Below are 144,179 nucleotides of genomic sequence, written 5' to 3' on the forward strand. Positions count from 1 at the left end.
GCACTCACCCCCTACCCGGCACTCGCCCCCTCACCCCGGCACTGGCCCTCTCACCCCTCCCCGGCACTCACCCTCTCCCCGTCCCCGGCACTCGCCCACTCACCCCGGCACTCGCCCCCTCACCCCGGCACTCGCACCCTCTGCGGCACTCGCCCCCTCACCCCGGCACTCGCCCCTCCACCCCGGCACTCGCCCCCTCCCCGGCACTCGCCCCCTCACCCCGGCACTCGTCCCCTCCCCGCCACTCGCCCCCTCACCCCAGCACTCGCCCCTCACCCCGGCACTCGCCCCCCTCCCCGGCACCCGCTCTCTCACCCCGGCACTCGCCCCCTCCCCGGCACTCGCCCCCTCACCCCGGCACTCACCCCCTCCCCGGCACTCACCCCTCCACCCCCCCTCCAACCCCCCTCCACGCCCCTCCAACCCCCCATCCAACCCCCTCCAACCCCCCTCCACGCCCCTCCAACCCCCCATCCAACCCCCTCCACCCCCCCCTCTCACCACCCCCCCCCACTCACCACCCCCCCCCACAACCCCCCCACCCTCACACCCCCACCCACCCCCACACACAGACTGCAGCCACGCCGTCACTTCTCCTGCGGCCACCCCACACCATGACCTACCTCCACGCTGTCCACGTCAACCATCAGCACTGGTTGACACTGTTATATAGGTGGTTTATCCGGCCGAGAGAATTCGGGCAGCCCCGGGGTCCATAGCGTCGCGCTGGTCCCCGCCATTCTCCGAGGCGGGTGGCGAGATTCACACCTCGGTGACTTTTGGGGGGGTCGGAGAATTGGGAGGCCGGTGGGGGCGGGAGTCACGCCGACCCCCGGCGATTCTCCGACCCGGCAGGGGGTCAGAGAATCCTGCCCCAGATCTCTCTGAGCCCAGTTTTCCCGGGGGCTTGGGGTGACTTCATTGGGAAATCCCATTGACAAGTGGTGGGAAGAGACAATCCCGCCACCAGCAAATGGCGCTCTGCTGAAAAACCCGCGTATTGGGGAATGGAGAATCCAGCCCCTGATATCAATTCCAGTGGAGAGGATGAGGATGATGAGGAAGGAGGTAAGAAAATAAGGATGATGTCTCTAAATTCAGACCAGTCAATGACACTGTTGTTCAGAATTTCATGTTGCCCTAATAGACTGAAGGCTCAGATTAGTCATTCAGACCACGACAAAGTAATTATCACATCATCTGTATTCTCCTGCAACTAATCTTCGCAGATGGAAGAATTGGACTCAGTCAGTTTGTGTCTTCATATTCCTCCCCAAACAATGTAAAATGCGAAATCTCACTCACCAGACAAGAATAGTATGCAGATATAGAGCTGAGGAACATCTGCCACAATGTCGTGGGATGATTGGCCTGCAATAACTACAACCATCTTCCTTTGTGCTAGCTAGGTTTCCAACTAATAATGAGTTTTCCTCATGATTCCCATGGACATCACATTTGCTTAGGTTCCTTATTGCCACACCCAGTCAAATCCTGCCTTGATATCAAGGGCAGTTACCCTCACCTCAGTTTTGGGATTCAGTTCTCTCCTTCATGTTTGCACGAAGGCTATAATGACATCTGGACTAGAATGGCATGGCGGAACCCAAACTAAGCATCAGTGAGCTGGTTGTTACTGACTAAATGCTGCTTAACAGCACTGTCAATGATGACTATGAGGGTGGTAATTGGCTGGGTTGGATTTGTCCTGCGTCTTGTGGATAGGACAGACCTGGGCAATTTTGCACCAGATGGATGCCATTATTGTAGATTTACTGGAACAAATTGGTTAAGCATGCAACTGGTTCTGTAGCACAAGACTTCCATACTGTAGTCAAAATTTTGTCAGGGTCCACAGACTTTGCAATATCAAGTGCCTTCAGAAATGTCTTGATATCAGGTAGAGTGAATCAAATCAGCTAAAGACTGGTATCTGCTCTGAAGAAGAGCCATGCAGACTCAAAACATTAGCTCTGCTGCCAGACCTGCTGATTTTTCCAGCGTTTTCTATTTTATTTCCGTTTTCCAGCATCGGCAGTATTTTGCTTTTATTACATTGATTCTGGGGACCTCAGGTGGAGACCGAGATGGATCATCCTCTCAGCATTTTTGGCTGAAGGTGACTGCACTCAGTCCTGATCTTTTGCACTCAGTCACTGTTGCACACACATTGCAGATGGGGATTTTCAATGAACATCTTCCTCAGTTTAGTTGTTTCATTCTCCACAACTATTCCCAACTGGATGTGGTAGGACTGAAGAGTTTTCATCTGATCCATTGGTTGTCAAATCACTTAGCTCTATCTAGCGCAATCAACTTCTGCTGTTTGACATGCAAATAATAGTAATAATAATAATAATCATTTTATTGTCACAAGTTGGCTTACATTAACACTGCAATGAAGCTACTATGAAAATCCCCTAGTCGCCACATTCCGGTGCCTGTTCGGGTACACAGAGGGAGAATTAAGAATTTTTTTTTATAAACAGACTTTATTAGAAACATGTATCAAAACAGGTGACAGCAATTAAACGCCCCGGGAAACATACTTCCCGACAATCAACTATGCAGTCTGTACAGATTTTTCCCCTTTTCAGGGAGAATTAAGAATGTCCAATTCACCGAACAGCACGGCTTTCGGGACTTGTGAGAGGAAACCAGAGCACCCGGAGGAAACCCACGGAGACATAAGGAGACAGTGACCCAAGCCGGGAATCGAACCTGGGACCCTGGAGCTGTGAAGAAACTGTGCTATCGCGCTGCCCCTCCCTCTGTTATAGCTTCACTAGCTTGAGATGCCCTTTTCAAGTAAGTGGATGCAGCTCTGGCATGTTCTCCTGAACTCTTCATTGAATCAGGGTGAATTCTTTGTCTTGATATTAGTGGTGGGATATAGGTGGGCCGTGAGGTTACAGATTGTTGTGGAATATATTCCTGCTTTGCTGATAGCCCGCAGCACATCAAGAATGCTTAATTTTGCATATTTTATGAAATAATCCCAATTTTGCATTCATTTGATAATCTACAAAGCTTTCGTTTCTATACTGCCGTGTTGGGTGTTCCGATACACAAATGAACCAATACGGTTGTAGATGGTACAACTCTGTTTTATTATTCTGTACAATAATAACTATTAACTTCTGGCTGTGGTTCGTACTTCACCAGCTAACCTGTGGACCCAGCCCTAGCACTATCTTAGTGAGGCATTGAGCACATGGTGTGTGTCTGAGTGGCACGCTGTGAGCTCTGTGCTCTGAGATATCTCCTGGTAGAAAGAGTGGGAACTGTGGTGTTCCCTGTTTTATAGTGCGTGTGCTCTCACTGGTGATTGGCTGCGATGTTGTGTGTGTGTTGGTTGGTTCAACTACCTGTCCATCAGTGTGTGTGTGTGATTGCACCATGATATGTTAATGTGGATATCATGACAGATAAGTCCCCAGGGCCTGATGGGATCTACCCCAGAATACTGAAGGAGGCTGGAGAGGAAATTGCTGAGGCCTTGACAGAAATCTTTGGATCCTCGCTGTCTTCAGGGGATGTCCCGGAGGACTGGAGAATAGCCAATGTTGTTCCTCTGTTTAAGAAGGGTAGCAAGGATAATCCCGGGAACTACAGGCCGGTGAGCCTTACTTCAGTGGTAGGGAAATTACTGGAGAGAATTCTTCGAGACAGGATCTACTCCCATTTGGAAGCAAATGGACGTATTAGTGAGAGGCAGCACGGTTTTGTGAAGGGGAGGTCGTGTCTCACTAACTTGATAGAGTTTTTCGAGGAGGTCACTAAGATGATTGATGCAGGTAGGGCAGTAGATGTTGTCTATATGGACTTCAGTAAGGCCTTTGACAAGGTCCCTCATGGTAGACTAGTACAAAAGGTGAAGTCACACGGGGTCAGGGGTGAACTGGCAAGGTGGATACAGAACTGGCTAGGCCATAGAAGGCAGAGGGTAGCAATGGAGGGATGCTTTTCTAATTGGAGGGCTGTGACCAGTGGTGTTCCACAGGGATCAGTGCTGGGACCTTTGCTCTTTGTAGTATATATAAATGATTTGGAGGAAAATGTAACTGGTCTGATTAGTAAGTTTGCAGACGACACAAAGGTTGGTGGAATTGCGGATAGCGATGAGGACTGTCTGAGGATACAGCAGGATTTAGATTGTCTGGAGACTTGGGCGGAGAGATGGCAGATGGAGTTTAATCCGGACAAATGTGAGGTAATGCATTTTGGAAGGGCTAATGCAGGTAGGGAATATACAGTGAATGGTAGAACCCTCAAGAGTATTGAAAGTCAAAGAGATCTAGGAGTACATGTCCACAGGTCATTGAAAGGGGCAACACAGGTGGAGAAGGTAGTCAAGAAGGCATATGGCATGCTTGCCTTCATTGGACGGGGCATTGAGTATAAGAATTGGCAAGTCATGTCGCAGCTGTATAGAACCTTAGTTAGGCCACACTTGGAGTATAGTGTTCAATTCTGGTCGCCACACTACCAGAAGGATGTGGAGGCTTTAGAGAGGGTGCAGAAGAGATTTACCAGAATGTTGCCTGGTATGGAGGGCATAAGCTATGAGGAGCGATTGAATAAACTCGGTTTGTTCTCTCTGGAACGAAGGAGGTTGAGGGGCGACCTGATAGAGGTATACAAAATTATGAGGGACATAGACAGAGTGGATAGTCAGAGGCTTTTCCCCAGGGTAGAGGGGTCAATTACTAGGGGGCATAGGTTTAAGGTGAGAGGGGCAAGGTTTAGAGTAGATGTACGAGGCAAGTTTTTTACGCAGAGGGTAGTGGGTGCCTGGAACACGCTACCGGAGGAGGTAGTGGAAGCAGGGACGATAGGGACATTTAAGGGGCATCTTGACAAATATATGAATAGGATGGGAATAGAAGGATACGGACCCAGGAAGTGTAGAAGATTGTAGTTTAGTCGGGCAGTATGGTCGGCGCGGGCTTGGAGGGCCGAAGGGCCTGTTCCTGTGCTGTACATTTCTTTGTTCTTTGTTCTTTGTTATATACCTACACTTCCCACCCCAACATACACCCCACACGGATACTTACGCTGGTCCCCACCCATCCCCACAATCTTTATGTAAAGTTGGGCTATTAACTGATATTTTTCTTTTGTTCTTTCATAGATGTGGGCATCGCTGACTACGTCAACATTCGTTCTTGATCCCTAATTACCCTTGAGACGATATTGATGATGTGGTGATGCCGGCATTCAACTGGGGTGAGCACAGTAAGAAGTCTTACAACATCAGGTTAAAGCCCAACAGGTTTGTTTCAAATCACTAGCTTTCGGAGCACTGCTCTTTCCTCAGGTGAATGAAGAGGTAGGTTCCAGAAACATATTGTTATGGGCCAGGGTTTAGAGAACCCCAAAGTGTATCATGGAGTTCCCCTGACCCACAACTTTTAATAGATTGTGGTATGGGGAGCACACGGCCCACTCTACAGGTGTGGTACAGCAGAAATCGAAAAGTATTTTTACAGCAAAACAATGTTTATTCTATGAATTCAAGTTAACCTTTTTAAAACATACAGTGAACAGCTTAGCAACCATTAATTCAAATACAACCCCCAAAGAATACAAGACTAAGTAATCCTTAATAACTTCCCAAACAACATCCAGAAGACAAAAGAAACACCTTTTAACAGAAGCACATTAGGTTTACATTCACTACTAAGAACATGTATAATTCTGAATTCACCAAATGATCAAGAGATAGTCTTTTCATGGCAGAGAGAACAACAGTACACCTGCTCTGTCTGGCTTCAGCTCCAACACTGAAAATGAAACTAAAACACACCCTGCAGCAAACAGCCTAAAACGAAAGTAAAAAGCTGACAGACAGCCCAGCTCCACCACACGCTGCCATCACTGATAAACACCCATTTCTTAAAGGTACATTTCTTAAGCACCCATTTCATAAAGGTACTTGTTTCCCCCCAAGAAAACAAAATAAACCATCAACTTCATGATGGTTTTATTTTTCACCTTTTCACTATCCTTTAAGAAGTGCACACAGTAAATATACCTTTTCGTTTCAAAACAGGACACACGCAAACAGGTATAATAATATAGTCCATTTTTTCCCGTTCCTTTTCCAATGAAATCTTTCTCGATTGACAGTCTCTTTGAACAAGAAGGTCTCTGCACTATCCGTCCATTTCTCTATGCCTCGGCATTTCTCTTTAAAGTCAGATACTTTAGTTCAATCTGATCACAGAGTCCCTTGTAATTCTCCAACACATGAGTATTGTTTATCACAGCTTTCAGGCCATCAAATGCCTGTTGACACTCTGCTGTCCACTGGAATTTGTTACGCTTCTTGAGCAAGTCCGTCAGTGGAGCAACCACGCTACAAACATTTTTCACCAATGTTCGAACAAATCCACTCATGCCAAGAAATCGCATTATTTCCCTTCATCTTGAGGGTAACGGAAACTCCTCAAGGAAAGTGACTTGGGTTTTTCCAAATTCACTTTTGGCTAGGTTTATCACCAAACCCGCCTCCTGAAGTCGATCGAATAACTCCATGAGGTGTTTTAAATGTTCTTTCCATGTCGGGCTGAAAATTACCAGATTGTCGATGTATACCGCACAATTGGGTAATCCTGAAACGATTTTGGTTGTTAACCGTTGAAATGTGGCTGGGACGTTTTTCATGCCAAATGGCATAACTTTGAATTGGTATATACCATCTGGAGTCACAAAAGCTGAAATCTCCTTCAACCTTTTGGATAAAAGTACCTGCCAATAACCTGTAAATAAAACCAATTTGGAAATAAAAGCTGATTGTCCAACTTTCTCAATGCAATCCTCCAAACGTGGGATAGGATAAGAGTCCGTTCTTGTAACTGCATTAACATTTCTATAGTCCACACACAACCGTTGGGTACCGTCTGGTTTAGGTACCATCACTATGGGTGGGCTCCATTGGCTGCAACCCACTTCAATTATGCCACTTTTAAGCATACTCTCAATCTCTTTGTTAACCTGTGCCAATTTTAAAGGGTTAAGTCTATATGGATGTTGTTTGATTGGAACAGCATTTCCAACATCTACATCATGTATAGCCATTTTAGTACTTCCCAATTTCTCTCTACAGACTTGCCCACGTGATATCAATAACTATTTCAGGTCAGTCCGTTTTTCCTCTGGAAGGTAACTCAACAATTTATCCCAATTTTTAAGAACATCCTCATTTTCCAATTTAATTTGAGGTATGTCAAATTCACAGTCATCTGGATTTGATTCATCACTTTGAGTTAGAATCATTAAAACCTCCTCCTTTTTCTCTCCTTCCCTTTCAAAGTACCTTTTAAGCATATTCACATGACTCACTCGGTGAGTTTTACTTCTATCCGGTGTCTTTACCACATAATTCACCTCACTTAATTTCCTTTCAATCTGATAAGATCCACAAAACCTTGCTTTTAAAGTTCTCCTACCACTGGTAACAATATTAAAACTTTATCTCCACTGGCAAAACTACGAACTTTGGATTTCTTGTCCACTACACGTTCCATCACATTTTGTGCAACTTTGAAATGTTGTCTTGCCAATTCACTTGCTCTATTTAATCATTCCCTAAAATTTGACACGTACTCCAATCATATAATTTCCGATTTCTCCAACAGGAATTGAATTTTTAAACTTCTCCAAAAGTATAATGTCTCTGAGAGCTTCATACGTTTGGTCTATTTTCAAAGCCCTTATCCATCTATCAAATTACTCTGTTTGAGCCTTTCAAACACCATGTATGTTTGACCAAATTATTTCCTTAAATTTCTAAACCTTTGTCTGTAGGCTTCAGGCACTAGTTCATATGCAACTAAGATGGATTTTTTCACCTCCTCATACGACCCAGATACCTCCTCCGGTAGTGATGCAGACACTTCACTAGCCCTACCTATGAGCTTTGTTTGAATCAGTAATACCCACATATCATGTGGCCATTTCATTTGTTTAGCCACCTTCTCAAATGAAATAAAAAAGGCTTCTACCTCCTTCTCATCAAAACCTGGCATTGCTTGGACATAGTTAAATAGATTCCCACCAAGCCTTCGACTTTGACGCTCTTTCTCACTATCCTCATCACTATCATCCAACTGTACGTTTCCCTTTATGTCTGCCAATTTTAACTGACTGTCATGTTTCATGGCCATTTTCTGAAGTTCAAACTCTCTCGCTTTATCTTTTTCCCTGATCTGTATCTCCCTTTCTCTTTGTTCTGCTAGGGCTATTCTTTCTGTTTTCTTTTCTTCTCTCTCTTTTCCCTCTCTCTCCCTTTCTCGTTATTTTTCCTCTCTCTCTTTCGTATTCAAGCTGCTTTAATTCTTTGTCATGTTCAATTTATTTAATTTGTAACTGAAACTTTGCCATTTCCAATGAGTCAAACTGTACCTCAGGCAACTTTAAATGCTTAGCCACCACCATAATTACCTCATCTTTTTGCATTTTGTCAGGTAATGTTAACTGCAATGTTTTTTGCCAAATCTAACAGTCTGCTTTTAGTCTATGTCCGGAAGGAACTGCGTGTGACCATTTCCACCCCCAAAAACCTCATAGCCTCTCAAAGAGCCATTGTCCACAACACACTCCCTACTTAAACTAAAATACCACACCTGAAAAATAACCACAATATGCTCACCCCTCGCTGTCTTTACGTTCACTAAGCCAATCCAATAGATAGACTTTTATCCCGGACGAGCCCCCAATTTGTTATGGGCCAGGGTTTAGAGAACCCCAAAGTGTATCATGGAGTTCACCTGACCCACAACTTTTAATAGATTGTGGTCTAGGGAGGACACAGCCCACTCTACAGGAATGGTACAGCAGAAATGGAAAAGTATTTTTAAGAACAAAACAATGTTTATTCTATGAACTCAAGTTATCCTTTTTAAAACATACAGTGAACATTTTAGCAACCATTAATTCAAATACAACCCCCAAAGAATACAAGACTAAGTAATCCTTAATAACTTCCCAAACAACATCCAGAAAACAAAATAAATACCTTTTAACAGAAGCACATTAGGTTTACATTCACTACTGAGAACATTTATAATTCTGAATTCACCAAATGATCAAGAGATAGTCATTTCATGGCAGAGAGAACAACAGTACACCTGCTCTGTCTGGCTTCAGCTCCAACACTGAAAATGAAACTAAAACACACCCTGCCAGCAAACAGCCTACAACGAAAGTAAAAAGCTAACAGAAAGCCCAGCTCCACTCACACTCCAACATCACTGATAAACACCCATTTCTTGAAGGTACATTTCTTAACCACCCATTTCTTAAAGGTACTCTCACATGACAATATATATAGACAAAGTCTAAGATGCAAGACGATACCTTGAATGCGAGCATTTGCAGGTAATTATGTCTTTTCAGATCCAGAGAGAGGGGTAATCCCAGGTTAAAGAGGTCTGAATTGTCTCAAGTCTGGACAGTTGGTAGAATTTCGCAAGCCCAGGCCAGATGGTGGGGGGCGAATGCAATGCGATATGAATCCAAGGTCCCTCTTGAGGCCATACTCACCTCTGCAGAACTTGGTTATAAGTTTCTGCTTGATGATTCTGCGTTGTCGCGCATCCTGAAGACTGCCTTGGAGAACGCTAACCCGAAGATCAGAGGCCGAATGCCCTTGACTGCTGAAGTGTTCCCCGACTGGAAGGGAACATTCCTGCCTGGCGATTGTCGTGCGATATCCGTTCATCCATTGTCGCAGCGTCTGCATGGTCTTGCCAATGTACCATTGCTTTGGGACCTCCTTTCCTGCAGCGTATGAGGTAGACAATATTGGCCGAGTCGCACGAATATGTACCGCGTACCTGGTGGGTTGTGTTCTCACGTGTAATGGTGGTACCCATGTGGATGATCTGGCACGTCTTGCAGAGATTGCCATGGCACAGTTGTATGGTGGCGTGGTCGCTGTTCTGAAGGCTGGGTAGTTTGCTGCAAATAATGGTTTGTTTGAGGTTGCGCGGTTGTTTGAAGGCAAGTAGTGGGGGTGTGGGGATGATCTTGGCAAGATGTTCGTCTTCATCTACGACGTGTTGAAGGCTGCGAAGAAGATGTCGTAGTTTCCCCGCTCCAGGGAAGTAATGGATGACAAAGGGTACTCTGTCGGTTGTGTCCCGTGTTTGTCTTCTGAGGAAGTCGGTGCATTTTTTTGCTGTGGCGCGTTGGAACTGTCGATCGATGAGTCGAGCGCCATATTCCATTCGTACGAGATCATCCTTCAGCGTCTGTAGATGTCTGTTATGTTCCTCTTTGTCTGAGCAGATCCTGTGTATACGGAGGGCTTGTCCATAGGGGATGGCTTCTTGAATGTGTTTAGGGCGGAAGCTGGAGAAGTGGAGCATCGTGAAGTTATCCGTGGGCTTGCGGTAAAGCGAAGTGCTGAGGTGACCATCCTTGATGGAGATGAGTGTGTCCAAGAATACAACCGATTTTGGAGAGTAGTCCATGGTGAGTCTGAAGGTGGGATGGAACTTATTGATGTCATCGTGTAGTCGTTTCAGTGATTCTTCGCTGTGGGTCCAAGGGAAAAAACTGCCATTGATGTATCCGGTACATATTCGTGCGACTCGGCCAATATTGTCTACCTCATACACTGCAGGAAAGGAGGTCCCGAAGCGTGGTTCATTGGCGAAACCATGCAGATGCTGCGACAAAGGATGAACGGACATCGCGCGACAATCGCCAGGCAGGAATGTTCCCTTCCAGTCGGGGAACACTTCAGCAGTCAAGGGCATTCAGCCTCTGATCTTCGGATGAACGTTTTCCAAGGCAGCCTTCAGGATGCGCGACAACGCAGAATCGCCGAGCAGAAACTTATAGCCAAGTTCCGCACAGGTGAGTACGGCCTCAACAGGGACCTTGGATTCATGTTGCATTACATTCACCCCCCCACCATCTGGCCTGGGCTTGTGAAATCCTACCAACTGTCCTGGCTTGAGACAATTCAGACCTCTTTAACCTGGGATTACCCCTCTCTCTGGCTCTGTAAAGACTTAATTACCTGCAAATGCTCGCATTCAAAGTATCGTCTTGCATCTTTGACTTTGTCTATATATATGTTTCCAGAACCTACCTCTTCATTCACCTGAGGAAGGAGCAGTGCTCCGAAACCTAGTGATTTGAAACAAACCTGTTGGACTTTAACCTGGTGTTGTAAGACTTCTTACTAAGATATTGATGAGCTGCCTTCTTGAACTGCTGCAGTCCTTGTGGGATAGGTACACCCACTGTGTTGCGAGGGAGGGAGGTCCTGGATATTAACCCAGCGACAGTGAGGGGTCATTGATATAGTTCCAAGTCAGGTTGGTGTGTGGCTTGGATGGGTTTGAAAGGTACTATTGAAGAGCCTATATAAGTTGCTGCAGTGCATTCTGCATATGATCAATATTGCTACTACTATGGATTGGTGGTGGAGGGAGTGAATGTTTTAGGTGATGGATGGGGTGCCAATCAATTGTACCATTTTGTTCTTAATCAGGTTGAGCTTGGGTTTTGCTGGAGCTGCATTCATCTAGGCAACAGGATGTGGGCAGCACGGTAGCATTGTGGATAGCACAATTGCTTCACAGCTCCAGGGTCCCAGGTTCGATTCTGGCTTGGGTCACTGTCTGTGCGGAGTCTGCACATCCTCCCCGTGTGTGCGTGGGTTTCCTCCGGGTGCTCCGGTTTCCTCCCACAGTCCAAAGATGTGCAGCTTAGGTGGATTGGCCATGATAAATTGCCCTTAGTTTCCAAAATTGGCCTTAGTGTTGGGTTTGGTTGCTGGGTTATGTGGATAGGGTGGAGGTGTTGCCCTTGGGTAGGGTGCTCTTTCCAAGAGCCGGTGCAGACTCGATGGGCCGAATGGCCTCCTTCTGCACTGTAAATTCTATGATTCAACTATGATTCTATGATGTCAATGTTTCAGCAATTGCAAGCTTTGGCAATTGCATTTTTAAGCTAATTGCATTATTAAAGATAGGCGATGATCATGGGTTTTACCTCCAAAAGGGTATAAATGGACACAACTGGAACAGTTAGGGTTGGGGGAATCATAAGGAGTTTGTAACTCTACTGAACTGTCTGAAGAATAAACTTGTTGAAGGTCAAAAAAAACAAGCTGCTCTATTATTCCACCATCATATACTATTATTGATCTTAACAATACAGAGTATTCCATCACACGTCTGACTTGTGTCTTGCAGATGATTGAAAGGCTCTTGTAGTCAGGAAGTGAATTATTTTCTGTAGAATTCCCAGCCTCTAACTTGTTCTTGTAGCCACACTATTTATATGACTGGTCCAGTTATTTTTCTGTTCAATGGTAACCCCCAGGAAATTGATAGTGGGGATTCAGTGATGGTAATACCATTGAATGTCAAGAGAAATTATTAGATTGTCTCTTGTTAGAAATGGTTATTGCCTGGCATTAGCCCCAGTTAAATATTCTTATTCTGCATTGATCTTTATCCTTTTCCATAGTCATCCTAAACATTATGATACAATAATCACTGTCCCCTAAACTTTTTCCTACTGACACTTGATCTACATGTTCCACCTCATTCCCAGGAACCAAGTCTAGCAGTGTCTCCTTTGTCACTGTACTGGAAACACATTGCTATAGAAAATGTTCCCAAATACACTTTTGGAACTTTTGCCCTTCTCTGCCCTTCACACTATTAGTATCCCCGTCTATATTATCAGAACTACTCTATAGCTCTTGCACCACTCTGTAATTCCCTTGCAAATTTGTTCTTTGACTTCCTTGCCATCAGTTGGGTGCAATTTAATTGCATCTTTTTTGGTCCCATCACCACCCCTCCCACTTTCCTTATTTTAATATCATTCCTGAATACCTTAGAAACAAAGAGTATTTAACCTACTTAAAGCCCTGCCCTCCTTTAACCAGGTCGCTCTTATAACTAAAACTTCACGGGCGGCTGCTCCATCCAGCGACGCTGGAATCAGGAAATGCGATCGAGCGGAGAATCGCACATCAGCCGGAAATCGAGGCCGGCGCCGGGTGCTGGATGGAATGCCATGCTCCGGTCCACGACAGCGGTATGAATGTATTCCACGTTGCACGCCGGTGTGGGCATGCAAATTGTGCAGTAAACGCCGTTGGCATATCATTAACGAGCCCAACCCAGCAATTTCAAGAACCCTGGTGATGCTCTGCCTCCACCAGGAAGAATTACCAATGGCGAGGTGGATGGGCACAGACCACCATTGCCACAGCCTGCAAGGCAGCCATTTAGCTCTGTATGCCGCTGACTGTTTACTGTGAACTTAGCGCCACAGGTCGCATGGGTGCCCCCCCCCCCCAGGCCACCCTCAAGGTACCCTCTGGCCCCAGCCAACCCACCAATGGAGTGAGTGTGCAACTAGTGCCACCTTCTCGGCTGGGATGCGGGTGTGTGGGTCGTGGAGTGTCTATATGCAGCTCTTGCTTGTCAGACTCTCGGGTGCCACTCCTGACCCTGGCGAATCACATGCCAGCGTTCATTGGAATTGCACTAGTTCCACGTGGCATCTGTGCTAGCCCATTAGGAGGTCCTGAATTGATCTGGGACTGGCACCACTTTCAAGGCCATAAAACTCACGCGATTCAGTCCCGGCATCAGCACTTAGAATTCAGGTCCACATTTCCAATGGTCAATCTGCACCTGTAACTCACCAGTCTTATTAACCACACTCCGTGCAATCATATGCAAGCACATTAACCCTGATTTAGACTTTATTATTTTCTCCCTTACTGTGGTCCCAGTATTCTCTCCCAGTATTCCGTGCACTTTCGTAATTCTCTGACATATGTCCTTCTAGCTCCCACACCCCTGCCAAATTCATTTAATGCCTCTCCAATGGCACGAGCAAATGCCCAGCAAAGATCTTAGACTCCTCTCTATGTAGGTGCAAGACATGTATCTGCTTGTACAAGTCCCATCCATCTCAGAGACAGTCCCATTGTCCCCAGAATCTAGAGCCCTCCTGTCTGTATCATCTTTCCAGCCACATATTCATCTGTCTTATTGAGGTACCCTCAATAACGACGCTTAGAGTGTAAACGGTAAAGAAGGCTTTAATAGACTAAGGACTATGCAAGAGCTGAGACATGTGCTAACTGCTGCACAGCCCACAAGGCAGCCCCTTATATATGGCTCACAGATGGGCGGAGCCAGAGGCGGAGTCCCCAGGGTTCCAAGCTGGTCTTAAAGGGGACATCACCTTACATGATGACAAGGCAGTAACCGTTCATCACATTCACCCCCTGTTTAAAAAAGAGTCCGGCGGGGGTGAAGTGCCACCATAGGTCCATCCGTCTCAGCGGCCGGATCGTCCTCATCGACCTCCTCAGTTTGGGTGGTGGTGCGGCGGGCACGGACGTCCCGGTTGAGGGTACATCAGGGACAGCGGTCGGAGCTTCGGTCTGGGTCGGGGCAGGGGGACTAGGCAGGGGTGGGGGTAGCGGTGCCGGCGCCGGCAGATGTGTATAGGGGGTGCGCAAGGGGGGGTGCGCGGTAGGTGCTCACCAACAGGGAGTAGGGCCGGAAGAGGGTGTGTTGCAGGGGGCGCCGGGTCCTGCAGGGGAACGGCGCGGGAAGGGGCGTCTGTAGTGGGGGATCCAGCGGGTTCCAGATCCCGGAGGGAAACCGTATCTTGCCTGCCATCGGGGTACTCAACATAGGCGTAACTGGGGTTGGTGTGGAGCAGTCGGACCTTTTCAATCAGGGGTCCGTTTTATGGCTCCTCGTGTGCCCCCGGAGAAGAACAGGTCCCGGAGCCATCAGCCAAGGTGGAAGCGAGACCCCGGAGGTAGACTTCCTGGGGAAGACAAACAATCGGTTGTGAGGGGTCTCATTTGTGGCCATGCAGAGGAGTGACCTAATGGAGTGTAGGGCATCGGGTAGGACCTCCTGCCAGTTGGGAGACTTCTCAACCGCAGGGCCAGAAGGACAGCCTTCCACACTGTTGTGTTCTCCCTCTCCAATTGCCCGTTTCCCCGCGGGTTATAACTGGTCATTCTGCTCGAGTCGATGCCTTTGCTGAGCAGATACTGATGCAGTTCATCGCTCATGAACGATGTACCCGGTCGCTGTGGATATAAGTGGGGAAGATGCTGTGCAGTGCCCTAATCACCGTGGCTGAGGTCATGTCGGGGCAGGCAATGGCGAATGGGAAACGGGAGAACTCATCGATAACGGTGAGGAAATCGGCACAATGATTGGTGGACGGGAGGGGCCCCTTGAAGTCCACGCTCAGTCGCTCAAAGGGACCCGAGGCCTTCACGAGCCGAACCTTGTCTGGCCGGTAGAAGTGCGGTTTGCACTCCGCACAGATCTGGCAGGCCCTGACCATGGCCTTGACCTCCTTGGTTGAGTAAGGTAGGTTGCGTGACTTGATAAAATGGACGAGCCGGGTAACCCCCGGGTGGCAGAGGTCATTATGGATGGCATGCAGGCGGTCGTCCTACGCATTGGCACATGTGCCACGGGACAGGGCACCTGGGGGCTCGTTGAGCTCCCCTGGACGATACTTGATATCGTACGAGTAGGTGGAGAGTTTGATCCTCCACCTCAAAATTTTATCATTTTTTATTTTGCCCCATTGCGTGTTATCGAACATATGGGCGACCGACCATTGGTCAGTGACGAGGGTAAACCTCCTACCGGCTAGGTAGTGTCTCCAGCGCCGCACAGCCTCCACAATGGCTTGTGCCTCCTTTTCGACTGCAGAGTGTCGAATCTCGGAGGCGGTGAGGGTTCGGGAGAAGAATGCTACTGGTCTGCCTCCTTGATTGAGGGTAGCAGCCAGGGCGATGTCTGATGCATCACTCTCTACCTGGAAAGGGATGGTTTTGTCCACCGTGTGCATGGCGGCCTTGATGATGTCGGCCTTGATGCGGTTGAAGGCCAATTGAGCCTCAGCCGAGAGGGGAAAAATGGTGGTCTTTAGGAGTGGGCGGGCTTTGTCCGCATACTTGGGGACCCACTGGGCGTAATAGGAGAAAAGCCCCAAGCAGCGTTTGAGGGCCTTGAGACTGCGGGGGAGAGGTAGTTCCTTAAGGGGGCGCATGCGGTCGGGGTCGGGACCTAGGACCCCGCTTTCCACGACATAGCCGAGGATGGCTAGCCGGGTGGTGTGGAAAACGCATTTTTCCTTGGTTTCGGTCAGGTTAAGGGCTCGGGTGGTCTGAAGGAACTTTGAGGTTAGCGTCATGGTCCTGCTGGTCTTGGCGGCAGATGATGACATTGTCCAAGTACGGGTATGTAGTCCACAAACCGTACTAGTCCACCATTTGGTCCATCGCCCTTTGAAAGACGGAGACCCCATTTGTGACACCAAAGGGGACCCTGAGGAAGTGGAAGAGCCGGCCGGCTGCTTCGAAGGCAGTATAGGGGCGGTCTTTTGGTCGGATGGGGAGCTGGTGGTAGGCGGATTTGAGGTCGACCGTGGAAAAGACTCGGTATTGGGCGATCCGATTTACCATTTCCACGATGCGAGGAAGGGGGTACGCATCAAGCTGCATGAATCGGTTTATGGTCTGGCTATAATCCACGACCATCCGTTTCTTCTCCCCGGACCGGACTACCACCACTTGCGCTCTCCAAGGGCTGTTGCTAGCCTTGATGAGCCCCTCTCCCAGTAAACGCTGGACCTATGACTTGATAAAAGTCATATCTTGGGCACTGTTGCGCCGGCTCCTGGTGGCGACTGGCTTACCGTCGGGAGTGAGGTTCGCGAATAGCCAGGGGGGTGCGACTTTCAGTGTCGCAAGGCAGCATACCGTGAGGGAGGGGCAAGGGTCGCTGAACTTCAGTGTCAGGCTTCGGTGGCTGCACTGGAAATCCAGTCCGAGCAGCAGGGGGGCACAGAGGTGAGGGAGGATATAAAATTTGAAATGGGTGTATTTGGCGCCCTGGATCGAGAGATCCACAATACAGTACCCCTTGATTTATACCGAGTGGGACCCAGATGTGAGGGCTATGGTTTGGGATGCGGGTTGGGTGCGTAGGGAGCAGCGCCTTACCGTTTCAGGATGGATAAAGCTCTCCGTGCTCCCGGAGCCGAAGAGGCAGGCAGTGTCGCGCCCGTTGACCTGGACCTGCATCATAGAGTTCTGCAGGTGTTTTGGCCAAGTTTGGTCGAGGGTGATCGCACCCACTCGCTGGTAGTGCGAGTCCTCAGCCGAGTCGGACTCGTAAAATGGCCGCCGCCGTCGGTCGCACGTGTCGGGTCGAGAAGATGGCCGCTGACAAGATGGCCGCTCCCATGATTCGCATGAGGCTGATGACGCGTCAGAAGGGGGCGTGTCGGGTCGATGCGCAGCCGCATTGCGAGGCCTGCGGGCCTGAGAGTCTGATTTTTGGGCCGGCTGTTCTTTGTTTTTCTGGCCCCTGGGTCTGGCCAGGCAGACCCTCGCAAAATGCCCCTTCTTCCCGCAGTCACTGCAGGTCGCGGAGTGGGCTGGGCAGCGTGGGCGTGGATGCTGGCCCTGGCTGCAGAAGTAGCATGGTGTGCCCCATGGTGAGCGGGTCTCCGCGTGGCACAGGCCTGTAATATGGCTGAGTCTAAGGAAGTCCGGTGGGGGCTCGCAGAGTCCGCGGGGTACGTACCCAAGTTATGTCGGGCCACCTCCAGCGAGGAGGCGAGCGTTAGCGTGTCCTGGAGGTCTTTTGCCCCGTTTTCGAGCAGCCGCTGCCCGATGTAGGTCGAGCGGATGCCGGACATGAAAGCGTCTCTGATGTGTAGGTTCATATGGACTTCCCCTGTCACATCCTGATGGTCACAGTCCCTGGCAAGCACGGTGAGTTTCTCGACGAATTCGTCTAGCGATTGCCTCGAGCGCTGCCAGCAGGTAGAGACCAGATGCCTGGCGTGTACCTCGTTGATGGGTTTGACAAACCGCTTGCGGAGTAACTCGACCGCCTCTTCATAAGTCGTCGCCTTTGCGAGCGTGGCGGAGATTCTGTGACTCACCCGGGCGTGGAGTAGGCTCAGCTTGTGTGGCCCCAGGATGGGAATCTCTGCGGAGTCCAGGTAGGCCTCGAAGCAAAGCAGCCAGTATTTAAAAATGTCCTTTGCCTCCGGTGTCCGAGCTTCCAGATTGAGCTTCTCTGGTTTTAGGCCTGCATCCATCCTGATCTAGTTTAGTCTATTAAATTGAGGTACCCTCAATAATGACGCTTCGTGTGTAAACGGTAAAGAAGGCTTTAATAGACTAAGAACTATGCTAGAGCTGAGACATGTGCTGACTGCTGCACAGCCCACAAGGCAGCCCCTTATATATGGCTCACCGATGGGCGGAGCCAGAGGCGGAGTCCCCAGGGTTCCAAGCCAGGTCTTAAAGGGGACATCACCTTACATGATGACAAGGCAGTAACCGTTCATCACACTTATAATTCTATTTCTGTATTTACTTTGATGTGCTAATGGGAGTAATCTGGAAATGACTACTTTTGAGGTCCCGATTGCAAATTATTTACCCAACTCCCTAAATTCTGAATCAAGACCACATTCCTCTTCCAGTACAAGCCATTCATTCCAATGTAAGCTACAACTGGCTGTCCACCCTGCTCTGCTTGCGCTCACAGTATCTTAGAGTTTGGCTTTGGCACCAGACAGTTATCATACCATCCTGGGTCATATCTGTGGCCTCAGAAACACTTGTCCATTCTTGACCTATCAAATCTCTTATCACTATTCCTCTTCCAGTCTTTCTTGTATTGCTGAGCCACCTGTGTCATCTTATTACTACTATGAACTGGAGAATGAATGCCCTCAGGGGACACTTTCACTACCTGCCTGTTTCTTCTTGTCTGTCTTGCAACCTCCCATTCCTTCTCTCCCTGCATGCTCTTAGCATGGGCGGCCAGGTAGCACAGTGGTTAGTGCTGTTGCTTCATAGTGCCAGGGACCCGGGTTTGATTCCTGGATTGGGTGACTGTGCGGAATCTGCACGTTCTCCCCGTGTCTGCATGGGTTTCCTACGGGTGCTCTGGTTTCCTCCCACAAGTCCCGAAAGACGTGCTATTAGGTGACTTTGATATTCTGAATTCTCCCTCAGCATACCCGAACAGGAGCTGCAGTGTGGTGACTAGGAGCTTTTCACAGTAACTTCATTGCAGTGTTAATGTAAGCCTACTTGTGACAATAATAAAGATTAATATTATAAACAGGGGAAAAACTCTCCACTGGGTGGATTCATACCTAGTACAAAGGAAGATGGTTGTTGTAAGTCAATCATCTCAATCCCAGGACATAACTGCAGCAGTTCCTCAGGGTGATGTCCTCAGCCCAACCATCTTCAGCTGCTTCATTAATGACCTTTGCTCCATCAAAAGGTCAGAAGTGGGATGTTTGCTGATGACTGTATCATTTGCGACTCCTCAGATACTGAAGCATGTGTGCCCATATGCAACAAAACCTGGACAACATTCAAGCTTGATCTGGGAGGTAGCAAACAATATTTGTGGCACACAAGTACCAGGCAATGACTGTCTCTAACAGGATAGGAAAAACAACCATCTTCCGTCAATCCCCACTATCAAAAATCCTGCGGGTTACCATTGGTCAGACACTGAACTGGACCAGATGTATATTGTGGCTACAAGAGTAGGTCACAGGCTAGGAGCTTTGTGGTGAGTAACTCAACTCCAGACTCACTAAACCCTATCCATTATCTACAAGGCATAAGTCAGGAGTGTGAATACTCTCCACTTGCCTGGATGAATGCAGCACCAACAATACTCAAAAAGCTCAACATCACCCAGAATAAAGCAACCAGCCTGATTGGCACCACATCCACCACACCCAGCGTCCACTTCCTCCACCATCAGTGCACAGTTGCAGCATGTGTGCCATCTACAAAATACAGTCCAGCAACTCACCAAGGCTCCTTCGACAGTATCTTCCAAAGCCACAAACTCTTCTATCTAGAAAAACAATGGCAGCATATACATGAGAACACCACATGCAAGGTTCCTTCCAAGCCACACACCATCCTGACTTGGTATTATATCATTGTTCCTTGACTGTTGCCGGGTCAAAATCCTGGAACTCCCTTCCTAACAGCACTGTGGATTCACCTACATCACATGGACTGCAGCAGTTCAAGAAGGCAGCTCACTACAACCTTTTCAAGGGCAGTTAGGTATAGGCAATAAAAATTCTGGCCGAGCCAGCAACACCCATGTCCAGTGATGAATTATTGTTCCACTCTTTCAACTGGGCACTGATTCTCTTTTCAATCTTCACTAGTTATTGCATCAGAGATTGGATTTTGCCAGATATTTATTTGCAATTCATTTTGGCATGGCTAAAATATACATTCAAAATATTAGCCGCCTTAGTAATTTCTGCCAACGTCTTTGTTTCCATATTCAGCCACTGCCATTAGGTCTGTTCCATGCAACATCCCCTCTCCCACAAGTAAATTCCAAATCCAGACCCATTATAGGCCCTGAGCTCAATTGCAACATGTTAATGAAGTGGAGTCAATTTACTAACACTTAGGAGAGTGCGAACAATATACTCTCTCAGGTTGGTGCCAAATCAGAGGCCCCATTGGGAAACCTAATCTACCATTTGGTTATGTAATCTAGCTCTCTGCCCCTTTTACCTTTGACTGGTTATTGTTAATAGCACTTCTGCTCATTGAGTTCATGCACATTGCTGCTGTATGATTAAGTGCATCCTACGATACATCATTTGTGTGTGGCAGGAAGTTCCTGTTCACAATCGGTCCCAGGAGGTTCACACAGCAAATTTACAGGATTTTTTTAAAGAACCAGGACATGTTTGTCCTTGTGTTCATTGCAAACAAAAGACAACATGTACCTGCTTCTGCAGTAAGAAATAACCACAATTCTAAATTATTGCTGCAAGCATCACTGAAGCAGAAATACAATAAGGCTGAACATGCAAATGTTTAGTCCAATGAAAAGTTAATTCTTTTCTTATGCTAATTAGTGACAGCCATTGCTTTGAAACTGATGGAAAGCTGAACGAAGTTAGAATCACAGTTGAATGCTAGAACACCCTAATGCTTATGTTATATAACAAACAAAATTGTTTTAGAAGGTACTAAATCATTAAGACTGTATTGTTTCACGGAATCTACCTCTCAGACAATGACATGGTTCATGGGATTCTTGAAGTTTGCAGGTTGAAAATCGCTTTCAACTGCCATGAACAAAACACGTAACATGTTCATGTTGCTCTGCTTTAATATATGGCTGGCAACATTTGGTCTCAATTTTCCTTCCCCAGCACTCCTGGGTTACATTTTTACTGTGTGCCAAATGTGTGTTGAAAGCAAAAGGCAAAAAAAACATACAGAATAAATGTGACATTTTGGCTTCAGGTTCTCCCCGGCTGGAGCATAAAAATGAGTATGTTGAAATGTCAGACCTTGCAGGATTGCATAACAAAAACTGAGCTAAAGTCAAAGTTGGTGCAGGAAAGAAGAAATAAGGTTAAATGTATCATCATAGAAGTTACAGTGCAGAAGGAAGCCATTCGGCCCATCGAGTCTGCTCTTGGAAAGAGCACCCTACCCAAGCCCACACCTCCATCCCTATCCCCATAACCCCATAACCCAGTAACCCCACCCAACACTAAGGGCAATTTTGGACACTAAGGGCAATTTATCATGGCCAATCCACCTAACCTGCACATCTTTGGACTGTGGGAGGAGGCCGGAGCACCCGGAGGAAACCCACGCACACACGGGGAGAACGTGCAGACTCCGCACAGACAGTGACCCAAGCCGGGAATCGAACCTGGGACCCTGGAGCTGTGAAGCAATTGTGCTAACCACTATGCTACCATGCTGCCTCAGATGTTTCAGTTCAAATTAATAAAATACAACAACATTAATTATAAACATGAATTGATGATAAATATTCCACACAGATAATCAACTGACAGCCACAGACGATAAAACATTACCTATTGACAGGAAAAGGGAAGCTGTGTAATGAAGAAAAGGCTGGCACCAATCTCAATGAAAGATTCAAAGCCTGAACGTACCAATATTCATGGAATACTCTGAATCAATACACGATTTCCTCATAATATAAGTGAATATTTAAAGAACGGCCGGAAGTATAATCCAACATCACAACATACGTCTTGCAGCAAAACCACGACAGCAAATCTTGAATGATTTATTTATTTATTTAGTCATCTTAGCAAGTGTGGTATAACCTTCAAGGTAACCTTATTCGCAGAAGAAATGTAATCCCTTCCCACTTTCCTATAAGCAAGATACTGTCAAAGTTAGAAGAAAATTAGAAGGCAAGAACATTATTAGAACATACGGCACTGCATATGAACCCTCAAACCCATCACTAGGTCTTTAGCCTTCTCGCGCAGAGATCAGAGTTGGCTAGTGAGTGGAATTGGATTGTCTTCTGGGGTTAGACTGATGTATATTGTTGGGAGGTTTTCTCAGATAGATTAGAACTGGAAGGAAGGCTGAAAGATAGGCAGTGGAGAAGGGATGGCAGACACAGGCATGAATTTTCACTCCCAGGTTGGGTGCACAGAGATGGGAAAATTTCTGGCTCCACAAACTTACAAATTCTGGTCCAGGGGGCAGCTAAATTAGGAGTTTTTGTGAGGGTTCAAAGGCGAGCGTAGCATGGGTTGGGTGACTCAGGCACAGATAAAAAGTGAGCCTTCAGAAAGGCTCATTGGAGAGATTGGTCGTGAATGGTGAAGTCTTTGTGCCATGGAGGAGGGGTTAGGTAGGTGTTCAAACTGTAAATGTTTTCTAATTACTGGCTGATCTTGGAAAAGTTGGCCCATCATGGGTTTTCCTGATGGGAGAATTGTCATTATTGCTACCTAATCAGAGTGTAGTCTACTTAAGTATTGAAAGCATGGAGAAGGCATTGTCTTGCTACTGTTACCTGGTACAGATATAAATATGGAAACATAGAAAATAAGAGTAGGAGAAGACGATTCGGCCCTTTGAGCCTGCTCTGTCATTCATTCTGATCGTGGCTGATCATCCAACTCAATAGCCTATCCCGCCTTCTCCCCAATATCCTTTGATCCCCTTCGCCCTAAGTGCTATATCTAACTGCTTCCTGAAAGCATGCAAAGTTTTGGCCTCAACTACTTGCAGTGATTTTCTGCAGTCATGTAGTTAGCTGTCAAGACTCAAGGTGGATGAATGATGAACAATGCCATGCTCATTTTCCCTTCCCTTTGCCCTCTTACCACTCATCTATCAGCATGCACCCCACTGTTAACCCTTGACCAGTTCCCTCATGATGCTATGGTAAAAATTATTATTGCATGTAAACACACAAAAATGAATGAGAGCATTGTAATCTGACTGACTCAACATCCTTTTTATCTTTTTATTCATAGAATGTCACCAAGAGGAGATGCAGGGGAAGGGATGGGTCCAGCCGTCCCATACTTTCTGATCAGGACCTTCATGTTTTAGTGGCCGAGTTCCAGAAGAGGAGGTCAGTCCACTCCCCTGCTGCAATGTCACTGCAATAACCAAGAAGGTCAGATTCAAACTGCAGCTGCAGTGAGGGCAGCAAGAGACCATCAACGCTCATAAGTTCAGCGCAGGAAAAGATTCAATGACCTGCTGTGTTCCAGCAAGGTGAGTGACTTGACTCATCCAAACAGAATTCCAAGGGAAGTGCTATATCTGCATGCTGCATGTGTAAGAAGCTCATGTAGGTGCACTCAGAATAAAGGTAAATGAATTCAGTGTTTGTTACACAGACACAATGAAGAGCAATATCCCTCATTGCACTGTATATTAAGCTAGCATACGTTTATGTTGCCTCTGCAGGCCAAAATAACGAAGGATGCCACAGAGATGGCCTGGACTAGGGTGAGTCAGCCTGGCTGAGATGCATTCTTGCCTTAGAACATGATTGCCAGAGTGCCTGAATAGCTGGCTGTTGGTAATGGTGAATTGCCATCAGAAGGTAATAAAGGCAGTATTAAAATAACCTTGGCGCATGATGTTGGTGTTTTTGTCACCCAACAGCATCGCCAATACTGTGGGTATTTCTATTTATCTTAGTGAACCACGAGCCTTCCCTTATATCGATCAAATGACCACACAACCAGTTAGTTAGTTCAAAAGATGGTTTATTTACATACACAAGTTATCTCGACATGCAAACACAATATACACTACGAGTTAAACTACACCTATCAGCTACAATAACCTATACTTAACATCAGGGTGACTGGCACTGTACACATGGATAAGGCCTTTATCTGGATTTCACTTGGCTGGTTCGTTGAAAGTGGCTCTGTCTCTGCTGGGCTCTGCCGTCAGGTAGCGATCGTTGGTCTTGAACTTGGCTGGCTTTTCCTGCTACGATTGAGTTGGCACAGATCAAATCCAAAAGAGACAGAGCACATGGCTGTGCTCTCTTTTATCCCTCTGGAATTTTGCACTCTTTGGGGCGGTCCTTAACCTTGGGCCCAATAGTTCGACAGGGCTCTGATCACTGTCTTCGATTTCGGCCAATAAAGGAGCGGGTGCCTTGGAGGCTGGGCGGGTCCTTAGCGGTCATTGACCTTGGCAGTTGTGTTTTCTGAGCAAGGGAAGTGGCGCCGATCAGTCTGTGGCTATACCGGTTGCTTGGGAGTTCTATTGTCCTGGGAAAATGGGCCATTAAAATGCAAACAAGCGGGAGTTTCGATCAGGTCTGCTTACCTACGTTTCAGATACACATAGGCTCTAAATTTGACTGAGTCCTGTGTTGGCCATAATTCCCAAGGTCCTTTGCAGGTGGTCATCTTAGATGGCTACATTCCGTCCTCTTGATCCTGAACTCGAAGCGTGGTGGATCACACTATTGATCCCTGTTCATCCTTGGTGGACCGGTCACCCTTGGTCAAGGCAAGGTTCTACTCTACTCTATCTTATGGTTTGGGACATTTACCTAATATTCCATTAATACATTCATAAATCAATTCATCTCTAACGGTTACTATAATTTAGGTCACTATAAAACATTTAATTTATTCACACAGTTGATCTCTAGCTAACACTAGCTAAGCTACTCTCATGCTGCTGGTGAATATCAAAGAACTTATATACAGTACAAAATTTAAAACAGCAGCATCACATTTCTACTTAATCCTAAGAAAGTTAAAGAGTTACATGGTTTATCTTTAGCAGTGATTGTTACATGAGTTCAATTTTGTTGAATTCTAAAGAAGGGGGATCGGACTGTATATATCGGGGAGCGGGAGGCTTTTGCTCGCCATTTATGGAGTCAGAGTGTCTGAATGACACTGCAGATGATTGCAATTACTGGAAGAGCCTCTACTATGTATGAAAGGGGGTTCCATTTAGCAATGTTTTCGCACCAAGTGGGGGTTTCGATGTCTGTCTTTATGTGTGGTGTAGTGTCCAGGCTGGTGGTGGCCTGTTGTGTAGTAGTGTTCGGGGCTGGTGTAGTGTTTGTTAAAACAGTCCGTTGCGCGCGCAGTTGCAGAAGTCCAGCGATGATCCAAACGCATGCCAGCAGTCCTTGCTTCATCCTGTGTCTTCTGTTTTCCGTTTAATCCTGGGGGTGCAAGCATAGTTACTGTTATTATCTTTGGTTAATATCTTGTTTTATTAGTCCTTCTCTCCTTACTCCAATGACCCGTAACAATTGTCACATGTATGACTCCGACATTTCTCTTTTTGAAATACCATTTTGGAGAGACAAGAAATGCAAGATTTTTTTAGTACAGAGCCTCTCGCAGCTTGTGGTCGATGCGGGGAGTGGAAGGACAATTTATTCGCCCAGTCTTTTCTAGTAGCAGCATGTAGAGCAATCAATTGTGTCATTTGTGCAAATAGCAGGTGGGAAGCGACCAGGGGGTTGCGGGAGGTAAAGGAAAGAAGGGGTGAGCGTACAGAACGTGGCAAAATGCATTCTTCATACCACAACCAAAGAGAGAGTAGAGAAGGTAAAACTAAGGCCTGCCAAAGGCCATGCAGAGTATAGAAAACCATTCCAGAGCGTATGAAGTGACGGGAACATGAGGTGCGTGTGGGCCGCTGCGGGATAAGAATGGATGGAATCCCCAGGTAGGGCGGGGATTAGTGCCATTACTCCACTACCCGAGCTTAACTGACCGGATGAATTTGAGGTCCTCAGGTAGGGCAGGGATCAGTGCCGTTACTCCCTACCTGGGTGACCTAGGTGGACGGTAAGAGCTTGTAGTCATGTGGAAACTTGTCATAAAGACAAGTTTGTTTCTCAACAAACTTGTGCCTTTAACTGACATTGGGATCGTACCCTCGAATCAAAAGCGTAATTTTGTGTCGGCCGAAATGAATTAAAACCATGTAGTAGAAAAAATAAGGAAAAAGGCGGGCAGGCTCCATCAGAACTTTGGACACCTTAATACTTAGGCGGTGTCTCTTTCTCATCATCTGGACACCTCAGGGTTCTGTACCAAACAGTGTTGTAAAAGCATTACCGAAACGAGGGTCAGTATCTGAATCATCACCATTGCCCCGTTGCCAGACTCGTGTCTGCTATTTCTGTGCCTTGGCCGCGTGGGCCGTTGGATAATCCGAATCGTCGTGCCTTACTAGTCTGCAAGAGTTGTCGCAGTGCCAAAGAGGAGCTTGTTTGCCGTGAGGCGTAGGGAGGGTGCGAGTAGAGGGCAAGTTACGGTGGTCGGGCGGTGGCTGTGGCTGTGACTGGGGGAGTGCATATAGGGGGTCAAAGATATCTAAGTCGTGGTCCCGGGGGCTGGGGTGACTGGGGGCAGAGAGATTGCGCCAATGTTCAGGGATAGTAATCAAATCCGAGAGGCTCTGGCTGTTGTCAGAGTCAAGTTCAAGGTGAAAGTCTGTACCTGTGGGCGGAGACAATTTCGGATCTGTGGGCGTGGACAAGGGATAAATGCCAGCATGGCTGTGGGAGGGTTGGCATAGGGGAAGGACTAAGTTGTCGATGGGCGGGGTGTAATCGTCTCCTATTGCCAGAGAGATGTGGTGGGAGTGGCTACATTGTGATCCGTAGACTTTGAGTTGGTTGATCTGGAACCAACCAGTTTTACCGTTGGGGTACGTTAACATGTACACGGAGGGACTCACTTTGTCCGAAATGGAGTACGGTCCTGCAAATTTGGGGAAGAGGAAAGAACTGGGGCTGTAAAGTGAAACCATTACTTGCTACCCGACTGTGTACTCTACGGGGTGGATGGTTTTGTCAAAGAAGGCTTTACTCTGTGTTCTGGGAGGCTTTTTCAGAAACCCAAAATGTATCATGGAGTTCAACCCACCTCTCCCTTTAATGGATTTGTTGCTTTTCCGAGTCACAGCTTTTCCCCTCGGTGTGGGATTACAATTATGGACACGTGGGGTTTTAAACACAAAACACTGTTTATTCCATGAACTCAACTTAACATCTGAAATAAACATTGGATCTCTTAACACCCCTTACTTCAAAGATAACTCAGAAAATATTGCAACAGTAAATACTTCCTTAAAATGTTCCTTCAAACCTCCAAGAGACTTAACACCTTTAAACAGTATCACATCAGGTTAAAGGATATATATGTTTTCTGGAGAATGGCAGAAATATATTAGCTTGGGTGACTTCAGCTCCAGCACCTTGCTTTCTTCATGCAGCTCTCTGGAAACCCACAGACACACCCACGCTGCTTTCTCAAACCTGGCTTTCTCCCTTCAAGCAGATCACAGCAAAACAGAACTTCTCAAGCTGCTGTCTCAAACTGGTTTTCTACTTTTAAACTATTCACAGCAAAACAGCCAGGCACTTTTAAACTGCTCTCAGCAAAATCAGCCAGGCACTTTTCAAACTGCAAAAGACTCAAAATGGCTGAACTGAGCTGAGCCCCACCCACTCTATGACATCACTGTTTTCTTAAAGGTACATTGCTTAAACATCCATGTCTTAAAGGTACTCTCACATGACACCTCTCCCCAAGAAAAAAAAAATAAACCATCAACTTCAAGATGGTTTCATGTTTCACTTTTGCACCATCCACTAAGAAATGTACACAGTAAATATACCTTTTCGTTTTTTTAAAAAGACAACACATGCAAACAGGTATAATAATATAGTCCAATTTTCTTTGTTCTTCTTCTTCAAACCGAAATCCTTCTCGACTGCACGATCCATCCATTCCTCTACTCCTCGGCATTTCTCTTCAGAATCAGATAATTTAGTTCAATCTGACCACAGAGTCCCTTGCACTTCTCGAATACAGGAGCATTGGTGATCACAGCTTTCAGGCAATCAAATGCCTGTTGAAAGTCCGCTGTCCCTTGAAAGTTTTGACGTTTCTTTAGCAATTCCATCAGTGGAGTAATCACACCACAAAACATTTGCACAACTGTTGGATCAAATCCACTCATGCGAAGGAACCGCATTATTTCCCTCTGTCTTGAGGATATTGGAAACTCCGCAAGGAAAGTGATTCGGGCTTCTCCAAATTCACTTTCGGCGAGGTTCATCACCAAACCCGCCTCCTGAAGTTGATCGAAGAAATCCATACGGTGTTTTAAATGTTCTTTCCATGTCTATAAGTTGGAACTAAAAGCACATTGTCTCAATTTCTCAATGCAATCCTTCAAATGTGGGATAGGGTAAGAGTCCATTCTTGTAACTGCATTCACCTTTCGATAGTCTACACACAACCGTTGGGTACCATCTGGTTTAGTTACCATCACTATGGGTGAGCTCCATTGGCTGCAACCCACTTCAATTATGCCATTTTTCAGCATACTGTCAATCTCTCTGTTAACCTGTGCCAATTTTAAAGGATTAAGTCTATATGGATGTTGTTTGATAGGAACAGCATTTCCCACATCTACATCATGGATAGTCATTTCAGTACTTCCCAATTTATCTCTACAAACTTGCCCATGTGATATCAATAACTCTTTCAGGTCAGTTTGTTTTTCCTCTGGAAGGTAACTTAACAATTCATCCCAATTTTTAAGAACATCCTCATTTTCCAATTTAATTTGAGGTATGTCATTCGTCGCTTTGAGTTTCAATCATTAAAATCTCCTTTTTCTCTCCTTCCCTTTAAAAGTATCTTTTAAGCATATTCACATGACACACTCGGTGAGACTTCCTTCTATTTGGTGTTTTTACCACATAATTCACCTCACTTAATTTCCTTTCAATCTGATATGGTCCACAAAACCTAGCTTTTAAAGGCTCCCCTACCACTGGTAACAACACTAAAACTTTATCCCCACTGGCAAAACTACAAACTTTGGATTTCTTGTCCGCTACCTGTTTCATCACATTTTGTGCAACTTTCAAATGTTGTCTAGCCAATTCACCTGCTCTATTTAATCGTTCCCTAAAATTTAACACGTAATCCAATAGTGTAATTTCCGATTTCTCACCCACCAATTTTTCGTTAATCAATTTAAGTGGTCCTCTTACCTCATGACCAAAAATTAGTTCAAAAGGACTAAATTTGGTAGACTCATTAGGTGCATCCCTAATTGCAAACAAGACGAATGGATTTCCTTTATCCCAATCCTCTGGATAATCTTGACATTACGCCCTCAACATTGTCTTTAATGTCTGATGCCACCTTTCTACGCTCCCTGCGATTCTGGGTGGCACGCAGATGATTTAAATTGTTTTATTCCTGAGCTATCCGTAACTTCTTTGAAAAACTTTGAAGTAAAATTTGATCCATGATCTGATTGAACTTCTGTGGGTAGTCCATATCTAGTAAAGAATTTAAGTAACTCCTCCACAATCCTTTTAGCTGTAATATTGCAGACTGGAATGGCCTCTGGAAACCTAGTAGACACATCCATTACAGTCAAAAGATATTCCCACTTTTTGTTTCAGGAAGCGGTCCTAAACAATCAATTAGGACCCTTGTAAAAGGTTCCTCAAATGCTGTAACAGGTATTAAGGGAGCTGGTTTTATCACTGCTTGAGGTTTCCCTATCACTTGACATGTGTGACATGATTGACAAAATGTAACTACATCTTTATGTAGTCCAGGCCAATAAAAATGTTTCTGGATTTTAGCTTGAGTTTTCCTTATTCCCAAATGACCTCCCACTGGTACCTCATGTGCAACTCGCAACACCTCCTTTCTATACCCTACCGGCAATACTACTTGATCAACTTCTGCCCACTATTTATCCGCCTGCATGTGTACAGGTCTCCATTTTCTCATCAAGACATCATTTTTACGGTAATAACACTCTGGTATACTCTCAGATTCCTCTTCCGTATATGCTTTCCGATATATCCATTTTATTTCTACATCTTTCTGTTGTAACTCTGCCAATTTCCCTGAACTAAAAATATCCACCTCATCCTCCACTTGTTCTTGTTCTTTTTCACCCATCTGATCAAAAATCGTTTCTGATAACTGCACTTGATGTTCATCTTCCCTTTTTGATTTCTCCTCTTGTCTTAACCTGTGACTTTGTGACCTTGTTACTACACAAGCCAGAAAAATCCCAGGATATTCGTTCTTCAACACTTCAGTTGACTGATTTTCCACTGGCGTATCAACCACAGTAGGCATCACTCCCACCTGTGATCCAGCTACATCATTACCCAAGATAAACTGTATTCCTGGACAAGATAGTTTATCCATTACTCCTACTACCACTTCACCACTCTTCACTGGACTTTCCAACCTTACCTTATATAATGGAATGCTACTCCTCTCACCCTGCATTCCACATATCACCACCTTTTCTGGCAACATTCTTCCCAAACTACATAATTCCTCATCTCTTACCATTAAAGATTGAACAGCACCTGTAACTCTTAAAATTGTGACTTCTTTACCTGCTCCTCCTGATAAACATTAGTAAACTTTACCCACACATGTACATTCTTTAACGACATCTGGCACCTTCTTAACAATTACTTCCTGAACAGGCTGTACAATCGTTTGCACCTCCTTCGCTTCTCTTCGGCTTTCCTTTTCCACTTTAACAAACCCCACTGTCTTATCCTGTTTTACCACATCAGCCTACCCAGTGCTTTTCTTCAACCACCAACACTGTGACTTTTCATGGCCTAGTTTATTACAGTGAAAACATCTGAAACTTTTCATTTCTTTTCCACCCTCCTGGATTTTAAAAAAAATTTGAGGTACACTCTCTTTATTGTCTCCCATCAGATCACCTTTACCTTTACCACTTGAGTATTTCTCATGTCGCTAGTTTCTATCCCTCACCGGCTGAAACTGATGTCGGAAACCAATCTTTGATTTATGAACTAATTCATAATTATCTGCCATTGCTGCTGCTATTCTCGCAGTTTTAACCCTCTGTTCTTCCACATGAGTTCTCACTACATCAGGAATTGAATTTTTAACCTCCTCCAAAAGTATAATTGCTCTGAGAGCTTCATACATTTGGTATTTTCAAAGCCCTTATCCACCTGTCAAAATTACTCTGTTTGATCCTTTCAAACCCCATGTATGTTTGACCAAATTCTTTCCTTAAATTTCTAAACCTTTGTCTGTAAGCTTCAGGCACTAACTCATATGCACTTAAGATGGATTTCTTAACCTCCTCATACGTTCCAGATACCTCCTCCGGTAGTGATGCAAACACTTCACTAGCTCTACCTACCAGCTTTGTTTGAATCAGTAACACCCACATGTCCTGTGGCCATTTCATTTGTTTAGCTACCTTTTCAAATGAAATGAAAAAGGCTTCCACTTCCTTCTCGTCAAACCTTCGCAATGCTTGGACATATTTAAATAGATTCCCACCAAGCCTTCGACTATGACGCTCTTTCTCACTATCCTCATCACTATCAACCAACTGTACGTTTCCCTTAATGTCTGCCAATTTTAACTGATTGTCATGTTTCATGGCCATTTTCTGAAGTTCAAACTCCCTCTCTTTATCTTTTTCCCTGATCTGTATCTCCCTTTCTTTTTCTTTTTGTTCTGCTAGGGCTATTCTTTCTTTTCTCCTTTCTTCTTTCTCCTTTTCTTTTTCCTCTCTCTCTCTTTCTCTTTCTTTTTCCTCTCCCTCACTCTCGTATGCAAACAGCTTTAATTCTTTGTCATGTTCCATTTGTTTAATTTGCAACTGAATTTTTGCCACTTCCAATGAGTCAAACTCTATCTCAGGCAACTTCAAATGCTTAACCACCGCCATAATTACCTCACCTTTTCGCATTTTGTCAGGTAATGTTAACTGCAATGTTCTTGCCAAATCTAACTGTCTGCTTTTCGTTTTTGTCCGTAACGTACTACGTGTGACATTCTCCACCCCCAAAAACTTCTGAGCCTCTGAAAGAGCCATTGTTCACAACACTCTCCCCACTTAAACTAAAATACCACACCGGAAAAGCAACAATCCTTCACTGTCTTTAAGTTCACAAAAGCCAATCCAATAGATAGACTTTTATCCGCCTCGAGCCCCCAATTGTTATGGGTGAGGCCTTTTCAGAACCCCAAAATGTATCATGGAGTTCATCCAACCTCTCCCTTTCATGAATTTGTTGCTTTTCCGAGCACATGGCTTTTTCCCTAGGTGTGGGATTACAATTATGGACACGTGGGTTTTTAAACACAAAACACTGTTTATTCCATGAACTCAACTTAACATCTGAAATAAACATTGGATCTCTTAACACCCCTTACTTCAAAGATAACTCAGAAAATATTGCAACAGTAAATACTTCCTTAAAATGTTCCTTCAAACCTCCAAGAGACTTAACACCTTTAAACAGTATCACATCAGGTTAAAGGATATATATATTTTCTGGAGAATGGCATAAATATATTAGCTTGGGTGACTTCAGCTCCAGCACCTTGCTTTCTTCATGCAGCTCTCTGGAAACCCACAGACACACACACGCTACTTTCGGAAACTTGGCTTTCTCCCTTCTAAGCAGATCACAGCAAACCAGAACTTCACAAACTGCTTTCTCAAACTGGCTTTCTACTTTTAAACTGCTCACAACAAAACAGCCAGGCACTTTTAAATTGCTCTCAGCAAAACCAGCCAGGCACTTTACAAATTGCAAAAACCTCAAAATGGCTGGACTGAGCTGAACTCCAACAACTCTATGACATCACTGTTTTCTTAAAGGTACATTGCTTAAACATCCATGTCTTAAAGGTACTCTCACATGCCATCTGCTTCTTTCTAGCGCCTAACTGGAACACTGCAGCGAGTTGTGCCGCTTTAATATTATCTGTAACCTGTTGGACTGTTTTTTCGTGGGTGAGGGTGGTTACTGTGGGGCTTGCCAGATCGAGGCCTAATAAATATTCAATACCCTTCCTGGGCCGTCCGGTCATGAGAGTGTGGGGGGTGAAACCTGTTGAACTGGAAACGGTATTCCTAATAAACATGAGAGCAAATGGGAGGACTGTGTCCCACGTGGTATTGTTCTGTTGCACCATCTTCCTAATGGTCGCTTTTAAAGTTCGATTCAGTCTCTCGACAATGCCACTGGATTGGGGATGATATGCTATATGGAATTTCTGCCTGATCCCAAAACTTGTGAAAACATTTTGCAGACTCTGCCGATGAAGTGAGAACCTTGGTCTGACTCAATGCTGTGGGGGGACCTCAGCGTGTGAATATCTGTTGGGTCAAAATCTTAGTGGTGGCCTTTGCTGTGTTTGTTCATGAGGGAATGCTTCTACCCATTTAGTAAAGGTGTCGATTACAACCAGCACGTATTTGAAACCATTTCTGCAGGGGGGAAGGGGGCCAATGTAACCAATTTGCAAATTTGTCCAAGGGCCATTCACAGGTCGGGTATGACGTACTTGTGCTTTCTTTGAGTAACATTCTGGGTTGTTCTGAGCACAGATAAGGCAATTCTCGACATAATGGGTTACATCGTTTTTTAAGTCGGGCCACCAACACAAAGGTCTTAAATGGGCAATGGTATTGTCTATCCTCTGATGTCCGTGCCGTCATGAAATTGGCATATGAGCTGGTTTCTGTCCTGGGTGGGGACCACATAAATTCGATGACACAGGGAAACCTAGGAATGACCAGTCAGCGCGTTCTTCCATTTATCATAGGGGGCTGGGAAGTTGCCATCTAAAACCTGTTTGAGGGTGTCGTCTGCTTTTTGGGCTTGGGATAAATCCTCAATATTGGTTTGGAAAACCTGGACTGAGTGTATTGGTTCGCTTTCGGGTGGCTGCCAGAAGTGACCATGGCGTGATCCTGCTTTGGCTAAGCTGTCTGCCTTTACATTACATTGTTGGGGAGGAGCGATGATGGCTTCTCACTTTAATGATACCATATGTGCGATCTGAGGCTGTCTTGAGAATGTGCTTTAACAACGGGGAAGAGGGTAGGGGTTTTCCATCGGCTGAAACAAAACCTCGAGATTCCCACAGGTGCAGGAATTCTGTCAAACTGTTGCACACATACAGGCTGTCCGAGTGTATGTCTGCGGGGGTTGGAAAAGAGTTGGGGTGCTGAATTACATAGGCTATGGCTGCAAGTTCTGCTGCTTGTGAACCTAGGTGCCCGGGCAATTTTAAAGAGATCTTTTCTAGTGGGCGTCCCTGCGCTCTTCCACGTAAATTCCACAACCAGTAATGCTAACTCCATTTTTGATTGTGGATGAACCGTCGACATAAATGTTTTAAGTATTCCCTGTGGTTTGGGAATCCTGTGTCTTACTGCCTGCTCGTGGGTATAGTGACTTTGGGATAGAAGGTTCTTTGTGATGTTGGGCTGCTATGATCTGGTACTCATGTGGGGTCCTGCGTATTGGAGATTATCGGCCAGAAATGTGTGGGTTTTGGTGCGTTTTACCGTAATGTCCCTGCCTTGCAACAGTAGTTTCTGTGAGCTGCTCTGATTTGGCTGACTGAACCGTCCTTTAATCTATCGTCTAGTAATAGTTGAGTGGGGGTGTGCTCGGTCAAGATCGTTCTAGGGTTGAGGCCTGTAATGTACGCAAAGTACTGTACTGCCCAAAAGACTGCAAGCAAGTGCCGTTCGCAGGCTGAGAATCCTTGCTCTATGGGGTCTAATACTCTTGAGGCATAGGCTACAGGTCCTAAGTGATCGTGTCGTTCTTGCAGGAGTACTGCAGATAGGGTTCGGTCAGTGGTTGCTACTTCGATGGCAAAGGGCAAGTCTGGGTTTGGAACTTGTAAAGCAGGGGCTGTGCCTAGGGCGCGTTTTAAATCATCAATGGCGTCTGTGTGCTGCAGAAGCCATTCCCATGGGGCGTTCTTTTTAAGGAGCTCTGAGAGTGGGGCTGCTTTGGTGGCGAAACCAATAGTCCCCTACTGAGCAAATCCTGTTTTCATAATCTCCTACTGTGAGCGTAGCGGGTGCCCTAGCTTTTTTAACCATTTGCCAGACACATTTGTTTACTGGGTCAAACAAAAGATATGGGAGCTCATAAAATCAATGTCTAAAATGTGCTCTGCGGTTTGGGGTAAGTCAACTAAAACGACGGGGTGTTTTGTGCTAATGTTCCCTCTCTGGATGGGTACGGAAGTTGTGATATATCCTTGATATATGCGGCCTGTGAATTCAATCAGGGTGATGGTGTCTGTGGTGGGCCATTTGTCCTGTTGAAACATGGTGGAGTAGTTTAAAGTGGTGCGGGATTCTCCTGTGTCCCAAAGGAAATCAACTGTATGTCCCCGGACTGTGCCTGTAACTACTGGTCTGCCTGACGAGTCCCAGCGTGTGTCACAGACCCAAGTTGGGGAGTCCGAACACCGTATATTTGGGGAGTTAAACGCTAAATCATCTGAACGGCACTAACATTATGCATTGGCCTAACATTGTTCCTAGGTGGGGGGATTGGTTGTTGGTATCGTTGCTGGTTTGGGGGTTTTGTCGGCAATCATGGGCGTAATGTCCCATGTGGCCACAATTGTAACAACCACGTGGTTCCTGTGCTCTGGGGTGCTGTCCCTCGTGTCCACCCTTGTTTATCCATGCTGGGCCCTGGCTAGTCCTAACTGGATGCACGTTTGCTTTTATCTCGTCCTGATCTGTCTGTCAGAGTATGGTTTGTTCCCATGCTCTAGAAAGTCGTTTCAATGCCCAAACTTCATTGTGTGTGTGGTCTGCTGGGTCGTAGTTTACACAAGCCTTTTGGCCTGCGTTTGTGGCATGCGAGACTAAGGTGCGGGACCATTTAGTGGTGTCCTCCTCATTTAGGTGTGCACGGTTCAATTGTCTGTAGACTGCCATGAAATGAATCCATCGGCGACCAGCAAATGTGGTCGGATGTTCTCCCTTCTTTTGCCTGCAGTGATTTAAACCTTCGACTGGATCTCCTTTGTTGTACCCGATGGCATCTAATATGACTGTTTTCATTTCCTGTAGGGTTCCTCCTGCTACATATTAGGGTTCTGGCAAAGCTGATCTTATGGACTGGTCAAGGCTCATAACTATTAGCTTTACTTCCTCCCTCTCGTCTAGGCCGGACATAACTTTTGTTGGCGCACCTCCTCAAAGAAGCTGTGCGGGTCTGCGGTGGGCTGGAATGGACTAATTTTTGTGCAAGCGTCTCTTAATTGGGTTATGGATAGTGGGGTGGTGTAAACGATATCAGGCTCCTCCTGATCCGATGACCTGCATTGTGTGGTAACCGGATTCATGGGGGTCGAGTTGTGGGTGGGGGTGTGTGCTGCCTGTGCAGTCGGTGCTGCGGGTGTTTTTCTTTTTGGGGCATGGGGGGTTCGATTTTGATTTCCCGTGTCCTCTACGTATCTTTGGGTGCGTTTGTTTATCTCTTGCCAATCGAGAGCATCTTCCTCATCTAAATCCTGCCCGAAGGTGTACCTGAAGCCATTCTGTACTGAGAGTAGTGACTGTAACTTTTCTAACTTCTGTTGGCATTTAGCATGGTCAACGGTCCTCTGCCTCTGTTCCTTAGTAGAGCTGTGGAGCGCTCTCAAAGCTGCTTTTAAATCTGTGCATTTGCTAGTTTGCTGGGCGACCTGTTGTTCTGTTTCCTCTCTTACCATGACTGCGCGCTGTGTATCTTGGTAGGCTTTATCGTACTGGGTCTGGAGGCTACTAAGGTGAACTAGACAAGATTGATGTGCGCGTTTTACATCGGCCATTTCCTTATCCTTAGCTGCTAACTGTTCCCAGAGTTGCTCAATTATCTTCTCGCTTTTGTTACTGTTTCCTTGTTCTTTTCTTCCTACGGAGCGTCTTCACGACCTCCTCTATGCCTCGCAACTGTGCCAAACTGGACACTATTGCCATCGGCTTTCTGTGGTAGGGACATTACTGGAGAGAATTCTTCGAGACAGTATCTACTCCCATTTGGAAGCAAATGGGCGTATTAGTGAAAGGCAGCATGGTTTTGTGAAGGGGAGGTCGTGTCTCACTAACTTGATAGAGTTTTTCGAGGAGGTCACAAAGATGATTGATGCAGGTAGGGCAGTGGGTGTTGTCTATGTGGACTTCAGTAAGGCCTTTGACAAGGTCCCTCATGGGAGATTAGTACAAAAGGTGAAGTCACACGGGATCAGGGATGAGCTGGCAAGGTGGATACCGAACTGGCTAGATTATAGAAGGCAGAGAGTAGCAACGGAAGGATGCTTTTCTAATTGGAGGGCTGTGACTAGTGGTGTTCCACAGGGATCAGTGCTGGGACCTTTGCTGTTTGTAGTACATATAAATGATTTAGAGGAAAATGTAACTGGTCTGATTAGTAAGTTTGCAGACGACACAAAGGTTGGTGGAATTGCGGATAGCGACGAGGACTGTCAGAGGATACAGCAGGATTTAGATTGTTTGGAGACTTGGGCGGAGAGATGGCAGATGGAGTTTAATCCAGACAAATGTGAGGTAATGCATTTTGGAAGGTTTAATGCAGGTAGGGAATATACAGTGAATGGTAGAACCCTCAAGAGTATTGAAAGTCAGAGAGATCTAGGTGTACAGGTCCACAGTTCACTGAAAGGGGCAACACAGGTGGAGAAGATAGTCAAGAAGGCATACAGCATGCTTGCCTTCATTGACCGGGGCATTGGGTATAAGAATTGGCAAGTCATGTTGCAGCTATATAGAACCTCAGTTAGCCACACTTGGAGTATAGTGTTAAGCTATTTTCCGGCTCACAATCCGTTGATAGTTGTACACAATTCTAACGGATTTACCTTACTCTTCCTGTGAGGTACACATGTGGGTTAGTACACATTTCCAAAATTTGGTTATTTGGTCGATATGGGACTTGCACTTGTGGTTCTTTCTCTTTCTCATAATTGGATTCAAAGTTTGTGGTTCCCTTGGAGTGACAAAGTCACTTCTAATCGAGTTCCACTAGAGTCGCCAATACTGTTGGTGTTTTTCCCATCCAACAGCTTTGTCAATACTGTGGGTATTTCTATTTATCTTAGTGAACCACACACCTTCCCTTATATCGATCAAATGACCACACAACCAGTTAGTTCAAAAGATGGTTTATTTACATACACAAGAGGCATCTCAACATGAAAACACAATATCTACTACGTGTTAAACTACACATATCAGCTACAATAATCTACACTTAACTTCAGGGTGACCGGTACTGTGCAAATGGATAAGGCCTTTATCTGGATTTCACTTGGCTGGTTCGAAGAAAGTGACTGTCTCTGCTGGGCTCTGCCGTCAGGTAGCGATCGTTAGTCTTGTACTTAGCTGGCTGTTCCTGCTACGATTGGGTTGGCACAGGCCGGATCCAAAAGAGACAGAGCACATGGCTGTGCTTTCTTTTATCCCACTGGGATATTGCGCTCTTTGGGGCAATCCTTGATCTTGGACCCAATAGTTCGACAGGGCTCTGATTACTGTCTTTGAATTCGGCCAATAAAGGGGAGGGTGCCTTGGTGGCTGGGCGGGTCCTTAGCGGTCATTGACCTTGGCAGTTGTGCTTTCTGAGCAAGGGAAGTGGCGCCGATCAGTCTGTGGCTATACTGGTTGCTTGATTGGAGTTCTATTGTCCTGGAAAAATGGGCCATTAAAATGCAAACTGTAGCCATCTGGGATGGCCACTTACAAAAAGAAACATAGACGTCGCAAAGCATACAGGAAATATGGACAATGTAAGGTTCAGGCAGGCTCAGAGCCTGAATGTATATTTGGGAGCAGAGAATCCAGACAGCATCGAAACCCCCAACCGATTAGCATTATGATGGCCCAACTCCGTAAGATAAAAGACTGATACTTGAGTAACCGATACAATCCCAGACATTTCAGCGCCACTCCCGATACACTGGGCCTGGGCGCAGGTGGCAGAGGCCGTGAGCGCCTTGATTCCCACCACAAGGACCGGCCAGCAGTGCCGGAAAAAGCTGCACAACCTCCTCAGGGCAGCCAGTGTAAATAGGCAGCACTGTGTCCCTGGCATCAAACCACCCCCCCCCCCCAACTCTTCCCCCCCCCCCCCCCACCCCCTTCCTCCCTCACCCCACCTGGAAGGTGACTAAACATAACCCGCCGGCAGTGTGCTTGTTCCATACCCAGCACCACATGCCAGCACCTACACCGCCCGCCTTGGCCGTGTACCATACCACGGTGGCCACCAGTTTCCCACCCTCTGCTCTGCCCATGTCTGAGTATCTCACACTGCACACTGTCTATCCCTCCCTTCTCCCTCCAGGAGAGGGCAGCCCACAACCATCATGAGAGACAGAAGACCAGAGAGGGACCGCTGGACCTGCGGTCCCTCACCACAGCGAAACGGTGGGCAATGGACCTGGACGGTGGGCCCAGAGAGAGGGCAGTTGCTGAGGTGGAGGTTGGCATCAGGCAATCTAGTGAGACCCAGCTGCAATGTGGTTTCCCATAATATGTGTGGCACAACCCCCATTCATCCAGACCTGGAGATTTGTTCACTTTTAAGCCTGCTAACACCTCCAATACTTTGTCACTCCCAAGACAATTTGGTCAAGAACCTCACAGTCTGTCTCCCCGAGTTCTATATCCACCTGCTCATTCTATTGGGTGAAGACTGATATGAAGTAGTCATTCAACACCCTACCAATGTCCTCTGGCTCCACCCACAGATTTCCCCATTGGTCCCTAATGGGCCCTACTCTTTGCCTGGTTATCCTCTTCTCATTGATATATTTATTGAATATCTTGAGATTTTCCCTACTTTTACTAGACAGATCTTTCTCATATCCCCTCTTTGGTCTCCAAATTACTTTCTTATGCTCTGACTTGCACTTTCCATACTCCACTAATGCATCCATTGATTTGCTCCCCTTGTACTTGCTAAAAGCCTTTTGTTTCCTTCTCATCAAATCCTGAATGTCTCTGGTCATCGGTGGTTATCTGTGCTTGTTACTCCCTCCTATTACTCTAGAGGGAACATGTTGGGCCTGTATTCTCTCCATTTCATTTTTGAATGGCCCCACTGCTCTTCTGTAGATTTCCCCACAAGTAACTCTTTCCAGTCTACCTTGGCCAGATCCTGCCCTATTTTAATTAAAGTCGCTCTCCCACAATCGAAAACCTTTTTTTGTAACTTGTCCATAACAAACTTAAATTGTGCCATGTTGTGGTCACTATTTCCAAAATAGTGACTCTCCCCCACCAACACATCAACCACTTGCCCTGCTTCATTCTCCAGAATTAGGTCCAGCACTGCACCTTCCCTTGTTGGACCCTCGACATATTGAGATAAAAGTTCTCCTGTATACATTTTATCTAAGCCACTTCATCTAAGCCCTTAACACAATGACTATCCAAATTAATGTTGGGAAAGTTTAATCACCTAATACATTTAAACTATTATTATTTTTACACACTTCTACGAATTGTGCACATATTTGCTCCTCAATTTCCCACTGACTACCTGGGGGTCTATAATAAACACCTAGCAATACGGCTGTCCACTTTTGTTCCTAAGCTCTACCCACAAAGCTTCATTTGATGCCCCTCCAAGATATCATCTCTCCTTATTGCAGTAACTGACTTATTAACTAATAATGCAATGCCTCCTCCTCTTTTACCCCCTCCTCTGTCTCACCTGAAGATTCTATATCTAGGGCTGTTGAGCTGCCAATCCTGCCCCTCCCTTAACGTTTCCGTGGTGGCTACGATCTCACAATTCCATGTGTCAATCCTCGCCCTTAACTCATCTGTTTCACCTGTAACTCTCCTTGCATTAAAGTATCGGCCATCCAGACTCGTCTTACTCCCTTGAAACTTACTACCGCTGTATTCCCTCTGACTTGATTGCTTTTTTGTGTTATGCTGTGTCCCTATTCTGCTAACAGATTGCGTCCCCTCCCCCTGCCAAGTTGTTTAAACTCCGCCCAATGCCACTAGCAAACCCGCCAGCATAGATGTTAGTTCTGCTCTGGTTCAGAAGTAGATTGTCCCACTTGTACAGGTCTCACCTTCCTCAGGAACAGTCCCAGTGGTCGAGGAATCTGAAACCCTCCCTCCTGTACCAACTCTTAAGCCACATATTCTATTTCTGTACTCACTAGTGCGTGGCATGGGAATAATCTAGAGATTACAACCTGAGAGGTCCTGTTTTTTAGTCTATCACCTAACTCCCTGAATTCTTGATGCAAGACATCATCTATCTTTCTACCTATGTCATTGGTGCCAACGTGTACCTGACCTCCGCCTTATCACCCTCCCCCTTCAGAATGTCCCATGCTCGTTCAGAGATATTCTTGACCCTGGTACCAGCGAGGCAAAACGCCATCCTGGAGTCTCTTTCATGTCCACAATAGCGCTTATCTGTGCTCCTGACTATAGAGTCCCTATAACTATTGCTCCCTGGAGACTAGGCCACGAATCTCCAAGGTAAGTTACTTTGTATTCACAGCTCCACAATCCGAGACTGCTTCCTGGAGATTACACCGTGAATCCTCGAGGTAAGATACTTTATACTCGCCACTCCGCCTTGTGAGACTGCTTCCTGGAAACTAGGATACCCTCCACCAACCCAGAGACACTCAGCTCGGTTGCATATGTTAGTGAAGAAGCTCCTGGCTCACGATCTGGTGCGCACCACACAGGTGCTGTGGTACATCATGTGGTGGTAGGAACCTCCAAGGTCAGAGGGCAGCCCAATCCCAGGGACTAGCTGCCGGCAAGACGGATCTCAGACTTCTGGAAAGAGCAGTCCCATCGATAATGGAGATGCAGACACAGAGCCAGGGTCTACATGAGGGGTTGTCAGCAACCATCCAGTGCCTGCAGCTGCAGTTGGAGGAGTTCAACCGCCTGCAAGGGCAGGAGGCGGTGCCAACAATGCATGCCACCCAGGCCAACACCGAAGGGGTGGCATTCGTGGTGGAGGCCTTGGCGGTGATGGTATCGGCCATGGGTCAGAACGTCCAAGGCCTGGGGCACTCTGTGCGGGCGGTGGCCGAGGTACAAGACAGGGCTGGCCTGTCACAGGCAGGTACGAACCAGGACCACCTAGACATTCCAGCGCCACTCCAGAGCTTGGCCCTGTCACAACTGTTTATGGCTGAGGTCATCATTAGCATTGCACAGACACTGGCTGACCTGAGGATGTCCCGGAGGGAGGTGGCACAGTCACTGGGCTCCTTTGCCATGGGCATTGAGACCCATGTCCGGATGAGAGCAAGCCTCCAGGACTGTTGATACCAGGTGGTGGGGGAGCCCCAGGAGTTCGCTTCAGTCTCACCTCCATCTCATAGAGTAGCCCTGGGCCATTGGGCACACTGATGGAGGAGGAGGTGATGGGGTCCGTGCCTGTGACTCCCACGGGTGGGGCGCTGGAACACCTCAGCACCTCGGACTCCCCCCCTGCTGTTACTGGCACATCAGCTGGGCAACAGGTTGAACAGGGTGGCACCATCCCACTTGAGGGGCAACCGGGCCCATCCAGGCCCGGTAGCGCCAGAGGACGGTTTCCAAAGGGGACCCATGTCATAGGGCAGGAATCGCAGCAGGCACCTCCACTTCTGATGTACCGCCTTGGGATCCATCTAGATGTAGCGTTAGGGCCAGTAAGGTGAGAAAAATAGACACCAGTTAAGATGGCACGGGTACAGCACACAGCCGTTAAAGGCTAGGGCACACATCGTTACAGAGATGTTCACATATTCCTTGTAAAATAAACACCTAGACACAAAAGTACCAACTTGTCTCGGTGCTCTGAAAATGAAAAAAATGTCAGCAGGGTGTGAGGGCTGGGCTGGACTGGGCTGGCTGCTGAGGGGGTGCTGCAAGGGGGGGATGGTGGGAATGGGTGGACGGTGGAGGTGGGACAGCCCGGGGCCCCCAGGTCGGACCCTGTACATCATCTTCCTCCTCCTTCTCGCCCAACCCCCACCACCCGACCCTGCAACCCATCCCCACCTCGGCCACCCCAAGGGTTCAGTGGGACTGAGTGATAGCTTGCATGCAGGGATCACCTAGGCGCGCGGTGTAAAGAGCAACCGTGGGCAGGAGTCAGACATCAAATGAAATGGAGCACCAGGATTCATCGCAGAGTGGGTGATCATTCTCCATCCATGGACCAGACCTCCTGTTACTGTCAACCCAGGGCCTAGCACCCGCAGGTAGGAATCACAGAGGGGGCTGTGGTAGGATGAGATGGGACGTCCGTGCCATTGGCCTGGCCCCCTAGTTGGTGATCCTGGAGGCAATTAGAGTGTTCCATGTGTGCTGGCACTGGCGCACATGTTGTGTGACCTACTGTGCCTGCTCGGGCCCCATGCCCTGCCTGTTTTGGTCCTCCTCCAGATCCTCCATCAGATGAGGCTTTGTGATGACCTCCTTTCTCTAGCACTTGGCCCCTCTACTCCGTGATGTGTTGGAGGACACAGCAGGTCATCACGATGTATGAGATCTTTCTAGTGTTTTACTGCGGGGCCCTTCCAGAATGGTTCAGGCACCTTAACTGCATCTTCAGGATGCTGAAGTTACTTTATAGTCACCATATCCCTCTTCCTTTGGAGAGAGGCGTATTTACAGCCACATTTCTTTTTTTTTCTAAAAAGTTTTAGTGTACCCAATTCATTTTTTTCCAATTAAGTGGCAATTTTAGTGTGTTCAATCCATCTACCCTGCTCATCTTTGGGTTGTGGGGGCAAAACCCACGCAAGCACAGGGAGAATGTGCAAACTCCACACGGACAGTGACCCAGAGCCGGGATCGAACCTGGGACCTCAGCGCCGTGAGGCAACAGGGCTAACCCACTGCGCCACCGTGCTGCCCTACAGCCACATTCCTTGAACAGTCAGTCACAAATTCAGTCTATCAGGCTTGCGCTTAATTCTGGTCGACCTTCTGAGGACCGGCTGGGTTGGTGAGCGTGCCCTACCTTCATCAATCACTGGCTTTTTCCCCGGCACCACAGCAGATGTATCATTACCGCCAGGATGTGCTGGACAGTCTGTGTCGTTCTCCAGCTTGATGTTACCCCCAGACACATCTGCCGGGTTAAGCACAAAAGGCCGTTGTACTTTAAGGAGCGCTCGTCGGTTCCGGCGCAGAAGTGAGCCATCTCAGTAAACACCATATATGAGTGTAAACCCGCTTGCTGAACAACCGTTGCCAGCCTTGTCCATCCCTTATCTATGGGGTCCTCGATGCTGACCGTATTTGCAAGGGCAGGAGTGCCCTTGCAGACCTATCGTGGAGCTCTTTCTGCTTTTATTTCTGCAGAACGAGCTTACTCTGGAGCCTTGGGGTCCACTATGGAGGGCAGGGTTGTTCACAGCTGCCTGTTCATAAGCAGCTGTGCTGGTGACAGACCATTTACCTGGGGCTGAACGGCAGCTGAGTAAGGCGAGATACATGGCTTCCCGGCTGTCCAGGCCCTTTGTGAGCAGCGGCTTTACTATGTGTTCACCCTTTTCCACCTTACCATTCGACTGGGGATAGAGCGGGCTCGATGTGATGTGTTTAAAGTCATACCGACGAGCAAACTTAGCCCAGTTATGATTGTTGAAGCAGGGACCGTTGTCCGACATGACAATGGATGATATGCCATGCCGGACAAAGATCGATTTGACCTGTAGAATTACACAGCAAGAAGTCACATTGGGCAACTGCGCCACCTCTAGGTAGTTGGAGAAGTAGTCGATTACGACCAGGTTGTCTCTGCCTTGAAAATGGAACAAGTCAATACCGGCTTTATGCCACGGGCTGGCAACGACGTCCTCCACATGCATGGGTTCCTTGCCCTGTCTGCAGCGAAATTTCCGACAGGTATTGCATTGCACAACCATACCTGTTATGTCCTGGGTAATGCCTAGCCAATATATCGTCTCCCGGGCCTTGCGTTTACATTTTTCAATGCCCAGGTGCCCTTCGTGAAGCTTTTTTAGCATGAACGGCTGCAGCAGGTGCAGGATAACAATCCTGTGCTGCCTTGAAAGCAGTCCATTCACCTTACTGAGCTCGGCACGAACATTATAGTATGCAGAGCAGGAGCCTTTTGGCCAGCCTTTCTTGTGACACCTGCTGACCTGAAATACCGGATCCTTGGCCGTTTCTGCCTTGATTGCCCTCAACGTTTCATCAGAGATTGGCAGTGATGCAGCCTCCATGTCGCGATGTAGCTGAACCTCATCAGCCCTTGGACAGACCTCATTAATGGCCGCAGCTTTCAAGAGTGTGTCGGAGACAGCCAGAAACGTGCCTGGTGTGTAGATCAAGTTAAAGTCATACTGCTGGAGTTTCAACATGAGTCGTTGTATCCTTGGGAACATCTGACAGACGTTCTTGTGGATTATCACAATCAGCAGCCTGTGGTCCATCTCAACCAAAATGTGGGTAGCCCATATACATAGTCCTGAAATTTCTCGAGGCCTGTGACGAGTCCCAGGCATTCCTTCTCGATTTGCGCATATCTGCACTCTGTTTCCGTCATGGCCCTAGAAGCATGCGCCCCCGGCAGCCAATCCCCATTTGCACTCTGTCGCAGATGTACTGCCCCAATTCTGTCCTAAGATGCATCCGTAGACGTTGTGAACTTCTTGGCTGGGTCGACAAAAGCCAGGACAGGCGTCGTAGTTCGCAAAATGCATAGCGTGTTCCATTCCTGTCCATGCTTTGATGACAACTTGGAGACAATATCCTTTTTAATGGATTCCCTGAGCTGTGATGTCTTGGAGGCAAGGTTGGGATTGAGCTTTCCCACAAAGCTAATCATGCCCAGAATGCACAATATACCCTTTTTGTCCATGGGCCTTGGTATCTTGATGATGGCCTTCATTTTTTTTCATCATCTGGTTGCACGCCTTTTGATGATAGCCTATCTCCTAGAAAGGTAATAGTGCAATGCTGTCTTGGCTTTTTGCCTGATTGAGTTTGAGGCCATTCTTGCTGACTCTTTGGAGAACTTGAAAGAGCCTTGTGTCATGCTCCTCATGTGTGGACCCCCTGATTATGATGTCATTTTTTAGCTTCTCCCTTAGCAGAGCGGGCACCCATCTGGGCGCATGCACTACCAATCCCGCATCCTCCTTTAGCTGTATGCGGTAAGTGGAGGGTAGTGTGTCAAACCCTTGAAATACCTCCGGATGTGTCTTTAAAATCGACTCCACCGAGATGTGCCGGGGGGGTGCCACGCACGTTGCGTTATACACCCTCTTGACGGGCCCGAGCACGGGAGCGGAACACGCATCGTTCGAATGTCTCATTTTTCTTAGGAGAACAATGCAGATCAAAGCGCTGAATTACCTTATCGTAACTCTTCTTCGTTATCAAAACCGAAGGAATTATGCAGTTCAAGTGCTTGTGGACCCTCTACCATTAGTAGCAATGCAATGCCTCTTGCATCAGGAAGCACCTGGAGGCCACGGGCCAAAAGATAGAGTTCAAAATGCTGTTTAAAAACACGCCAGTTTGTGGCCAGATTGCCCGAGACTTGAAGTTGGTGGGGTGGCTTCAAACCATCAGTCTCACACTTCAGTCTTGTGTTGCGCTGAGTCGCAAATCTGTAGTTCACCAGCTTGGTAGAGAAGCCGTTCGTTCAGATTATCATATTCTTCAGCCTGGATCATCCTGTCTGCAGTTACCTGGTACCATGTTGTGTTCTGTGGCTCCCCTGATCATGAAAACATGCATAGAACATGTGTGCTTAGTTATAACAAGTATTTATTCTTAACTACATGGACAGATAACCAACAAGCCTATGTATAGTATTACGGGCCAGGGTTTAGAGAACCCCAAAGTATATCATGGAGTTCACCTGACCCACAACGGTTAATAGATTTTGGTTATGGGGAGCACAAGGGCCTACTTTACAGGTGTGATGCATCAGAGATCATAGATTATCATAGAATTTACAGTGCAGAAGGAGGCCATTTGGCCCATTGAGTCTGCACCGGCTCTTGGAAAGAGCACCCTACCCAAGGTCCACACCTCCATCCTACCCCCATAACCCAGTAACCCCACCCACCACTAGGGCAATTTTGGACACTAAGGGCAATTTATCATGACCAATCCACCTAACCTGCACATATTCTATAAGTAACCCTTAATCTTTCCTTATTAACATCCATAAGACAAAAGACCGTTTTTAACACAGAGATCAGGTTTAAATTCATAACTTTCCTAACAACATCCATAAGTTCTAAAGACCCTTTTTACAGAAAGACAGCAGGTTTAAATTCTCTACAGAAACCGGTATTACTTTGAAATCCTCAAATGAGCTGAAGACAGTCTGTAGCTTGTAGAGAGAGATCATTATTCAGCTGCTTGCTTTGCCTGCAGCTATCCAGCTCTGAAAACAAAACTAAAACACATTGTAGTTGCCTGCTCAAAAACGAAAGTAAAGCAGATAGCCCAGCTCCATCCACTCTCTGACATCACTGCAGCTATTTGATAAACACCCATTTCTTAAAGGTACTCTCACATGACAACAGACAATTATATCTAAGTTACTGCAGAGCTGCGGTGAGATGCGACTGCCCTGTTGTCCGTCCTGCTACCGACTGCCTGTGTCTCATCAGTCACCTGATATATATAATGAATGGTTAAAAGCAAATTGCTGCGGATGCTGGAATATGAAACCAAGGAGAAAATGCTGGGAAATCTCAGCAGGTCTGGCAGCACCTGTCGGGAGAGAAAAGAGCTAACGTTTCGAGTCCAGATGACCCTTTTTCAAAGCTCAACCTTCATATATATATCTGGCAGGAGGTCATAACTGTCACTACATGTACTGATGGTCAGCTTTATACATTGGTATTATTATATACAGTTATATACATTGGCACAATTATATACAGATCTGTATATGTGCATATTACCAGTTTCCACTCGGCGCCTGGAAGGACCCCTTGCCATAAACCTTGATGGCCACCGGCAGCGGGTGTCTCCCCCATAGCCCCACGGTTCCAGGTGTGCCATGATCCACCGGATATGTCGTACTGTCCCTATGCTCAGCCAGAGTCTTCAATAGCATGACCGGTCCAGCAATTTCTCGAATGACAGGCACAGCCGGTACACACAAGGCCTCTTGTGGTGTCTCTTTCCCACCTCCTCCGAGGCCTGTTGGGCAGCCAACTCTCCATCCTCACCAGCTGCCTCCTGTTCCTTAATGGGGAGGCTCCATTGTTACAGGACCCACCTCGAGCAGCTTCTGCTCGTGCAGCCTCAGTGCATCCCCCAGAGCCGCAGTGGCCAAGATGACGGCCCCCATTCCTGGTTGGATTCCGAAGTCCATTGTCTTCAGGGGATGAAAGGCAGACATGTTAGCATGGTGTGTACCCCCTTGTCCAGCCAAATCCGCTGGGCTACATGGTGGCCCCGGCCTGCCATGCAGCACCCACCCCAAATGTCCCCCACCCCCCACTCCCCATCCTCAGCCATTCCCATTGACATTCTGGCCTCCGCCCATGCTCCTGGCTCTGTCGGTACCCGGCACCCTGGGGCCAGTACCCATCTCTGCTGGCAGGGGTACTGATGGCTGGCGCTACCCATGCCAGTGGTACATTCTGTGGTCCCCGTCCGGTGCCCTCTTGGGCATTGCCCTAGGGGGGACCCCATGAAGCCCCGTCGCCAGATGGCACCCAGTTGTGGGTGGGGAGGGGGTTGATGGGATGGGAGGTGGGGTGGGTGCACCCATACGGCGGATGTCGCTCTGCGCGACCACGGGCCATGGTGGGTGGTTTGTGGTGTGGCTACCTTGCAGGCTGCTGCAATGGCGGCCCCCCTGGACACCTTGGACCCTGGATCACCCCGATGTCAAGGCTACCCCCCGCTACTTCCCCCGGAGCTGGCAGACGCATCTAACCCCAGTCAGCCATGCCAGCGGCAGGATCGGCAGCCCGCTTTTGTGCCTCTCGGAACATGAACTACCTCCTCTCTCTCCCTCAGCAACCACAGCGCCTGTTTCCCGATTTTTGAAACCACAAGTGAACCTCACCATACATTATTCCTCCTGGCGGTGGCGCAGCATCGCGGGAGCTTGGTGAACCCTGGAACAGGTTCGTTAATGATATGTCAACAGCATTTACTGTACATGGGCGTAGAATGCATTTACGCTGCTGTCGAGACACCGGAGCTTGGCATTCCGTCGGGCGCCCGGCGCCGGATTCGATTTTCGGCTGATGCACAATTCCCTGCCCAATCACGTTTCCTGATTCCGGCGTCGGCCGACAGAGAATGCAGCCCCTTATCTTCCAGAAAACCAATGGATAAATATCTGCACATGAGTTGCTATTTCAAGTATTTAAAATGGAAATTTACCGATGTTTAAGGCTGAAATGAAGTGTGAATATTTAATTGCTGCTTTTGTGAACATTTTAATGGCTGTAAAGTTTTTCGAGGACTCCGAAATTAGATGTGAAGGGAATGTGTAAAATGGTATGTGGATGTGTTAGAGGGCAGGAGATTGAGTTAGAAAATAAAAACACAACACAGACCAACGTGGAGACCCATACAACAACGCCCATGCCGTGACAAGGGCTGTGATCGAGCGGTGCATTGGTGTCCTGAAGATGCAGTGCAGGTGCTTGGACCGCTCTGGAGTGGCCCTCCAGTATAACGCTAGGAGAAGCTCCCACATCGTGGTGGCCTGCTGTGTCCTCCACAAAATTGCGCAGCAGGGAGGCGACATGCTGGAGGAAGGGGATGAATGCCAGGCCACGTCCAATGAGGAGGGTGAGGAGGACTGCCAGGAAGGGCAGGGAACAGGAGGTCGCGTGACATGTTCGCCAGGGCCGGCGTGCACGGTACACTATAATCTCCTCTGGCATTCACTGACAGGCAGCCTAGCTGACGGCGGCAAAAACATCTTGTCTCAACCTACAACCCACCCCTCCCTCAGCCGACCACCCCTTCCATGGCCACCCTTCCTGCACCAACCCCCTGCACCTGCAACCCCCTCCATGATTCCTACCTACCTCACTATGGGATGCAGGCCCTGGGGTGGCAGTAACAGCGAGTCTGGTCCATGGGGTGGAGGATGATGAATACTGGTCTGTGATGAGCTCTGGTGCTCTGCATCGTTTGACAACGTCTGACTTCTGCCCATTGTAGCACTTTCCACCGTTTACCTGGGTGATCCCTGCATGTGAGCTGGCCATACCATCCCGGGGTCCCACTGAACCCTTGGGGTGGCGGAGGTGGGGGTGGGGATGGGGATGGGGTGCAGGGGGCTGGGCACATTGGGGTGGAGAGGATAGGGGTGGGGGTAGGGCCCGCTACCGTGACGGTGAGCAGTGGCTGACCTGGGAGCCCTGGCCCGTGCCCACTTCCAACGATCGCCCATATCCCCCCAGTGCCCCCTCTACAGCCAGCCCAGCCCATCCCTCACACCCTTCTGACAGAGCACCGAGGCAGGTTGAAACATTTGTGAACAGATGGTTATTGTGCACAGGTGAACATGTTTCTCCATGTTTTGTGCCCTAGCCCCTAACATCCTGTGTGCTGTATCCGTGCCAACATTACTGGTGTCTAACGTTCTGGCCTTACACGCCCTTAAAGCACATCTGGGTGGATCCCCAGGTGGACATCAGGGATGGAGGCATCCTGCCGTGATTCACGCCCTGTGACCTGTGCCGCTTTGGCGGCCAACCTCTGGAGTGACTGAGCCTGGATAGGCCTGGCAATCTCTCGGGTATTCCAAGTGGCATGGTGCCACCCTATTCTGCTTGCTGCCTGTTGGATGCACCAGAGTCCAGAGAGGGTGGGTGTCTGAGGCACTGTGGTGTTCAAACACCTCCCCCCCGGCGCTCACCGGCACGGGTCTCATAACCTACTCCTACCCGGGCTACTCCTTGGGACGGGGGTGCGGCCAGAGCGAGCTCCACTGGCTCCTCCACAACTTGACACTGTCAGTCCTGAAGGCCCACTCGCGTCTCGGCCAGGGTCACAATGCTCATGGCCATGGAGCACAGGGACTGAGCCACCTCCCTCCAGGACTGTGCCATGTCCCTCTGGACTGGCTCAGGTCAGCCAGCGCCCGGGCAATGCCCACAGCCATGCCCATTGTGACTCGGTCAAGCTCTGGAGCATCGCTGCACTGTCCAGGTGGCCTTGGTACATAGCTGCCTGTGACAGGGCAGCCCTGTTCTACACCTCAGCCACCGACTGCACAGAGTGCCCCAGGCCTTGGACATCCTGACTCATGCTCAATACCTTTGCCTGAAAGGCCTTCACCATGGATGCAACCAATGCACGTTGGCCTGAGTGGTACGCATGATCTGCACTGCCTCCTGCCTCTGTAGGCGGTTGGGCAACTCCATCTGCACCTGCAGGTGCTGGATGGTTGCTGACAACTCCTCCCGGCTTTGAGTTTGCATCTCCACTATCGATGGGACCACCGTTTCCTAAAGCTCAAGACCATACGGTCAGCATTAGTCCGGGGCGCGCGAGCCGGCCGAAGGGGGGGACTAGTTCGGGGGATGGGTCCGCAAGCGGCCGCCGCCATGTGCATGCGCGGCCACGGACCCGGCAATTCTCCGGGGCGTTCCGGCAGCTAGAGCCTGGTTCTCTATGCTGCCGTCCTGCTAGCCCCCAGCAAAACAGGGAATCGATGGCCGTATTGCGCCAGTTCTTCTGGTGTAAATGCCATTGTTCTCACGCCGGCGTGGGGACATAGCCCCAGAACCAGAGAATCCAGCCCCATGTCTACAAGCAAATCTTTTGTCACCTCTCTTAGACTGGCATCTATTCCCATCTATTGTGCTTATCTGTAAAGTGTCTTGAACTATTTATTTAATTAAAGCTGCCAACAGGTTCAAGCAGTTATTGTTCTGATACTCATCAGGTCCAATCCAAAATCTGGAAAATAGAGATTATGTTCCACCTCTGATAAAGTAACTGAGGGAATGTATGAACAACTAAGGAAATTCCAGGCAGTCGGCGCGATACATTGGGTGGAGTATGTTATTTCATCAGGTTCTTTCTATAATGCTGTTAGGTTTCTCTTAGGCCCATCCTTCTAGCTTTAAGCTTGGATTCTCCATCCTGTGGTGCTGGTAACGTGGATCGCGATCGGGCGGAGAATCGGGCGTCTGGCCAAAATCTAGGTTCATGTCTGCCAACTGTTAAGCTCCAGCCCTCTTCTGGCGGCAGGGTCGGGGTTCGTGCCCACGTGCCAGTGAAAGATGTTAATAGATGCGAATAAGCCCTAATGACCCATTTTCATCCACTTAGCGGGCCGGGCACCATATTCTCCGGGCCCTTGCATTTCTCTGGTCCTCTAGGTTGGGAATCACCTGGGCGGGGATCACTACTGGTTAACTCAGTTTGAAGCGGTTGATATTTGTAAAATTGTGGTAACAGCACTTCAGAGTTACTCATCCATGAAGGGAGATGAATGATGCAAGGTTACCAACTTTATGTATTTGGAAGCTGTCAACCACAGCCCACTAAGGGAAATGAATGAATGACTTACAGGTGAAGGATCTGAGGAGGTTAAACACAGGTCCTTGCTTTTCTCTTTCCAGGAATGGACACACAGTGCTTCCTGTGTCTGAGCCAACAGGTATATGCCCAGGTGAGTGTTACAACAATATTTTTTTGCACTGTCCCAGTCTGGACTACTCTCTAGCTTCCAGACAGGAGTCTCTTTTCTGGTGGTCTGTGTGGCGGCTCCATAGTTAGGGAGTCTTTGTGGGGCTCCATTTAGTTGGGGGGTCTTGTGTTTGCACCCCTATTCAAGAGGTCTCTGTGCAGGTCCCCTAAGCTAGGGAGTCTTGGGGGTGTGAACTTATTTAGTCGGTCTCTTTGGGGTATCCACCTTTTCAGGATGTCTTTGTGGGAGGTTCCCCAATTCAGGGGTCTCTGGAATACCCCTATTCTGGGGTCTTTGGGAATCGGGCTGGTCGGGTCACTCCCATAAGAGGGAACCCAGAAAATCCAGGGGTGGGGGGGGAATCGCGATGCAGGAGGGGGTGGGGGTCTGTTTTGTGATGCAGGGGTCCGGTTACCAGCTGTAGGACCTCGCTCTCGGGCCATCCACTCAAAATGCATAGATTTTCATGGCGACGGATACTGAATTGCTTCCTTTGAGCGCAAATCAGTTCCAATTCACCTCCGGCGGGAGAACATAGGATCGGATTCTCTGGGCGGCATTCCTCATCGACCAACGGTGAAAGCGGGAACGGTGATTGGCCGGAGAATAGCTTCCGATGCCAAAATTGCGGCAGGCGGCGGTTTGAGCCAAATTGCGAATGCGTTGCACTCAGTGCGTATTTTAAACAGCGTTCGCATATCATTTGTGGGCCCACCCGCGATTTTCCGCCCCCGATGGGCCGAGTTCCTGACGGCGCGGTCCACGTGTGCTATGAAAAATCGTTAACCTGCCATGGTGGCTACTGAGAGAGAGAGAAGAGGTAGGACACGGAGAGGAACGACTGCGGGCTACCGGGCCGGGCACTGGCCACGCTAGCTAGGTTGGGGGGAGGGAACAGTCCGAGTGGCCGGGCTTACCCCCCACTGGTCTGGGGCGGCGTCCAGGCATGGCCTGCCATTACAGCGGCCATTTTGCTGCGCACCCACTGACCACCTAACTTGGCCCGTTGTTCTGGTTTCAATCACCGGCCGTATGGGTGCCCCCACCCCCAGACCCCACCCCACATCCATGCCACACCACACCAGCACGCCCAATCCCCCCCCGCCCACCCAGCCGCCACCACTGGCAGACCACCCAGAGCAAAACCCACAGTAGCCCCTAGCGAGGGCAGTGCCAGTCATCGATACCCCTGGCATCAGGGATGGGTGCCAGGGCCAGAAGACCCCATGGTGCCGGCCACTTCCAGGGCCAGGGGTGAAGGGTTGAGGTGGGAGGGAGGTGCAGCGGCTGATCCCACAGTGCCAACCGTGCCACCGTCCAACTAGTTGGACCTGGTTGGGCACGGGTGTATGCACCAAGCTAACATGCAGACAATGGATATTGGAATTCAACTAACAATGGTGGCCTTCCTGCTAGTCACCTCAGCTCTGCGTGATGCCTTGCCGCTGCATGTGCTGGAGCTGCTCGAGGAGGAGGAAGATACAGCAGCGGGGCAGGCAGCAGCAGAGCGCGTAGTAGCGGAGCGGGCAGCGGAGGGGCAGGCGGCTGCCGTCCAGGTTGAAGACTGAGCCGCCCGACAGCCGAGGAGGAGGAGGTGCCAAGGAAGCACCGCATGAGGCCTCGTGTGTACTAGCACCGCCTGACATTCGACGACCTAACGGACTGGGCATGCCGTCCAAGACTCTGGCTGAGCAGGGGAACAGTGCGACACATCTGCCAGATGATGGCACACCTGGCACCGCAGGGGTATTGGGGACGACACCCGCTCCCGGTGACTGTCAAGGTGACGGTCGCCTTGAACGCTTAAGCCACAGGGCCCTTCCAGGTGCCGAGTGGGGACCTGTCCGGGATCTCACGGACCTTGACACACAGGTGCATCCACGCCGTCACGGAGGTCCTATGCCCGGGCGGATCATTACATCCATTTCAATGTGGACCGTGCCCACCTTGATGTCCAGGAAGCAGGGCTCACCGCCATCAGCGAGATGCCTTGGGTCCAGGTGGCAATTACGGGATGCATGTTGCCCTACGAGTACCTGTGGGTAATAGGCTGCTCTACACTAACCGAAAGGGGTTCCACTTAGTGAACATCCAGCTGGTGTGTGATCATCAGCTGCACATCATTCACCTCTGCCCCCGATACCCAGGCAGTGCGCACAATGCCTTAATTCTGGCACATTCGCGATTCCTGATGTACTCGAGATGCCCCCCCCCCCAGTTGAGGTGTTGGCTCCTGGGTGACAGGGTTATCAGCTGTGTTCGTGGCTGATGACGCCTATCTGGCGGCCACAGACCGACGCGGAGACCCGCTATAACGATGTCCATGCAGCGACCAGGAGTGTGATCGAGTGGTGCTTCGGCCTCCGGTTCAGGTGCGTGGACCGTACTGGGTGGGCCGTCCACTATTAGGCTGAGCGGGATGCCCACATAGTGGCGGCCTGTTGCATCCTCCACAACATTGCACAGCAGAGTGGCGAAGTGCTGGAGGAGGACGATGAAGGCCAGGCCTTGTCCGATAAGGAGGATATTGGGGAGGCTGTGGATGGGCAGGACATGGTGCCCAGGCAGGCACGGGAGGCCGCACGATGTGTGTGCCAGCACCAACGCGCACGGGACACTCTGAACGGCCTCCAGGTTCACTGACTAGAAGGGGGTGGTAGAGGGGGTGGGCTACTGGCCAGGGACATAGACACCGCATCCCTACCCCATCGCCCCTCACTTCCCACCCCGGCCACCTCCCCCACCAGCACCCACTCCGTGATACATACCTGCCGCACTACAGGGTGGGGGGCCCCGGCTGGCAGTAACAGTCGGTCTGGTCCATGGGATGGAGGATGATGACGACCCGCTCTGCGATGAGCTCCGTCCTCCACATAGTATGACAACGTCTGACTCCTGCTCATGGTAGCACCTGGTAATTCTATAACACTGGCCATCCAATCCATGGGGTGGCAGTGGTGGAGACGATCGGGGGGAAGGGGAGGGGGGAGGAGGGTGGGGAGCACAGGCCACCCACAGGTCCTGCACCATTGCCCGCACCCCCACCCCCCTCACCCACCCCCGGCCAGCCCAGACCAGCCACCCCTCACACCCATCTGACAAATCACCGAGACAGGTTGTAACACTGGTAACAGGAGTTTATTGTGAACAAATAAATACAGGTTTGTGCCCGAGGCCCTATAATTAACCTGCACCCATGCCAACTCAATTGGTGTCTATCTTTCTGGTCTTACGGGGCCCAACATCTAGGTGGATCCCCAGATGGTACAGCAGGAGTAGAGGCGGCCTGATGTGATTCCTGCCCTGCAACCTGGGTTCATGTTGGAGGGCATCTTCTGGCGCAGCCGTGACTGGATGAGTTGGGTCCGGCTGCTGCTCAGGTGTCTCAGGTGGCGCTGTGCTGCCCTGTTCTGCCCGTTGCGGACCGGATACACCAGGGACAGGAGAAGGGGAGTTTGACGTGCTGCGGCATTCCGGCACCTCCCATGCGGGAGTCGCCAGCACGGGCCCCATCACCTCCTCCTCCCTCGGAATGGTCCCTGGACGACTCCACGGGACGGGGGTGCGAAGGGAGCATGTCCATGCCTTGGACATGCGGATCCATGACCGAAACCTTCTCCCCCAATGCCTCCACTGCGGACGCCACCCAGGCTATGTTGGCCTGGGTGGCACGCATGGCCGGCACCGCCTCCTGCTCCTGCACGCGATTGGACTCCTCCAACTGCGCCTGCGGGTACTGGATGCTCACCGACAACCCCTCATGCAGACCCTGATTCTCTGACTGCATCTCCACTATCGTTGGGACTGTCTGTTCCAGAAGCCCGAGATCCATCTTGGCTGCAGCTGGTCCCTGGGTTCAGCCTGCCCTCCGGTCGTCCACCCCCTCGGGGCTCCTACCTCCACCTGTGTGGTGCGCACCAGAGAGTGTCCCAGGAGCCTCTTCACTAAAGTTCCCCAACCCGAGGTGAGTGTCTCTGGGATGGTGGAGGGTGTTGAAGACAGCTGTGACAGAAAGTCAGTGTCATCCTTCGACCCAAGCTCCGGGTCTCCTGAGTCGCGGGTGGAGAGCTGGTGTCTGAGCTGCTCTCAGCGTCACTGCTCGGCTCACTGGGAGGCTCCGGCTGTGACACTGGCTGGGGGCGGGGGACAGATGGACGTTCCCCATCTCCAACAGATCCTGCAAGGCACAAAAGAAAATGCATGATGAGACAGCGGGCCGGGGGGGGGGGGGGCTAGGCGTGGGGGATGGGGTTTGTGGTGTAGGGTGAGGGTAGTGTGGGGGTGAGGGAGGGGTGTCAACACACGTGTCATGGGGAACCGTAGCTTAGCAGAGTCTCCCTTCCTCGCCCATGGCTGCACTCCACCTCGGCGACTTCCCCTTCCTCCGGGCTTCCAGCCATGTCCAGGGCCCTCTGTTTGCCACAGTGAGGGATCTTAGGTCCGGCGGCCCCCTCCTGTCTTCTCCCGCTACCGGCGGTTATGTGCGGCCTTCTTCTAGCGGGGGCACAGGAGACAACACTTTTAGACGGTCCAACGCATGCAGCCCAGGGGGTGGGTAGCTGGTGGCGTCAGTGGCCAGGGTACCCGGCCATGGCGGCTGGTATGGGTGCTGGCATGTGGGCAGGGTGGGGATTCGGCCATCCTCCGGGGGGGGGAAGCGTGTTACAGATGTGTGGGAGTGTGGGTTCAGTGCCAGGGGCGCAGTGCTGCCTACTCACCCTGGCTGCCCTGAGGAGCTCATGCAGTTTCTTCTAGCACAGCATGCCGGTCCAGAAGGTGTTGCCATGGCACTGACCATCTCTGCCAAATGCGCCCAGGCACGACGAATGGCGGCGGCTGGAAGCCCCCTTCCTGGGCCAGGGTATAAGTTCATCCTCCTCTCCTCCATGGCATTCAGGATGATCTCACGGTCGGCGTGAATGAACTGTGGCGCTGCTCTCCTTCCAGCCATCTTGTTGGCTGGGATGGTGTGTGTGGGGGGAGAATCGTTAATGTGCGGCTGCAGCTTGTCAGCCTCCAGGGTGACAATCACGGACCCGGCAAATCTGGCGCAGTTTCTCATTGGGCTCGATTGTGTTCTCCGCAGCATCATGCTGGCCCATTAATAGTAGCAGAATCAGTGCAGGTGTGGTGCCAATCTTTCTGTCGCAGAAGTCCACAAATTCTCTATTGGTGTCAACGCCTGGGGAGGGATCTTGTCATCGGCTAACGGGCGGAGAATCCCTTTTTACGACCGAATCGGGGGCGGCGGCAGTTTTTGGATGCCCCCCTCCAAAGCGGCGTGAATGAGAAGTACGCCGTACGCCGTTGAGATGGACTCAGGACATTACCTGAAGGCCCTCCCCAATGCTCCACTCCTGATGGGCCAGGTTCCCGACCGTGCGGGACACATGTGGTCTCAGCGGTCGGAAACCCAGCGTGGTGGCTGCGGACTGTGTCCAGCGCCGCTACAGTCGGGCGGGAGCTGTGCCGCTGGCTGGGGGAAGGGGGGGGGGGTTCGGCGAGGGCTGGGGGGGACTGGAGGGGGTTGGCCCGGGGGTGGCGAGGGAGTGTCCAGGGGGCTGTATTTGGCAGGTCGGTCCGCACACTGCCGCCACCATATTGTACGGCGCGACCGCAGCAGGTTGTCGCCGTGCACATGCGCGGCCATGGACCCAGCCCCTCTGCCGGCAGTCCTCAGGGCGGCCATGGTGAGTAACCAGCACCGTGCCCCTGGTACCAACCTCCATCCCACAGACCCGAACCCCCCACCCCCACCCAGAGAGTCACTGAACCCCATCCACCGGCAGTCTGCTCGCACACCTTCCTACACCACATACCCACACCCTTACCGCTCGTCATGGCTGGGTGCCCTGGACACACAGGGCACTAGCAGCCCACCCTCTGTGCTGCCCGCATCTGACTGTCTCACATTGTACATTTTCTGTCCCTCCACCACCCCTCCATCACCCCACCACCCACCACACACCCACCCCAACACCCACCACTCCCACACCACCCACCACACACCAATCCCACACCCCCCACCACCCACCACACACCCACCCCAACACCCACCACTCCCACACCACCCACCACACACCCACCACACACCCCCCACCACCCACCACACATCCACCCCAACACCCACCACTCCCACACCACCCACCACACACCCACCCCACCCCCCCACCACCCACCACACACCACACACCCACCCCAACACCCACCACTCCCACACCACCCACCACACACCCATCCCACACCCCCCACCACCCACCACACACCCACCACTCCCACACCACCCACCACACACCCACCCCACCCCCCCCACCACCCACCACACACCACACACCCACCCCAACACCCACCACTCCCACACCACCCCTCCATCATCCCCACACAACCCACCACACACCCACCCCAGCACCCAAACACTCCCACACCACCCCTCCATCACCCCCACACCACCCACCACTCTGACACCACCCCTCTACCACTCCCACACCAACACCCAATCACCTCCACGCTACCCCTCCACCACTGCCACTCGCGATCCAACCATGCCACCTGGGACACCCGAGAGGCTGTCGTGCCCGTCCAGGCCTGGTCGCTCCAGAGGACAACCGCCAAAGGGGACCCAGGTCACAGGGCGGGAATCACACCAGGCCACAGGGGCGCTCGGGGAGTTGGGGGGTGGGTGGGGTGGGGGGAGGTGCAGCCACTGAAGGTGGGCATGGGCCAAGGCAAACAGGTCAGCCATCGCAAATCGCCCCAGATCCATCCCTGATGTGCCACCTGGGGAACCATCTGGATGGAACGTTAGGGCTTGCAAGGCTAGAAAGTTAGACACCAGTTAAGTTGGCATGGGTGGGGCAAACAGGGTAGTGTTTGGGGCTAGGGCACAAACATGTAGAAACATGTTCACCTGTGCACAATAACCACCTGTGCACAAACGTTCCAACCTGCCTCGGTGCTCGGGTCAAAAGGTGTGAGGGTTGGGCTGGTCTGGCTGCAGAGGGGTGCTGGGGGAGTTGCGGGGTGGGTGGGGTGGCAGGAGGTGCAGCCACTGAAGGTGGGCATGGACCAAGGCAAACAGGTCGGCCATCGCAAATTGCCCCAGTGCTCAACTCCCCCCCCCTCTCCCTGCCACTCACATCTACCACCCCAAGGGTTCGATGGGGTTGTGTGATGGAATGGCCAGCTCGCATGCAGGGATCACTCAGGCAGATGGTGGAAAGTGCTGCCATGGGCAGGCGTCAGAGGTTGTCAAATGATGCAGAGCACCAGAGCTCATCACAGAGCACGTCATCATCATCCTCCACCCCATGGACCATACCGGCTGTTACTTACAACCCAGGGCATGTACCCCACAATGAGGCAGGTAGGAATGACAGAGGAGGTTGCAGGTGTGGGGGCTCTCTAGTTGGTGAACCTGAAGGTGTTTAGAGCGTCCCTTGCACGGCAGCCCTGGCGCACACGTTGTGCGATCTCCTCTGGCTGTCTGGGCAACATACCCTGCCCATCCTGGCCCTCCTCTGCAACTCCTCATTGACTAGGCCTGGTGTTCACCCCCCTCCCCCAGCTCATCACCCCTCTGCTGCGAGATATTGTGGAGGACATAGCAGGCCACCATGATGTGGGAGACTCCCCTAGTGCTCTACTGCAGTGCTCCTCCAGACACCTGAACTAATAATAATAATAATCTTCAATGTAAGTAGGCTTACATTAACACTGTAATGAAGTTACTGTGAAAAGCCCTTAGTCGCCACTATCCGGCACCTGTTCGGTACAGCGGGAGAATTCAGAATGTCCAATTCACCTAAGAGCACGTCTTTCAGGACTTGTGGGAGGAAACTGGAGCACCCAGCAGAAACCCACACAGACACACGAAGAACGTGCAGACTCTGCATGGACAGTGACCCAGGACGGGGATGGAACCTGGAACCCTGGCGCTGTGAAGCAACATTGCTAGCCACTATGCTACCGTGCCGCCCACTACATCTTCAGGATGCCGATGCACCACACAATGATGGCCTGGTCGCGGCATAGGTGTCATTTTGCGGTTTCCGCATTTATCTGTGGCCGCAGGATAGGCGTCATCAGCCACGACTGCAGCAGATAGTAAACCCTGTCGCTAAGAGCTAAGCCCTCAGGTACAGGTGCACCTCAAAGGTGTCGGAAATCATCGAGTGTGCCAGGATTAAGGCATCATGCACGCTACCTGGGTATCGGGCGTAGACGGTCATGGTGTGCATCTCATGGTCACGCACCAGCTGCAGGTTCATGGAGTGGAACATCTTTCAGTTTGTGAAGACTACCTTCTCATGCACTGGTCCTTGTAGGGGGACATACGTCTCACCAATCACCCCCTGGACCTGAGGCATCCTGGCGATGGCAGCGAACCCCACTGCCTGTGCAACCTGGTGGGCTCGGTCCTCATTAAAGTTGATATATTGTGCCGACCTGGTATATAGGGTCTCCGTGATGGCGCAGATGCACCTGTGCACCGAGGTTTGCGAGATCCCAGACTGGTCTCCATCGGTGTCTCGAAGGACCCCATGGTGAAATGGTTCAGAGCAACCGTCACATTGATGGCTACAGGGAGCAGGTTTCCTCCTCCATAACCCTGCGGTTCAAGTTGCGCCATGATCCGGCAGGTATGCCATAAGGTCTTCTTCGGTGACACACCCTGTTTGGCAGGTCCTCGAAGGGCAGGTGCTGCCGGTACACATGAGGCCTCATTCAGCGCCTCCTTCCCAACTCCTCCATCTATACGGCTGATGTTGCTCTGTGCAACCACGGGTCATGGTGGGCTGTCAGTGGGGTGCGCTGCAAGATGGTTGTCTTGTGGGCCGCGGCAATAGCGGTCTGTGCCTGGGCACTACAGTCCCGGGGGACACCCGAAAACCACAGTCCATTTCCTGGTCACCTCCACTACTCCCCCTGGCAGATGCCTCCACCCCCCAGCCAGCCCTACTAGTGGCAGGACCGGCAGCCAACAGCTGCACATTTGGGAAGATGTCCGACTTCCTCCCTTTCCCTCAGCAGCCACAGTGCCTGTTTCCCGGTTTTAAATACCACAAGTGAACCTCGCCTTTGGTAATTCCTCCTGGTGGAGGCGGAGCAAAGTGGGGGGCCTGAAGAATCACGCGGTGAGCCCACTAGTGAGATGCAAACGGCGTTTGTTTAAAATTCATTTACGGGATAAGTGCGTCGCTGGTCAGGTCAGCATTTATTGCCCATCCCTAGTTGCCCTTCAGAAGGTGGTGATGAGTTGCCTGCTTGAACCGCTGCAGTTCTTGAGTATGAGTAGGTACAACCACTGTGCTGTTTGGGAGGAAGTTCCAGGATGTTGCCCCAGTGACAGTGGGGGAGCGGTGATATATTTCCAAGTCAGGGTGTTGAGTGGCTTGGAGGGGAACCTCCAGGTGATGGAGTTCCCAGGTATCTGCTGCTCTTGACCTAGATAGTGGTGGTTGTGGATTTGGAAGGTGCTGGCTGAGGAACCTTGGTGAGTTACTGAAGTGCATCTTGTAGATGGTACATAAGGCTGCTCCTGTTCGTCAGTGGTGGAGGGTTTGAATGTTTGTGGCAGGGGGAGCAATCAAGTGGGCTGCTTTGTCGTGGATGGTGTCGAGCTTCTTGAGTGTTGTTGGAGCTGCACTCATCCAGACAAGTGGAGAGTATTCCATTACACTCCTGACTTGTGCCTTGTAAATGGTGGACAGGCTTTGGGGAGCCAAGAGTGTGATGTTCTTTTTGAGTTTATCAGGATGGACTAAAGTTGTAGCATAGCCCAAGAACGTCAAGCTATGTTATTAAACAAAGCTAGTTTATTTACACTGCACAAATTATGATTCAAACATGTGACAAGGTATTACCTAATAAATAAGACTATACTATATCTATGCTACAGAACTCTATACTACTGATCCATCTTAGCTCATGCCTGTTCTAAGTTTATCCTTACTCCTTTTGACAACTTATCCCAGAAGTCTGAGAGGCCTTCCCTTTTGATAGGTCTGCTCCCCAGCTCCATCTGGTGGTAGAATATAGTATCACATTAACTCTTAATGTATCAGACATTACACATAATGTCACAAGGAGGTGAGTTACTCGCCGTAGAATTCCTAGCCTTTGACCTGCCCTGATAACCACAGTATTAATGTGACTAGTCCAGTTCAGTTTCTGATCAATGGTAACCCTAGGATGTTGATTGTGGGGGATTCAGCGATGGTAATGCCATTGAATGTCAAGGAGCGGTGGTTAGATCCTCTCTTGTAGGAGATGGCCATTGCCGGCACTTGTGTGGCACAAATGTAACTTGCCACTTATCTGCCCAAGCCTGGGTATTGTCCAGGTCTTGCTGTATTTGGACATGGACTGTGTCATGATATTTAGATCAGCATATCATGGTGCAATCCAACACACACTGATGGACATGCAGTAGGACCAACCAACACACACACAACTTTGCAGCCAATCACCAGTGAGAGCACACGCACTATAAAAACAGGGGACACTACAGTTCCCGCTCATTCCAGCAGCAGCCAGTTCAGAGCACTGAGCTAAGAGCCTGCCACTCAGACATTCACCATGTAGTGCCAGATAGTAGTAGGACAAGGTCCACAGATTAGCTGGTAATGCACGTATCCAAGTTAGCAGTGTGTTACAGTTAACCAGTTAATAAAATTGAGTTACACCATCTCCAGCCGTGTTGGATTGTTTGTACATCAGAACACCCAACACGACATGATACCAGTAGTGGTCGCAAGCCAGCGCCTGTGAGACCTACCTGCAACGTATCAGCAATCCGCCGTCCTGCACCATGGAGAACATCAACCCGCCGCCGCCACTCCGAATCGCTGGCAATCTGGGGGTCAATTGGAAACTGTTCAAGCAGCGCTTCAAACTCTTCCTCGAGGCCACAGACAGGGAGAATGCATCGGACACCAGGAAGATTGCCTTTCTTCTCTCCACGGCGGGGCAACACGCCATCCACATCTTTAATTCCCTTACATTTACGGACGGCGAGGACAAAACCAAATACAGGACGGTGCTCCTGAAGTTCGACGAACACTTCAGCATTGAAGTAAACGAGAGCTTCGAGAGATACCTCTTCCAGCAGTGCCTGCAGGGTAAGGACGAACCTTTCCAGTCTTATTTAACACACTTCTGCATCCTCGTGCAGTCCTGCGGCTATGGGACCACCTCTGACTCCATGATAGGCGACCAGATAGTTTTTGGAGTCATGTCGGACACCCTGCGCCAGCAGCTCCTTCGGGTCAAGCAACTCACCCTGGCGACTGCCGTAGAGAACGTCCTGCATGAGAACGCCACCAGCCGGTACTCACACTTCCAGGCGGCCGAGAGGGTGCGACGCGGGCCCCACGAGGCGGTGCGGGTCCAGACGATCGAGTACCTCCCGGGCCGCGGCCTGGAGACGGCTGGCCATTTCGCGCACTTTCCGAGGCCTTCCGCGCTTGTGCGCACCAAAAGAGGGGACGCTGACGCAGAGGAACGCGAGGCGCGCACAATACAAGACCGCACCGCGCATGCGCGGTGACGCAACGCACGCACTGATGTCACGGCATGCGGCAAATGTGGCTCCGCACATTTAAAGCAGCAATGTCCTGGCAAAACGCGACAATGCCTACGCTGTGACAGGTTGGGCCACTATGCTGCCTGCTGTCGAGCAGCTCAGCCTGCCAACTCGTACCCATTTAACCAGCCTCGCAGAAACATTCGGGCAATTCAACCCACGTTCACCGAGTCCGATCCCGACATCACACAGACCAGTGACACTGAGGACAGGGAGCCCTTCCGTGTTGCTGTCATGAACAAGAATAAGCTGCCCCAAGTCAAAAGCACCAGCCGCTCTCAGTGCACAGCATTGATCCGGACGACGAGTGGTGTGCCACCCTGACGGTCAACCGATCCCAGATCAGATTCCGCCTGGACACTGGTGCCTCCGCCAATCTCCTCGCATGGTCAACATTCTAGACCCTGAAGGTTAAACCACCTACTCTGCCATCCAACTGTCAACTCGTTGACTATAATGGCAACGTCATCCCCGCAACGGGGATGACACACAAAATGACACACAACTCACGTAAAGCCACACTACCATTCGAAATCGTAGGCTCCTCAAAGGACTCTCTGCTAGGCGCACAGGCGTGCAAAATCCTCCACCTCGTCGGCGTGTACACTCTCTCTCTCCAGAAGGCACCTCCGATTTCCCAGATGCAGACTTTAGGGCGCAGCTTAACTCAATCCACACGCACAACCAGGATGTTTTCGAGGGCATGGGCGCACTGCCCTACACATACAAAATCCGACAGGATGCCACCCCGGTAGTTCACGCACCGAGCAGGGTCCCAGCACCCCTCAAGGACCGCCTCAAGCAGCAACTGCAGGACCTTCAGGACCAAGGAGTGCTTTACCGGGTACCGGAGCCGACTCCATGGGTCAGCTCCATGGTGTGCGTCAAGAAGCCTTCCGGCAAGCTCCGGATCTGTATAGACCCGAAAGACTTAAATCGCAACATAATGAGGGAACACTACCCGATACCCAAACGTGAGGAGATCACGTGCGAGATGGCTCAGGCAAAAATATTCACCAAGCTTGATGCCTCAAAGGGCTTCTGGCAGATTCAATTGGATCAGTCCAGCAGGAAGCTGTGCACTTTCAACATCCTATTTGGCAGATACTGCTACAATAGGATGCCATTTGGCATCATTTCGGCCTCTGAAGTGTTCCATTGCATCATGGAACAGATGATGGAGGGCATCAAAAGGGTGCGCGTCTATGTAGACAACATCATTATTTGGCCCACCACACCGCAGGAGCACATCAGTCGCCTCCAGCGCGTCTTTAAACGGATACGGGACCAGGGCCTGCATCTCAACCGAGCCAAAAAGTGCTGGAGTTCCTGGGGGCCCATATCTCCCAGTTGGGGGTGCGGCCGGATGCCGACAAGGTGGCAGCCATCACGGCCATGCAGAAGCCCACAGTCAAGAAGGCAGTGCTACGCTTTCTCGGAATGGTCAACTTCCTGGGGAAGTTCATCCCCAACCTTGCTTCCCACACTACAGCTCTCCGGCACCTTGTCAGGAAGACAACTGAATTCCAGTGGCTTCCCACCCACTAGCGTGAATGGGAGGAGCTCAAGGTCAAGCTCACCACCGCCCCGGTACTGGCGTTTTTCGATCCTGCAAGGGAGCCGAAAATCCCGACTGACGCCAGCTAGTCCGGCATTGGGGCGGTCCTCCTGCAACGGGATGACGCCTCATCATGGGCCCCAGTCGCCTACAGAGCAGCGCTATGCGCAGATTTAAAAGGAGTGCCTAGGCCTATTGACTGGCGTTGACAAGTTCCACGACTATGTGTCTGGCCTTCCCCAGTTCACCGTGGAGACTGACCATCGCCTGCTGGTTGGCATCATTCAAAAGGACCTCAACGATATGACCCCTCGCCTCCAGCGCATTCTGCTCAAACTCCGGAGGTACGACTTTCAACTTGTCAACACACCGGGTAAGGACCTCATCATAGCAGACGCTCTGTCCAGGGCAGTCAACACGCCGTCCGACCCTGAGGGGTTCGTTTGCCAAGTCGACGCACATGTAGCCTTCACTTCTGCCAATCTGCCGGCCACTGATGCACGCCTGGCCCACATTCGACGTGAAACTGTGGCCGACCCCATTCTGCAACCTGTGATGCGCCACATGACGGACGGGTGGCTCAAGGGACAATGGCCACAGTTTTACAGTGCTCGGGACGACTTGCCAGTCGTTGATGGTGTGCTCCTGAAGCTGGACCGCATCGTGATCCCACACAGCATGCACCGGCTTGTCTTAGAACAACTGCACGAAGGCCATCTCGGCGTTGAGAAGTGCCGGCAGAGGGTTCGAGAGGCTGTGTTCTGGCCGGGAATAAGTGGGGACATTGCTAACACTGTGCTCAATTGCCTCACCTACCAGCGGTTCCAGCCGGCACAACCCCGTGAGACCCTTCAGCCCCATGAGTTGGTCATGTCCCCCTGGTCGAAGGTGGGCGTGGACCTGTTCCATGCGCTAGGCAGGGACTACATCATCATCATAGACTACTTTTCCAGCTATCCAGAGGTCATACGCCTGCACGACACCACGTCATTGGCTGTCATCCGGGCCTGCAAAGAGACCTTTGCTCGCCACGGCATTCTGCTCACCGTGATGTCAGACAATGGCCCCTGCTTTGCGAGTCAGGAATGGTCTTCCTTCGCCAGCTCATACAACCTCACACATGTGACGTCCCGTCCACTGCATCCTCAGTCGAATGGCAAAACAGAAAAGGGCGTCCATATCATTAAAAGGCTCCTCTGCAAGGCTGCTGATGCAGGATCTGACTTCTGCCTTGCCTTGCTGGCCTATCGCTCGGCCCCACTGTCCACGGGCCTATCGCCAGCCCAGCTGCTTATGTGTCGCACCCTCAGGACCACTGTGCCATCCATTCATGTCCCAGACCTCGACCATGCTCCGGTACTTTGGCGGATGCAGCAACAGCGTGAACAACAAAAGGCGACACATGATGCTTGGACGACTAATCTTCCTGCCCTGGTGCCTGGAGATAATGTTCACATACACCTTCCGGAGGGCGGCTGGTCGGCAACCGCTGAGGTTCTCCGACAGATAGCTCCCCGCTCGTTCCTGGTTCGTCTGCCTGATGGCTCTATTCGCCGCCTCAATCAGCGGGCCCTTCGTCTGGTTCTGCTCTCGCTACCTGATCCTGCACCGGTGCCACGCCCTCCTGTTGTCCCTGCAATGGACTTTGTTGACCTTCCGGACATCCTCACTCGACCGTGGCCCGGCCCGTTCCTCAGCCGGTGGATCCTGACCTACTGAGAGACTTAATTTATGAACCTTTTCATATTGGACTCACTGACTTGTTCTGACATACTGTTTCAGACTTTTTGCCATCATGTTTAAGATTTTGGACCTTTGGACCCACGGCGAAGAATCACTGAAACGACTACTCGATGACATTAATAAGTTCCATCCAACCATCAGACTCACCATGGACTACTCTCCAAAATCAGTTGCATTCTTGGACACACTCGTCTCCATCAAGGACGGTCACCTCAGCACTTCGCTTTACCGCAAACCCACGGATAACCTCATGATGCTCCACTTCTCCAGCTTCCACCCTAAACACATTAAAGAAGCCATCCCCTATGGACAAGCGCTCCGTATACACAGGATCTGCTCAGATGAGGAGGAGCGTAACAGGCATCTACAGACGTTGAAAGATGCCCTCGTACGAACAGGATATGGCACTCGACTCATCGATCGACAGTTCCAACGCGCCACAGCGAAAAACCGGACCGACCTCCTCAGAAGACAAACATGGGACACAACCGACAGAGTACCCTTCGTCGTCCAGTATTTCCCCGGAGCGGAGAAACTACGTCATCTTCTTCACAGCCTTCAACACGTCATTGATGACGATGAACATCTTGCCAAGGTCATCCCCACACCCCCACTATTTGCCTTCAAACAACCGCGCAACCTCAAACGAACCATTGTTTGCAGCAAACTACCCAGTCTTCAGAACAGTGACCACGACACCACACAACCCTGTCATGGCAATCTCTGCAAGACGTGCCAGATCATCGACATGGATACCACTATTACACGTGAGAACACCACCCACCAGGTACGCGGTACATACTCGTGCGACTCGGCCAACGTTGTCTACCTCATACGCTGCAGGAAAGGATGTCCCGAAGCGTGGTACATTGGCGAGACCATGCAGACGCTGCGACAACGAATGAACGGATATCGCGCAACAATCACCAGGCAGGAATGTTCCCTTCCAGTCGGGGAACACTTCAGCAGTCAAGGGCATTCAGCCTCTGATCCCCGGGTAAGCGTTCTCCAAGGCAGCCTTCAGGACCCGCGACAACGCAGAATCGCCGAGCAGAAACTTATAGCCAAGTTCCGCACACATGAGTGCGGCCTCAACCGGGACCTGGGATTCATGTCACATTACATTCATCCCCCACCACCTGGCCTGCGAAATCCTACCAACTGTCCTGGCTTGATACAATTCACACCTCTTTAACCTGGGGTTACCCCTATCTCTGGATCTGTAAACACTTAATCACCTGCTAATGCTCGCATTCCTAGCATTGTTTGGCATCTTTGAATTTGTCTATATATGTGTTTCTGGATCAGACCTCTTCATTCACCTGAGGAAGGAGCAGCGCTCCGGAAGCTAGTGACATCGAAACAAACCTGTTGGACTTTAACCTGGTGTTGTAAGACTTCGTACTGTGCTCACCCCAGTCCAACGCCGGCATCTCCACATCATGTTTAAGATTTTGTTATTGTTTGTTAATGACATTGATTTTGTTCTTGATGTAACATAGTTAGTTTCTGCACCTGGCACCTTCCTGTATATATAGTATAGCCACATGTACATATTGTTGTAAATATTGCCCACACATGATTAGATACACTCACCACACTTCTTTATTTATTATCGTGCAGGCACATATTATTTGCGAAAAGGGGGGATGTCATGATATTTAGATCAGCATATCATGGTGCAATCACACACACACTGATGGACATGCAGTAGGACCAACCAACACACACACAACTTCTCAGCCAATCACCAGTGAGAGCACACACACTATAAAAACAGGGGACACTACAGTGCCCGTGGCCAGCTGGCCAGCAGCCAGCTCAGAGCACTGAGCTCAGAGCCTGCCACTCAGACATTCACCATGTGCTGAGTGCCTCACCCAGATAGTAATAGGACAGGGTCCACAGATTAGCTGGTAATGCACGTACCCAAGTTAGCAGTGTGTTATTACAGTTAACCAGTTCATAAAATTGAGTTACATCATCTCCAGCCATGTTGGATTGTTTGTACATCAGAACACCCAACACGACAGACTGCTTCATTATCCGAGAAGTTGCATATGGTGCAGAATATTATGCAGTCATCCACAAACATCCCCACTTCTGACCTTATGATGGAAAGGAGGTCATTGATGAAGCAGCTGAAGATGGGTGGGCCCAGGACACGGCCTTGAGAGACTCCTGCAGTGATGACCTGGAGCTTAGATGATTGACCTGCAACCACCACAACTATCTTCCTTTGTGCTGGGTATGACTCCAACCAGCGGAGCGTTTTCCCCCTGATTCCTATTGACTCCAGTTTAGCTCGGGATCCTTGATGCCATACTCAGTCAAATGCTGCCTTGATGTTCTTCCGTCACTTTGCTGATGATGGAGAGTTGACTGACAGGGTGGTAATTGGCTGGGTTGGATTTTCCCTGTTCAGGACACATCTGGGAAGTTTTCCACATTACCAGGTAGATGCCAGTGTAGTAGTTGTACTGGAACAGCTTGGCTAGGTGTGTGACAAGTACTGTAGCACAAGTCTTCAGTACTATTGGGATATTGTCAGGGCCCATAGCTGTGGAGGCACCGGAGCATGGCATTCTGTTGGGCACCCACAATTTTCAGCTGACGCGCGATTCTCCGCCTGATTGTGTTTCACGATTCTGGTGCCGCTGGACGGTGATTCCCGACTGTTAGCTCTATGTTCGTAATGATCTGGCATCCCTTTAGGTGAGTCTAGTTATCCTGTTAGATTAACATTTTAACAATTAAATGCCAATGAAGTAACTGATATCCTTTGGTGTTCCTGAAATTATCAATTAAACTTGAGTACGATCTTCCTGTGGATGACGCAGCAGGGGATCGTATAATGCATGAATTGGCAATCTCTAGATGGCACAGTGGTTAGTATTGCTGCCTCCCCAATAAAAAACATTTATAAGAACAAAGCATTGCTAGCTCACGGCGCCAAGATCCCAGGTTCGATCCTGGCTCCAGGTTACTGTCCGTGTGGAGTTTGTACATTCTTCGTGAGTCTGCGTGGGTCTCACCCCCACAACCCAAAGATGTACAGGGTAGGTGAATTGGCCACGCTAAATTGCCTCTTAATCAGAAAAAAGATTGAGTACTCTAAATGTTTTTTTTTAATGAATTGGCAATCTGGTGAAGTCACTGGTCTCTTCCCCTTTTTCTTCTAGAGCTGGAATTAACTCAGAAAGAAGTCTTACAACACCAGGTTAAAGTCCAACAGGTTTGTTTGGAATCACTAGCTTTCGGAGCACAGCTCCATCATCAGATGAAGGAGCAGTGCTCCGAAAGCTAGTGATTCCAAATAAACCAATTGGACTTTTACCTGGTGTTGTAAGACTTCTTACTATGCCCACCCCAGTCCAACACTGGCATCTCTACATCATTGGGATGAACTAAATCTATTCAGACCAGAATCACATTTAAGGGTACTGTTTTCTATAGTTCAGTACCAGGCTTTTAACAACTAGAGGTTTTGAACAATATTACAATGGGAAATGAATAAAATGAAAACTTGAAATCATTTAAATCAACGTTTATTGTTCATTGCAAACAGTACAAGTGTTTTTTAATTAACATACATACATGTGCTCTATAGGGAATGAATAACAAAGCTAAAGCAAGTGAGGCAAAAGTGGTTCGGTATTTATTCATTTTAATATTTCTATCATAAACATAATTATGAATGTTCTCTTTTCTTCATGCCAAAGTTGTAATTATATTGACATACTTGCATTGATGACAAGTGGTTTTGGATGTGTATTCATCTGGGAGAACGCATCTCATTCATTCCAGTTTGTATCACATCTCTTTTGTTCTTCTATTGATTGAGTTTACAGGCATGGTGATTGCATTCACATTCTTGGAATAGGGTATATTCCATGAGCATTATTTGGCCATTTTTACAGCTGGCATTTGCAGTCAGTTTTTTGAATTTCTTTGGCACACAGCAGCCACAATGTATTTCAATCAGACCTGTCACTCCATTATACCTGCCAATTAGAAATAGAAGCATCAGTCATTTCACACAACAATTCCCAACTCTCCTTTGCTGAAATATTGTTTCCCTTCTGAGATGAACTAAATAATTCTTAAAAAGTCAAATAAATCATAAGGATGAATGAATCTGAAAATCTGTACTATCTCAAAATGTTGGGTTCATAAGCATCTGAACTGTTCTCTACCTGATCTACTCCATCCTGTATTTCCACCTTCCTTCAAAGATCCTTCAGCATGATCTGGACATGTTGGGTGAGTGGGCAAATGAATGGCAGATGCAGTGTAATTTGGATCAATGTGAAGTTATTCACTTTGGAAGCAAAAATAAGAAGGCAGGTTACTACTTGAATTGTTGTAAATTGGGAGAGGGGAGTGTGCAGTGGGACCTGGGTGTCCTTGTGCACCTGTCACTGAAGGCAAGCATGCAGGTGCAGCAGGCGGTAAAGGAGGCAAGTGGTATGTTGGCTTTCAGTGCAAGAGGTTTTGAGTACAGGAGCAGGGATGTGTTGTTGCAATTATACAGGGCTTTGGTGAGGCCACACCTAGAATATTGTGTGCAGTTTTAGTCTCCTTTTCTGAGGAAAGATGTTCTTACACTCAAGGGCGTGCAACGAAGGTTTACCAGGTTGATTCCGGGGATGGCGGGACTGAAGTATGAGGAGAGATTGACTAGTTTAGAATTGTTTTCGCTGGAGTTCAGATGAATGAGGGAGGACTCTCATAGAGACTTATAAAATTCTATCAGGAATAGAAAAAAGCAAATTGCTGCTGATGCTGGAATCTGAAACCAAAGAGAAAATGCTGGAAAATCTCAGCGTGTCTGGCAGCATCTGTAGGAAGAGAATGGAGCTAATGTTTCGAGTCCAGGTGACCCTTTGTCAAAGCTAAAAGACTTTGAAAGTGGGAAATATTTATACTGTGGAGTGAGAGAATGAAAGATGACTCATAACTGCAAAAACAAAGGGAAATGCAGTGCTAATAGCAATTGAAACCAAGGGAAAGAGTGCTAATGACAGTCCCCAGAGCTAACAAAAGGTGTGAAAGGCCAAACAGCAGAGAAGCTAACATCAGAGTGTAAACTGTGACAGATGTAGATGTGGGGGAGGGGCAGGGGGAAGCAAAGGGGAGAAAAGGTCAGGAAAGTGGGATAAGATAGGGGAGGGAGTTAAATATATAGAAAGAAAGGCAAGAGAGAAAAAAATGGTAAAAGACAGTTAAAATGAAATGGGATAAAAACAAAGGGGTCGAGGTGGGGTAGCTTTAATCAGCTGAAGTTGTTGAATTCGATGTTGAGACCGGAAGGCTGTGGCGTGCCAAACCGGATGATGAGATGTTGTGGTCAGGTGGCAATAAGAACCGATTGTCACTTTGCACCTAGTTATTTACCTGGAAAACCAGCCGCTCCTTTCTCACCCGACCTTCCGATTCAGGATGGACTCAGTCAGTCGTTGGGGACTGGTTAGTTTGACAGGGGTTTGAGGTGGAGAGGAGTTCAGTGGAAGAGATTTAAGTCGGTGGGGGAATTGATGGTTCGAGGTGGGGTTAGACAGGGAAATGTTGGTTCGGGGTGTAATTTGGGGAGGTGAAGTGGTCAGATGGTTAGGTAGTCAATCGGGGGTGGAAATCTGTCAGTCAGTGGGATGGGTGGGAGTTGGTTGGCTGGGAGGGGTGGATTGCATGGTGGCTGGGGGTCAATAGGGGGAGATGCGTTCGGTCAGGGGGGAACCAGTCGCCGTGGGACTGGGGATGGGGGGGGCTGGTTGGTTGGTGGAGGATCAGGCAGTCATGGGGGGGGGGGGGCGGTGTTTGGGGAAGTCGGTTGATCGATCTGTTGTGCTGGGTTTAGTTGCTGTGGTTGGTCGGGAGAGTGAAGTGGTTGGTCGAGCGAGTGAAGTGGTTGGTCGAGGGGGTTTCGTGGTCAGCGGGGGATGGAGGTTAGTTGGTTGGGGGATGGGGCATTTAGGTCAGAGAAAGGGGGTAGTTCCATGGGTGGTTTTGGGGAGGGTGTTCAGTTTTATAGTTAGCAGAGATTAGAAGTAGTTTTCATTTTTCCAACTGTTCCTGGATAACTATAAATCTGAAACAGTCAGAACCATCTGAAGTTTGCGATTTTAATTCCACTTTTGGATGGTTCCCAATGCAGCGTAATACAGTGCTGGGCGAGTGTGAGCAACCCCCAGGCTACCCAGCGTATGCCACCTCCACCACTGTGCCGCTGGGACCAACACCATGTCCCACACACTCATAGCCCCCCCCCCCCCCCACCTAAAGGGTGATGAAACCCCACCCACCATGAGTCTGAGCACGCCCACCCTGCACCACATGCCAACACCCATGCCGCCCACCATGGCCGGATGTCCTGCACACATAGGCCACCAGTGGGGGGCCCCCTGTGCTGCCCGCGTCCGAGTGTTTCACATTATGCATTATTTGTACCCCCAAGAGAAGCCAGCTACACCACTGGGAGAGGGGAATGACTGGATGTGCCTGCCAGATCTGTGGACCATCACCGTCGCAGAGCAGAGGGCGTTGGACCAGGTCGGTGGGGTGTAGAGTGGCCAGTCCCTATGGAATGTGAGGCAGCCCCCCCACCCGCAGTCTAACTGTGGGCCTTGTCATATGCCTTGCAGAGTCACCTGCTGACCAGTCGGTACTTCTGGGGTCCCGCGCACTTTGACGCAATTCTGCGACTCATTCATCGATGCAGCAGGCCCTGCTGGTGACCTGCGCCTCCAGCCGTAATCCCGCGACATCCTGGAGCACATGTCAAGGAACGACACTCATTCTCAGCACTGTTGTCACTGACACCCTCCACAATCCCAGAGACACTCACCTCGGTTGGGCATGTTAGAGAAGAGACGCCTGGGGCACTACCTGGTGCGCACCCCACATGTGCAGCGGTACATCAGGTGGAGGTAGGAACTCCCGAGAGAATGGTTGGAAGTTGGTCCGACCCCAGGGACTAGCTGCTGTCCACACAGGTCTCAAGCTTCTGGAAAGGGCAGTGACATCAATGCTAGAGATGCAGTTGCATTACCAGAGATTACATGAGGGGGTGTCAGCAATGATCCAGCGCCTGAAGGTGCAGTTGGAGGAGGTGCTGACCATGCCTGCTATCCAGGCCTACACTGCACATGTGGCATCCATGGTGGAAGCCTTGGGTGTGATGGTATCGGCCTAGGTCAGTCTGTGCAGGCGGTGGCCGAGCCACAGGACGGTTATGTACATGCTGTCAGTGTGGCGCTCGGGCTTTGGAGGTGGGCACGGGCCAGGGCTCCAAGCGCAGTCGGGGGCCAACCCCCTCCTGCCCCTGTGTCGACCATGTGGGTGGCAGGGGATGAGGCCAGATATGTGGGAGTGCCATGTGTGTAGGGATACCCGGTGAGTGACCGACAATTGCGCACTGCTCTGATACTCAACCCCCCACCCACTCACCGTGGGGTTCGATGGGACCGTGAGGTGGAATGGCCAGCAGACCTGCACAGATCACCCGGGTGGATGGTGGAAAGTGCTACCAAGGGCAGGAGTCAGACCTCGTCAAATGATACGGAGCACCAGAGCTCATGGTGGAGCGGGTAGCCATCATTTTCCATCCCATGGACCAGACACGCTGATACTGCCAACCCAGGGCCTCCACCCTGTAGTGAAGCAGGTGGAAGTACGGAGCGGGGTGTGCAGGAAGAGGGGTGTTGAGGGTGCAGCGGCAGGGCGGGTTAGTGGTGCAGGGAGAGTGGACAGGGGAGGGGATGACTTGCCGGGGTGGGGGACGTTTGAACAGCCGCTGGCTCGTGGTTGTCTTCGAGAGGTTACTGGAAACATTTTTGAAATTTATATCTGACAATTGTTGAAGATGTTAAAAATTAACCTGAGGATACATTCACTTAGCTGCTGTTAAGCTCGCAGGGACGGATGTAGTGTGGCCAGGCACACACATATGAATGGGCCTCTTCTACATTTTTCTGAGTGCCACGAAATGACTTTACAAATATCCTACTGGAGCCAGGTTACTCTGTATGTACAGACTTTCTGAAACGATGCTTAGGAAAATTAGATATATTTAGTTTGGTTTTCATTTCACAAGACAACTGGGCAGTCACATTCAAAGTAACATCGCCTGGTTCTGAACAATATAGGTGGTTGCACTGGACAAGAATGGCTCCAATAGCAAAGCTGTTCTGTCAGAGACATGTGTGTCTGACCAGTTTTGAATTAAAATTAAACCTAGTAGATAAACTTCTGAGATGGTAGAGACAACCAAGTACAGAAAGATAGTAGAAGACATATAATTGAAGGTGGATTCAATTGTGGTGTTATGTATGATGTAACCAGACAGCCATAGCTCTGCTTTTTGCTCAAAATGGAGCACTTGTTGGCTCAAAGATTGGTGTGGGAGAAATATGTTTTGATTTATAGGGCACCTGCACTATTACTGGGGAAAGAGGAGATGTGCCATTGGGATAGCCTTCAACTGAAGAACATTGGGACACGCTTTGGCAAATTGTACAGATGAGGCTTTGAGCTAAATAGTTTGGTTGAGGGTTCATGTGAGGGGACGTTTAGAAAGTCAAATGGAAAGAACATAGCGATATGAGGAATGATAACCAGAGTGTGACAGGAAGGGACAGAACCTACAAGGATAAGAGTGTACCAGTAAATAAGGTAAATAGGGAAAGTGATTAAATACAGAATTAACTGCACTTTATCTGTATGGGAGTAGCTTTTAGTGCATAATTCATAGAATTCATAGAATTTACAGTGCAGAAGGAGGCCATTCGGCCCATCGAGTCTGCACCAGCTCTTGGAAAGAGCACCTGACCCAAGGTCAACACCTCCACCCTATCCCCATAACCCAGTAACCCCACCCAACACTAAGGGCACTAATGGGTGAATTGAGAGCACAAACAGAACTCAAGCAGTACGATATGATAGGTTATACAGAAACATAGTTGCAAAGTGACCTTGGCTGCAACCTGAATATTCAAGGATGTTTGACATTTTGGAAGGGCAGGAACAAGAGAAAAGGAGATTGCTGGCTCTGTTAATAAAATATGAAATCAGTACGGTAATGAGAAATTATCTTGGTTCAGAGAATTAAGAAGCCAAATTAATTTGGGTGGAGATAAGAAAACGCAAAGGCAATAAATCACTACTGGGAGTGGGAATTAGATATAGCTCTTTGGGCTAAAGGGATCAAGGGATATGGGGGGAAGGCGGGATCAGGGTATTGAACTTGATTGATCATAATGAATGGCGGAGCAAGCACGAAGGGCCGAATGACTTACTCCTACTTCTATTTTATATGTACATTTCTATGCAACCATGAACAGGCTATTTTAGACCTGATAATGTATAATGAAACAGAATTGATTAATGATGTTGTAGTAAATGATCCTCGAAGTAAAAGTGATCATAATATGAATTGCACATTCAGGTTCAGAATCAGAAATGTAGGTCTTAAACTCAGGCCTTAAACTTAAATAAAGGCAATTACAAGGGTATGAAGACAGAGTTGGCTAAAGTTGAATGGAAAAGGAGGTTAAAAGATAAACAGTAGAGAAGAAGTGGTGGACATTGAAGGAGGTAAGACATTTTACTGCAGAAAACGAGAGGAGTCCAGAAAGCGGAGTGAAATTTAAAATGAAATTAGGAAAGTGATATTGGCAAGCAAGATCAGGAAAGCCCAAAGATGTTTTATCAATCCACTGAGAGTAAGAAGGTAACTAAGGAAAGAGTAGGACCCATAAAAGACCGGAAAGGAATCCTGGGTTTCATTCTCCGACCCCCCACCGGGTCGGAGAATGGCTGTTGGCCGCCGTGAATCCCACCCCCGCCCCCGCCGAAGTCTCCGGTACCGGAGATTGGGCGGGGGCGGGAATTGGGCCGCGCCGGTTGGCGGGACCCCCAGCTCAATTCTCCGGCCCGGATGGGCCGAAGTCCCGCCCAGAAATTGCCTGTCCCGCCGGCGTAAATCAAAGCTGGTATTTACCGGCGGGACCAGGCGGTGTGGGCGGGCTCCGGGGTCCTGGGGGGGGCGCGGGGCGATCTGACCCCGGGGGTGCCCCCACGGCGGGCCTGTGCCATGGGGGCACTCTTTCCCTTCCGCCTCCGCCACGGCCTCCACCATAGCGGAGGCGGAAGAGACTCTCCCCACTGCGCATGCGCGGGAAACTGTCGGCGGTCGCTGACGCTCCCGCGCATGCGCCGCATTTCCGCGCCAGCTGGCGGGGCACCAAACGCCATTTCTGCCAGCTGGCGGGGCAACAAATGCCATTTCCGCCAGCTGGCGGGGCGGAAATCCCTCCGGCACCGGCCTAGCCCCTCAATGTTCGGGCTCGGCCCCCAAAGATGCGGAGCATTCCGCGCCGTTGGGGGAGAATTTCGCCCCCGATGTGTGGAGAGGGCGGTTGTGGGTATGGTTCTTAATGAATACCTTGTGGACTTCCGATGCGGCTATGTGGAGCTAAGTCGCACATTTGGCGGCTCCCGCAAAAACGGACTTTTGAGCTCTTTTCAGGGCCCCCAACGGCACTTTTTCTACGTTTCTCGTTGTGGGAAGGAGTCTACAACAGCTCCCCGTCAGTATATGGCTTCAACTAGGAGGGGGGCGACAAAAAAGGTGGTGGTGGACCCAAAGAAGGTGTGAGGGAAGAAGGACAAAATGGCGGCGGGCGGAGACCAAGCAGCGTGGATGCAGTGGGCGGAAGAGCAGCAGGAGGGTATCCAGCGCTGCTTCAGAGAGATTAAAACAGACCTGCTAGAGCTGATGAAGGCGTCTATTGATAAGCTGCTGGAGACACAGACGGCCCAGGGGGTGGCGATCCGCGAGGCTCGACAAAAGATCTCTGACAATGAGGACGAGATCTTAAGCCTGGCGGTAAAGGTGGAGGCGCACGAGGTGCTCCACAAGAAATGGCAGGAGCGGTTCGAGGAGATGGAGAATCGATTTGAGGCGGAAGAATCTGCGGATTCTGGGCCTCCCGGAGGGGCTGGAGGGGATGGACGTGGGGGCCTATGTGGTCACCATGTTGAACTCGCTGATGGGAGTGGGGTCCTTCCAGGGGCCCCTGGAGCTGGAGGGGGCCCATACAGTGCTGGCGAGGAGGCCCAAGGCTAACGAGCCTCCGCGGGCGGTGCTGGTGAGGTTCCATCGGTTCATCGATCGGGAGTGTGTGCTCAGGTGCGCCAAGAAGGCGAGGAGCAGCAGGTGGGAGAATGCTGAGGTTCGGATATATCAAGACTGGAGTGCGGAGGTGGCGAAGAGGAGGGCCGGGTACAATCGAGCGAAGACGGTGCTGCACAGGAAGGGGGTGAAGTTTGGCATGTTGCAGCCGGCGCGACTGTGGGTTATCTACAAGGACCGGCACCATTATTTTGAGTCTCCGGAGGAGGCGTGGGCCTTTGTTCAGGCCGAGAAGTTGGACACAGATTGAGGGTCGGGACGGGCGATTGGGGACTGCGGTTGATATGCTATGTTTATTTTTGTTTTGAATGGGAGGGCCTTTGTATTGCTCCGGGTTTCTTTTTCTTTGTGATTTTTCTCTTTTGGGTCGGTGAGGGTGGCTGGGGCGGGTTGAGCACTGTTTTGGTTGGGTTGGTCGGGGAGGCTCTTGGAGGTGAGATGGGGCCCCGCGGGGGAGGGGGAGGCCCGAGTCAGGGGTGAGGGGACCAGGCCTGTAAAAGGAGCTGCGTCAGAGGTGGCGGGGCCTGGTAGGTGGAAAGCGCGGGCTTTTTCCTGCGCTGAAGACTGGAGGGGGCGGGGCCGGGGCAGGGAAGCGAGGGTTGTTTCCCACGCTTAGAACAGAAGGGGGAGGGGGAGAGCCTATGGATGGGGACGGGAGAGGAGGGCGTGCCGCACAATGGGAGGAGTCGAAGGAGAGGCGGGAGTGGCCGGAGTCAGCAGGAGTCAGCTGACTTGCGGAAGTGCAATGGGGGGAGTAAATCAGCTAGGATGGGTCCTAGCCGCCGGGGGGGATGGGGGGGGGGGGTTGGGAGGGGGGAATCGAGTTGCTGCTGCTATGGTCAAGGAGGAGATGGAGCGAGTGGGGGGGGGTCCGAGACGGGGGTATGCCGCTGTGGGGAACGGGCCGGGTGTGGGGTGCGGGCGCATGGCTGGCCAAGGAGGGGTCATGGCTATTCGGCGGGGGAGGGGGGCGGGTAGCCCCCTGATCCGGCTGATAACCTGGAATGTAAGGGGACTGAATGGGCCGGTTAAGCGGGCCCGCGTGTTCGCACACCTGAAGGGGCTCAAGGCGGATGTGGTTATGCTTCAGGAGACACACCTGAAGGTGGCAGACCGGGTAAGATTGAGGAAAGGGTGGGTAGGTCAGGTGTTTCACTCGGGACTGGATGCCAAAAATCGAGGGGTGGCGATCTTGGTGGGAAAGAAGGTGTCGTTTGAGGCGGCGAGCATTGTGGCAGATAATGGCGGCAGGTACATAATGGTAAGTGGTAAGTTGCAGGGAGAGAGGGTGGTACTGGTCAATGTGTATGCCCCGAACTGGGACGATGCGGGTTTTATGCGGTGTATGTTGGGTCGGATCCCGGACTTGGAAGTGAGGGGCCTGATAATGTGGGGAGGCTTTAACACGGTGTTGGACCCGGCACTGGGTCGCTCCAGGTCTAGAACGGGTAGGAAGCCGGCGGTGGCTAGAATGCTGAGGCGGTTTATGGACCAGATGGAAGGGGTGGACCCTTGGAGATTTGCAAGGCCGGGGGCTAGGGAATTTCCATTCTTCTCACATGTCCATAAGGCTTATTCCCGAATCGACTTTTTCATCTTGAGTAGGGCGTTGATAGCGAGAGTAGAGGATACCGAGTATTCGGCAATAGCCATTTCGGACCACGCGCCGCATTGGGTGGACATGGAGATGGGGAGGAGAGGGACCAGCGCCTGCTGTGGCGCTTGGAGGTGGGGCTGTCGGCGGACGAGGAGGTGAGCGAGCGGGTCCGAAGAATCATCGAGAAGATACCTGGAGGCCAATGATAACGGGGAGGTCCGAGTGGGGATAGTCTGGGAGGCGCTGAAGGCGGTGGTTAGGGGAGAGCTGATCTCCATTAGGGCCCACAAGGAGAGGAGAGAGCAGAGGGAGAGGGAGAAGCTCGTGGGGAAGATGGTGAGGGTAGACAGGAGGTATGTGGAGGTGCCGGAGGAGGGACTGTTGAGGGAGAGGCGTAGCCTCCAGGCCAAATTCGACCTGTTGTCCAGCAGGAAGTTGGAGGCGCAGCAGAGGAAGGGCCAGGGGGCGATTTATGAATATGGGGAAAAGGCAAGTCGGATGCTGGCGCATCAGCTTCGGAAGCGGGACGCAGCTAGGGAGATTGGGGGAGTTAAGGATGGGGGGGGGGGGGGGGGAGTGTGGAGCGGAGTGGGGTTGGCATCAATGGGGTCTTCAGAGACTTTTATGAGGAACTGTATCGGTCCGAGTACCCACTGGAGGAGGTAGGGATGGGCCGCTTTCTGGACCAACTGAAGTTCCCGAAGGTGGAGGAGGGACTGGTGGCAAGATTAGGGGCCCCGATTGGGTTGGAGGAGCTGGCCAAAGGGATAGGGAGCATGCAGGCAGGGAAGGCACCTGGGCCGGACGGTTTCCCGGTCGAATTTTACAAAAAATATGTGGACCTGTTGGACCCGTTGCTGGATAGGACCTTCAATGAGGCAAGGGGGGGGCGTTGCCCCCAACGATGTCCTGGGCCCTGATCTTTTTGTTCCTGAAGCGGGACTAGGATCCCCTGCAGTGTTGGTCTTCCAGGCCGATTTCATTGTTAAATGTAGATGCCAAGGTGCTGGCGAAGGTTTTAGCCACGAGAATTGAGGATTGTGTGTCGCAGGTCATCCACGAAGACCAGACGGGGTTCGTGAAGGGGAGGCAGTTGAATGCGAATGTGCGGAGGCTCCTGACTGTTATTATGATGCCGGCAAGGGAGGGAGAGGCGGAGATAGTGGCGGCGATGGACGCTGAGAAGGCCTTCGATAGGGTAGAGTGGTGGTACTTGTGGGAGATGCGGAAGAGGTTCAGGTTGGGGAGGGGTTCGTCAGGTGGGTTAGCCTGTTGTACGAGGTCCCACTGGCGAGTGTGGCCACGAACAAGAGGAGGTCTGAGTACTTTTGGTTGCATTGAGGGACGAGGCAGGGGTGTAGAGAGGTACCTGGAGACCAACGACAACGGGGAGGTCCGAGTGGGGATGGTATGGGAGGCACGGAAGGCGGTGGTGAGGGGAAAGCTGATCTCCATTAGGGCCCACAAGGTGCGGAGGGAGCGGGGGAAGAGGGAGAGGCTGGTGGGGGAGATGGTGAGAGTAGACAGGAGGTATGCGGAGGAGCCCGAGGAAGGATTGTTGAAGAAGAGGCATAGCCTCCAGGCTTAATTCAACCTGGTGACCACCAGGAAGGCGGAGGTGCAGTGGAGGAAGGCCCAGGGGGTGATTTACGAGTATGGGGAAAAGGCAAGCCAGATGCTGGTGCATCAGCTTCGGAAGCGGGACGCAGCTAGGGAGATCGGGGGAGTTAAGGACAGGGGAGGGAGTGTGGTGCGGAGTGGAGCTGGCATCAATGGGGTCTTCCGGGACTTCTACGAGGAATTGCACAGATCCGAGCCCCAACGGGAGGAGGGAGGGCTGGGCCGCTTCCTGGACCAATTGAGGTTTCCAAATGTGGAAGAGGGACTGACTGGTGGCGCGATTGGGGGCCCCGATTGGGCTGGAGGAGCTGATCAAAGGGATAGGAAGCATGCAGGCGGGGAAGGCACCGGGGCCGGATGGTTTCCCGGTCGAATTCTATAAAAAATATATGGACCTGTTGGGCCCGCTGTTAGTTAGGACCTTCAATGAGGCAAGGGAGCGGGGGGCTTTTCCCCCGACGATGTCTCGGGCACTGATCTCCTTGATCCTGAAGCGGGACAAGAATCCCCTGCAATGTGGGTCTTACAGACCGATTTCCTTGCTAAATGTAGATGCCAAGGTTCTGGAGAAGGTCTTAGCCATGAGGATTGAGGATTGTGTGCCGCAAATCATCCATGAAGACCAGGCAGGGTTCGTGAAGGGAAGGCAGTTGAACGCGAATGTGCAGAGGCTTTTGAACGTTATCATGATGCCGGCGAGGGAGGGGGAGGCGGAGATAGTAGTGGCGATGGACGATGAGAAAGCCTTCGATAGGGTAGAGTGGGGGTACGTGGGGAAGGTGCCGATGAGGTTCGGGCATGGGGAGGGGTTTGTCAGGTGGGTTAGGCTGTTGTATGAGGTCCCGATGGCGAGTGTGGCCACAAACAGGAGGCGGTCCGAGTACTTTTGGTTGCACCGAGGGACGAGGCAGGGGTCCCCCCTGTCCCCCCTGCTCTTTGCACTGGCGATTGAACCCCTGGCTACGGCACTGAGAGAGTCAAGGAACTAGAGGGGGTTGGTGCGGGGTGGGGAGGAGCATAGGGTGTCACTTTATGCGGACGACCTGCTGCTGTATGTGGCGGACCCGGTGGGAGGAATGCCGGAGGTAATGAGGATTCTTAGGGAATTCGGGGACTTTTCGGGATACAAGCTCAACATGGGGAAGAGCGAGCTGTTCGTAGTTCATCCCGGGGACCAGGAGAGGGGGATTGGCGAGCTCCCACTAAAAATGGCGGAGAGGAGCTTCAGGTATCTGGGAGTCCAGGTGGCCAGGAGCTGGGGGGCCCTGCATAGGCTTAATTTTACAAGGCTGATGGAGCAAATGGAGGAGGAGTTCAAGAGGTGCGACGTGTTCTCGCTGTCCTTGGCGGGTAGGGTGCAGTCAATCAAAATGACGGTGCTCCCAAGGTTTTTGTTCCTGTTCCAGTGCCTCCCCGTGTTTATCCCAAAGGCTTTTTTCAGGCGGGTTAACTGGAGTATAATGGGGTTTGTGTGGGCGCGAGGGACTCCGAGGGTGAGAAGGGTGTTCCTGGAGCGGAGTAGAGATAGGGGGGGACTGGCGCTGCCCAACCTCTGTGGATACTACTGGGCCGCCAATGTGACGATGGTGCACAATTGGGTGATGGAGGGGGCCGCATGGAAGAGGCTGGAGACGGCATCTTGTGTGGGTTCGAGTCTGGGGGCGCTGGCAACAGCGCCGCTGCCGCTCCCTCCAAGTCCGGTGGTCGTGGCTGCCCTCAAAATCTGGGGGCAGTGGAGGCGGCACAGGGGGGAAGTGGGGGCCTCGGCGGGGACTCCACTACGGGGGAACCACCAGTTCGCCCCAGGAAGAACAGGTGGAGGGTTTTCGGGTTGGCACAGGGCAGTGATACGAACGTTGGGGGACCTGTTAGTGGACGGGAAGTTCGCGAGCCTGGGTGAGCTGGAGGAGAAGTATGGGCTCCCCCCCGGGGGCACCTTCAGGTGCTTCAAGGTAAGGGCGTTTGCCAGACAGCAGGTGGCTGAATTCCCACGGCTACGGCCACACACAGTATAGGACAGGGTGCTCTCGGGGGGGTGGGTGGGAGTGGGGAAGATCTCGGAAACTTACCAGGTGATGCAGGAGGAGGAGGAGGACTCGGTGGTGGAGGTAAAAGGTAAGTGGGAGGAGGAGTTGGGAGAGGAAATTGGGGAAGGGACGTGGGCAGATGCCCTGGGGAGGGTGAACTCTTCCTCATCGGGCACGAGGCTCAGCCTCATACAGTTTAAGGTGCTGCACAGGGCACACATGACCGGGACAAGGATGAGCCATTTTTTGGGGGTGAGGACAGGTGTGTTCGGTGCTCAGGGAGCCCAGCAAACCACACCCATATGTTCTGGGCATGCCCAGCGCTGGAGGAATTTTGGAACGACGTAGCGAGGACGGTGCCGAGGGTGGTAGGATCCAGGGTCAAGCCGGGCTGGGGGCTCGCAATATTTGACAGAGGATCCGGGAGTGCAGGAGGTGAAAGAGGCCGGAATTCTGGCCTTTGCGTCCCTGGTAGCCCGGCGAAGGATTCTTTTTCAGTGGAAGGATGCGAGGCCCCCAAGCGTGGAATCCTGGATCAGCGATATGGCAGGGTTCATTAAGTTGGAGAGGGTGAAATTCACCTTGAGAGGGTCGGTACAAGGGTTCTTTAGGGGGTGGCAACCATTCTTAGACTTCCTGGCAGAGCGGTAGACATTGGTCAATGGCAGCAGCAACTCCAGGGGGCGGGGGTCACTTGACTTTCTTGTTTTTGTTATTTATACTGGAGGGTCTGAGGGGTTGTATATACTTGTTGTATTAAGTCGGGGTGTTAATGTTAATTTATTTTTTATGTACAGGGGGGAGGGGGGTATGGAGGGTTGTTTTTCTGGACTGTGTTTTGTACTTAACCCTGGGTTTTCTTTTTCATTTTGTTATTGATATTTTATGAAAACCCTTTAATAAAAATATTATTTTTTTAAAAATGAATACCTTGTGACTGTCTTCACAAAAGAGAGGGGCAGTTGTTGTACAGACATTGTAGTTAAAGAGGAGTGTGAAGTATTAAACGTAATAAACATAGGGAGAGAGGAAATACTAAGTGGATTAGCATCCTTGAAAGTGGATAAATCACCAGGACCCAATAAAATGTTTCCCAGAATGTTAAAATAAGACAGGGGCCCAATTGCAGAGGATCTGACCATCATTTTCCAATCCTCACTGGGTACAGGTGAGGTGCCAGAGGAATGTTAAAGTTGTATCTTTGTCTAAAAAGAGAGCAAGGGACAGATCAAATAATTACATGCCAGTCAGTCTAATCTCAAAAATTGGAAAATTATTGGAATCAATTCTGAGTGACTTGATAAACTGCCACGAGGAAAGGCACAAATTAATCATGGACAGTCAGCATAAATCGGTAGCCCTGGTTGGGATATACATGCTGTATGCCACGTTGGGGCACTGGTTTATGCAGATGAATGAGGTAAAGCACCTTCAAACCACCTCACATCACCCTTCTTTGAACAGTCTAGCTGAGCGGGCAGTGCAAACCTTCAAAGGGGGCGTGAAAAAACAAACCACAGAATTGTTTAATTATCGGACCACGCCACGTGTGACAACCGAGTAGCACCGGCTGAGCTACTGATGGGCCGTCTAAGCTTGACAGCCCTCAACCTTGGTGGGAAGGTGGAGAAGAAACAAGACCTCCAGAAGAGATACAATGACCACCGGAGGCTGGACAGAAGGTTCAAGCCAGGGGACACAGCATATGCCTGGAACTTTGGGGACGGAGCCCAGTGGATACCACAGACCGTAGTGGAGAGGACAAGTGAACGCAGAGCTGGACTGTCTTGAGGGCTTGAAAATCATGCGCCAGTCGTGCCCATTATGAAACCTGATGGCTCTATCCGCCGATGTGGCGATTATAAGATGACAGTCAACCACATCTCCTGATTGGATCGCTATCCCGTCCCTCGAATAGAGGTTCTATACGTCAAATTCAGTGGCGGTCGCTCATTTTTGAAACTCAACATGAGCCATACATACCTCCAACTGACTTTGGCTCATGACTCCAGACCTTTTGTGACCATCAACATGCACCGCGGGCTACATGAGGATGCCCAGCTACCTTTTGGAGTTTCCTCGGCGTGCCCCATTTTCCAGTGGGTAATGGAAAGCATCCTGCCAGGGCTCCTGCAGTTGGTGATGTACCTAGACGATATATTGATCACAGGTTCATCTGACCAGGAGCATTTGGAAAACTTGACTGAAGACCTCCGATGGTTTCAGGAAACTGGAGTCCGCCTCCGGAGGGAAAAATGTGTGTTCAATGGGGTCTACCTGGGCCATCGCATGGACCACCATGGGTTGCATCTGGTGGAGGAAAACGTACAGGCTATCCGCCAGGCCCCTGTACCGAATGGTCCAACGGAACAACAATCATTTTTGGGCCTCATCAACTATTCTGGCAAGTTTATACCAAACCATACCACATTTTTTGTCCCCTTCAATTGTCCGCTGAAAAAAGATCAGTGATGGGAATTGCTCAAGGCCCAAGGCACAGCTTTCACATCAGTCAAATAGCAGCTGTCATCCTCCGCGTGCTGACCTACTTTGACCAATCTAAGTCACTTTTGTTAACAAGTGATGCTTCACCCTATGGGGTTGGGGCTGTCCTCACCCACCAAATGTAATATGGATCAGAGCGCCCTATCGCATTTGTATCTCGGACGTTGGCCGATGCTGAGAAAAACTATGCGCAGATCGAAAAAGACGATTTGACCATTCCGGTACCAACCTTGGTGAGTTACTGCAGTGGATCTTGTAGATGGTACACACAGCTGCCACAGTTCATCGGTAGTGGAATGTTTGTGGAAGGGGGGCAATCAAGCGGGCTGCTTTGTCATGGGTGGTGTCAAGCTTCTTGAGTGTTGTTAGAGCTGCATTCATCCAGGCAAATGGAGAGTATTCCATTACACTCCTGACTTGTGCCTTGTAGATTGTGGACAGTCTTTGGGGGGGTCAGGAGTGTGATGTTCTTTGTTGAGTTTATCAGGATGGATTAAAGTTGTAGCGCATCCAAAGAACATCAAGCTATGTTATTAAACAAAGCTAGTTCATTTACACGACACAAATTATGATTCGAACACGTGACAAGGTATTAACTAATAAATAAGACTATACTATATCTTCGACAACACCTTCCAAATCTATGACCACGACCACCTAGAAGGACAAGTGCAGCAGATACCTGGAGGGTCCCCTCCAAGTCATGTAATAATATACACCAGTATTTAATGTTCTTTTCATTATTGGTGTGACACCCTATTTCTCAGCACCTGCAGCTCGCTGGAAACACACAGACACACGCAAGCTGCTTTTTAAAACTGCAGATCGCTGGAAACACCCAGACACACACAAGCTCTTTGTCCAACTGCAAAACTAAACTACAAAATGGCTGATCTAAAGCCCAGCTCCACCCACTCTCTGACATCACTGTTTTCTTAAAGGTACATTGCTTAAACATCCATGTCTTAAAGGTACTCTCACATGACACTTGCCACTTATCAGCCCAAGCCTGGATATTGTCCAGGTCTTTCTGCATTTGGACATGGAGTGCTTCATTATCTGAGAAGTTGCATATGGTGCCGAATATTATGCAGTCATCCACAAACATCCCCTTTTTTGATTTTATGATGGAAAGGAGGTCATTGATGATGCATCTAAGATGGTTGGGCCCAGGACTCTACCTTGAGGAACTCCTGCAGTGATGTCCTGGAGCTGAGATGATTGACCTCTAACCACCGCAACAATTTTTCTTTGTGCCAGGTATAACTCCAACCAGCAGAGAGTTTTCACCCCGATTCCCATTGACTCCAGTTTAGCTCGGGCTCCTTGATGCCATACTTGGTCAAATGATGCCTGGATGTCAAGGGCGGTCACTCTCACTTCACCTCTGGCATTCAGATCTTTTGTCCATGTTTGAACCAAGGCTGTAATGAGGTCAGAAGATGAGTGACCCTGGCGGAACCCAAACTGAGCGTCGTTCATCAGGTTATTGCTGAGTAAGTGCCGCTTGAAAGCACTGCTGATGACTCCTTCCATCACTTTGCTGATGATGGAAAATAGACTGATAGGGCGGTAATTAGCTGGGTTGGATTTGTCCTGTTTCTTATGTACAGGACACACCTGGACATTTTTCCACATTGCCAGGTAGATGCCAATGTTGCAGCTGTACTGGAACAGCTTGGCTAGTGCTGTGACAAGTACTGTAGCACAAGTCTTCATACTATTGCCGGGATATTGTCAGGGCCCATAGCCTTTGCAGTATCCAGTGCCCTTAGCCATTTCTTGATATCATGTGGAGTGAATCATATATGCTGAAGATTGACATCTGTGATGCTGTAGATCTCCGGAGGAGACCGAGATGGATCATCCACTCGGCACTTCTGGCTGAAGATTGTTGCGAATGCCTCAGCCTTGTCCTTTGCATATACATGCCAGGCTCCTCCATCATTGAGTTTGGGAATGTTTATAGAGCCTCCTCCTCCAGTGAGTTGTTTAATTGTCCACTACCATTCACATCTGGGGCTGTTTAGCACAGGGCTAAATTGCTGGCTTTGAAAGCAGACCAAGGCAGGCCAGCAGCACGGTTTGATTCCCGTAACAGCCTCCCCGAACAGGCGCCGGAATGTGGCGACTAGGGGCTTTTCGCAGTAACTTCATTTGAAGCCTACTTGTGACAATAAGCGATTTTCATTTCATTTCATTTTATCTCAAAGTGGTAGGACATCAGCTTACTACCTGATGTGTTTGTTGTGGAATCGCTCAGCTCTGTCTATTACTTGCTGCTTCTGCTGTTTGGCACACAAGTAGTCCTATGTTGGCAAAAGGAATTCACCACATGCATACTGCCCTCTACCAACTGGTTTCAAATGGATTAGTGGTGCGGTCCGTCCAGAACTTTAAGTTCGGCATGAAGTCTGCTGCCTGTGTTGCCATCCGTCGAGAGATTGAACTCTGACGTTGAAGACATCGAGATGCAGGACGAAGTCTCACCCAGTTCCGAATCAGAGTCAGACATGAATGTGTTGGCACCCTTGGAGCCTGTCGTGCCACGTCCCACCACCTCATTCGTTTTGCTGGCACCACCCAGGTGCTCTGCACGAAAACGCCACACCCCGATCCGGTACATGTCTCTGGATGCCACACAGTCGCCTTCCGACAATAATCTCTGGGCGAAAAAGACTAGACACTCCTCGGAACAATCATGGACATGGACTTCTCTCCGCCCTTGGTACGGGGGGGAATGTTATAACCCCTATGGAGGTCATAGTATAAGGACAATCTGATTCCCCGTCACCTCCACGGAATGTGAACTGCCCGGGAATGGGGGCAGGGTTTCCCCTTAACTAGGGGAACCCTCTCTTGTATATAAACCCTGACCTGGGTGCAGGTCGGGGTGGAGACCCTTTGATAAGTGGAAATCTATTGCACATCGAATAAACCTAGTCATTGTTTTCTACCTGCTGGTTCATGTGTGCTACTTTAGCAGATCCTCGTATAGATGGTATGGTGTGTGTGCACCACCTGAAGGCATGTGTCTGGCTTATTGTCTGCTGATCATAGAATTTACAGTGCAGAAGGAGGCCATTCAGCCCTTGGAAAGATCCACCCTAACCCCACACCTCCATCCTATCCCCGTAACCCCACCTAACCTTTTCTGGACACAAAGGGCAATTTAGCATAGTAAATCCACCTAACCTGCACATCTTTGGACTGTGGGAAGAAACCGGAGCACCCGGAGGAAACCCACGCACACACGGGGAGGATATGCAGACTCCGCACAGATAGTGACCCAAGTGGGAATCAAACCTGGGACCCAAGAGCTGTGAAGCAACTGTGCTAACCACTGTGCTACCGTGCTGCCCGAGGATGTTTCATCTTGAACTGCTTTCATTAGTTAGAGTTTGCCATTGTCTTCCACTCTAAGGGGCAGGGTGAGAAGGCATCTCCCCAGTCTACCTCAACTGGAACAGCAATTGAACCGTGTTGTTGACCTAATGTCAAAGAACAAAGAACAAAGAAAAGTACAGTACAGGATCCTTAGATCTCCAAGCCTGCGCTGACCATGCTGCCCATCTAAATTAAAATCTTCTACACTTCCGGGGTCCGTATCCCTCTGTTCCCATCCTATTCATGGATTTGTCAAGACGCCCCTTAAACATTGTAGTGTTGGGTGTTCTAATGTACAGATGAACCAACACTGTTGTATTTGGTACAACGCTGTTTTATTTCAACTTGTTATTTACAGTTCTGTCTTGATACTCTGCACGTGGTGACTCCCTGATGTTAATCAGGTCCTGTCCTTGTCCTGGTCTCCAGATCTACTGGCCATCAGGTGCCGTGTTTCTTCTCTTATACTGTCTCTGTCCTTGTCTATGATTGGTTGTCGTGTTGTGTGTGCTGATTTGTCTGTTGGTGTGTCTATCATGATGTGTGTGTTTGAATATCATGACATCCCCCCTTTTTTACAAAATTATGTGCCTACGTGGTTATAAATACGAATGTGTCGTGAGTGCATCTAAAAGTGTGTGTGCGTGATATTTACAGCAGGTGCATGTGGCGTAACTATATACATGGGGCGATGTCGGGTGTGTCATGCTAACGAGGTTGTACCATAACAAAACAGGAAGACGAAAAACTTTGAAGTGTGGTCCGGTCAAACGATATCTGGAATGATAAAACAGTAACATGTTACAATACAATAGTGTTTCAACTTTAACGTGTGAACAGTCTCATAAGTCCAATCTAGTAGGTGTGCGATGAATTCGGGTTGACCGTCTCAAGGGTGGGCCGAGAACCACCGGCTGAGGTGCGAGCCTGGCCACGGGTGGCGATGGAAGTGGCATGATCTGTGGCAGCTCCACAAAGTCATCCTCGGGAACCAGTGGAGGACCTGGCGTGTGTGCACTGTTCGGTTGCGAGCGTGGAAGGCGACAAAGGGCTCGCCGATTGCAGCGACGCACTGATCCATCCGGCATGCGTACCAGGAACGAGCAGGGAGCCACACGTCGGAGAACTTCGGCAGGTGCTGACCAGCCACCATTTGGCAGATGAATGCGGACTTTATCCCCGGAGGACAGGGGGGGGAAGATCAGTCGCCCTTGTATCGTACAGAATCTTCTGGCGATCACGCTGCAGTTGCATCTTGTGCAGTACCTTAGCATGGTCCGTTGTTGGTGTCAGGATGGAAGGCACAGTTGTCCTGATGGTGCGACCCATCAGTAGCTGTGCTGGCGAGAGACCCGTGGCTAGCGGGGCCGATCGATAGGCCAGCAGGGCGAGGTGAAAGTCCGATCCGGCAGCAGCAGCCTTGCAGAGGAGCCGCTTGGCAATGTGAACGCCCTTTTCCGCCTTTCCATTTGACTGTGGATGTAGAGGGCTGGATGTTACGTGTGTGAAACCATATGATGCGGCAAAGGACGACCATTCACGGCTGGCGAAACAGGGCCCATTGTCCGACATGACAGTCATCGGAATGCCGTGGCGAGCAAACGTGTCCTTGCAGGCCCTGATGACTGCAGACGACGTCAGATCGTGTAGGGGTATGACTTCTAGGTAATTGGAGAAGTAGTCTATGATGTTAATATAGTCCATGCCAAGTGCGTGAAATAGGTCGACACCCACCTTCGCCCAGGGGGACGTCACCAGCTCATGGGGCAGAAGCGTCTTAGGAGGTTGCGCCGTCTGAAACCTCTGGCAGGTTGTGCAATTGAGTACCATGTTGGCAATATCGTCATTAATTCCCGGCCAATATACCGTCTCTCGGGCCCTCCATCTGCACTTCTTGACTCCCAAGTGGCCTTCGTGTATTTGATTTGAGAATCATCTGGCGCATACTGTGCGGAATGACGATCCTGTCTAGCTTCAGAAGGATCCCATCAATGGTGGTTAGGTCACCTCGCACATTATAGAACTGCGGGCACTGCCCTTTGTGCCAACCTTCCGTCATGTGGCGCATCACTCGCTGTAGAAGGGGGTCGGCCGCTGTCTCTGCACATATGCGGGCCAGACTGGGGTCGTTAGCCGGCAGATTTGCCGTTGTCAAAGCCACGTGTGCCTCAACTTGACATACGAACCCCTCCGCATCTGGTGGTGTACTCACTGCTCGGGATAGGGTATCCGCCTCGATGAGGTCCTTCCCTGGAGTGTAGATCAGTTGGAAATCATACCTCCTGAGTTTAAGTAAGATGCGCTGGAGGCGAGGGGTCATGTCATTCAGGTCCTTGTTTATTATGTTGACCAGGGGGCGGTGGTCAGTTTCGACCGTGAATCGTGGAAGACCATATACATAATCGTGGAACTTGTCCAAACCAGTTAGCAAGCCCAGGCATTCTTTTTCAATTTGCGCGTAGCGCTGTTCCGTAGGGGTCATGGCCCGTGATGCATAGGCATCCGGGGCCCATGACGATGCGTTATCTTTCTGCAGGAGCACGGCTCCAATACCAGATTGGCTGGCATCAGTTGAGATTTTGGTGGGACGAGACATGTCGAAGAACGCCAACACTGGTGCCGTGGCCAGTTTGTGTTTGAGCTTCTCCCATTCCAGCTGGTGTACATGTTGCCACTGGAACTCTGTAGATTTCTTTACGAGATGGCGCAGAGCCGTTGTGTGGGAAGCAAGGTTGGGAATGAATTTCCCGAGGAAGTTGACCATGCCCAGGAATCGTAGTACAGCTTTCTTGTCGGCCGGCCGCGGCATGGCTGTGATGGCGCTTACCTTGTCCGCATCGGGACGGACCCCTGATCGGGAGATGTGGTCCCCCAGGAACTTCAATTCGGTCTGGCCAAAGGCACACTTGGCGCGGTTGAGGCGCAGGCCATTGTTTCGTATGCGGGCGAAAACGCATTGGAGACGATGTATGTGCTCCTGCGGAGTGGTGGACCAGATGATGATATCGTCCACATATACGCATACCCCTTCGATGCCTTCCATCATCTGCTCCATTATTCTGTGGAAGACCTCGGATGCCGAGATGATGCCAAATGGCATCCGGTTGTAGCAGAATCTGCCGAAAGGGGTGTTAAAAGTACATAGCTTTCGGCTGGACGGGTCCAGTTGGATCTGCCAAAATCCTTTGGAAGCATCCAGTTTGGTGAATATTTTGGCTTGGGCCATCTCACTGGTGATTTCCTCTCGTTTAGGTATGGGATAGTGTTCCCGCATAATGTTATTATTTAGGTCTTTAGGGTCTATACAGATGCGGAGCTCGCCAGAGGGCTTCTTGACACACACCATGGAGCTGACCCATGGCGTGGGCTCCGTGACCCTGGATAGGACCCCATGGTCCTGGAGATCCTGCAGCTGCAACTTGAGGCGGTCTTTAAGTGGCGCAGGAACCTTGCGAGGTGCGTGAACGACCGGGATGGCGTCCAGTTTGAGGTGAATTTTGTATGTGTATGGCAGTGTCCCCATACAAATACCTTCAAATACCTCCTGGTTGTGAGCAAGGAGGGATTGGAGATTTGCGTTGAAGTCAGCGTCCAGGAAGTCGGATGTGTCGTCTGGAGAGAGAGACATAATTCGCTGTACAAGGTGAAGAGCCTTGCATGCCTGTGCGCCCAGCAAGGAATCTTTTGATGAGCCATCAATTTCAAAGGGGAGTGTGGCCGTGTGCGTTTTGTGTGTCACCTGGAGCTGGCAAGATCCCATGGCCGGGATGACGTTCCCGTTATAGTCAACCATCTTGCACCGGGATGGCTGGATAGGTGGTTTGACCTTCATGGCATAGAATGCTGACCATGCTATGAGGTTGGCGGATGCGCCAGTGTCCAGGCGGAAAGTGATCTGCGATCGGTTGACCGTCAGGGTGGCACTCCATTCATCGGCCGGATTGATGGTGTTGACCCTGTTCACATCAATGACTAAAACCCGGAAGGCACCTTGGTCATCTGTGTCATTTGGCTGGATGTCCTGATGTACGGGCTGGACGGTCCTGACGTGTCTGCGAGGTTGTCGGAGATGTGTAGGATCCATCGGTTCAACCGCTCGACAGTAGGCAGCGTAGTGGCCCATCTTGCCACATCGTAGGCATTGTCGGTTTTTAGCAGGACATTGCCCTTTGAAATGTACAGCTCCACAGTTGCCGCACGACATGACGTCACGGCGTTCGTTACGCCACTGCGCATGCGCAGTTCGGTCTTGCATCGGTGCGCCTGCGCAGTGCGTCCCTCGATGTTGCCGTTGGTTTTGGCGCGCACAAGCGCGGGAGACCGCGAAAGGCGCGGGAAACGGCCACCCTCGTCCGGGCCGCGGGCCGGGAGATAATCAATTGCCTGGATGCGTTCGGCCTCGTGGGCGGCCTGGCTTGCCGATTCGACGGCTAGGGACCCCCTCCGTGCCGACTCGGTCACCTGAAATTGGGCAAAACGACTGGTTGCATTTTCATGGAGGACACAAGCTTACACCGCAGACGCTAAGGTCAGGCCTTTAATTTTAAGAAGCTGCTGGCGTAGGCCACTGGAGGCAACGCCAAAAACAATCTGGTCCCGGATCATGGACTCTGAGGTGTTGCCGTAACCGCAGGACTGCGCGAGTATGCGGAGGTGCGTCAGAAAGGGTTGAAAGAGCTCATCCTTACCTTGCAGGCATTGGTGAAAGATATACCTTTCAAAACTTTCATTTACCTCAACGTTAAAGTGCTGGTCTAGCTTGAGGAGGACAGTGTCATACTTGGATTGGTTCTCGCCTTCCGCGAACACCAGTGAGTTGAATACATCGATGGTGTGCTGACCTGCGTTGGTGAGGAGCATCGCAATCTTTGTTTCGTCCGAGGCACTCTGTTTCTCGTTGGCTCGCATGTACAGTTCAAATCGCTGCTTTAAAAGCTTCCAATTGGTGCCAAGGTTCCCAGCGACTTGCAACGGCTGCGGTTTGTTGGTGATGTCCATATCTCAGGATGGCAGGTTTGTCGGCAGGTATCGATCCACTCCTGTACCATGTAGTGTTGGGTGTTCTAATGTACAGATGAACCAACACGGTTGTATTTGGTACACCGCTGTTTTATTTCAACTTGTTATTTACAGTTCTGTCTTGATACTCTGCACGTGGTGACTCCATGTGTGTGATGTTAATCAGGTCCTGTCCTTGTCCCGGTCTCCAGGTCTACTGGCCACCAGGTGTCGTGTTTCTTCTCTTATACTGTCTCTGTCCTTGTCTATGATTGGTTGTTGTGTTGTGTGTGCTGATTTGTCTGTTGGTGTGTCTATCATGATGTGTGTGTTTGAATATCATGACAAACATCACTATCGTACCTGCTTCCACATCTCTTCTGGCAGCGAGTTCCAGTCACCCAGTCACTCTGCGTAAAAAACCTGCCTCGCACATCTCCTCTAAACTTTGCCCCTCGCACCTTAAACCTATTGACCCTCCACCCTGGGAAAAAGCTTCTGACAATCTACTCAGTCCAGCCCCTCATAATTTTGTAGACCTCTATCAGGTTGCCCCTCAACCTCTGTCACTCCAGTGAGAACAAACCAATTTTATCCAACAACTCCTCATAGCTAATGCCCCCCATACCAGACAACATCCTGGTAAACCTCCTCTGCACCCTCTCCAAAGCCTCTACATCCTTCTGGTAGTGTGGCAACCAGAATTGAACACTATATTCCAAGTGTGGCTAAGCTAAGGTTCCATACAGTTGCAGCATGACTTGCCAATTTTTATACTCAATGCACGTCACATGATTCCATCTGAGCTCATGGGTCTCTTTAGTGAAGAATGTGCTTACATTGGAACCAGTTCAGAGAAGGTTCACTAGGATGACTCCTGGGATGAAGTGGTTGCGATATGAGGCATGCTTTTCTGCTCTCCTTATTGAACCAGAGTTGTTGGGAAAGGGATAGTGCCTTTTGTATCCAAAATTATTCCTGACTGCAATACAACCAATTACTTACTCTTTAAAGTATAATAAAAGTGCTTCTTCTAAAAACAGCGGGCTGGATTCTCCGCAGCCCCGCACCAAAATCGCAGCCAACGCGGGGGCGGAGAATTCACTTTCACGCCGTAATCGGGTCCGGCGCCGGTTCGGCGATTCTCCAGACCCCGAAAATCGGCGTGACCGCGGAGTACGTTGCACTGCCGGGGGCCATAGCCAGAGGCCTGCTCAGCAATCCTCTGCTCCCGGCCGGCCGAGTTCCCGACGGCCTGGAAGTAACCACCTATTGACGGTCGGGATGCTGGTGTGGTGGCTGTGGACTCAGTCCGTGTCTGCCCTGGTTAGGGGCGGGTGAATTGGAGACTGGGGGGCCGCCAGCGATTAACTGTGCGGGGGTTTAGGCTCAGGCACACGGCCAATCAGGGATCTCTCTTTTCAGTTTAGCTCCGCGGTCTGAGTCCGCCATGGAGCACGGCTCGACCGCTGGAGGCCGCCGCCGTGTGTATGCGTGGACTCCGATCCGGAGGTGCGGGGGCCCGTATCCACAGCTAAAGTTGCGAGATTCACTCCGGGTCCCTGCTAGCCCTCTGCAGGGCATTGAATTCGTTCAACATTTTGGAAGGAATTTTGGGAGTAAAATTTGCCGTTTTTACGTCGGCATAGGGACATAGTCTCATTTTGGGAGAATCCAGCCAAGCATTTAATTTCCACACAGCATGGGTCCAATAGCATGATGAGGAAGAAATGTTTATGTTACCTTCCGAGAGATACTGAGCAGAAGACTGCACGTAATGTCAGGGACATTGGCTTGAGAACAGATAAACATTTATCTGATCTTTCGCCGTCATAGTTTTGGTGGTAAAATTGTTTGCATGTGTAATGCCAGTCCTCTGCTGAACTGATAACATTGAGACAGGAGAAGCTCTGAGAAAATTAGGTCTCAATATTAAATAATTTCAGCACTGTTTTATTATTTTAAAATGCATTGATCTGTTAAAACCGTTATTTTAATAAGAATTGATATCAAGCAGAGATTTCTTACCTTGTTCCTGATTTACAATGCCCTTTGCAACGATTGAGAACGACGTCTACTTTGCAGCCATCCTTCCTCAACGTGACTCTGCTCGAAATAACTGTACACTCGGCTGTGAGTAGAATTAAGTTGAGAAAAATTGTAACAATTATTTTAAGGAAAATCTTAAGAGAAAAGAACAGTACAGCACAGGAACAGGCCCTTTGACCCTCCAAGCCTTCGTCAAGCATGATGTTCCAAATGTGGTCTAACTAAGGTTCTGTACAGCTGCAGAATGACTTGTCAATTTTTATAGTCAATGTACCGACTGATGAAGGCAAGTGTGCTGTATGCCTTCTTGCCTACCTTATCCACCTGAGTTGCCATTTTGAGTGATCTGTGCACGCCCAGATCCCTCTGCCTGTCATTACTCCTAAGGTTCTGTCATTTATTGTATAATTCCCACCTGTATTAGAGCTACCAAAATGCTTAACCTTATGTTTGCCGAATTAAACTCCATCTGCCATTTCTCCCCCCACATCTCCAACCGATCTATAATCTGCTGTATCCTCTGACAATCCTCTTCACTATCCGCAACTCCAACAATCTTTGTATCGTCCGCAAACGTACTAATCAGACCAGCTACAATTTCCTTCAAATCATTTATATATACTACGAACAAAGGTCTCAGAACTGATCCCTGCGGAACACCGCTAGATACAACCTTCCGTTCAGAAAAGCACCCTTCCACCGCTACCTCTGTCTTCTATTCTTTTTTTTAACCCACGCAAACACGGGGAGAATGTGCAAACTCCACACGGACAGTGACCAGGATCGAACCTGGGACCTCGGCGCTGTGAGGCAGCAGTGCTAACCACTGTGCCACCCTGCTGCCCCTACCTCTGTCTTCTATAACCGAACCAGTTCTGTATCCATCTAGCCAGCTTGCCTCTGATCCCGTGTGACTTCACCTTTTGTACCAGTCTGTCATGAGAGACCTTGTCAAAAGCTTTACTGAAGTCCATGTGGACATCATCCCCTGTCCTGCCTTCATCAATCACCTCAGTCACTTCCTCAAAAAACTCGATCAAGTTAGTACAACACAGCCTCCCCTTCACAAAACCATGCTGTCTCTCACTTATAAGTCCATTTCATAGATTATCGTAGAATTTACAGTGCAGAAGGAGGCCATTCGGCCCATCGAGTCTGCATCGGCTCTTGGAAAGAGCACCCTACCCAAAGTCAACACCCCCACCCTATCCCCATAACCCAGTAACCCCACCCAACACTAAGGGCAATTTTGGACACTAAGGGCAATTTATCATGGCCAATCCACCTAACCGGCACATCTTTGGACTGTGGGAGGAAACCGGAGCACCCGGAGGAAACCCACACACACACGGGGAGGATGTGCAGACTCCGCACAGACAGTGACCCAAGCCGGAATCGAACCTGGGACTCTGGAGCTGTGAAGCAATTGTGCTATCCACAAGGCTACCGTGCTGCCCCAAATGTGAGTAAATCCTGTCCCTAAGAATCGTCTCCAATAATTTCCCTGTCACTGATGTAAGACTCACTGGCCTATAGTTTCCTGGATTTTCCCTTCTACCCTTCTTAAACAAAGGGAAGCTATTGGCTATTTTCCAGTCCTCTGGGACCACACCTGTAGCCAGTGAGGATACAAAGATTTCTGTCAAGGCTCCAGCAATTTCCCCTTTGCCTCCCTCAATATTCTAGGGTAGATCACATCAGGCCCTGGGGACTTATCTACTTTAATGCTTTTTAAGAAACTCAACACCTCCTTCATTTTGATATTGACAGGACCCAGACTATCCGCACATCTTCCCTAGGCTAAACATCCACCAAGCCCTTCTATTTGGTGAATACTGATGTAAAGTACTCATTCAGTATCTCGCCCATTTCCTCTGGCTCCACATATAGATTCCCTCTTCTGTCCTTGAGTGTGTTATGGGCCAGGGTTTGGAGAACCCCAAGGTGTATCATGGAGTTCACCTGAGCCACGACGTTTACGATATTGTGGTATGGGGAGCACACGGCCCACTCTACAGGTGTGGTGCAGCAGAAATGTAAAAGTAATTTTTAAAGCAAAACAATGTTTATTCTGTGAACTCAGTTAACCTTTTTAAAACATACAGTGAACATCTTAGCACCCATCAATTCAAATAAACTCCGAAGAATACAATACTCTAATAATCCTTAAACTTTCCTTTTAACATCCATAAGACAAAAACCTTTTTAACAGAAGCACATCAGGTTTAAATTCTCTACTGAGAGCAGTTATCACTCTGAATTCACCAAATGATCTAGAGGTAGTCTTTAGATAGCAGAGAGATCGAAATTACACCGTTTTTTTTAAACAAACAATTTTATTGAGGTATTTTTTGGCATTGTAAACAGTTACAGAAAACAGAAATGTGCAAACATCAATATAAAACCAATACTTCAATCAAACCATATTACACATGCCCGCTCCTCTCCCCTAGACACTACCCACCTATTTATCCCTCCTACTCCACTCTAATCTCCCCCTCCCCCCACCCTCTTCCTCCCCCTCCCCCTGCTGACGTTCACTCTCCCGCGAAGAAGTCGATGAATGGTTGCCACCTTCGGGCGAACCCCAGTACAGATCCCTCAAGGAGAACTTAATTTTTTCCATACCCAGAAAACTTGACATGTCCGAAAGCCATAGTTCGGTCTTCGGGTGTTTTGAGTCCCTCCATGCCAGCAGTATCCGCCGCTGGGCTATTAGGGAAGCAAAGGCCAGAACATCTGCCTCTTTCTCCCCCTCGACTCCCGGGTCTTCCGAAACTCCGAAAATTGCCACCCCTGGACTCATCACCACCCTTGTTTTCAGCACCCGGACATGACCCCTGCAAATCCCTCCCAGAACCCCCTAAGCTTAGGACATGCTCAAAACATGTGAACATGGTTCGCTGGTCCTCCTGCGCATCTAGCGCACTTGTCCTCTACCCCAAAGAGTTTGCTCATCCGAGCTACCATCATGTGGGCCCGAGGAACAACCTTAAATTGAATCAGGCCGAGCCTGGCACATGTTGCGGTTGAGTTTACCCTACTCAGAGCTTCCCCCCACAGTCCGTCCTCCATCTCCCCTCCAAACTCCTCCTCCCATTTGAGTTTCAGTTCCTCCGTCTGGGACTCTTCCCCCTTCATGAGCACCTTGTAGATATCCGAGACTCTACCCTCTCCTCCTTCTCCTCTAGAGACTATTCTGTCCTGAATCCCTATTGGCGGGAAGCGTGGGAAGGATGGGCTCCTTCAGTCTATTCTCCTAGCTCCCTGCCTGCACCACAAACATCTCACTCTTGGCCATATTTAATTTGTACCCTGAAAACCGGCCGAACTTCCTCGATGTTTCCAGTATATTTTCCATCCCGGCCAGTGGGTTTGACACGTACAGGAGCAGGTCGTCCGCATAGAGAGAGATCAAATGTTCCACCCCTCACCTAGTCATTCCCTTTCACCCCTTCGCAGCTTGCAACGCCATCGCCAACGGCTCTAGGGCCAGCGCGAACAGCAACGGGGAGAGTGGGCGCCCCTGCCTGGTTCCGCGGTGAAGTCTGAAATAATCTGACATTATCCTGATCATCCTAATGCTAGTTTTTGGGACCTGGTACAATAGTCGGACCCAATTAACCAGTCCCTCCCCGAACCCAAACCGTCCAAGCACCTCCCACAAATAGCCCCACTCCACCCGGTCGAAGGCCTTCTCAGCATCCATTGCCACCATTACCTCCACCTCCTTGCCCATCGGGGGCATCATGATCACATTAATCAATCTTCTCAAGTTAGCCGTCAGCTGCCTGCCTTTCACAAACCCTGTCTGATCGTGCCCAATCACCTCCGGTATGCAGTCCTCAAATCTAATCACCAGGACCTTGGCCAGGAGCTTGGCATCCACATTGATCAGGGAGATTGGCCTGTATGACCCGCAGGATTCCGGATCCTTGTCCTGCTTCAGTATCAGCGAGATGGTGGCTTGCGACATCGTCGGTGGCAGGGTCCCTCTGTCCCTTGCCTCATTAAAAACCCTGGTCAGGACCAGTCCCATTATCTCCGAGAACTTCTCGTAAAACTCTACTGGGTATCCATCCGGTCCCGGGGCTTTCCCCGACTGCACGGCCTTTAGGCCCCCCAATACCTCCTCTGCTCTAATCGGGGCTCCCAGCCCGTCCACTAGTCTCCTGCCTACTTTTGGGAAGGTTAGTCCATCCAGGAACCTATTCATCTCCTCCGGCTCTTCCGGGGGTTCTGAAGTGTACAGCTTACTCTAGAAGTCCCACGTCAGCAAAATAACTCCCCCCCTCCCCCCCTAGCAACATCCCCCTATAACCCCAGCCCTGCCATTCACTGGCTGTATTCTCCCCACCCCCACCTGACTCCCTTTACTAGCCAATCTGCTAGCCCGGTGACACATTGCTCCAGCACCCCCTTGTCTCACTTCCATTGTACAACCTCTAATATCAGAACACAGTGGTTTACCACATTCACCCCTTGTTAAAATTGAGTCTGACGGGGGTGGTGGATAACTATATACAATTAGAAATTTTAATATTTTCAGAGCAGCAAAAAAACTGTCTCTTGGCACCCGGCGGGCCGTTCAGAGGTTCAGCCGGTCCGGTGCCTTGGTGGTCCTTTGAGATCGGCGAAGTGGTGACTGCGATGTTGGCGCTGTCGTGGTCGAAGTTGAATCTGGGAGTGGGCAGAGGAGGACGGACGGTCCTAGGGGGGGTGATGGGAGTGGCGGGGGAGGGGAGAGTGGCACCGAGGGCGACGGGGGCGGTGTGGGGGTGGACCCTGCTGATGCCAGGTCCCTGAGGGAGACGGTATCCTGGCGGGAAAGGCCACGTAGGCGTACTGTGCGTTTGCGTGGAGTAGGTGCACCCTCTCCACCAACGGATCTGCCTTGTGGAGACGCACATGTTTACGGAGAAGCATGGATCTGTGAGCCAAGTTGGGAGTGATACCCCGGATATGGACTTCCTGGGGAAGGCAAAAAGGCGTACTGTTAGTTGCAGTGCAGAGTAATGAGTGAATGGAATGTAGTGCATCAGGGAGGACCTCTTGTCAGCGGGAGGCCGGGAGATGTCTGGACCGCAGGGCCAGCTGGACGGCCCTCCATACCGTCCCATTCTCCCTTTCTACTTGTCCGTTTCCCCGGGGGTTGTAGCTCGTCGTTCTGCTGGAGGTGATACCCCTGCTGAGCAAGAACTGACGTAGCTCTTCAATCATGAATGAGGATCCCCTGTCACTGTGGATGTAGGCAGGGAAGCCGAACAGAGTGAAGATAGAACGAAGGGCTTTAATGACGGTGGCAGATATCATGTCGGGGCATGGGATGGCTGTAGTCCACGACCATTCGGTTTTTCTCCCCAGATTTAAGCACTACCACTTGAGCTCTCCAGGGGCTGTTGCTGGCCTCGATGAAGCCTTCCCGAAGCAACCGCTGGACCTCGGACCTGATGAAGGCCTTATCCTGGGTGCTGTACCGTCTGCTCCTGGTGGCGAAGGGTTTGCAATCTGGAGTTTGATTGGCAAAGAGGGAAGGAGGATCGACCTTTAGGGTCGCGAGGCCGCACACAGTGAGGGGTGGTAAGGGTCCGCTGAATTTAAGGGTCAGGTTCTGGAGATTGCACTGGAGGATAAGTGCAGCGCAGAGGATAGGGAGGACGTAGAGGCGAAAGCAGTGGAACTCTAGCGTGACGGTGCAGTACCCCCGGATCGCTACGCGATGGGATCCGGAGGCCAGGGAGATTTTGTGATTGGTAGGGTGTACCTTAAGGGAACAGCGCCTTACCATATTTGGGTGTACAAAGCTCCCGGAGTCCAGTAGGCAGGAGGTCACATGGCCGTTGACTTTCACGCTGGTGGGTGCGTTGATCAGGTTATGTGGTTGAGACTGGTCGATTGCCATGGAGGTGAGCCGTGGTTGATCATCGGGTACAGAGGCGGCCGTTGAGATGAGGTGCTGGAACGCCGTTGGTGTCCATGTGCTACGGGGTGGACAAGATGGCGGCGCCCGGAGATCCTGGGGGTTACAAAATGGCGGCAGCCATGGAATGCACGTTGCGGGGGTGGAGCAAGATGGCGGTGCCCATCAAACGCATGTGTTGTACGGAGGAGAAGGTGGTGGCGCCCATTGGTCGCACATGGCCTGGGGAGGACAGGAGGATGGCGGTGCCCATTGTCCGTGACCAGGAGGGGTGGGGGCGACCAAGGAAGTTGAGCGGTCCTAGCACACTGCAGTGAAGTGGCCCTTCTTCCTACAGGCCTTACAAACGGCAGCGCGGGCCGGGCAGCGTTGGTGGGGGTGTTTTTGCTGGCCGCAAAAGTCGCATCGGGGCCCCCCGGGGATCGCTGGCTGGCGCGTAGCGCAGGCGTATTGGGTGGGTAGCGCCCCTGCTGGGGCAGCTGCGTGTGGGGCCCATGAAGCGAAGGAGGAGTGGGCCACGCGGTTGGGGGTGTAGGACTGGACATTGTGCAGGGCGACCGTCATGGAGAGTGCTAGTGTTTTAGTCTCTGCGAGGTCGTGCGTGGCCCCTTCTAGGAGCCGCTGCCTGATAACATCAGACCTAATCCCAGTCACAAGAGCGTCCCACATAAGGAGATCTGCGTGCTCCTTAGCTGTAACGTCCTGGCAGTCACAGTTCCGAACTAGTGGGATCAGGGCCCTCCAGAAGTTCTCGATTGACTCACCAGGTAGTTGATCACGAGTTGTGAGCACGTGCCTGGCGAAGAGTGTGTTCGTCTTCTGTTCATAATTTTCTCTGAGTCGAGTCATGGCATCAGCGTAATTGGGCGCATCCTGATCAGCTGGAAGACTTTGGAGCTGAGTCTGGAGTACAATATCTGGACTTTCTGAGCCTCTTGGACAGGGGTCGGCGCCGCGTTGATATACACTTCAAATCAAGCTAGCCAGTGCTGGAAGTAGTTTCTGGCGTCGCTTAAATGTGGATCCAGCTGCAGGCCATCTGGTTTAATCCGGAGGTCCATCTTCTGAATCTGATACTAATAAATTGTGGCATGATCAATTTGACTGGAGACGAAGTTGAATTCAAACTGAGGCTTTATTAATATCAGATGTGTGGCCTGACGCACTAAGCGTCAAGAACCACAAAGACATGTGAGACTTTAACTAAGGCTTTAATATACTACATGGGAGGCTTACCCGACACAGACGACCCCAGACAGAATGGGGCCGGTCCCAGAAGAGGGTTCTTATACGTAACTCCCGGGGGAGTGGCTAAGGCGGAGCTCTCCGTGGCCAAGTCGGGTTACCTACCAGTGACCGAACCTCTACAGAGCTACAGTACAATACCCAGTATTACAGGGCCACGTCACACACAACTATTATATACTATGTACAATGGTAGGGAAGTGCAGTGGTGTATCACCACATGGCCTTCCACAGCAGCTGGCAAAATGGCTGCGAGCTGGAGGCCACTCATATTTATACCCCGCCTCCTGGGCAGAGCTAGCATGCAGGGGCCACAGGTGAATCTGTAGTGCAGGTTATACCGTACAACCTCTAATATCAGAACACGGTGGTTTACCACATGCAACAAGTGAAAGACCACAATAATCCCCGGCTCTCCATTATAATGCAGCACTATAAATCTGTGGGCAGCACGGTGGCACAGTGGTTAGCACTGTCGCTTCACAGCGCCACTGTCCAGTGTTCGATTCCCAGCTTGAGTCACTGTCTGCGAATTCAGCACGTTCTCCTCATGTCTGCATGGGCTTCCTCCGGGTGATCTGGTTTCCATCCACAAGTCCCAAAAGATGTGCTTGTTAGGTGAATTGGACATTCTGAATTCTCCCTCTGTGTACCCGATCAGGCTCCAGACTATGGCGATTAGGGAATTTCACAGTAACCTCTAAAGGGGACGTCCAGCGATGAGACCTCTGAAAACTGAATAACCGGGATGCCACTAGAGTAGTTACATACATAGATACATAGAAGATCGGAGCAGGAAGTGGCCTTTTGGCCCTTCGAGCCTGCTCCGCCTTTAATCATTATCATGGCTAACCATCCAACTCAATAGCCGAATCCTGCTTCCTCCTCATAGCCTTTGATCCCATTCTCCCCAAGTGCTATATCCAGTCGTCTCTTGAATATATTCAAAGTTTTAGCATCAACTACTTCCTGTGGTAACGAATTCCACAGGCTCACCACTCTTTGTGTGAAGAAATTCTCCTTCTATCTGTCCAAAATGGTTTACCCTGAATCCTTAGGTAGTGACCCCTCATTCTGGACACACCCATCATTGGTAACATCTTCCCTGCATTTACCCTGTCTAGTCCCGTTAAAATGTTATAAGTCTCTATGAGATCACCTCATTCTTCTGAACTTCAGCGAGAACAATCCCAAACTAGTCAATCTGTCCTCATATGACAGTCTCGCCATCCCTGGAATCAGCCTGGTAAACTTTTGGTGCACTCCCTCGAGAGCAAGAACTCCCTCTGAGAGAAGGAGACCAAAACTGCACACAATACTCCAAGTGTGGCCTCACCGAGGCCCTGTACAATCGCAGCAACACATCCCTGCTTCTGTACGCGAAACCTCTTGCAATGAAGACCAACTTACCATTAGCCTTCTTTAGGGCCTGCTGCACCTGCATGCTTATCTTCAGCGAATGGTGCACAAGGACATACAGGTCACGCTGCACGCTCCCCTCATGTAAGGTCTGGCTACAAGCAGTGGCCACAATGCATGATGGGACTTAGGCTAGCTAACTTGCCCACGTTATTGAGACACAGGAGATGTGTGCTCGGCAGATTATATCGTGGACGTAAACAAGTTTTATCAGAGGCCCCCAATATCCTCTGAAACAATCCATGAAGTGAAAAAAAAGCCAGATCTGATATCCTGTCCCCCTGAAACAATCCATGGAGTAAAGAGGATGCCAGTTATGACATCCTGTCCCTAGCTGGGCAGGATCTGACTGTGATATTAGGATGGGGAAAACAATTTAAAATGGACATAGAACTTTGGTAAACAACAGGTGACAGGATGAGGCTAAATCATGGGTTGATCACAATTCTATTGGATAAGTTTGAACATGACAGCTTCAGGGATTGGATCGAGTCCAATTGGGGTGGGCTGTTGATTTTTGGTGTGTATTTGTCAGTGATCAGCAGATCGATGTTGGCATTATCCAGGTCCATCTCTCGTGTGCACGAAACCAAACTTGGGTTGATAAAGCCATCTGAACCAAGTTGTATATCTGCTCTGTTTATTAAGCGAAGGCCTAACAATGAGGGAGGAACCCCACGTAAAGGCTGGCTTAATACTCAGGCCTTGAAAATGCTCCTCCAACTTCAGTGCAGTGTTAATGCAAGCCTAATGTAAGACCAAAGATACAGTGATGACCGTGTATTTTGTTACCTGGTGGATGGTAGTCAGTCAGTTTACCTGGAGAAGAAATTTGAAAATTTTAATCAATAATAAACAGCATGGAGATTTTTGACTTTCTCCTGTTGAAACAACTGAAAGGAACAGCACAAAATAAGCGTTCCCACAAATCTCATCAATAACATTGTCATCTTTTTTGAATGGTCTAACATTAGAGAGACAGAAACTGCAGATAGTGGAACAGGTTCAACTGACTGAAAGCGCTATTCGTGTACATTGTGAAGCTCACTAGCTGCTATACCAAATGGCTGTCAGCCTGACCTGAAATTGTGTACCTTGTGTTGCCTTATTATCCATTTTCTTTTCCTTTCATTTGAGCTGCACGCAGAGAAATACTTTTCACTGTACGCGTGACAATCAATAAATCCCGATCCAGAATAGAGTCTGATCAAATTAGACAACCAAATCTCCGAAAATCACGCAACACATTTATTAGAATCTCTCACTGTATTGATTCTGGGACAATGGTCAATGATATGGTCCGTGCTTTCCCGCAGTGTGTCTACTAATCCTTTACCATGAATTTACGCACAGTGTCAAAACTCCCTGAGAAGACATCACCTACAACTCGCTCTTTCAATTTTGGCACAATTCCCAGATGGGAATGAGACAAACTCTGCATCAATGAATGGTCTGGGTGAGGCTATCTTGTGTTCATTGTTGAAGTGAATGACCTGTCCATTTCTTTTTCACTTATTTGGATTGTTTGTCCGGAATTGCTTACTTTATCTAAGTTCTACAATTTCTGCGAACGGAGAAATTAAAATTTGGGCCTTTTGGAAACGTGGGCCTGAGTCAGGCTACAGAAGACCAAAGATACAATGATGACCGTGTATTTTTGTTACCTGCTGGATAGTAGTCAGTCAGTTTTCCTGGAGAAGAAGATTGAAAACTTTAATCAATAATAAATAGGTTGGAGTTTTTTGACTTTCTCCTGTTTAATCAAGTGAAAGACACAGCACAAAATAATCTTTGCCACAAATCTCGTTAATACCAACAGCGATCGTATTCTTTTTTGAATTGTCTAACTTTTGAGAAACAGAATCTGCGGGTTGTGGAACAGGTTCAACTGACTGAATGCACTATTCGTGTACATTTGTGAAGCTCACTAGCTGCTATACTGTTATCAAACGGCTGTCAGTTTGACCTGAAATTGATTCTGATCAAATTAGAGAAAAAAATATCAGAAAATCACGCAACACATTTATTAGAACCTCTCACTGTTTTAATTCTTGGACAATGGTCAATGTTATGGGCCGTGCATTCCCGCTGTGTGTCTAATAATCCTATACCATGAACTTACGCAAAGTGGCAAAACTGCCAGAGAAAACATCAACTGTAACTCGCTCTTTCAATTTTGGCACAATTCCCAGATGGGAATGAGAGAAATTCTGCATCAATGAATGGGCTGGGTGTGGCTGTCTTGTGTTCATTGCTGAAGTGAATGCCGAATGATTTGTCCATTTCTTTTCAGTTGTTTGGCTTGTCTGTCCTGGAGCAGGATTTAAACTTACTTTATCTCAGTGGTACAATTTATGCAAACTGTGCCCGAGCTGACACATTAAAATTTGGGCATCATGGAAACTGGGGCCTGAGTCAAGACCACAGAAGACCAAAGATACAGTTATGACCGTGTATTTTTGTTACCTGGTGGATAGTAGTCAGTTAGTTTTCCTGGAGAAGAAGATTGAAAACTTCAATCAATAATAAACAGGATGGAGATTTTATGACATTCCCGTGTTTCAACAACTGAAAGGAACAACACAAAATAACCTTTGCCACAAATCTCTGTTGCGATGTTCACCCTGGGGTAACACGGACTGCACACGATGCAGTTAATACACCTAACGTGGGCGTTGGTGCAAGATTTATTGAACTTCAGTAACGAGGCACACAGCTGCCTGTCGGTTGACTCTCCACTACTCTAAGTAAACTAACATTAACTATATCGACCAGGCTAGCTCTGATCCATGTGTGGAAGGTGTTGAATGATTTGTACACCCTGACTGTCACTACAGTTGTCACCAGTGGAAAGAGGCAGAGTGACGATGCCTCGTGTGTTTTATATTTGGAAGCCCCCCTCTGGTGTCGCGTCTTGTGATCGGTCGTGTTCTATTCTGTACACCGACTGGCTCACCTGGGTGTCTGTCACTGCCTGCCCTTACCTTATGATGTGCATGGGTGCATATCATGACAATCTCATCTGCTTTTAGAATGGTTGAACATTTGAGACAGAAACTGCAGGTTGTGGAACAGGTTTGACTGCCTGAATGCACTATTCATGTACATTTGTGAAGCTCACTAGCTGCTATAAGTTTTTTTTTAAAATTTGGAGTACCCAATTAATTTATTTTCCAATTGACCACGCTAAATTTCATGGCCAATCCACCTACACAGCACATCTTTGGGTTGAGGGGGCAAACCCCATGCAAACACGGGGAGAATGTACAAAATCCACATGGACAGTGACCCAGAGCCGGGATCGAACCTGGGACCTCGGCGCCGTGAGGCAGCAGTGCTAACCACTGCGCCACCATGCGGCCCTTACTAACTGCTATAATGATATCAAATGGCTGTCAGCCTGACCTGAAATTGAGTCTGATCAAATTACAGAACCAAATCGAAAAACATCACGTAACACATTTATTACAACCTCTCACTGTTTTGATTCTCAGGCATTGGTCAATTATTTAGTCCGTGTATTTTCACTGTGTGTCTACTAATCCTTTGCCGTGAATTTCCGGAAAGTGGCAAAGCTCCCAGAGAAGTCATCAACTGTAACTCGGTCCTCACTCATGTGTAAAATGTAATTCTCTGTAAATCATGGAAAAAACATTACAAATAATCTAATTGGTTTCCTGTCAAGGTCAGCAGACAGCAGATTATCCAGTGTCAGTATAACTCACGATCACAGGTAGAAAATGTCTCCACTTAGACATTTGTGCGCTGACGGTATGGCAGCTTATTTCAATAATTGGTGTAGATGACATTGTGGTCACACAATGCACATGGGACCAGGTATAGGAAGTATAATGATCCTCTGATGTCCAAGGAAACAACAGCTCTCCATGTGTTTGAAGAACATAGAAAACATAGAAAATACAGCACAGAACAGGCCCTTCGGCCCACGATGTTGTGCCGAACCTTTGTCCTAGATTAATCATAGATTATCATTGAATCTACAGTGCAGAAGGAGGCCATTCGGCCCTTTGAGTCTGCACCAGCTCTTGGAAAGAGCCCCCTACCCAAACTCAACACCTCCACCCAACACCAAGGGCAATTTTGGACACTAAGGGCAATTTATCATGGCCAATCCACCCAACCTGTACATCCCCGGACCGCGGGAGGAAACCGGAGCACCCGGAGGAAATCCACAGAGTAGACGTCCTTGTTTTTTTGGAAAAAAGGCAGACAATTTGTGCATGGGAACCTCCCACCAATCACCATGTGATGATGATCTGATTTTCTGACGTAGATTGCGGGATAAAAATTAACCAGCCATTATCTAAATAATACCCAATGTACGTTTCTGAAATAATGCTGCTTGCACATTCACCTTGACACAGCATGACAGATGGGGTGCACCTTTAACGTCACATGCAAAATACATCACCTCTGAAAGTGCAGCAGTGTCTCAGTATTGCACTGGAATGTCAGTCTTGATGGCTGCGCTCAAGTCCTGGAGTGGGAATTGAGCTCATAAATTTTGCCTCAGAAAGATTTCTTCCAACTGAGTCACAGCTGAAACTGCAAAATTCGGACATATTGGAAATCGGGGCAAGGGGAGAAAGGTTAGGAGGTGAAACATATTTAAACTCTAAAGAGCTTGATTTTGGTTACCTGGTGGAATGTGCTGAGTATGTTTATCTGAAAAAGAAGAATACAAATATGATCAAATATGAAAGGAGATGGAGATTGTTGCACACAAGCTTGTTTAAAAAACAGTGGGGACAGGGTAAATAATTTCTTACACCAAGACTATAGAGTGGAAACAATTAAAACACAGTCTTGAATATTTGAGATAGAGTGACTCCTTTAAGAGGCGATCCTTCATGGACCAGGTTTCGCCGCCTGGACCTATGGAGACGGAGCGTGTGAACCGAGGCCTATCAGGTGCCAGGGCGTGGCCCCGGGTAGGGGAGAATCATCAGAGTGAGCCAGAGGTGGTGGGACTAGACCTGTGTCAGTGTTGTGTTGATCTGTATAAATATAGTTCACCAGTTGTTAATAAATCACCATTGTGATTCAACTCTACCTCGTCGTATTTCCTCACGCTACAACATTGGTTCTGAGAATAAATTGGACCTGTTGCAAAAGGAAAAAGTATTCAACCTTTGGAGGAAGGAAGAGTGGCCTCTCGGAGGCCTGCAACACGGTAAAGAATCAACCAGAGTCGAATAGCTATGTCACAATTCGAGAAAAACAATCCATTCTTTCCGGGGGTTGTAAGTTGGGTCAATATATCGAAAGGCTGCGATTCCTTTTTGCTGCAAACAAAAGCAGGGCAGAAGACTCGCAAAACGTTATATTACTCACAGTTTGCAGCCCACAAACTTTTAACCTTGTAAGAAACCTATCATCTCTCGTGCCTCAGGATAATAAATCCTTTGACCAACTGGTGCAACAAGTGAAAGACCACGATAATCCCCGGTCCTCCATTATAATGCAGCCCTATAAATCCGTGGGCAGCACGGTAGCACAGTGGTGAGCACTGTCGTTTCACAGCGCCAATGTCCCGTGTTCGATTCCTGGTTTGGGTCTCTGTCTGTGCGGAGTCTGCATGTTCTCCTCATGTCTGCATGGGTTTCCTCCGGGTGCTCCGGTTTCCATCAACAAGTCCCAAAAGACGTGCTTGTTAGGTGAATTGGACATTCTGAATTCTCCCTCTGTGTACCCGATCAGGCTCCAGAATGTGACGATTTGGGGATTTTCACAGTAATTTCTGAAGGGGGCATCCAGCAATGAGAACTCTTAAAACTGAATAGCAAGGATGCCACTAGAGTAGTTACATACATAGATACATAGAAGATAGGAGCAGGAGGTGGCCTTCTGGCCCTTCGAGCCTGCTCCGCCATTCATCACGATCATGGCTGATCATCCAACTCAATAGCCGAATCCTGCTTTCTCCTCTTAGCCTTTGATCCCAATTTCTCCAAGTGCTATATCTAGCCGCCTCTTGAATATATTCAAAGTTTTAGCATCAACTACCTCCTGTGGTAATGAATTCCACAGGCTCACCACTCTTTGTGTGAAGAAGTGTCTCCTTATCTCTGTCCGAAATGGTTTACCCAGAATCCTCAGGCTGTGACCCCTGGTTCTGGACACACCCATCATTGGTAACATCTTCCCTGTATCTACCCTGTCTGGTCCTGTTAGAATTTTATAAGTCTCTATGAGATCCCCCCTCATTCTTTTGAACTCCAGCTAGAACAGTCCCAACCTAGTCAATCTGTCCTCATATGACAGCCCCACCATCCCTGGAATCAGTCTGGTAAACCTTCGCTGCACTCCCTCGAGAGCAAGAACATCCTTCCTCAGAGAAGGAGACCAAAACTGCACACGATACTCCAAGTGTGGCCTCACCAAGGCCCTGTACAATTGCAGCAACACATCCCTGCTTCTATACTCGAAACCTCTTGCAATGAAGGCCAACATACCATGAGCCTTCTTGACCGCCTGCTGCACCTGCATGCTTATCTTCAGCGAATGGTGCACAAGGACACCCAGGTCCCGTTGCACGCTGCCCTCTCCCAATTTACAACCACTCAGGTAGTAATCTGTCTTCCTATTTTTGCTTCCAAAATGAATAACCGCACACTTATCCAAATTAAACAACATCTGCCATTGGTTTGCCCACTCACTCAACCTGTCCAGATCATGCTGTAGGATCCCTGCATCCTCGTCACAATCCACCCTCCCACCTAATCTGGTATCATCTGCAAACTTTGAGATGTTACATTTTGTTCCCTCATCCAAATCATTAATATATATTGTGAATAGCTGGGGTCCCAGCATGGATCCCTGTGGTACTCCACTGGTTACTGCCTGCCAATTTGAAAAGGACCCATTAATCCCTACTCTTTGTTTCCTCTCTCCTAACCAGTTTTCTATCCACCTCAATACATTTTCCCCAATCCTATGCACTTGAATTTTGCACGATAATCTCTTATGCGGGACTTTGTCAAATGCCTTCTGAAAGTCCAAATATACCACATCAACTGGCTCCCCCTTGTCAACTGTACTGGTTCACACTTCAAAGAATTCCAACAGATTTGTCAAGCATGATTTTCCCTTCAGAAATCCATGTTGTCTCTGACAGATCCTATCACTGCTTTCTAAATGTTCCGTGATAAAGTCCTTGATAATGGTTTCATGCATTTTCCCCACTATCGATGTTAGGCTTACTGGTCTATAATTCCCTGCTTTCTCTCTACCTCCCTTTTTGAATATCGCTGTGACGTGAGCTACCCTCCAATCTGCAGGGACAGTTCCAGAGTCTATAGAATCCCAGAAGATGACCACCAATGCATCCACTATTTCCAGAGCCACCTCATTAAGCACTCTGGGATGTAGATTCTCAGGCCCTGGGGATTTATCCGCCTTCAATCCCATCAGTTTTCCCGGCACCATTTCTCTACTAATGTTGATCTCCCTCACTTCTTCCCCCTCACTAAACCTTTCATTCTCCAACATTTCTGGGATCTGATTGTACATAAGTTAGTTTATTAAGGATTGAGATTAATAATAGAAAGTATACCCGGTGATCATTATGAACCATTAAACGTGTAATTTAGAACAGAGAAGTGATAATCATGTAAACTCTGGCTACAAGCAGTGCCAACAATGCATGATGGGATTTAGGCGAGCTAACTTGCCCATGTTATTGAGAGACAGGAGATGTGTGCTCAGCAGATTACATCGTGGACGTAAACAAGTTTTATCAGAGGCCCCCAATATCCTCTGAAACAATCCATGAAGCGAAAAAGAAGCCAGATCTGATATCCTGTCCCCCTGAAACAATCCATGGAGTAAAGAGGATGCCAGTTATGACATCCTGTCCCTAGCTGGACAGGATCTGACTGCGATATTAGGATGGGGAAAACAATTTAAAATGGACATAGAACTTTGGTAAACAACAGGTGACAGGATGAGGCTAAATCATGGGTTGATCACAATTCTATTGGATAAGTTTGAACATGACAGCTTCAGGGATTGGATCGAATCCAATTGGGGTGGGCTGTTGATTTTTGGTGTGTATTTGTCAGTGATCAACAGATCGATGTTGGCATTATCCAGGTCCATCTCTCGTGTACACGAAACCAAACTTGGGTTGATAAAGCCATCTGAACCAAGTTGTATATCTGCTCTGTTTATTAAGCTAAGGCCTAAAAATGAGGGAGGAACCCCACGTAAAGGCTGGCTTAATACTCAGGACTTGAAAATGCTCCTCCAACTTCAGTGCAGTGTTAATGCAAGCCTAATGTAAGACCAAAGATACAGTGATGACCGTGTATTTTGTTACCTGGTGGATAGTAGTCAGTCAGTTTACCTGGAGAAGAAGTTTGAAAACTTTAATCAATGATAAACAGGATGGAGATTTTTGACTTTCTCCTGTTGAAACAACTGAAAGGAACAGCACAAAATAATCATTGCCACTAATCTTGTCAACAACAACAATGATCGTCATCTTTATTGAATGGTCTAACATTAGAGAGACAGAAACTGCAGGTTGTGGAACAGGTTCAACTGACTGAATGCGCTATTCGTGTACATTGTGAAGCTCACTAGCTGCTATAATGATACCAAATGGCTGTCAGCCTGACCTGAAATTGTGTACCTTGTGTTGCCTTATTATCCATTTTCTTTTCCTTTCATTTGAGCTGCACGCAGAGAAATACGTTTCACTGCACACGTGACAATAGAGAAATCCAGATCCAGAATTGAGTCTGATCAACTTAGAAAACCAAATCTAAGAAAATTACGCAACACATTTGTTGGAACCTCTCACTGTTTTGATTCTGGGACAATGGTCAATGATATGGTCCGTGCATTCCCGCTGTGTGCCTACTAATCCTTTACCTATAATTTACGTAAAGTGACAAAACTCCCAGAGAAAACGTCAACTGTAACTCGCTCTTTCAATTTTGGCACAATTCCCAAATGGGAATGAGACAAACTTTGCATCAATGAATGGGCTGGGTGTGGCTGTCTTGAGTTCATTGTTGAAGTGAATGATGGATGATTTGTCCATTTCTTTTCACTCATTTGGCTTGTCTGTCGTGGAGTAGGATTTAAACTTACTTTATCTCAGTGGTACAATTTATGCGAATTGTGCCCTAGCTGACACATAAAAATTTACTTTTCACTGTACACGTGACAATAAATAAAACCAGATCCAGAATTGAGTCTGATCAAATTAGAAAACCAAATCTAAGTAAATCACGCAACACATTTATTACAATCTCTCACTGTTTTGATTCTGGGACAATGGTCAATGATATGGTCCGTGCATTCCGCTGTGTGACCTCTAATCCTTTACCATGAATTTACGCAAAGTGTCAAAACTTCCTGAGAAGACATCTCCTACATCTCGCTCTTACAATATTGGCACAATTCCCAGATGGGAATGAGACAAACTCTGCATCAATGAATGGTCTGGGTGTGGCTGCCTTGTGTTCATTGTTGAAGTGAGTGTCCATTTCTTTTTCACTTATTTGGATTGTTTGTCCAGGAATAGCTTACTTTATCTAAGTGCTACAATTTCTGCGAACGGAGAAATTAAAATTTGGGCCTTTTGGAAACGTGGGCCTGAGTCAAGATCACAGAAGACCAAAGATACAGTGATGACCGTGTATTTTTGTTACCTGCTGGATAGTAGTCAGTCAGTTTTCCTGGAGAAGAAGATTGAAAACTTTAATCATGAATAAATAGGTTGGAGTTTTTTGACTTTCTCCTGTTTAATCAAGTGAAAGACACAGCACAAAATAATCTTTGCCACAAATCTCGTTAATACCAACAGCGATCGTAAACTTTTTTGAATTGTCTAACATTTGAGAAACAGAATCTACGGCTTGTGGAACAGTGTCAACTGACTGAATGCACTATTTGTGTACATTTGTGAAGCTCACTAGCTGCTATACTGTTATCAAACGGCTGTCAGTCTGACCTGAAATTGATTCTGATCAAATTAGAGAAAGAAATATCAGAAAATCACGCAACACATTTATTGGAACCTCTCACTGTTTTCATTCTTGGACAATGGTCAATGTTGTGGTCCGTGCATTTCCGCTGTGTGTCTAATAATCCTATACCATGAACTTACACAAAGTGGCGAAACTGCCAGAGAAAACATCAACTGTAACTCGCTCTTTCAATTTTGGTACAATTCCCAAATGAGAATGAGACAAACACTGCATCAATGAATGGGCTGGGTGTGGCTGTCTTGTGTTCATTGCTGAAGTGAATGCCGGATGATTTGTCCATTTCTTTTCACTTATTTGGCTTGTCTGTCCTGGAGCAGGATTTAAACTTACTTTATCTCAGTGGTACAATTTATGCAAACTGTGCCCTAGCTGACACATTAAAATTTGGGCATCATGGAAACTGAGGCCTGAGTCAAGACCACAGAAGACCAAAGATACAGTGATGACCGTGTATTTTTGTTACCTGCTGGATAGTAGTCAGTCAGTTTTCCTGGAGAAGAAGATTGAAAACTTGAATCAATAATAAATAGGATGGAGATTTTATGACATTCCCGTGTTTAAGCAACTGAAAGGAACAACACAAAATAATCTTTGTCACAAATCTCGACTGCTTTTAGAATGGTCTAACATTGGAGAGACAGAATCTGCAGGTTGTGTTACAGGTTCAACTGACTGAATGCGCTATTCGTGTACATTTGTGGAGCTCACTAGCTGCTGTAAAAAAAAATTAAAATTTGGAGTACCCAATTAATTTATTTTCCAACCCACCGACAGTGCACATCTTTGGGTTGAGGGGGTGAAACCCATGCAAACACATGGAGAATGTGCAAAATCCACATGGATAGTGACCCAGAGCCGGGATCGAACCTGGGACCTCGGCGCCGTGAGGTAGCAGCGCTAAGCACTGCGCCACCATGCGGCCCTTACTAACTGCTATAATGATATCAAATGGCTGCCAGCCTAACCTGAAATTGAGTCTGGTCAAATTAGAGAACCAAATCGAAAAACATCACGTAAGACATTTATTAGAACCGCTCACTGTTTTAATTCTCAGGCATTGGTCAATTATTTAGTCCGTGTATTTTCACTGTGTGTCTACTAATCCTTTGCCATGAATTTCCGGAAAGGGGCAATGCTCCCAGAGAAGACATCAACTGTAACTCGGTCCGCATTCATGTGTAAAACGTAAACCTCCGTAAATTATGGAAAAAACATGGCAAATAATCTAATTAGATTCCTGTCAAGGTCAGCAGACAGCAGATTATCCAGTGTCAGTATAACTCACGATCACAGGTAGAAAATGTCTCCACTTAGACATTTGTGCGCTGACGGTATGGCAGCTTATTTCAATCATTGGTGTAGATGACATTGTGGTCACACAATGCACATGGGATCAGGTATATGAAGTATAATGATCCTCTGATGTCCAAGGAAACAACAGCTCTCCATGTGTTTGAAGAACATAGAAAACATAGAAAATATAGCACAGAACAGGCCCTTCGGCCCACGATGTTGTGCCGAACCTTTGTCCTAGATTAATCATAGATTATCATTGAATCTACAGTGCAGAAGGAGGCCATTCGGCCCTTTGAGTCTGCACCAGCTCTTGGAAAGAGCCCCCTACCCAAACTCAACACCTCCACCCAACACCAAGGGCAATTTTGGACACTAAGGGCAATTTATCATGGCCAATCCACCCAACCTGTACATCCCCGGACCGCGGGAGGAAACCGGAGCACCCGGAGGAAATCCACAGAGTAGACGTCCTTGTTTTTTTGGAAAAAAGGCAGACAATTTGTGCATGGGAACCTCCCACCAATCACCATGTGATGATGATCTGATTTTCTGACGTAGATTGCGGGATAAAAATTAACCAACCATTATCTAAATAATACCCAATGTACTTTTCTGAAATAATGCTACTTGGACATTCACCTTGACACAGCACGACAGATGGGGTGCACCTTTAACATCACATGCAAAATACATCACCTCTGAAAGTGCAGCACTGTCTCAGTATTGCACTGGAATGTCAGTCTTGATGGCTGCGCTCAAGTCCTAGAGTGGGAATTGAGCTCATAAACTTTGCCTCAGAAAGATTTCTTCCAACTGAGTCACAGCTGAAACTGCAAAATTCAGACATATTGGAAATCGGGGCAAGGGGAGAAAGGTTAGGAGGTGAAACATATTTAAACTCTAAAGAGCTTGATTTTGGTTACCTGGTGGAATGTGCTGAGTATGTTTATCTGAAAAAGAAGAATACAAATATGATCAAATATGAAAGGAGATGGAGATTGTTGCACACAAGCTTGTTTAAAAAACGGTGGGGACAGAGTAAATAATTTCTTACACCAAGACTATAGAGTTGAAACAATTAAAACACAGTCTTGAATATTTGAGATAGCGTGACTCCTTTAAGAGGCGATCCTTCATGGACCAGGCTAGCCGTCTGGACCTATGGAGACGGAGCGTGTGAACCGAGGCCTATCAGGTGCCAGGGCGTGGCCCCGGGTAGGGGAGAATCATCAGAGTGAGCCAGAGGTGGTGGGACTAGACCTGTGTCAGTGTTGTGTTGATCTGTATAAATATAGTTCACCAGTTGTTAATAAATCAACATTGTGATTCAACTCTACCTCGTCGTATTTCCTCACGCTACAACATTGGTTCTGAGAATAAATTGGACCTGTTGCAAAAGGAAAAAGTATTCAACCTTTGGAGGAAGGAAGAGTGGCCTCTCGGAGGCCTGCAACACGGTAAAGAATCAACCAGAGTCGAATAGCTATGTCACAATTCGAGAAAAACAATCCATTCTTTCCGGGGGTTGTAAGTTGGGTCAATATATCGTAAGGCTGCGATTCCTTTTTGCTGCAAACGAAAGCAGGGCAGAAGACTCGCAAAACGTTATATTATTCACAGTTTGCAGCCCACAAACTTTTAACCTTGTAAGAAACCTATCATCTCTCGTGCCTCAGGATAATAAATCCTTTGACCAACTGGTGCAACAAGTGAAAGACCACGATAATCCCCGGTCCTCCATTATAATGCAGCCCTATAAATCCGTGGGCAGCACGGTAGCACAGTGGTGAGCACTGTCGTTTCACAGCGCCAATGTCCCGTGTTCGATTCCCGGTTTGGGTCTCTGTCTGTGCGTAGTCTGCATGTTCTCCTCATGTCTGCATGGGTTTCCTCCGGGTGCTCCGGTTTCCATCAACAAGTCCCAAAAGACGTGCTTGTTAGGTGAATTGGACATTCTGAATTCTCCCTCTGTGTACCCGATCAGGCTCCAGAATGTGACGATTTGGGGATTTTCACAGTAATTTCTGAAGGGGGCATCCAGCAATGAGAACTCTTAAAACTGAATAGCAAGGATGCCACTAGAGTAGTTACATACATAGATACATAGGAGATAGGAGCAGGAGGTGGCCTTCTGGCCCTTCGAGCCTGCTCCGCCATTCATCACGATCATGGCTGATCATCCAACTCAATAGCCTAATCCTGCTTTCTCCTCTTAGCCTTTGATCCCATTTTCTCCAAGTGCTATATCTAGCCGCCTCTTGAATATATTCAAAGTTTTAGCATCAACTACCTCCTGGGCAATGGGCGAGCCAGTTCAGACGAGCCAATCAGCGAGCAAAGCGGCAGAACGGAAGTATCGCCGCATCAAAAAGAGCTGGGCAGACAGGTGCAGTCTCCCCCGGGGCCAGGCTGGAGCTGGAACTGGAAGGCAGCCTGCGCCGATGCGCTGAGGGAACATCAGCAGGTAAACAAGGCAGAGGCTAGGGCAGACATAGAGGCCGCAGTGCAGGCAGCAATAGCCAAGGCCCTGGCGGGGGTGCAGCAGGCCCTGGGCAGAGCAGAGGAGAAATTGGACGCCCAAGGGAAGAAACTGGAAGCCCAAGAGGCGACCATTAAGGAGTTGGAGAAAGCAGCGACTGACGTGAGCGACCGGATCACGGTCCTGGAGAGGGAGGTGGCGAGACTGGGCACAACACAGGGGTACCTGAAGGGCAGAGTGGACGACCAGGAAAACCACTCGAGGAGGCAAAATGTCAGGATAGTGGGCTTACCAGAGGGGATCGAGGGTAGAAACCCCACAGCATACGTGGCCGAGATGCTGGGCAACTTAGTGGGGAAGAAAACCTTTCCCAGCCCACCAGAAATGGACAGAGCACACCGGTCGCTGCGCCCGAAGCCCAAGGCAGGGGAACACCCGAGAGCAGTTATAGCTAAACTGCACCGGTACCAAGATAGGGAAACAATCCTACGCTTGGCCAGGAAAAACAGAACCTGCAAATGGGAAGGACATGCCATTAGAACTTACGAGGACATTGGGGCAGACCTGGCCGGGAGACGGGCCGAGTTTAATAGAGCGAAAGCAGCTCTTCACAAGAGCAACGTGCGTTTTGGTATGCTGTACCCAGCAAAACTCTGGGTCACATACCAAGAAAGAGAATACTTCTTTACAGCCCCTGCCGAAGCAAACAAGTTTGTCGAGGAACACGGGCTGGAAAACCACCAGTGAAGGTAGAAATGAGGGGCCCCTGGCAGGGGGCAACAACACACCGACGAGGGCGGGGGGAGGGGAGGGGTGAGGCAACGCCAGGCCACCCCACCCCCGCCACGGGGATCGCACCCTGACAAATAACAAACCACTGCCCGAGGGATCGCTTCAGGTGGGAGGCCAGGCCCGAGCACGAGGGAACGAGAGTAGCGGAGAAGGGAGAGCAAGCAAGAGGAGTGCAGGGTAAGATAGGGGAAGAGCGGGCAGAAAACCGTAGAGGCCGGGCAGGGGAGAAGCGAGACAGTAACTCCCAAGAGGAGGGCCACAGTACTAGCGGGAAAGCTAGTGCCGGGGGCATGCAACAAAGCAGGGCCGCAGTGCGCCCCCAACAGGGGGGAAGGCGCCAGGCTGGAGGTGGGGGGGGACCACTCAACAGAGACGGGAGAGCAAACTGGGACAGGAACAGGGGAAGGAGGGACAAAGGAAGTGTACAAGGGAGATGGGGGAAAGGGGAGAGACCGGGAAATGGGGGGGGACACAGGGAGGGAGAGACCGGGGAGACCATCTGCAACAACCAAAGGTTCACGCCAACGATGACTGACGCCACCTTCAAAAGGTGGGGACAGGACAGAAGGACACTGACAGTCAGGGACCTATACACGGACGGCAGGATTGCAACACTGGGCGAACTGACAGAGAAATTGCAGCTAGCCAGGAGGAACGAGCTAAGGTACCTGCAACTAAAAAACTTCCTACGAAAGGAGACAGGGACATACCCACAACTACCACGACAGACACTACTGGAAGAGTTACTGGACGCAAGCATACTAGATAAAGGAAACTGCAGTGACATGTATGACTGACTGGTAGAAGAGGCCGACGCCGTATTGGATGCAACAAGAATGAAGTGGGAGGAGGACCTGGGGATCGAAATAGGGTGGGGACTCTGGAGCGAAGCACTGCATAGGGTCAACTCCACCTCCACATGTGCAAGGCTCAGCCTGACGCAACTAAAAGTGGTACATAGAGCCCACTTAACAAGAGCCCGTATGAGTAAGTTCTTCCTGGAGGTGGAGGACAGATGTGAGCGGTGCCAAGGAGGCCCAGCCAACCACGCCCACATGTTCTGGTCTTGCCCCAGACTTGCTGGGTACTGGACAGCCTTCTTCGAGTCAATGTCCAAAGTGGTGGGGGTGAGGGTGGAGCCATGCCCGAAAGCGGCGGTCTTCGGGGTTTCAGCCCAGCCAAATCTATTCCTGGGGAGGAGGGCGGACGCCCTTGCCTTTGCCTCCCTGATCGCCTGCTGTAGAATCCTGTTCGGCTGGCGGTCAGCAGCACCACCCAAAGCTGCAGGCTGGCTGTCTGATTTATCAGAATCTCTCCAAATGGAGAAAATCAAATTCGCCATCCGAGGGTCAGACGACGGCTTCCATAGAACGTGGGAGCCATTCACACAATTGTTCCTGGACCTGTTTGTGGCCAACAATCAAGCAGAAGAATAGCCAGGTAGTCAAGAGACAGGGGAGAGTAGCCAAAACATGAGAGGGAGAGATAGACCGGGAAGGGGGGGGGGGGAGGAACAGCAAAATCTTAGAGGAAGGAAAGGTGAGCCACGGGGGGTGGGGGGCAGGAGCGGGGAGAGGGGGGGTAGAGGGGAGAGACGGAACAATAGAGGAGAGCCAGGGAGGGGGAGAGGGGAGGCAGGGAAACGTTAATAAACTTAACGTCCACAGGAACAGAGAAAACGGGGAAGACGGGAGGGCCGCAGAAGCGGAAGTGCGCAGAAGTGGAAAGAGACGACAACGGCAGCGAACTCCGTCTGGGAGAAGCAAGTGTAAGGTTTTCGGGCAATTCGGCCCTTTTTGGACTGCCCAAGAATAAAACCCAGAGACTGTAAACTGACTTTTCAGCCAAGAGAACGTAACCAGATTTCCCAGCAGGCTTGGTCCGCTGAGCTGAGTAGGGGCATAGGTATTTACAAACCCCCCCCTAGGAGCTACAAGGAAGAAGAAGCCAGACAACGAGATAAGATCAAAACACAGACAAAGGGGCACGGGAATACACAGGGGGCCTGCCTGCAAGCAGGACAATGGGATGGTCATAGCCCCATGCAGATGTAAATGACTTGGCCTCCGCCAGAGTAGAATCCAATTAACACCCCATCAACATAGCAAGGTGAGAATAGCAGCCATCTCCGGAGCAGCTGGAAGACTGAAAATCTTCACAAGAGAGCTTAACCTTGTTATCCTAAAAAACAGACTGTCTGGGCTCAGTATATTGCGCTGGAAAAGCCCCTTGAAGATAAGCGGTAGAAAAAACCAAGTTGGAGGCGGACCTGGGGGAGGTACTCCAATCTTGACAGAAGCCACCGGCAGGAACTCACTGGGAGGAGGGGGCGGAGTCGGCGCCAAATTCAAATCGCGGCAGGTCTGCCTGGCTGGAAGGAGCGGACCTGCGAGGAATACCCGGAAGCAAACAGCTCTGACCGGCTCAAAGGGTGCGGGACCAGCGGGAACTTTAAACTTGGACTGATACAACGCAAAGGAGGAGGAAAACCCGGAAGTCGACAGCTCTGACCGGCTCAAAGGGGGCGGGACCAGCGGGAACTTTAAACCTTACCAATTCAATGCAAAAGGGGCTGGCCGAACACAGGAAAGGGCCAGGTAAAACAATATAAAAGGGGCTGTGTTTCGATTGAGGGTCTCTTGGCTTGACCTCTCCACCTTCGACTTGACCTCCTGCAGCCTGTGACTGTAAGTACCCTGCAGCAGCTTGCGAAACTCCCTTGACTTTGATAGTGGTTGAGGCTTTGGGGAAGGGGACTTGATTTGTGTTCTGTGTCATTGCTAAAACTGTGTAACAATAAGATTTTTCGTTGTGTCCGTTATAGTACTTTCTGAATAGACTTAGTTTGTGTTAGAGTTTAAGATTTTATTATAATTTCTTCTGTTTGATGATTTTGACCTGGGTTTTGCAATAAACCTTGATTTGCTGATAATTGGAGTCGTTTAAATTCTTCAATCTCTCACCAGCGATCTCTGACCAAGTCATTGTTAAGATATTCCTCACCTTAATTCCGGGTTCAAGAATCTAGGGTCATCTTGAGCGATTCACTCAGGACAGGCTGCTGGTTAGGTAATAAACAGCAGTGTCCTATTCTCTCTCTTGGGAAAGCTACTCCAGCGAAGTAGGAACCGGGTGGGTGTTGCACCACCGGCAAGAGAGAGAATCACCTGGGCATTGGTAGGGGTCTGGATATCTGTGTGATATAAGCCTCAGGCTTCCGGTTAGGGATAAACGGCAGGCTTGATTCAGTGCTCTCTTCCGTGGAGGTGTCCCAGTGCGGCATCCCCTGGCCTCTGAAGTTTCAGTGCCAGCTGGAGAGAGACACACACAGATACTCAAACCCCAGATATCGGCCCAGTAGTGGAGTAGCAGAGATGGCACCCTCTACAATGGCGACCGCGGCAGGACCCCGGTGGTTTGGAGTATGTGACTTGGCAGAGGGGGTGAGGGAACGAAGTAAAATGGAGGAGAGAATCTTCTCGTATATGTGGCAAAAGGTCAACCTCACCAAACCTTGGGTCTCAGAACTAATCAATGCGGAGCAACCGGTAATGGCAGCGGCTGCATGGACAGAAAGTAAGGCGCACAAAAAGCACTTGGAGAAGGCAGTTTGGCTGGTCTGCCTGTCCCAACAGGTAGTCATAACAGAGCAAAGGGTCGAAGAATTAGAGCAGGAGTTGGGAGAAGTGAGGGCCAGCGCAGGGGACAGCGCTAGCGCAGCGGAACGACTGCGGGAGGAATTGGCAGAAATTAAACAGGACAGCGCGAGCGCAGCGGAACGACTGCGGGAGGAATTGGCAGAAATTAAACAGGACAGCGCGAGCGCAGCGGAACGACTGCGGGAGGAATTGGCAGAAATTAAACGGGGCAGCCTACAGGAAAGCGAGTCTAACCGGTGCGAGAAGGACTATCTCCACTGCCAGATAGTGGAGGGTAAAGAAAAGGAACGGAGGCTCCAGGAACTCTATGCTCGGAGTACAGAGCAGTGTAGGAAGCTGGAGGGGAAGTTCCGGGACATCCAGGCAGCGTACCGAGTGGCTTGCGAGGAAGTAGGGGACTGTGCCCATGGGCCGTGCCAGGCACGGATAACAGAGTTGGAGGAGGCCTTGTCCAAGGTCAGGGGACAGGTACACCTGGTAGGTCCAGGGGGGTTCCCAAGGGGCAAGGTGCTCCTCGCAGCGGATGATTCCCCAAAGGCCAAGGGGAATAGACCGCCTCCTGAGGCACCGGGATTGTGTCCGGGTCGGCAGGGGGGGATCGGACTGCACGTTCAGGGGCAAGTCCAAGGGGGGTCGGCAGGGTACCCCCAGCTGGCGGCGTGTCCGCCTGGTTTCGTATGTGGGTCCCCATGGGATGGGGACAGACCGCTGCCTGGGATGCCGGTGATGGGGCCGGGTCAGCAGGTAGGGTTTGGACCGCCCGGTCAGGGGCAGGTCCAAGGGGGGTCAGTGGTGTATCCCCAGATAGCGGCGTCTCCTATATGGGTAGTTAGCCCGGGGACAGGGGGGCTACCCAACGGGGCAGGAGAGCTGGACAGTGGGGAGGAGGAGCAGGAACCCCAGGTAGGGCAGATGTGCCCTGTCAGGCAGAGAAGGTATGGTCCCCCGGCGGGGCTGGCAGATAGGGGACTGGTTGAGGGCGACATTGTCGTTCCCCATGGGGCATCCGCGCTCAGGGGGATGGTGGCCCACGTTCCCAGGCTAACTCCAAAAGGGGATCCGTCGCTTCATTTTATGGAGGTGGAGCAGGCAGCCAGCATTAATGACTGCGACGAGGGGGAACAAATAAGGATGCTCCTGATGACCCTAGATCCCCAACTATGCAGGGCAGTGACCTCCGGGAATGGGGGAAGACCTGACACATGGGTGGCAGCACGGACTGCTGTTCTGGAGGCAATGGGCTTGAATCTGGGTAGCCCTTTCATGAGGGTGGGGGAAACCAAGCAGCAGCTAGGGGAATCGCCAAATATGTTCGCAGACAGGCTGTGGACTGTCTATGTGGAGGCGTGTGGGACTCCCGCGGATAGGCAGAATTTAGATGAGAGAACAGCCCACTGGCTGAAGACCCTCGTAGCTAACTGTCTCCCTCACGTTAGGGCAAAGGCCGAACACTGGTTCGACCCGCAGAGTCCGGACCTTAATGAGGCAGAGGTCCTTAGAAAACTCACCCTTGCATATCGCAACGGGGAGAGGAGAGAGGAAAAGCCCCATAAGGGTCAGGTGCATGGAATCACACCAGCACCCCCTAAGAGCGAGTGGAAGCATGAGGGCTCCCGGACCTCCGACAAGAGACCGGTATGCTACGGGTGTGGAAAGACCGGGCATTTCAAGAGGGAGTGTGAGAACCCTAGCAAGGAGGAGAGGGCTCCCGCAGTAGAGAGTCAGACCCCGGCGGTAGGAGCAGCTGCCCCGGGAACCATCGAGATAAGTAAAATTTTAGCCCTTTTGCAAGGCTCAGGACAGGTGGCAATGGCAACGGGCCAGGGCCTGCCCGCATCCACACCACAAGAACCCGTATGACTACCCAGGGAGCAGCCTCAGGAAAAAGGGAGCGCAGGGGTAGTTCTAGCCCCAGACCCTGGTCCGGTCCAGGTGCAGGGTCCCATTCTGGAGGCTTCCTCAGCGGCTATTTGCAGTTTAAATCCCTTAAGGTGGGACCCATGCGAACGCCACATCAGTCAATTTAAATTGTTCCACCCCATAAGGGCAAGAAAGAGCAAGGTGGGGGGAAGACTGGGGGTGGTAGTGGAGAAACCCCCCGTAGAATTAACGACGGTGGGGGAGGTCCCTGACTCCACGGTCACACAACCGGTGACAAGGTGCTGTCCCGAAGGGGCAGTCCCAAAGAGACCGACAGTGCTGCAAGCACCCAGCCCAGGGACAGTAACGATTCCCAAGCCCTTACCTGTGGGTCAGGTGGCCTGCCTTAGTATAGAGGCTAAGGAGGCGGAGGAAGTAGAGGTATCACCTTGGGCTTGGGAACCAGTCAGGGGACGAAGGAGCAATCGGGTCTCCAAGCCCCCTCTAAGATGGTCCCCATCACACCTCCCTAGAACCCGGTCCCGCAGTAAGGGGGCCCGAGTAGAAGGGAACGCTGAGGGATCCCCGAACCCTGTTGGGGAAGGAGAGGCAAGGGGCAGCCCGAACCCCCGGGAGGGGACGGTCTGGCCCGAGCCGTTGGACCAAACAGGTGAACTGCCCCAGTTTAGCGGGGCACAGTTTTAATTTGGCCACCCGGAGACGGGTGGCATTGTATATATCATTTTCCCCCTTTTAGTTCTAATTAGTGTGTAGTGGTGTGTGGATTATTTAGGATCGTGGGATCACAGAAGCGCCTAGTGCAATGGTATAATGATGGAGCAGCAGGCACTAGGACCCTGGTGGAGCCGGGCTGTGGACACAGAACCACAGACAGGCTGCGGCAACTTCAAAGCGGGAGCTGCTGCTGCCGCCGGATTGCAGCAGGCACTAGGACCCTGGGGGAGCCGGGCTGTGGACACAGAACCACAGACAGGCTGCGGCAATTTCATGTTGATTTCACAACTTCAAAGCGGAAGCTGCTGCTGCCGCTGGATAGAACCCATGCACTTTAAGGTAGGTAGGGCTGTAGAGGCAAGGATGTGTTTTGTCTGTTTTACAGATGGGGCACCCGACGATGTGGAGCTTGCTGATGATCTTGGCGATGGTGGGACCGGGAGAACTCCGCAGAGGCGAGACAGAAGAGTCCTTCGACTGACCGGGTTAGGGTGACTGAGGGCAGGCGGGTGTGTTTAACCTGTGAGGGGGACGTTCCTTTGGGGAGATGGTGGTGGCCCAGGAAGCTGAGGCTGGACATGAGGGATCGGTCCTCGGACTGGGAACGCCTGGACAACAACACCTACCGGACCATCACGGGGTCACCGGGTAGGATCACCGTTTGCTGGGATAAGTGGTGGGCTTCTGACCAGGGCATTTATTTGTGTTTATGGGGATCTACCAAGGCATGTCCACAAGGGGCATTAATCACTTTTGTAAGGTGATGGCAGAACCCAGGGAACGGGATGAATTGACCGCAGTGGGGAGGGATGTGTAACGCCCAGGGAAGGGATGACTGTAAAAGCTACCGAACTGCTGGTTCAGGTAAAGCGACCCCTGCCCACAGCCCAACCGATCGACCCTCACAACTGTCCGATCACCACCAGGGGGGCCTGAGAATGGTTTAGTGTTTGTCCCCACAAAGAAAATGTTGTACAAGGGGGTACATTATGCTGTCGCCTCAGTTGGACTAAACCTCTCAGCTGCAGGTATCGACGACGGAGGAAAAATGAAGAGCCTTCAACGGGAAGAAGCGAAGTGCAGCCAAGAAAAGAGGATCCTTAGTGAAATAAAGAGATTCAATTGTAAATAGTTGTATGGATTCGCGGGTTTCAGTTACTTGATTGTGATATATGTACAGGGACCCTTACGTTTGGGGTTCCGGTGAAATGTGTATATGTTACTGTGTGTTTGAATTAAGTATGGTCTTGTCTTTCCCTTTCAATGAAATCAGGGGTAGCCTAGATTAAGGGAACTGTCTTGGGACTTGTAGTTTCGCATGTTGTTGAGGGGGGGCCTACGGTCCACACAAAAGGAAATGATTGCCCTTCACCTGTGTCGATACGGTCCAAGCAGGTAGGGACGTATCGAAGGGGCATCTGTAAGGTTTTCGGGCAATTCGGCCCTTTTTGGACTGCCCAAGAATAAAACCCAGAGACTGTAAACTGACTTTTCAGCCAAGAGAACGTAACCAGATTTCCCAGCAGGCTTGGTCCGCTGAGCTGAGTAGGGGCATAGGTATTTACAAACCCCCCCCTAGGAGCTACAAGGAAGAAGGAGCCAGACAACGAGATAAGATCAAAACACAGACAAAGGGGCACGGGAATACACAGGGGGCCTGCCTGCAAGCAGGACAATGGGATGGTCATAGCCCCATGCAGATGTAAATGACTTGGCCTCCGCCAGAGTAGAATCCAATTAACACCCCATCAACATAGCAAGGTGAGAATAGCAGCCATCTCCGGAGCAGCTGGAAGACTGAAAATCTTCACAAGAGAGCTTAACCTTGTTATCCTAAAAAACAGACTGTCTGGGCTCAGTATATTGCGCTGGAAAAGCCCCTTGAAGATAAGCGGTCGAAAAAAAACAAGTTGGAGGCGGACCTGGGGGAGGTACTCCAATCTTGACAGAAGCCACCGGCAGGAACTCACTGGGAGGAGGGGGCGGAGTCGGCGCCAAATTCAAATCGCGGCAGGTCTGCCTGGCTGGAAGGAGCGGACCTGCGAGGAATACCCGGAAGAAAACAGCTCTGACCGGCTCAAAGGGGGCGGGACCAGCGGGAACTTTAAACCTTACCAATTCAATGCAAAAGGGGCTGGCCGAACACAGGAAAGGGCCAGGTAAAACAATATAAAAGGGGCTGTGTTTCGATTGAGGGTCTCTTGGCTTGACCTCTCCACCTTCGACTTGACCTCCTGCAGCCTGTGACTGTAAGTACCCTGCAGCAGCTTGCGAAACTCCCTTGACTTTGATAGTGGTTGAGGCTTTGGGGAAGGGGACTTGATTTGTGTTCTGTGTCATTGCTAAAACTGTGTAACAATAAGATTTTTCGTTGTGTCCGTTATAGTACTTTCTGAATAGACTTAGTTTGTGTTAGAGTTTAAGATTTTATTATAATTTCTTCTGTTTGATGATTTTGACCTGGGTTTTGCAATAAACCTTGATTTGCTGATAATTGGAGTCGTTTAAATTCTTCAATCTCTCACCAGCGATCTCTGACCAAGTCATTGTTAAGATATTCCTCACCTTAATTCCGGGTTCAAGAATCTAGGGTCATCTTGAGCGATTCACTCAGGACAGGCTGCTGGTTAGGTAATAAACAGCAGTGTCCTATTCTCTCTCTTGGGAAAGCTACTCCAGCGAAGTAGGAACCGGGTGGGTGTTGCACCACCGGCAAGAGAGAGAATCACCTGGGCATTGGTAGGGGTCTGGATATCTGTGTGATATAAGCCTCAGGCTTCCGGTTAGGGATAAACGGCAGGCTTGATTCAGTGCTCTCTTCCGTGGAGGTGTCCCAGTGCGGCATCCCCTGGCCTCTGAAGTTTCAGTGCCAGCTGGAGAGAGACACACACAGATACTCAAACCCCAGATATCGGCCCAGTAGTGGAGTAGCAGAGATGGCACCCTCTACACAAGGGACGACAACACCACAAATAGATGCCTCCTTATGTGTGTAAATAATTTTGCCAAGTGTACAGAGCTGCTGCTGTGGAGCGGGGGCATAATACCGTCCGATGGCTTCTCAGGGAAAATTAAAATGTCAGCAGCAGCAGCGACCCGTAGGGGAGTGGGGGTGAGTGCTCCGTTGGGAGGGTGTGGGAAGACTGAGGCGCGTGGGGTCACGTCTAGTCAATTGTTATTGTATATTCTCTTTTTGCACTATGTTAATGTTCACTCTATTTTGCTGTGTTAGGATTATTACTATTATTATGAAAAACTGCAAAACTTTAAAAAAATATATTTAAAAAAAAGAAAAGAAATTTAAGGAAAGAATTTGGTTGAACATACATGGAGTTTGAAAGGCTCAAACAGAGTAATTTTGACAGGTGGATAAGGACTTTGAAAATAGACCAAACGTGTGAAGCTCTCAGAGAAATTATACTTTTGGAGCAGATTAAAAATTCAATTCCTGCTGTAGTGAGAACTTATGTGGAAGAACAGAGGGTTAAAACTGTGAGATTAGCAGCGGAAATGGCAGATGATTATGAATTAGTTCATAAATCAAAGATTGATTTCCAACATCAGTTTCAGCCGGTGAGGGATAGAAACTGGGGACATGAGAAATACTCAAGTGGTAAAGGTAAAGGTGATCTGATGGGAGACAATAAAGAGCGTGTACCTCAGATTAAAAAAGAAATCCAGGAGGGTGGAAAAGAAATGAAAAGTTTCAGATGTTTTCACTGTAATAAACTAGGCCATGGAAAGTCACAGTGTTGGTGGTTGAAGAAAAGCACTTGGAAGGCTGATGTGGTTAAACAGGATAAGACAGTGGGGTTTGTTAAAGTGGGAAAGGAAAGCCCAAGTGAAGTGAAGGAAGTGCAAAAGATTGTACAGCCTTGTACACAAAGATGTGATTGATAAGAAGGTGCCAGATCTCTTTAAAGAATTTACTTGTGTGGGTAAAGTTTACTCATGTGTATCAGGAGGAGCAGGTAAAGAAGTCACAATTTAAAGAGATACGGGAGCTAGTCAATCTTTAATGGTAAGAGATGAGGAGTTATGTAGGTTGGGAAGAATGTTGCCAGAAAAGGTGGTAATATGTGGAATTCAGGGTGAGAGGAGTAGTGTTCCATTATATAAGGTAAGGTTGGAAAGTCCAGTGAAGGGGGGTTGAAGTGGTAGTAGGGGTAATAGAGAAACTATCTTGTCCAGGAGTACAGTTTATCTTGGGTAATGATATAGCTGGATCACAGGTAGGCATGATGCCTACTGTGGTTGATGAGCCAGTGTAAAATCAGACAACTGAAGTGTTGAAGGATGAATATCCTGGGATTTTTCCAGATTGTGTGGTAACAAGGGCGCAAAGTCACAGGTTAAAACAAGAGGAGAAATCAAAGAGTGAAGATGCAGTTGAAGTGCAATTATCAGAAACGATTTTTGATCAGATGGTTGAAAAAGAACAAGAACAGGTGGAGGATGAGGCGGATATTTTTAATTCAGGAAAATTGGCCGAGTTACAACAAAAAGATATAGAAATAAAACGGATGTTTCAGAAAGCATACACGGAAGAGGAATCTGCGTGTCGTTCCAGAGTGTTAGTACCATAAAAATGATGTCTTGATGAGAAAATGGAGACCTTTACATATGCAGGCGGATGAAAAGTGGGCAGAGGTTCATCAAGTAGTATTGCCAGTAGGGTATAGATAGGAGGTGTTGCGAGTTGCACATGAGGTACCAGTAGGAGGTCATTTGGGAATAAGGAAAACTCAAGCTAAAATCCAAAAACATTTTTATTGGCCTGGACTACATAAAGATGTAGTTAAGTTTTGTCAATAATGTCACACCTGTCAAGTGATAGGGAAACCTCAAGCAGTGATAAAACCAGTGCCCTTAATACCCATTCCAGCATTTGAGGAACCTTTTACAAGCGTCCTAATTGATTGCATAGGACCGCTTCCTAAAACAAAAAGTGGGAATCGATATCTTTTGACAATAATGGATGAGTCTACTAGGTTTCCAGAGGCCATTCCAGTATGAAATATTGCAGCTAAAATGATTGTGGAGGAATTACTTAAATTCTTTACTCAATATGGATTCCCCACAGAAATATAATCGGATCAAGGATCAAATTTTACCTCCAGGTTATTCAAAGAAGTAATGGAATAAAACAATTTAAATCAACTGCGTACCATCCAGAATCGCAGGGAGTGTTAGAAAGGTGGCATCAGACATTAAAGACAATGTTAAGGGCTTATTGTCAAGATTATCCACAGGATTGGGATAAAGGAATTCATTCGTACTGTTTGCAATTAGGGATGCACCTAATGAGTCAACCATATGTAGTCCTTTTGAACTAATTTTTGGTCATGAGGTAAGAGGACCACTTAAATTGATAAAGAAAAGATTGGTGAGTGAGAAATCGGAAATTACATTATTGGATTACGTGTCAAATTTTAGGGAATGATTAAATAGAGCAGGTGAATTGGCTAGACAACATTTAAAAGTTGCACAAAATGTGATGAAACGGGTCGCGGACAAGAAATCCAGAGTTCGTAGTTTTGCCAGTGGGGATAAAGTTTTAGTGTTGTTACCAGTGGTAGGTGAGCCTTTAAAAGCTAGGTTTTGTGGCCCTTATCAGATTGAAAGAAAATTACGTGAGGTGAATTATGTGGTGAAAACACCAGATAGAAGGAAGACTCACTGAGTGTGTCTTGTGAATATGCTTAAAAGGTACGTTGAAAGGGAAGGAGAGAAAAAGGAGGAGGTTTTAATGATTCTAACTCAAAGTGACGAACCAAATCCAGATGACTGTGAATTTGACATACCTCAAATTAAACTGGAAAACAAGGATGTTCTTACAAATTGGGATGAATTGTTAAGTTATCTTCCAGAGGAAAAATGAACTTACCTGAAAGAGTTATTGATGTCACATGGGCAAGTTTGTAGAGATAAATTGGGAAGTACTAAAATGGCTATACATGATGTAGATGTGGGAAATGCTGTTCCTATCAAACAACCTCCATTTCGACTTATTCCTTTAAAATGGTACAGGTTAACAGAGAGATTGAGGGTATGCTGAAGGATGGCATAATTGAAGTGCGTTGCAGCCAATGGAGCTGACCCATAGTGATGGTACCTAAACCAGACGGTACCCAACGGTTGTGTGTGGACTATCGAAAGATGAATGCAGTTACAAGAATGGACTCTTATCCTATCCCACCATTGAAGGATTGCATGGAGAAAGTGGGATAATCTGCTTTTATTTCCAACTTCCAGACATGGAAAGAACATTTAAACCAGCGTATGGAGTTCTTCGATCGACTTCAGCTGGCGGGTTTGGTGATGAACCTAGCCGAAAGTGAATTTGGAGAAGCCCGAATCACTTTCCTTGCGGAGTTTCCGTTATCCTCAAGACGAAGTGAAATAATGCGATTTCTTAGCATGAGTGGATTTGATCGAACATTTGGGCAAAAGTTTTGTGGCGTGATTACTCCACTGATGGACTTGCTAAAGAAACCTAAAAAATGTCAATGGACAGCGGACTTGCAACAGGCATTTGACTGCCTGAAAGCTGTGGTACAATGTTCCTGTATTGGAGAATTGCAAGGGGCTCTGCGGTCAGATTGAACTAAATTATCTGATTCTGAAGAGAAATGCCGAGGAGCAGAGGAATGGATGGATCGTGCAGAGACTTTGTTCAAAGAGACTGTCAATCGAGAAGGCTTTCGGTTGGAGGAAGAAGAACAAAGAAAAATGGACTATATTATTATATCTGTTTGCGTGTGTTTTTTTTTTTTTTTAAATAAAAAGGTATATTTACTGTGTACATTTCTTAGTGGATGGTGCAAAAGTGAAAAATGAAACTATCTTGAAGTTGATGTTTTTTTTTTCTTGGGGGGAGGTGTCATGTGAGAGTACCTTTAAGATATGGATGTTTTAGCAATGTACCTTTAAGAAAACAGTGATGTCAGAGAGTGGGTGGAGCTGAGGTCAGGTCAGCCATTTTGCAGTTTTGAAAAAAGCTGGTGTGTGTCTGTGTGTGCAGTGAGCTGTATCTCTGCCATGAAAGACTATCTCTGGATTATTTGGGTTATGTAAACTTATAATAGTGAAGCCTTTAACGTGATGTGATTTTGTTTACATGTGTTAAGTCTCTTGGAAGTTTGAAGGAACATTTTAAGGAATTATTTACTGTTGCAATATTTTCTGAGTTATCTTTGAAGTAAGGGGTTTTAAGAGATCCAATGTTTATTTAAGATGTTAAGTTGAGTTCATGGAATAAACAGTGTTTTGTGTTTAAAAACCCACGTGTCCATAATTGTTAGCCCACACCTAGGGAAAAAGCCGTGTACTCGGAAAAGCAACAAATCTATTAAAGGGAGAGGTTGGTTGAACTCCATGATACATTTTGGGGTTCTGACAACGCCTCGCCCATATCAGTAGTGATAATCATGTAAGCTCTGGCTACAAGCAGTGGTCACAATGCATGATGGGATTTAGGCTAGCTAACTTGCCCATGTTATTGAGACACAGGAGATGTGTGCTCAGCAGATTACATCGTGGACATAAACAAGTTTTATCAGAGGCCCACAATATCCTCTGAAACACCCATGGAGTAAAGAGGATGCCAGTTCTGACATCCTGTCCCTAGCTGGACAGGATCTGACTGCGTTATTAGAATGGGGAAAATAACTTAAAATGAACATAGAACGTTGGTAAAGAACAGGTGACAGAATGAGGCTAAGTTGTGGGTTGATCGCAATTTTATTGGATAAATTTGAACATGACAGCTTCAGGGATTGGAACGAGTCCAACTGGGGTGGGCTTTTGATTTTTGGTGTGTTTCTGTCAGTGTTCAGCAAATCGATGTTGGCATTATCCAGGTCCATCTCTCGTGTACACGAAACAAAACTTGTGTTATGGGGATAAGGTGGAGGTGTTGACCTTGAGTAGGGTGCTCTTTCCAAGATCTGGTGCAGACTCGATGGGCCGAATGGCCTCCTTCTGCACTGTAAATTCTATGATAATCTATGATTTTCCAATTGGCCACGCTAAACGTCATGGCCAATCCACCTACACAGCACATCTTTGGGTTGAGGGCGTGAAACCCATGCAAACACATGGAGAATGTGCAAAATCCACATGGACAGTGACCCAGAGCCGGGATCGAATCTGGGACTTCGGCTCCGTGAGGCAGCATTGCTAACCACTGCACCACCATGCGGCCCTTACTAACTGCTATAATGATATCAAATGGCTGCCAGCCTAACCTGAAATTGAGTCTGATCAAATTAGAGAACCAAATCGAAAAAAATCATGTAACACCTCTCACTGTTTTGATTCTCAGGCTCATTATTTTGAGTCTCAGGCATTGGTCAATTATTTAGTCCGTGTATTTTCACTGTGTGTCTACTAATCCTTTGCCATGAATTTCTGGAAAGTGGCAAAGCTCCCAGAGAAGACATCAACTGTAACTCGATCCTCACTCATGTGTACAATGTAATTCACTGTAAATTATGGAAAAAATATTACAAATAATCTAATTGGTTTCCTGTCAAGGTCAGCAGACAGCAGATTATCCAGTGTCAGTATAACTCACGATCACAGGTAGAAAATGTCTCCACTTAGACATTTGTGTGCTGTCGGTGTGGCAGCTTATTTCAATAAATAGTGTAGATGACATTTTGGTCAATGCACACGGGACCAGGTATAGGAAGTATAATGGCCGGGATTCTCCACTCCCGCGCCGAAGTGCCCACGCCGTCGTGAACGCCGTCGAGGTTCATGACGGCGCGAAACGGCCCCGATCCCGCCCGATTCAGGCCCCGACAATGGGCTAGGATCGGGGCCGCGTCATCTACACGCGCCAGGCCTTGTCACCGCTTAAAGGCGGCACCGCATAGATGACGCGTCACCCGTGCATGGCGCGGGTTGGCCAGCACCAACCCGCGCATGCGTGGTTGCCGTCCTCTCTAAGACGCCCCGCAAGAAGATGGCGGACGGATCTTGCGGGGCAGCGGAAGGAAGGAGGTCCTCCTTCAGAGAGGGCGGCCCGACGATCGGTGGGCACCGATCGTGGGCCATGCCACATTTGAGGTACCCCCCGGTGCAGAATTCCCCCTCCCCCCCCCCCCCGCAGGCCCCCCCCCCCCCCCCAGCGTTCCCGCGCTGTTCCCGATGGCAGCGACCAGGTGTGGACAGCGCCGGGGGGAACCCGCTGTTTTGGCCTGGCCACTCGGCCCATCCAGGCCTGAGAATAGTGGGGGTGCCGGAGAATCGCCATTTTGGGTGTCTCCAGCGATTCTCCGGCCTGCGGCCCGCGGAACTGGACGGGGCCGTTCCCGCCGCTTGGGGCTCCTGCGTCGGAACGGCGTCACGGGAAATTTTGTCGGCCCAGGCGATTATCCCAACCGGCGCGGGAGTGGAGAATCTCGCCCAATGATCCTCTGATGTCCAAGGAAACAACAGCTCTCCATGTGTTTGAAGAGTAGACGTCCTTGTTTTTTTGGAAAAAAGGCAGACAATTTGTGCATTGGAACTCCCACCAATCACCATGTGATGATGATCTGTTTTTCTGACGTACATTGCGGGATAAATATTAACCAAACATTATTTAAATAACACCCCATGTACTTTTCTGAAATAATGCTGCTTGGCCATTCACCTTGACACAGCAGAACAGATGGGGAGCACCTTTAACATCACGTGCAAAGCACATCACCTCTGACAGTGCAGCACTGTCTCAGTACTGCACTGGAATGTCAGTCTTGATGTCTCAGTACTGCACTGGAATGTCAGTCTTGATGGCTGCGCTCAAGTCCTGGAGTGGGAATTGAACTCATCAACTTTGCCTCAGAAAGATTTCTTCTTATTGAGTCATATTGGAAATTGGCGTGTGGTGATACCAGGTATTGCGGTACCTGAGAGGTGGATGACCATTGGCTAGACCCAGGAGTCTACCATTGGCTGATGTACATAGCTCCGCCCTGAGAGGCGGAGTATAAGAACCACTGACGTCCCAGCAGCCTTCACTTTCTGTATCGAAGCTGCTGGGGAATAGTTCTAGCAGATTAAAGCCTATTAGTTATGAACCACCTTGTCGTGAGAGTAATTGATTGTGCATCATGGCGCAAGGGGAGCAAGGTTAGGAGGTGAAACATATTTAAACTCTATATAGCTTGATTTTGTTTACCTGGTGGAATGTGCTGAGTAGGCTTAGCTGAAAAACAAGGATACAAATATGATCAAATATGAAAGGGGATGGATATTGTTCGTTGCACACAAACTTTTTTAAAGAACGCCAGGGACAGAGTAAATAAGTTCTTACATAAAGACTATGAAGTGGAAACAATTAAAACTCAGTCTTGAATATTTGAGATAGCGTGACTCCTTTAAGAGGCGGTCCTTCATGGACCAGGTGAGGCGCCTGGAACCTATGGAGACGGAGCGTATGAACCGAGGCCTATCAGGTGCCAGGGTGCGGACCCAGGAAGGAGAGATTCATCAGAGTGAGCCAGAGGTGGTGGGACTAGACCTGTGTCAGTGTTGTGTTGATCTGTACAAATATAGTTCACCAGTTGTTAAAAAATCACCATTGTGATTCAACTCTACCTCATCGTATTTCCTCACGCTACAACATTGGTTATGAGAATAAATTGGACCTGTTGCAAAAGGAAAACGTTTTCAACCTTGGGAGGAAGGAAGAGTGGCCTCTCGGAGGCCTGCAACACCATAAAGAATCAACCAGATTTGAAAAGCAATGCCACAATTTTATCCGGGGGTTGTAAGTTGGGTCAAGAAATCGAAAGGCTTCGATTCCTTTTTGCTGCAAACGAAAGCAGGGCAGAAGACTCACAGAAAGTTATATTCCTCACAGTTTGCAGCCCATAAACCTTTACCCTTTTAAGAAACCTATCATCACTCGAGCCTCTGGATCATAAATCCTTTGATCAACTGTTACCACAAGTGAAAGACCACAATAATCCCATTATAATGCCGTGCTATAAATCCGTGGGCAGCACGGTAGCACAGTGGTTAGCAATGTCGCTTCTCAGTGCCAATGTCCCGTGTTCGATTCCCGGCTTGGGTCTCTGTCAGTGCAGCGTCTGCACGTTCTCCTCATGTCTGCATGGGTTTCCTCCGGGTGCTCCGGTTTCCATCCACAAGTCCCAAAAGACGTGCTTGTTAGGTGAATTGGAGATTCTGAATTTTCCCTCTGTGTACCCGATCAGGATCCGGAATGTGGCGATTAGCGGATTTTCACAGTAACTTCTGAAGGGGGTGTCCAGCGATGAGACCTCTTAAAACTGAATAGCTAGGAAGCCACTAGAGTAGTTGTACTTAAGTTAGTATATTAAGGATTGGGATTAATTATAGAACGGTAATCATTATTAATCATTAAACCTGTATTTTAGGACATAGTAGTGATAATCATGTAAGCTCTGGCTACAAGCAGTGGCCACAATGCATGATGGGATTTAGGCGAGCTAACTTGCCCATGTTATTGAGACACAGGAGATGTGTGCTCAGCAGATTATATCGTGGACGTAAACAAGTTTTATCAGAGGCCCACAATATCCTCTGAAACAACCATGAAGTAAAGAGGGAGCCAGTTCCGATATCCTGCCCCTCTGAAATAATCCATGAAGTAAAGAGGTAGCCAGTTCCGATATCCTGCCCCTCTGAAACAATCCATGGAGTAAAGAGGGTGCCAGTTCTGACATCCTGTCCCTAGCTGGACAGGATCTGACTGTGATATTAGAATGGGGAAAATAACTTAAAATGGACATAGAACATTGGTAAAGAACAGGTGACAGAATGAGGCTAAATTGTGGGTTGATCGCAATTTTATTGGATAAGTTTGAACATGACAGCTTCAGGGATTGGATCGAGTCCAACTGGGGTGGGCTATTGATTTTTGGTGTGTTTTTGTCAGTGTTCAGCAAATCGATGTTGGCATTATCCAGGTCCATCTCTCGTGTACACGAAACCAAGCTTGAGTTACTAAAACCAAAGATCCAGTGATGACCGTGTATTTTTGTTACCTGGTGGATAGTAGTCAGTCAGTTTTCCTGGAGAAGAAGTTTGAAAACTTCAATCAATAATAAACAGGTTGGAGATTTTTGACTTTCTCCAGTTGAAACAACTGAAAGGCACAGCATAAAATAATCCATTTTAATTTCCTTTCATGTACTAATGAGCTGTTTGAGTTGTACGTAGAGAAATACTTTTCCCTGTACCTCGGTACACGTGACAATAAATAAATCCAGGTCCAGAATTGCACTGATCAAATCAGAGAACCAAATCGAAGAAATCACACAACACATTTATTAGAATCTCTCACTGTTTTGATTCTGGGACCATGGTCAATGATATGGTCCGTGCATTCCCGCTGTGTGTCTACTAATCCTTTACCGTGAATTTACGCAAAGTGTCAAAACTTCCAGAGAAAACATCAACTGTAACTCGCTCTTTCAATATTGGCACAATTCCCAGATAGGAATGAGACAAACTCTGCATCAATGAATGGTCTGGGTGTGGCTGTCTTGTATTCATTGTTGAAGTGAATGACCTGTCCATTTCTTTTTCACTTATTTGGATTGTTTGCCGGAATTGCTTACTTTATCTAAGTGCTACAATTTCTGCGAACGGAGAAATTAAAATGTGGGCCTTTTGGAAACTTGGGCCTGAGTCAAGACCACAGAAGACCAAAGATACAGTGATGACCGTGTATTTTTGTTACCTGCTGGATAGTAGTCAGTCAGTTTTCCTGGAGAAGAAGTTTGAAAACTTTAATCAATAACAAGTAGGTTGGAGATTTTTGACGTTCTCCTGTTTAAATAAGTGAAAGGCGCAGCACAACATCATCTTTGCCACAAATCTCGGTAATACCAACTGCGATCGTCTCTTTTTTGAATGGTCTAACATTTGAGAGACAGAAACTGCAGGTTGTGGAATAGGTTCAACTGACTGAATGCGCTATTCGTGTACATTTGTGAAGCTCAGTAGCTGCTATAATGATACCAAATGGCTGCCAGGCTGACCTGAAATTGAGTCTGATCAAATTAGGGAACCAAATCTAAAATAATCACACAACACATTTATTGGAACCTCTCACTGTTTTGATTCTGGGACAATGGTCAATGATATGGTCCGTGCATCCCCATTGTGTGTCTACTAATCCTTTACCGTGAATTTACGCAAAGTGGCAAAACTCCCAGAGCAACTGTAACTCGCTCTTTCAATTTTGGCACAATTCCCAAATGGGAATGAGACAAACTCTGCATCAATGAATGGTCTGGGTGTGGCTGTCTTGTGTTCATTGCTGAAGTGAATGATGGATGATTTTTCCATTTCACTTCATTTATTTGGCTTGTCTGTCCTGGAGTAGGATTTAAACTTACTTTATCTCAGTGGGACAATTTCTGTGAATTCTGTCCGAGCTGACAAATTAAAATTTGGGCAAAATGGAAACTTGGGCCTGAGTCAAGATCACAGATGACCAAAGATACAGTGATGACCGTGTATTTTTGTTACCTGGTGGATAGTAGTCAGTCAGTTTTCCTGGAGAAGAAGATTTAAAACCTTAATGCATAATAAACAGGATGGACATTTTATGACATTTCCGTATTTAAACAACTGAATGGAACAACACAAAATAATCTTTGCCACCAATCTAATCTATTTTTTGAATGGTCTAGCATTTGAGAGACAGGTTCGACTGACTGAATGCACTATTTGTGTACTTTTGTGAAGCTCACTCGCTGCTATAATAACACCGAATGGCTGCCACCTGACGTGAAATTGAGTCTGCTCAAATTAGAGAACCAAATCACATACACATTTATTTGAACTTCTCACTGTTTTGATTTTCACGCATTGGTCAATTATTTTGTCCATGTATTCTTGCAACTGAGTCACAGGTGTAACTGCAAAATTGGGACATAGTGGAAATCAGGGCAAAGGCAGAAAGGTTAGGAGGTGAAACATATTTAAACTCTAAATAGCTTGATTTTGGTTACCTGGTGGAATGTGCTGAGTAGGTTCAACTGAAAAAGAAGAATACAAATATGATCCAATATGACAGGGGATGGAGATTGTTGCACACAAACTTGTTTAAAGAACAGCGGGGACAGAGTAAATAATTTCTTACACAAAGACTATAGAGTGGAAACAATTAAAACTCAGTCTTGAACATTTGAGATAGCGTGACTCCTTTAAGAGGTGGTCCACCATGGACCAGGTGAAGCGCCTGGAACCTATGGAGACGGAGCGTGTCAACCGAGGCCAATCAGCAGCCTGGGCGCGGACCCGGGAAGGAGAGAATTATCAGAGTGAGCCCAGAGGTGGTGGGACTAGACCTGTGTCAGTGTTTTGTGTTGATCTGTATAAATATAGTTTACCAGTTGTTAATAAATCAACATTGTGATTCAACTCTACCTCATTGTATTTCCTCACACTACAACATTGGTTATGAGAATAAATTGGACCTGTTGCAAAAGGAAAAGGTTTTCAACCTTTAAGAAACCTATCATCTCTCGAGCCTCTGGATAATAAATCCTTTGACCAACTGGTGCAACAAGTGAACGACCATGATAATCCCCGGCCCTCCATTATATTGCCGCGCTATAAATGCGTGGGCGGCATGGTAGCACAGTGGTTTGCAACGTCGCTTCTCAGCGCCAATGTCCCGTGTTCTATTCCCGGCTTGGGTCTGTAGCCAGTTAAAATGGCTAACTCCCAATTTAAATTGGCTAACTCCCGATTTAAAATGGCGAATGGCAAAGGCTGATGGGAAAGTCAGCCAACAGGACACAAACGAGCAGCTGCAGGTTGAGTGTGTATTTACCTCTGGAAAGGCCAGACAAGATCGATACCAGCAACCATCAGCATAACATAACACCAGCCATCTGCATATTAATGAGCAATCCCCGGGAACAATAGCAACATTTAGACACATAAAGCAAAACCAGACTTTTTGGCGCCTGCAGAAACCGACACAAAGGGAGGTGAACGACCACCTCAGGACCGCCCATCGATCAGGGAACCGCTCCAGCATTGGAGAAAATCGAACCAAGTGATTGGGACAACATCCAATCACTTGGAACCAGGTACAGGGTCCGCCCCGAAAGGCAGGAAGCCCCTGGGGACTATAAGAATTAAGCCCAAGTTCAAATCGTTCTTTCTTGATCGGGTTACTCAGCAACGCGAACCAACCCTTGACAGTGACCGGTTCAGCCGCCGCCGATATCCAGTAAGTCTTACTTCAACGCTCGCTACGAGATAGGCGCTCCTAGCTACCAATCTGTACCAACTTCGAATCCTGCAGGCTCAGAACCCGAACGAAAGGCCATTCATTTCCCTGACCTGGTGGGCCAGTTCCAAGTTAAGTATTGGCCTGTTAGCTGTAGAAGTAGCTTGGACGTAGAATTTGTACATGAGTAGTGATTACTGTGAACAATAAATGTGCTTTGATTGAAATCTTACTAAGCGGTCTATTGGATTATTGATCATTACTCGGACTTGAACCACGTGGCGGTATCATAAAGATACATGGTGACTCAAGAGCAAAGGTGATAAAACAGAGCAATTAAACTAAGGCAAAAGTGAGCAAGAGGTCTCTGTCTGTGCGGTGTCTGCATGTTCTCCTCATGTCTGCATGGGTTTACTCCGGGTGCTCCAGTTTCCATCCACAAGTCCCAAAATACATGCTTGTTAGGTGAATTGGACATTCTGAATTCTCCCTCTGTGTACCCGATCAGGATCCGGAATGTGGCGATTAGGGGATTTTCACAGTAACTTCTGAAGGGGGTGTCCAGCGATGAGACCTCTTAAAACTGAATAGCTAGGATGCCACTAGAGTAGTTGTACTTAAGTTAGTATATTAAGGATTGGGATTAATTATAGAACGGTAATCATTATTAACCATTAAGCATGTATTTTAGGACATAGTAGTGATAATCATGTAAGCTCTGGCTACAAGAAGTGGCCACAATGCATGATGGGATTTAGGCTAGCTAACTTGCCCATGGTATTGAGACACAGGAGATGTGTGCTCAGCAGATTATATCGTGGACGTAAACAAGTTTTATCAGAAGCCCACAATATCCTCTGAAACAATCCATGAAGTAAAGCGGAGGCCAGTTCTGATATCCTGCCCCTCTGAAACAATCCATGGAGTAAAGAGGGTGCCAGTTCTGACATCCTGTCCCTAGCTGGACAGGATCTGACTGTGATATTAGAATGGGGAAAATAACTTAAAATGGACATAGAACGTTGGTAAAGAACAGGTGACAGAATGAGGCTAAATCGTGGGTTGATCGCAATTTTATTGGATAAGTTTGAACATGACAGCTTCAGGGATTGGATCGAGTCCAACTGGGGTGGGCTTTTGCTTTTTGGTGTGTTTTTGTCAGTGTTCAGCAAATCGATGTTGGCATTATCCAGGTCCATCTCTCGTGTACACGAAACAAAACTTGAGTTAATAAAGCCAAAGATACAGTGATGACCGTGTATTTTTGTTACCTGGTGGATAGTAGTCAGTCAGTTTTCCTGGAGAAGAAGATTTAAAACCTTAATGAATAATAAACAGGATGGACATTTTATGACATTTCCGTATTTAAACAACTGAATGGAACAACACAAAATAATCTTTGCCACCAATCTAATTGATTTTTTGAATGGTCTAACATTTGAGAGACAGGTTTGACTAACAGAATGCACTATTCGTGTACTTTTGTGAAGCTCACTCGCTGCTATAATAACACCGAATGGCTGCCACCTGACGTGAAATTGAGTCTGCTCAAATTTGAGAACCAAATCACATACACATTTATTTGAACTTCTCACTGTTTTGATTTTCACGCATTGGTCAATTATTTTGTCCGTGTATTCTTGAAACTGAGTCACAGCTGAAACTGCAAAATTGGGACATATTGGAAATCAGGGCAAAGGGAGAAAGGGTAGGAGTTGAAACATATTTAAACTCTCAACACCTTGATTTTTGTTACCTGGTGGAATGTGCTGAGTAGGTTCAACTGAAAAATAAGAATACAAATATGATCAATTCTGAAAGGGGATGGAGATTGTTGCACACAAACGTGTTTAAAGAACAGCGGGGACAGAATAAATAATTACTTACACAAAGACTATAGAGTAGAAACAATTAAAACTCAGTCTTGAACATTTGAGATAGCGTGACTCCTTTAAGAGGCAGTCCTTCATGGACCAGGTGAAGTGCCTGGAACCTATGGAGACGGAGCGTGTCAACCGAGGCCAATCAGGAGCCTGGGCGCGGACCCGGGAAGGAGAGAATCATCAGAGTAAGCCCAGAGGTGGTGGGACTAGTCCTGTGTCAGTGTTGTGGTGATCTGTGTCATGATATTCAAACACACAGATCATGATAGACACACCAACAGAAAAATCAGAACACACAACACCACAACCAATCACAGACAAGGACAGGCACAGTATAAAAGGACAAACACGACACCTGGTGGCCAGTATAGCTGGAGACCAGGACAAGGACAGACCTGTTACACTACACACTCAGGGAGACACAACGTGCAGAGCATCAAGACCGAATTGTACATAGCA

The sequence above is a fragment of the Scyliorhinus torazame genome, chromosome 10 (genome assembly GCF_047496885.1).
Source record: "Scyliorhinus torazame isolate Kashiwa2021f chromosome 10, sScyTor2.1, whole genome shotgun sequence".
In the NCBI taxonomy this organism is placed as follows: domain Eukaryota; kingdom Metazoa; phylum Chordata; class Chondrichthyes; order Carcharhiniformes; family Scyliorhinidae; genus Scyliorhinus; species Scyliorhinus torazame.